Source organism: Helianthus annuus, chromosome 13 (genome assembly GCF_002127325.2).
Source record: "Helianthus annuus cultivar XRQ/B chromosome 13, HanXRQr2.0-SUNRISE, whole genome shotgun sequence".
NCBI lineage: Eukaryota > Viridiplantae > Streptophyta > Magnoliopsida > Asterales > Asteraceae > Helianthus > Helianthus annuus.
In genome coordinates this window covers 90,120,567-90,264,745 of record NC_035445.2, presented here as the reverse complement: position 1 = coordinate 90,264,745, position 144,179 = coordinate 90,120,567, and the positions used below count along the sequence as shown (strand labels likewise).

Genomic DNA, 144,179 nt, shown 5'->3' with positions numbered 1-144,179 from the left:
AGGTTGGACCTATTCCTAGGCCCTAGTTCTATTATCTGACTGCTTTCTGCTGAATTGCTGACATAGCGTGTCTTACCGGTGAGTTTACTAGTCTTTCTGACGCAATGCTAAAAGTGATGCATAAAGAAATATTTGAAGTATAAAACGTGCATGAATTCACATGTATAGCATGTAATTAGAAAATGTTGACATTTAAGCACATAATTGCAGATAATAAATAATAACTAAATTAGTACGGAAATTACCGGTTTTGTGCCAGTTGTCACATGATCGAATTCTCTTACAACAATAGTTATCATGCTAGCATCAATATGGCACCGTTCGAAGCTTTATACGGTCGAAAATGTTGTTCACCTGTCAGTTGGAATGAGATCGGTGAAGCTCAGCTTACTGGACCTGAGCTCATTCTAGAAACGACAGATAAAATAAAGAAAATTCGCGATAATCTTCTGATAGCTAGAAGCCGTCAAAAGGGTTATGCGGATATGCGACGCAAGCCTTTGGAATTTCAAGTCGGAGACCGTGTCCTACTCAAGGTATCCCCTTAGAAGGGAGTGGTGAGATTTGGAAAGAAAGGAAAACTTGCACCACAATATGTTGGACCATTTAAGATTGTGAAAAGAATTGGAAAGGTTGCCTATCGATTTGAGCTACCTCCAGAACTTGGGAATATTCACCTAACATTCCACGTTTCCAATTTACGAAAGTGTTTAGCCGATACTGATCTTCACATTCCACTCGACGAAACTCAAGTTGATGATACGATGCACTTTGTCGAGAAACCTGTGGAGATAATGGACCGTGCAGTCAAGCAATTGAAGAACAAGCGAATTCGATTAGTAAAGGTCCGCTGGGAGTCCAAACGTGGCCCAGAGTTTACTTGGGAACGTGAGGACCAAATGAAAGCGAAATATCCGCTTTTGTTTTCACAAGTTTCCTCTAGTTAAAATTTCGAGACGAAATTTCCTAAAGTAGGGGAGACTGTGACAATTGTGCTCTCTAAACGATGTACGATGTAAAACAATATCAATTATCAATGAAACGATGTGTTTTGGTGTTAATATTTGTGTAACACCTCGAAATTTTGTGTCCAATAATGTGTTGACACGTGTCATGAGTTTACACGTGATATTTAATACTAAATAAAGGACTAAAGTTGATAAACCTAGAAAGTATGTAAATTCGAGGGTTAAAAATGTCAACGAGGGATAAATATACTGTACAGTAACCCTAAATGATGCTCGTACCTTCAAACGAATGAATCATGGATCGTACGGAGCGAAATGTGGAAGAAAGTGAGAGATTACAAACTACAGGGGTTAAATGTGTCAACATGTTTAATTTATACCTCTGAGTGACCCTTTGACGAACCCGAGACTTTGTAACAGTAAATTACGCTCACTAGAATATACGATATAAATTTCGCGAAGTTCCGTTTTAAAACGAGAAAGTTATGATCAATTTCGTATGCGAGGGGTTAAAAGCGTCAACAATGAAAGTTAAGGCATTTCGGATAGTAATTAAACTAACCGGGGACTTAACGGCACGGGTAAAAGTCACGAGGCCCTTATTCGTAAATAAACGAGGCCCAAAACGCAAAGTTACCCCTTCGAAACCGAAAGGCCAGGGCAATAATGGCAAAAGATTTGAAAATCTTGGAAATTAGGTTTCAGGCGGGCCGCGTAAAGGTTTTAAGGAACTTTACGCGGGCCGCGAGCCATATGAAGATCCGGTGCCTGACATTAGGATTCAGGCGACCCGTGTAAAGGTTGCATGATCCTTTACGCGGGCCGCGTCAGACCGCCAGATGTAGAAAACGTAGACAGGTTCACTGTTTGCTGTTTTAACCGACCTTGGATGCAATTATGGCAGCATGGGCGCCCCCTAAATGTCCCCTAGCACTCAGGGACAGCTGCTGATCATCCATGAGCAATTATAGACTTAGTTGTGATGATCTTGTGCTCCAATTTTCACTATAAAAAGGCCTTCATGTGCAACATTGTCTTCACACCTTTAAACTGCATTGTGAAGACTTCTGGAGCTCCAAAGCAGAACCAAGCCATCCCTAGTCGTGCATAGGACTTTGGTAAGCACCCTTAACCTTTCTTGGTTCAGTTTATACATAGTTATTGCTTAAAAGTCAATCCGTCGTAATTAACGATTGACTTGACAATAAATCACAAATGGTCCAGTGGTTTGTCAAATCAAAGGTAGTTATATGTTGGTAATCATGTGGGCTTTAACCCCTAAAAGGGCACCCTCTGATTCCCACTCTAACTAGTCCGAATGTCGAGTCAAACGTGCTTAGAAAAAAGTCAACAGAATGCCTTTTTACGATTTTATGCATAATCAGTAATGTAGATGGCGTGTAACCTGTTTTAACACTCATATAACATGATAATAAGTATATTAACTAGTCTAAGCTTGTTTGATCCGACCATTTACTATTTTGACCCGGTTCGGAACCGAAAGTCGCAAAACTTTGACTTTTGCTTTGACTTCAGTTCTGACCCGTTATGGTATGATTTAGATATGCCTTAGGACTCTCTTAGGACCAGGTTACATGATGGTATAACCCTCTGTGACCGGTTCGTTGTTTGTCCGAGTCTTTAGCACATTTCCGTTAAACGCCTAAAAGTTGACCATAACACCCTTTTTAAATTAAAACGAGAATTTTGGACATGTGAAAGAACAATAACCTTAGTTACTGATATCTAAGCATGTCCCTAAAATTTCACGTCAATCCGAGGTCTAGAATAGGAATTATGCTAAATAGCGCAATTACGGAAACTTTAGTAATTAAATAGCGCAATTAGCATAACGCCTATCTAAACCCAAATTTCGACACCAAACATTTCACCCACTGATGTAAAATAATATTTTGGGATTTTAAAGATTTTTAATTATTTTTAACCTGCTCATAACCTGCGGTTATGGCATCGGTTCGGTAAATACCGAATATACCCTTTTAAGACATAACTTGAGCTCTACATGGTATTTTGACCCGATTCCAGTTGCTACTGATTTTAAATGATAAATAAAGTATTTTGAACTTTATAAACTGTTCGGAAAAAACTCAGATTCCCTATAGAACTCGGAAACCCCTTTTATAATCTTTAAAATGACCAAAATGCCCCTACGGGGCATATAATGGATTTAAACTCATTACGGGCATTATGAAAGGTATCCTACTGATACCACAACCTCTTTAAAGCATATTGACTTAGGAAACCTATGTAGGACTCTTACGGTTACCTGTTACACCTTTTGCGCGCACGGTTCGGTTTATGTAACTAGTTTACATAAACTAGCCGAAACGGGTCAAACCTTATTGTTTTGACCTCAAAATCCAGAGTGTGGTTATATTACCCATATAAAACAAGTCTTCAAACTTGTTGGGTCCAAACCACATTCCATTCCCGGTTTTCGCCTTTCACGCGATTAAACTGTAATTATCTTTTGAAACCGACCGGTCTAAGCTAAGGCTAAATTAAAGACCCGTTAGGATTCTAATAGGTTATTTTAAACCTTCGTTCCAGAATAGGAGACCGGTAAAAGATACTTGCATTGGCTTATTGTGATTATTACTTTGCTCAGGTAAATACTTTTAACTTATTTTCCGTTATACGGGCTTGGGTTACGGTATTTAAAATACCGCTTGGTCGGGCAATTGACCCTAACTCATTAGTAGTTGGGTATTATCAATGTGACCCGTTTAAAAATTGGTTTTGTTGGGTTTACGCCTTTGGGAGCTTAATGACCATGTCCCGGATATCCTTGGCAGCATTTTACGAAATGGCCATGACCTTGACACGCGGGTGTAGGCGTACACCCGACAATGTGTCCATAATTATAAAGGTATAGCCGTTGGTTTTCCCGCCACGGTTTTATGCTATGTGGTGTGTCTATTAACCTTTAACCCGGCACGACCCGGGCGACCGAACGCATAGTAAACATGTAATTCTTTTACAAGATTTAATTATAAATTATCCCAAGTTATAAAGAGTTTGTGCCATGTGCATTCAAATCAATTTTATTAAACATTTTACAAAAGTGTCGGTTCAATGTATTTACCAGTGTAAACTGACGTATTTTCCCCAAAAGATTAAATGCAGGATCTACACGTAATAGGCTGGCCACTCCTTATGCATCGTTAGAGTCTCGCAAGCTTGGGATGCCATATATGTTGAACAATACTTATATTTTTATTTTTGATCCCCTGTGGATTCATTTCGACTATTCGTGATACTTTGATATTACAAACGATGGTTACAATATATTTATCTTTATGCTTCCGCTGTGCATTCATATATTGTGTGGTTTGACTATATTGTTGCCAACTACGTCACGGTAATCCCCCACCGGGCCCACTGGTAAGACACGTGGAAATCGGGGTGTGACAGGTTGGTATCAGAGCCAACGTTGAGTGAATTAAACACTATCCTTATGTGTTTAATCTCAATGACACAATTGCACATATTCGAGTCTAGACAAGAACATAGGACAAATTCGAATTGTTATTCCAGGTTGTCTTTTATTGTATATTGTTGATTTAAAATTTTGAGAGCAGGAAATATGCCACCAGCAATTTGAAGAGGAGGAAGAGGCAAAGGGCCGATCACTACTCACAATGATCACGAGGCCGGACCTTCGAACATGCGAGCTCCTTCCAGTACAAGGAGTGAGGAACCACAGAGGCGTAGAAGGAACCTCATTGAACCTGCAAGACATTCTACCTCACACAGTTCGACACCTTCATACCGTCAATCTTTTGGACCAAACTCAGAAAATGAACCCAATAACCCTTAACCTTCATTTATACCTCTCCAGCGTTCTTTTTTGCACCATTCCTATGGCGATCCTTCTCCTTTCTTCCGAGGACAATTCAACCCAGCGGACTATGTCCAAGAACCAACATGTTATAACCCTTTAGGACCAGAAGATCACTTTTCCGAAGACAACGCGATGGATATGGACGAGGATACGGATCCCATCGAACCCGCTAGAGGTACTCCCAACCATCCTATCGAGATCTCTGATGGGTCATCCTTCCATGGAACACCCTATCAAGGTCCTGACAGTTTTCAGGCGAGGTTTAACCAGTGCGAGTGGTACTTTACACCCTCTCACCATTCATCACCTCACCAGCAGCAACAGCAACAGGATCCTTCTGAGGATTCCCGGTTCGTGGCAGTTACGCCACCGCCTCCACTGCCACCAGTTCAACCAGCACCTCCTGATCCGCCAAGGCGTAGGAGATCAGGCACGCGGATGTCTACCCGAGGAGGGGAATTCCATTTTAGCACCCCTCGCCACTCGAGTGCAAGTCACTTTCCGCCAGTGCCTGAAGAACCACAGTTAGGGGAACCATCGAGTCACCCTGCAGAGGTGAATTCTGCACCAGTTGCACCACCTCCGCCACCTTTCGGCTATGACAATCCGATACCAGCGTACGCCGGTTCCACCGCGTACAACCCGTTTGAGCAGCTGACTCACACTCACTATAATTATGATGCCGAACCATATGTGGTAGCGGCTAATGACAACGCTCTCCATCCCGAAGGACCTTACGAAAATCCTTGGGGATTAGGATACGCAGCTCATGGGTATCCAGCACCTCCTAGACCTCCGGTTCAGCAACCGTCGCAGCAGGCACGTTTTTCTCCACCGGAGCAAGAAGAAATCCTCCACCGTCTAAACCGAGTGGAATGAGACTTTGAGCAAGAACGTAAAAGTAATCGTGGATTCCTCAAAGGCCTAGCAAACCTACTAAAAGGAAGGAAGAAACGAGATCATTAGTTTCTTGATATACTATTGTATTTACGATAACAATCAAGTCCCTGTGTGGACATTTATTCGTTTTAGTCCCTGCGAGGACATTTATCGTGTTTAGTCCCTGCGCGGACAATTGCATTTCAGTCCTTGCGTGGACTTATCTTTTAGTCCCTGTGCGGACATCTATCTATGTATTTGGTCCCTGCGTGGACTTGTTTTCTGTAAACCTCTGCGTAGGTATTTTATCTATTTAAAAGTCCCGTTTAAGGCAGAGTGTAATCATTATTATGATTAATGGAATGTTAAGTTATAAATTTCATTTTTGTCATTATATACATTATTATATGAAATAAATCAAAAATCATTCCTTTTTAAATTAATCTGCCTAAAGAAAGAATCTTAATGGTGAAACCTAGCCTGGTGTCATTAACAAGATCCGGCCAAGATGGTAAGACTTAATTAAAAGATCCAGATTTCCTGTTAACCTCTGTAAACATGTTAACGTTCTTGGCAGATGTGATTCGTTAAAATCGCACGCGTCATTCTTATATGAGGATCCTTCTAAGGATTCCAAAGCCCAAATTAATGATTTGTAAATCATGGGTTAAATCGTCAATGAAGATGATCATGTACTAAACATCCATTAGTGATGAAGTGCCTACGGGCCATACTTATTGTCATATAAGACAAAAGACAGTTGTAGTCTATGACTCCCTGTCAGAAAAGGTAAAAGGACTACGGTTCAAACCTTCATGCCTTGATTCTCTGTAATCCCGGCTTATATTATAAAAACGTCCTTGTGACTAGGCTTTTGTGCCACTAACAATATTATTTGTAAATAGGATAAGTTATATTCAAATCCTAAATAAAAGTGAGTAACAAATTAACCAAATATGGTCTATGTTTACCATGGTTAATGAATTGCCATAAAAGACAATTCCATAATAAACTCCTAAATAAAACTTTGTCATTATCTTCTGTAGCAGATTCAAGTTGCAATGGCTGACCCAAGTGGAGTTAATAGTCAATCAAAAGAGGATGAAAATGATAACGCCCAAATTCATATAACGGGCGCTGAGTTGAAAGCTTTGGTAGACAACGCTGTGAAGACGGCTCTAGATCGTCAGTATGAAGAATACAGCGAGTCTCGAAGCAGGACCTTATCTACACCACACGCAAAGCCAAGAACCCATTCAAAGTCTCACAGCAAACCACCCTCGACTCCGTCTAAGCCTAAGAAGGACGACGATAGGCACTCATCCAATGAGAATAGTGTCCGTCCTAAGGAGAAAGTGTTTACTGATGCACCTCGCGCCAAGGGTTGCACCTATAAGTATTTCGTTTCTTGCAAACCCCGAGATTTCACTAGGGAGAAGGGCGCGGTGGATTGTATGACCTGGTTAGACGAGATGGACACTGTTGTGGACATCAGTGGTTGTGCTGAGAAAGATGTGGTGAAGTTTGTATCACAGTCGTTCAAGGGTGAAGCCCTAGCATGGTGGAGATCTTTGGTTCAAGCCTCTGGGAAGGCTGTTTTGTATAGCATGACATGGGAGGAATTCATTGCTCTCATCAAGGAAAATTACTGCCCTCAGCACGAGGTTGAAAAGATCGAGTCTGATTTCCTATCGCTGGTCATGAAGAACCTGGACTGCCAGGCTTATCTCACGAGTTTCAATACTCTGTCGAGATTGGTTCCGTATCTTGTAACACCGGAACCCAAACGGATCGCGCGCTTCATTGGGGGTTTGGCCCCAGAAATAAAAGCTAGCGTAAAGGCTTCTAGGCCTGCTACCTTCAGATCTGTGGCAGGTATATCTCTGTCTCTCACACTAGATGCGTTGAGACAGAGATCTCTAAGAAATGCCGACAGTGAGAAGAGGAAGCGTGAAGATGATGATTCACGAAAATCCAACTAGAAGCACTGGGGAAATCGTGACCACAAGAAGGGGTCAGAGAACAAAAGGAATGATCGATAGTCGGGCGATAAGCCCATGTGCAAGGTCTGTCAGAAGCACCATTTTGGAAGGTGCAGGTTTGAGAAGAAATCCCAACCGAAGGCATGTGGGATATGCAAGTCCTCTGAACATAGGACTCTTGAGTGCAAGAAACTCAAGGATGCAACTTGCTATAGTTGCAATGAGAAAGGGCACATCAAGACTAACTGCCCAAAGATAGTGAAGAAGGCTGAAGATGGGAAGAAGACCAATGCGAGGGTCTTTCAGATGGATGTTAAAGAGGCTATCCAGAACGACAACGTCATAACCGGTACGTTTCTTATTAATGATGTATTCGCAAGAGTGTTGTTTGATTCTGGAGCAGATAAATCCTTTGTGGATGATAAGTTCTGCGAATTGTTAAGATTACCTGTTAAAACCTTGAATGTGAAATATGAAGTAGAACTAGTTGATGGGACTATGGGGACAGTTTCAACTGTTTTAGATGGATGTGTTATATCCATTAGGAATCACTCATTTCCTTTATCCCTGTTACCCTTTAAACTCGCTGGTTTCGATGTAGTGTTGGGTATGGATTGGTTATCGCATAACCAAGCCCAGATAGTATGCAACAAGAAACAAGTGGTAATCAAGACTTCGTCTGGAGAACCACTTACCATCCAAGGAGATACTCGACATGGATTGCCTGCGCAAGTATCTATGCTAAAGGCATCCAGATGTTTGAAGAAAGGATGTGTCATCTATATGGCACAGGTGACTATTGGGGAGGAGAAACCTAAGATTGAAGACATCCCAGTCATCTCTGACTATCCGGAAGTGTTCCCAGAAGAACTGCCTGGTTTGCCACCAGACAGGCAAGTGGAATTCAGTATCAACATCATCCCAGGAGCCGCGCCTATCGCGAGAGCGCCCTATAGATTGGCACCCACGGAAATGAAAGAATTAAGGACGCAGCTAGATGATCTGCTAGCCAAAGGTTTTGTTAGACCAAGTTCATCTCCTTGGGGAGCGCCAATCTTGTTCATTAAAAAGAAAGATGGTTCAATGCGTCTATGCATCGATTACCGTGAGCTGAATAAAGTTACAATCAAGAATAGGTATCCTTTGCCCAGGATCGACGATCTGTTCGATCAGTTGCAGGGAGCGAGCTATTTCTCCAAGATTGACCTAGGGTCAAGATACCATCAATTGAAGGTCAAGGACGAAGACGTGCATAAGGCTGCATTTAGGACTCGCTATGGTCATTTCGAGTTCCTAGTGATGCCTTTTGGGCTCACCAATGCACCTGCCGCATTCATGGATCTCATGAATCGCGTTTGCAAACCTTATTTGGATAAGTTTGTCATTGTCTTCATCGATGACATTCTCAGATACTCGAAAAGTCAAGCTGACCATGAGAAGCATCTCCGATGTATTCTCAAACTACTTCAACAAGAAAAGCTTTATGCCAAATTCTCTAAATGTGAATTTTGGCTGCGAGAAGTCCAATTCCTTGGACATGTACTGAGTGAGCGTGGTATCCAAGTGGATCCCGCCAAAGTTGAAGCCGTTATGAACTGGCAGGAGCCGAAGACACCTACGGAGATTCGCAGTTTCCTAGGTCTAGCAGGATACTACAGACGCTTCATCGAAAACTTTTCAAGAATTGCTGCACCCCTAACTTCCTTAACTAGGAAAAGTATAAAGTTTAATTGGGGCCCTAAACAGCAAGAAGCTTTTGATATCCTCAAACAGAAGCTGAGCAATGCTCCAGTGTTGACATTGCCGGACTGAATGGAAGAATTTGTCGTATATTGTGATGCATCGCACACCGGTGTGGGTTGTGTGCTTATGCAGAGGGGCAAGGTGATTGCCTATGCGTCACGACAATTAAAAGTGCATGAAAAGAACTACACCACCCATGACTTGGAGTTGGTTGCCGTTGTATTTGCACTAAAGCTTTGGAGGCATTACTTATATGGCATTAAATTTATGATCTATTCTGATCACAAGAGCCTCCAGCACCTGTTCAATCAGAAAGATTTGAATATGAGGCAGCGACGTTGGATGGAAACTCTGAACGACTATGACTGTGAAATAAGATACCATCCAGGCAAGGCCAACGTAGTCGCAGATGCCTTGAGCAGGAAAGAAAGAGTGAAACCAATAAGGATCAATGCCACGAGCATTGAAATCAAGAACAGTCTGAATGAGAGATTGTTAGCTGCACAGAAAGAAGCTGTGTCAGAAGCTAACTATCCTAACGAAAAGCTAGGGGTGACTAAAGAACAGTTATCCTATGGCAAGGATGGAATTCTGAGATTGAATGGAAGGATATGGGTTCCTATTTATGGAGGTCTTCGTGACGTTATCCTTCAGGAAGCCCACAGTTCCCGATATTCCGTTCATCCTGGAGCTGATAAAATGTACCAGGATTTAAAGGCAAACTTTTGGTGGATAGGCTTGAAGAAGTCTATAGCCACCTATGTAGCAAAATGCTTGACTTGTGCGCAAGTAAAAGCCGAGCATCAGAAGCCGTCAGGCTTGCTACAACAACATGAACTTCCCGAGTGGAAATGGGAAATGGTGACGATGGATTTCATCACCAAGTTACCTAAGACAAAGAAGGGAAACGATACAATATGGGTAATAGTTGATAGACTGACCAAGTCAGCACATTTCCTACCCATAAAGGAGACTCATAGCTCCGATATATTAGCCTAGTTGTTTGTAGACAAGATTGTAGCCCTTCATGGCGTGCCTGTGTCTATTATCTCTGATAGAGATACCAGGTACACGTCACACTTTTGGAAAAGTTTCCAATAATCTTTGGGCACACGTTTGAACTTCAGTACGACTTACCACCCTCAGACAGATGGACATAGTGAGCGTACAATTCAAACGTTGGAAGACATGCTTCGTGCATGTGCGATCGACTTAGGTGGTAGTTGGGATAACCACCTGCCATTAGTCGAATTCTCCTATAACAACAGCTACCATACAAGCATTAAGGCTGCCCCTTTGAAGCCCTATATGGTAGAAAGTGTAGAACGCCCGTTTGTTGGGCAGAAGTGGGAGTGTCCAGATGACAGGACCAGATATAATATTTGAAACCACGGACAAGATTGTCAAAATTCGCGATCGATTGAAAGCTGCCCGAGATAGGCAGAAGAGCTACGCAGATTTGAAGCGTAAGCCTTTCAATTTCGAAGTAGGCGACAAGGTATTGCTAAAAGTATCACCCTGGAAGGGGGTGATGCGTTTCGGTAAAAAAGGCAAGTTAAGCCCGAGATATATTGGACCCTTCGAGGTAATCGAACGTGTCGGATCGGTTGCCTACAAACTAAACTTACCGGAAGAGCTCAGTGGTATCCACAATGTGTTCCACATCTGTAATTTGAAGAAGTGTTTCGCTGACGAATCACTGGTTATACCACACACAGATGTACACATCGACGAGAGCTTAAAGTTCGTTGAGAAACCTGTGTCGATCGAGGATCGACATGTTAAGAAGCTTCGCAGGAAGTATATACCAATTGTGAAGGTTAAATGGGATGCCCGTAGAGGTCCCGAGTACACGTGGGAAGTAGAATCCACGATGAAAGAAAAGTACCCTCATTTATTTCAATAAATCTCGAGGTCGAGATTTCTTTTAAGGGGGTGAGGATGTAACACCTCGAATTTTTGTGTCCAATAATGTGTTGACACGTGTCATGAGTTTACACGTGATATTTAATACTAAAAAAAGGACTAAAGTTGACAAACCTTGAAAGTATGTAAATTCGAGGGTTAAAAATGTCAACGAGGGATAAATATACTGTACAGTAACCCTAAATGATGCTCGTACCTTCAAACGAATGAATCATGGATCGTACGGAGCGAAATATGGAAGAAATTGAGAGATTACAAACTACAGTGGTTAAATGTGTCAACATGTTTAATTTATACCTCTGAGTGACCCTTTGACGAACCCGAGACTTTGTAACAATAAATTACGCTCACTAGAATATACGATATAAATTTCACGAAGTTTCGTTTTAAAACGAGAAAGTTATGATCAATTTCGTATGCGAGGGGTTAAAAGCGTCAACAATGAAAGTTAAGGCTTTTCGGATAGTAATTAAACTAACCGGGGACACAACGGCACGGGTAAAAGTCACGAGGCCTTTATTCATAAATAAACGTGGCCCAAAACGCAAAGTTACCCCTTCGAAACCGAAAGGCCAGGGCAATAATGGCAAAAGATTTGAAAATCTTGGAAATTAGGTTTCAGACGGGCCGCGTAAAGGTTTTAAGGAACTTTACGCGGGCCGCGAACCATATGAAGATCCGGTGCCTGACATTAGGATTCAGGCGACCCGCGTAAAGGTTGCATGATCCTTTACGCGGGCCGCGTCAGACCACCAGATGCAGAAAACGTAGACAGGTTCACTGTTTGCTGTTTTAACCAACCTTGGATGCAATTATGGCAGCATGGGTGCCCCCTAAACGTCCCCTAGCACTCAGGGACAGCTGCTGATCATCCATGAGCAATTATAGACTTAGTTGTGATGATCTTGTGCTCCAATTTTCACTATAAAAAGGCCTTCATGTGCAACATTGTCTTCACACCTTCAAACTGCATTGTGAAGACTTCTGGAGCTCCAAAGCAGAACCAAGCCATCCCTAGTCGTGCATAGGACTTTGGTAAGCACCCTTAACCTTTCTTGGTTCAGTTTATACATAGTTATTGCTTAAAAGTCAATCCGTCGTAATTAACGATTGACTTGACAATAAATCACAAATGGTCCAGTGGATTGTCGAATAAAAGGTAGTTATATGTTGGTAATCATGTGGGCTTTAAACCCCTAAAAGGGCACCCTCTGATTCCCACTCTAACTAGTCCGAATGTCGAGTCAAACGTGCATAGAAAAAAGTCAACATAATGCCTTTTTACGATTTTATGCATAATCAGTAATGTAGATGGCGTGTAACCTGTTTTAACACTCATATAACATGATAATAAGTATATTAACTAGTCTAAGCTTGTTTGATCCGACCATTTACTATTTTGACACGGTTCGGAACCGAAAGTCGCAAAACTTTGACTTTTGCTTTGACTTCAGTTCTGACCCGTTATGGTATGATTTAGATATGCCTTAGGACTCTCTTAGGACCAGGTTACATGATGGTATAACCCTCTGTGACCGGTTCGTTGTTTGTCCGAGTCTTTAGCACATTTCCGTTAAACGCCTAAAAGTTGACCATAACGCCCTTTTTAAATTAAAACGAGAATTTTGGACATGTGAAAGAACAATAACCTTAGTTACTGATTTCTAAGCATGTCCCTAAAATTTCACGTCAATCCGAGGTCTAGAATAGGAATTATGCTAAATAGCGCAATTACGGAAACTTTAGTAATTAAATGGCGCAATTAGCATAACGCCTATCTAAACCCAAATTTCGACACCAAACCTTTTACCCACTGATGTAAAATAATATTTTGGGATTTTAAAGATTTTTAATTATTTTTAACCTGCTCATAACCTGCGGTTATGGCATCGGTTCGGTAAATACCGAATATACCCTTTTAAGACATAACTTGAGCTCTACATGGTATTTTGACCCGATTCCAGTTGCTACTGATTTTAAATGATAAATAAAGTATTTTGAACTTTATAAACTGTTCGGAAAAAACTCAGATTCGCTATAGAACTCGGAAACCCCTTTTATAATCTTTAAAATGACCAAAATGCCCCTACGGGGCATATAATGGATTTAAACTCATTACGGGCATTATGAAAGGTATCCTACTGATACCACAACCTCTTTAAAGCATATTGACTTAGGAAACCTATGTAGGACTCTTACGGTTACCTGTTACACCTTTTGCGCGCACGGTTCGGTTTATGTAACTAGTTTACATAAACTAGCCGAAACGGGTCAAACCTTATTGTTTTGACCTCAAAATCCAGAGTGTGGTTATACTACCCATATAAAACAAGTCTTCAAACTTGTTGGGTCCAAACCACATTCCATTCCCGGTTTTCGCCTTTCACGCGATTAAACCGTAATTATCTTTTGAAACCGACCGGTCTAAGCTAAGGCTAAATTAAAGACCCGTTAGGATTCTAATAGGTTATTTTAAACCTTCGTTCCAAAATAGGAGACCAGTAAAAGATACTTGCATTGGCTTATTGTGATTATTACTTTGCTCAGGTAAATACTTTTAACTTATTTTCCGTTATACGGGCTTGGGTTACGATATTTAAAATACCGCTTGGTCGGGCAATTGACCCCAACTCATTAGTAGTTGGGTATTATCAATGTGACCCGTTTAAAAATTGGTTTTGTTGGCTTTACGCCTTTGGGAGCTTAATGACCATGTCCCGGATATCCTTGGCAGCATTTTACAAAATGGCCACGACCTTGACACGCGGGTGTAGGCGTACACCCGACAATGTGTCCATAATTATAAAGGTATAGCCGTTGGTTTTCCCGCCACGGTTTTATGCTATGTGGTGTGTCTATTAACCTTTAACCTGGCACGACCCGGGCGACCGAACGCATAGTAAACATGTAATTCTTTTACAAGATTTAATTATAAATTATCCCAAGTCATAAAGAGTTTGTGCCATGTGCATTCAAATCAATTTTATTAAACATTTTATAAAAGTGTCGGTTGAATGTATTTACCAGTGTAAACTGACGTATTTTCCCTAAAAGATTAAATACAGGATCTACACGTAATAGGCTGGCAACTCCTTAAGCGTCGTTAGAGTCTCGCAACCTTGGGATGCCATATCTGCTGAACAATACTTATATTTTTATTTTTGATCCCCTGTGGATTCATTTCGACTATTCGTGATACTTTGATATTACAAACGATGGTTGAAATATATTTATCTTTATGCTTCCGCTGTGCATTCATATATTGTGTGGTTTGACTATATTGTTGCCAACTACGTCACGGTAATCCCCCATCGGGCCCACCGGTGAGACACGTGGAAATCGGGGTGTGACAATTTGGGTATTTGTGTTTGACGATTTTACGATTTGATTCGAGTTCGATTTCCAGCTTTAAATCACTTTTTGGGAAGTTATACGTAAACTGATGCGTAAACGTAATCAATTTAATGTGACAAACACTCCGGAACAGTGACATAGGCTGAAAATACCTTAAATTACCTTTACATAACTTAGAAATAAGTTTTGTATGGGTTGGTGTGTCGAAAACAAGTTTATTCGATCGCAGGGACTATTTGTGTCAAACTACGAAACTATGCCGATTCGTACTGTAACGAACATTCCGGAACATGATCATAAGTTAAACATAACCTAAATATCCTTTACATAGCTTAGAAATAGGCTTTGTGGGGTTCGGTATGTGAAAATAAACTTATTTGATCAACAGGGACTAAAAGCGTCAAAAAGCGCATAAGTTTACATTTTCGCACATATCTTATGTTCTGAACATATCCGGACATCCAAAATTTTTTGTAATCATTAAAATATTTTATTTTAGTGATTGGAATGCAAAAATACCATTCGTCGCGTAATTTGGATCATTTTCGCGTCCGTTCGAGTTTTCGTCGTAATTAACCGAATAACGCAACCGTACGACCAAACAAACCGAAATCCAAGATAATTTCAAGCATGTTTCAAGTCCCCTATGCTTTAAAATCCTTGTAGAGCCTTGAAAATAGGTTAACGGGGTTTAAATGCGTCGAAAATGGCTTAAACATGCTGCAGGGACCGTTTCTGCCAATTTGTGAAACTTTCTGGTTCAGATAGGGTGTGGCGTCGCGCCACAACAACAGGGTGGTGCCGTGGCGGCACGCGACGGCCCTGTTTTGACAGAAATCCTATTTTCAGCAACTAGCTTGAATTTGAGGGTCTTTTATGCAACTTTTTCAATACTATGAACTAGTTTTGGAGCTCCCATTGTATACTAAACCATGTTCCACAAGTGTATGGTTAGGATTCAACCTTGATTCTTGCAAAAACACTTGTCATGATCTTGTTAATCCAAGCTTACTATAAATAGAAGTGGGTTCTTCACTTCATTCCTCACAATTTGATCTCAATTCTTCTCTAAGTTGAAGCTCTCACTTGTGAAGCTTCATACCTGAGTATTTTGAGTTCAAATATTCATTGCTTGGACCTTTTGTAAGCTTCTTTGATGCTTTTTATGCTTTTCAAGCATGAAAGTGAAACAGTGTTTGACTTTCTGCTTTGACCATGATTTGGTCAACACAAAGTTCATTTGAACTTTGCAACGTGAGCGTAATCACGATAGTTATAGTCCCTTGTGACTATACCTACTGATTACCACGTCGATTAGTCGAAGTGAAGAGTCAAAGTTTTAGTCAAAATACGTGTTTATGCGTATTTTTCATGGATGCTATTTTCGTGTATCAAAACACTTTGTTTTGATATCAAACTTGTTTTCTAACTTAGTTAAACATGTTTAACTCGTCACTTTTAGTCTAGTGCTTGTATAGGGTCGTAAGTTAAGCGGTCTTGACAACCGCTTAGACTTTCGAACCCGACCCGTTTGGTCGATCGTTGGGATCCGACCAAGCATATTTTGTGACCATAGTTATATAGGGAATAACCTTCCGAGGTTATACCTTATGGTCACTTAGTTTAATTAGTTGTATTATAGGTAGTTTATATGCCTTAGGTAAATGACCAAAATGCCCTTTTCATGTATAATTGGTATTTAAGCATATGTAACTAAATTTTTGTCACTTAAACTGATTATGCAACATATTTAAGCATGTTAGGGCATATAATACTTGTCATAAGACTAGTTAGGCGTCTCGAACGCGCATTCGCGCGAACGACGTGTTAAAGTAGCGTAAACTACCTTAATGGGTCGTAACGGGTCGTAAGCACTTAGGATAGGTTCTGATTTAGAATGTAGGCTTTGTTAAACCATATCACATGAGTTCCAATACTCATTTGGTTTACGAGACCTCATTCTATCCGATCTTCCGATTTAGGCATCGACTTATTAACTTAGCGATTCGATTACTAGGTGCTATTTGATTTCCTTGGTTTGCTCGAGCTTTGAAAGTTCATTTAATCAAGGATACTTTGCACTTCGATGTGAGTACATAGTTCCCCTATTTTACTGCTTTTGATTGTTTGATGCTTTTAACGATGATTTCAAAAACGAATACTATGGTTTATATTAAACAATAACGATTTCAATAATGTGAAAGAACTTGTTGGACGTATTTACATAACGAATGACATTCATTAGCTTTGGCTAAGCCAACCAGTATTAGGTTATGGTACCATAGGATCTGACGAATCCCGTTATCGGACTGCACCCATGGTTATGTGTGGGGGTTATGTGGGCAACGACTGAACCTGTTGATTGTTAACTTGCCCTTTGGTGGTTTGTTAATACGAGTTGAACGATGGACGAGTTACGAAGGTTTGAATGTTATAAGAGAGACGACCAAAAGTTAGTTTTCACAATTAAAACAAGAACGATTTGAACGATTGAATGATTTTGAACGATTGAACTGTTATGAACGATTTGGAACGATTGAACGATTTAAACAAATGAATGATGGACTATAACATGAACGAGTTGAACGATTTAAACAATTGGTTTTTGGTATGTGATTAGATAACGGGACGGGTTTAATGTGATAAAAGCATGGTAGATACGCCGTTGGTACTTCTTATATATAAATGTTTTTATCATATTACATTCCGTGGCGTTATTTAGTTCACTTGGACGAACGATTTTCAAACAAGACACGCAACGATGCTTACTAAATGATATAAACCATACGAGTTTTATTACGAGAATGATTTACGATTCGGGTTTACATAAACAAATGTTTTGGGTTAAGATTCATGGCATCGAGGTTTTATAAACTATAACCAATCTGTTTGACTTGGGTATTCACTTTACAATACAAACATTGTACGAGTTATTTTAACATGTAAACGAGCCATGAATCTGACACACACACAAAACCTATGTGCTCGCCGGCATTTCTTTGCTGATTTATTTTTACATATGTTTCAGGTGGTGTTGAATGATGTTGATTGTGACTAGGATGCATGCTCACTTAGGACTGGACGAGGCCTTAGTGACTAAATAACAAATGATAGACGATGTGGTTGTGTTTTAACTTAATGTCAAGACAATGTTTAATGTTTAATATTTTAATAAAACGAAACTTTTGAATCCATGGTTGTGAAACAATAATTCTGAGCTAGTTATGGTTCCCCGAACTCTTAAACTCCCCATATAAAGCATCCTACACATAACACTAGACTTTTACCATTTAACACCCACTAATTACCATCTTTACCATCAAAATTTACAATAACCCCCCACATTTGTCTACGGTTCATGTGGCCCATCCCCATAGATTTGTAAATCTCCTAATAAATCTTCCATATCTCCTTCATTGGGATTTGCTAAGATTGGTGTGTACTTTAGTAGACATAGTAACCTTTGGTTAAAAGAGTTTAAGTTTATAAATAACCATTATTCATTCACTTAAATCACCAAAAAAAGCCTTTCTTCTCCTTCCCATAGCTACGGCCGAACATACCCTTATCACCACCACCATTTTTTATTTTTGTTCATCAATTCCAAGCTTGTTACAAGGTGATACAAGGTGTATAACGAGGCTCAGTGTTCACGGATCTTGAAGGACCTCCTTTACAAGCTTTTATCCACTCATTTTTCCCCATTGATCTTCCCTAGCTTTAAGCTAGTTGTAAGCTTCTTGTTAATCCTTGTTTACTCCATGTTTTTAGTGGTTAATAGTTATATCTTGATGAAAGCATATGAACACTAAAGATCATAAACATAAAACTTGAACATAAGCTTTACATAAGATGAAATAATGCTAGAATGATGTTATTTTGAGTATGTATGATGTTACTTGGTGATTACTAGTAATATGATGATTGATCATCATATGGAACTTGTTAAACCATGATTAAAAACATGGTTTAACAAGTTAGAGGTGATTATGTGCTTACATGAAATAATCATCTTTTAGTCTACACATGAACTTGAAAGAAAAATGATTTTTCTTGAAAAATAATAAACCAAGTGAACTAGTGATCTTGTAGATCTAAAACTTGTGAATGATTTTCCTAAATAAACCAAGTTTAAAAGACGGTTTTGAAGATCATGATCCTTACATTATTTTTGGAAATAAAGTAAGTATATGGATACTAGTGACACATGAAAATGTTGTAAATAAATATTTTTGTAAAATATGTTCACAAGTTGGGAACATCTAAAAATCCCGAGAATGAGATTATAAATAAAGTAAACGCACTTTGGAGGGTAACTAAACCCACTAAACGCCATACCAAGTTACTACGCGTTTTTATGAAACATCAAGTTCATATTGGTTTGTAAATAGAATAGTTTGCTCTTGGTAAATTGTTGTTGATTGTTGAATGATTTTTGGAAAAGAAAATGATATGCTTATTAGCATGGACACCTCCATTTACAAAGGAAGCTCTTGAGAAATTTTCTAAAAATTCCAAAACTTAGAAATTATTTTTCTAACAAGTGTTCACAAATATGTTTTAACTTTGTTTTTCAAAATAAACTTCGCCATGAGCTTTATTACAAAAATACAAAGTATCGGAGGTTGATTTTTACAAGTAAAATGGTTAAATATATATTTATAATATATATTTTATACTAGAACATTTGTGTGGATACTTGTTTATTTTATGAGATAGTTATATTATTTTAGGGTAAAATAATATAACTTAACAAAGTACCTTGACATTAGAATTGTGTGGTACGTGATAGAAGTAATGAGTAGATAAACCGTACGTAGGATACGTGTTATGCATGAGAAACTGATTGTTATCTGTACCTTATTAGGACGTGCTTGATTTCTGATTATTAGAATAACTAATCTAACCGAGCAAACCAAGGTGAGTTCACACACTTTCTAAGGCATGGGATTCCCGGTGGTTGGGAATGGCTTAAAGAATTAAAACGGAACCTACATATCCTCCTTGGGTAGGATATGTACCGCCATCCTCCATAGGTAGGATGCCAATATTAATCCTGCGTATTCTCCTTGGGTAGAATACGTACGTTCGTCTTCCTTGGGTAGGACAACAACCTTAAAACTTACTAGACAAAACTCTATCATTAAGTCCCTCATTTTATATCGACTTAATCGCCGAGGCCAATGGCGAGCGGGTCATTAGTTAATAGCGCTATTAGGTTTAACAAACCTCACACCGTGCCAGTCGGACAGGCGTGTACTAATAGACTATGGCAAACTGTCAATGATAATAGACATTGACGTAGGGCACAACTTATTTTCGTTAGTAGTCGATATGGTAACGGTCTAGTGGTTCACATGGGGAAGCCCCCACTGATTTTTGGATATGGTTGGGTAATAAAGGAACTGGATAATCATATTTTCAACTATGGGGTAACCCCCACGGCAAGTAAGCTAGCAAAAGACAAACTATGTTTTCAGAAACAACTTAAAACTAAACAACCAACCGTGAACTCACTCAACTTCGTTGTTGACTCGTTGTTACATGCCTTACAGGTCGTTAGATGCTTATGGAGCTTGCACGAGGAGGAGGTCGTTGTGGGATATGGACTGTTATGTCCCGTGCTAAACATTTAATCCTTATGAACTTATTAAACTTACGTATTGGACTTTAAACTTATGAACTATGGAACTTATGTTTTGGACTTACGTTTTATGCTTCCGCTGTTAACTTAGAGTCGGTTACCTTCTTTAGGTCACCAATTATACTGTGGTTGGTTTTATTTACTTAATTACGTTGTTCAATATGATTGGTGGCTCGATCCTGGTCATGTCACGCCTCCAAGCGGTGATACTCCGCATGGTGGATTTTGGGGGTGTGACAGATTGGTATCAGAGCCATTGGTTATAGTGAACTTGGTTTTAAAAAGAGAAAAGCTTTTTGACAAAACCAGACTATAACCTGTACAGTGCTCAACGATCCACAACGACGCTTCGCTCCACGTGCAAGACTCGACACAATAGGTGGTATGATTTATGTTATATTGTCGGTTAGACAGTTCACACTGTGCATTATTTAACATGATAATTGCTATTTGAACCTTGTGTGCTTACTCTCTACTGTAGTCCCACACTTACGCACTTTCGCGACACTTTTCTCACTTACGTTGCTTCGTTGTGAAGATCATGAACGGACGCGGAGGACGTATCAACCTAACTCAAGCCCAGTTGACAACTTTGATCAATGAACGAGTTGCTTAGGCGCTCGCAGCTGCCCCTGCTGGAGGTATAACCTGCCATATCAACCCATCTTAGGACGTTTAGATCCTACCCTCGCAAACCAACCCTCGTGCTTAACCTTGTCTTTTATTCTCGCGCAACAGGTCAACATGCTCAGCCTCCTGTGTGCACGTTCAAAACGTCCATGGATTGCCAACCTAGTACTTTCAGCGGCATAGAAGGAGCTGTAGGCCTTCTTCACTGGTTCGAGAATCTTGAGTCTGTTTTTGAGATGTGTGAATGCCCTGAAGATCGTAGGGTGAAATTAGCTACTGGAACGCTTGAAGGTGCTGCGTTAACCTGGTGGAAAGCACAGGTTCAACTGCTAGGGCTGGCGGTTGCTAATGCCACCCCATGGAATGACTTCAAAGATTTGATCAAGGAAGAGTACTGTAGTCGTGACGACATCCACAAGCTAGAGGTGGAATTTTTCAATCTGAAAATGACGGGGTCGGAAATTGAGGCATATACGAAGAGGTCAAACGAGCTGGCCATCTTGTGTCCTACTATGGTGGACCCTCCCATCAAACGTATTGAGCTGTACCTCAAGGGTCTTGTACCAGAGATTCAGAGTCACGTAACTTCAGCTAACCTGGGTACCATTCAGCAAATCATCCGGTTGGCTCATCGTCTCACTGATTAGGCAGTTGAACAGAACAAGCCACCCAAGCGTATCAGCGCTACTACTACTGATGCTCCCAGTGATAACAAGCGCAAGTGGGATGGAAATTCGGGCAAAGGTTCTACTTCAGTTCAGTCTCAGTCCCAGCAGCGAAAGACAGATGAGTACAGGAGCCCCGGTCAGCAGTCTTCTGGGAATCAAGGTCAGGGTGGGTACAAGGGAAATCACCCTAAGTGCAATCGATGTAATTTGCACCACAACGGGCAGTGCCACAAGGGTCGTTGCCTGAGGTGTAACAAGTTTGGTCATGAAGCAAAGGATTGCAGGAGCACGCGACCAGCAAATCAGAATCGCCAACAACAACAAGCTCCACAGAACCAGCAGCAGCAGCAACAGCAGGGCAATAAAGGATGCTTTCAGTGTGGTATTGAAGGCCACTTTAAGAGGAACTGTCCTCAGCTGAACCAGAATCAGAAAAACAACAACCAAGGAAACGAGAACAACAATGAAGGCAACAATGGAGGCAACAACGGGGGTAACAATAATGGCGATGGCGCCCGAGGTCGTGCCTTCGTGATTGGTCTGGGTGATGCATGGAACGATCCCAACGTTGTGATGGGTAAGTTTCTTCTGGACGACTTCTTTGTTACTGTTTTATTTGATTCGGGTGCCGATACTAGTTATGTGTCCTTAAAAGTTAGCTAAATGCTTAAGCGCACTCCAACACTTCTGAACACCAAACACACGGTAGAACTAGCAAACGGTAAAAGTCTTGAAGCCACACACATAGTTAAGGGTTGTAACCTCGTCTTAGCTGGCCAGACCTTCTCTATCGATCTTATTCCTATCGTACTTGGTAGTTTCGACGTTGTTATTGGGATGGATTGGTTATCTCATCAACAAGCAGAAATTCTTTGCAACGAGAAGATTTTCCGCATCCCTCGTCCTGGTAAAGAACCCCTCGTAATTCGTGGCGACAAGAGTGGTGCTGTTGTGGGCATCATCTCTTTCCTTAAGGCCCAGAAGTGGTTGCGAAAGGGCCACACAGCTATTCTAGCCCTCGTTTTTGATACATCCTCGGAAGAAAGGAAGACAGAAGACATTCCTATTGTGCGTGACTTTCCTGAGGTATTTCCTGAGGAATTACCTGGTCTCCCGCCTCATCGACAGGTCGAATTTCAAATCGAGCTAGCTCCTCGAGCAGCACCCATAGCTCGAGCACCTTATCGTCTGGCTCCATCAGAACTTGAAGAACTGTCCACGCAACTACAAGAACTCTTGGAAAAGGGTTTCATACGTCCTAGCTCTTCGCCTTGGGGAGCTCCAGTGTTATTCGTGAAGAAGAAAGACGGTACCTTCAGGATGTGTATTGACTACCGCGAACTCAACAAGGTGACCGTGAAGAATCGTTATCCTCTCCCACGTATTGATGACTTATTCAACCAGTTGCAAGGGTCGAGTTTCTATTCCAAGATTGACCTAAGGTCGGGCTACCATCAACTGAGAGTCCGAGATGAGGACGTCTCCAAAACAGCATTTAGAACTCGTTACGGGCACTACGAGTTTTTGGTCATGCCTTTCGGATTGACGAATGCACCTGCGGTCTTCATGGATCTCATGAACCGAGTGTGCAAACCTTACTTGGATAAGTTTGTCATAGTTTTCATCGATGATATCCTGATCTATTCGAAGAGTCAGGAAGAACACAAGTAACACCTGAGGCTTATTTTGGAACTTCTTCGAACAGAGCAGTTGTATGCCAAATTTCCGAAATGTGACATCTGGCTTCGCGAAGTCCACTTTCTAGGCCATGTGGTAAATAAGGATGGGATTCATGTGGATCCATCCAAGGTTGACTCGATCAAGAACTGGCCTGCACCCCGTACACCAACAGAAATCCGCCAATTCTTGGGTTTGGCAGGATATTACCGAAGGTTTATCAAGGATTTCTCAAAGATTGCGCAACCTCTCACTTCACTAACTCAGAAGGGTGTCACCTATCGTTGGGGTGATGCACAGGAGTCTGCATTTCAGCACTTAAAAGATAGACTTTGTAGCGCGCCTATCCTCTCATTGCCTGAAGGCACAGATGATTTTGTGGTTTATTGCGACGCTTCTATCCAAGGACTCGGTTGCGTGTTGATGCAACGTGACAAGGTCATTGCCTACACATCACGCCAACTTAAGGTTCACAAAAGGAACTACACTACGCACGACTTGGAATTGGGAGCAGTTGTTTTCGCACTTAAGATATCGAGACATTACCTGTACGGTACCAAGTGCACCATTTACACCGATCACAGGAGTCTCAAGTATATCTTCAAGCAAAAGGAATTAAACATGCGACAACGTCGATGGGTCGAACTCTTGAATGATTACGAATGTGCGATCAAGTATCATCCGGGCAAAGCCAATGTTGTGGCCGACGCCCTCAGTCGAAAGGATACTATACCTAAGCGTGTACGTGCGTTACAGCTTACCGTTCACTCTAGCCTTCCCGCTTATATTCGAGATGCTCAGGTTGAAGCATTGAAAGCAGAAAACATCAGGGTTGAGTCCCTGTGAGGATCAAGGAAACGGTTAGAATAAAAGGAAGACAGTGCCTACTATGTTAACGGACGCGTATGGGTTCCACTTTATGGAGACTTACGCGAGCTTGTGATGGATGAAGCACATAATTCTCGTTATTCAGTACATCCTAGTTCGGATAAGATGTACCACGACCTAAAGACTACATACTGGTGGCCTGGTATGAAAGCCAACATAGCAACCTACGTCAGTAAATATTTGACTTGTGCGAGAGTCAAGACTGAATATCAGAAACCATCAGGCCTACTCCAACAACCAGAGATCCCGAAATGGAAATGGGAGCAAATTTCCATGGATTTCGTTACTGGCCTGCCTAGATCTCAACGCGGAAATGATACCATTTGGGTGATCGTGGATCGACTGACCAAGTCTGCACATTTTCTGGCTATCAGGGAAACGGATAAGTTTTCTACTCTAGCAGACATCTACCTAAAGGAAGTAGTATCAAGGCACGGAGTGCCAACCTCCATCATTTCTGATCGTGACTCACGTTTTACATCTGAGTTGTGGCAAGCTATGTACAAGTCCTTTGGCTCTCGATTAGACATGAGCACGACATATCATCCATAGACGGATGGGCAATCTGAACGCACCATCCAAACCCTTGAAGACATGCTTAAGGCATGTGTAACCGACTTTGGTAATGGCTGGGAAAAACACCTCCCGTTAGTGGAGTTTTCGTATAACAACAATTACCACACCAGTATCCAGGCCGCTCCGTTCGAGGCATTGTACGGACGGAAGTGCCGATCACCTCTTTGTTGGGTAGAGGTTGGCGACAGTCAAATCACTGGTCCAGAACTTGTAGTAGATACAACCGAGAAGATTGCTCAGATACGACAACGAATGGCGGCAGCTCGTGACCGTCTGAAAAGTTATGCTGATAAGCGAAGAAAGCCACTCGAGTTCCAGGTTGGGGATCGGGTGCTACTCAAAGTCTCACCTTGGAAAGGCGTAGTTCGTTTTGGCAAACGAGGCAAGCTCAATCCGCGTTATGTCGGACCGTTCGAAATCATTGAGAAAATTGGCAAAGTCGCCAACAAGTTGAATCTACCTGAAGAACTCAGCGGAGTTCACAACGTATTCCACGTGTCAAATCTGAAAAAGTATCTGTCAGATGAGACCCTCATAGTTCCCTTAAAGGAGCTCACAATCGACGACCAGTTGCGATTCATCGAGGAACCAGTTGAAATCATGGACCGAGACGTTAAGATTCTCAAGCGTACCAGAATACCTCTTGTTCGAGTTCGTTGGAATTCCCGTCGTGGCCCGGAGTATACCTGGGAACGAGAAGACCAAATGAAACTCAAGTATCCCCAGTTGTTTAAGAAAAGTGCAACCACTACTGAGGCTGAAGCTACTGCAGAATTTCGGGACGAAATTCCAAACCAACGGGGGGATGATGTGACACCCCAAGAAAACCAGGAAACCACGCAACTAAACTAGCTTCCTCAGTAACCACGTACTAAATTTCGGGACGAAATTTTCTTAACAGGGGGAGAATGTGACAACCCTCAAAATTTCATGTATCCGTACGATTTATTAATGTTAATTAATGTGCTTGATGACTGTGCTGAATTACTTAACTGCTTTCTGATTACTGTATCACACTTACATGTGCATTTTAACATACTAGTCTTGTGCAGAAAATTGACTAAATGGTCCTGTATGCCTTCCTAAGTGTTGGGAATTAAAAGTGTTGCAAAAAGATATATATAAAAGACACTAAACGATATAACTTAGCACTTTAACGGAACGGTATCTAACCGAACACCCGGGCATTACCCGAAACACTAAAATATTGCAAAAAGTATTGTTTTTATTTTTCTGGGCTAGTTATGGTTCCTGAACTCTTAAACTCCCCATATAAAGCATCCTACACATAACACTAGACTTTTACCATTTAACACCCACTAATTACCATCTTTACCATCAAAATTTACAATAACCCCCCCCCCCACATATGTCTACGGTTCATGTGGCCCACCCCCATAGATTTGTAAATCTCCTAATAATTCTTCCATATCACCTTTATTGGGATTTGCTAAGATTAGTGTGTACTTTACTAGACATAGTAACCTTTGGTTAAAAGAGTTTAAGTTTATAAATAACCATTATTCATTCACTTAAATCACCAAAAAAAGCCTTTCTTCTCCTTCCCCATAGCTACGGCCGAACATACCCTTATCACCACCACCATTTTTTATTTTTGTTCATCAATTCCAAGCTTGTTACAAGGTGATACAAGGTGTATAACGAGGCTCGGTGTTCACGGATCTTGAAGGACCTCCTTCACAAGCTTTTATCCACTCATTTTTCCCCATTGATCTTCCCTAGCTTTAAGCTAGTTGTAAGCTTCTTGTTAATCCTTGTTTACTCCATGTTTTTAGTGGTTAATAGTTATATCGTGATGAAAGCATATGAACACTAAAGATCATAAACATAAAACTTGAACATAAGCTTTACATAAGATGAAATAATGCTAGAATGATGTTATTTTGAGTATGTATGATGTTACTTGGTGATTACTAGTAATATGATGATTGATCATCATATGGAACTTGTTAAACCATGATTAAGAACATGGTTTAACAAGTTAGAGGTGATTATATGCTTGCATGAAATAATCATCTTTAAGTCTACACATGAACTTGAAAGAAAAATGATTTTTCTTGAAAAATAATAAACCAAGTGAACTAGTGATCTTGTAGATCTAAAACTTGTGAATGATTTTCCTAAATAAACCAAGTTTAAAAGACGGTTTTGAAAGATTATGATCCTTACATTATTTTTGGAAATAAAGTAAGTATATGGATACTAGTGACACATGAAAATGTTGTAAATAAATATTTTTGTAAAATATGTTCACAAGTTGTGAACATCTAAAAATCCCGAGAATGAGATTTTAAATAAAGTAAACGCACTTTGGAGGGTAACTAAACCCACTAAACGCCATACCAAGTTACTACACATTTTTATGAAACATCAAGTTCATGTTGGTTTGTAAATAGAATAGTTTGCTCTTGGTAAATTGTTGTTGATTGTTGAATGATTTTTGGAAAAGAAAATGATATGCTTATTAGCATGGACACCTCCATTTACAAAGGAAACTCTGGCGAAATTTTCTAAAAATTCCAACACTTAGAAATTATTTTTCTAACAAGTGTTCACAAATACGTTTTAACTTTGTTTTTCAAAATAAACTTCTCCATGAGCTTTATTACAAAAATACAAAGTATCGGAGGTTGATTTTTACAAGTAAAATGGTTAAATATTTATTTAGAATATATATATTTTATACTAGAACATTTGTGTGGATACTTGTTTATTTTGTGAGATAGTTATATTATTTTAGGGTAAAATAATATAACTTAACAAAGTACCTTGACATTAGAATTGTGTGGTACGTGATAGAAGTAATGAGTAGATAAACCGTACGTAGGATACGTGTTATGCATGAGAAACTGATTGTTATCTATACCTTATTAGGACGTGCTTGATTTCTGATTATTAGAATAACTAATCTAACCGAGCAAACCAAGGTGAGTTCACACACTTTCTAAGGCATGGGATTCCCGGTGGTTGGGAATGGCTTAAAGAATTAAAACGGAACCTACATATCCTCCTTGGGTAGGATATGTACCGCCATCCTCCATAGTAGGATGCCAATATTAATCCTGCGTATTCTCCTTGGGTAGAATACGTACGTTCGTCCTCCTTGGGTAGGACAACAACCTTAAAACTTACTAGACAAAACTCTATCATTAAGTCCCTCATTTTATATCGACTTAATCGCCGAGGCCAATGGCGAGCGGGTCATTAGTTAATAGCGCTATTAGGTTTAACAAACCTCACACCATGCCAGTCGGACGGGCGTGTACTAATGGACTATGGCAAACTGTCAATGATGATAGACATTGACGTAGGGCACAACTTATTTTCGTTAGTAGTCGATACGGTAACGGTATGGCAGAACTTGATGAACAAGCATAATTCTACTATTGGGCACCCCTTACGGACTGTATGGCGTTAGGTCTTATGGTCTGTTAGGCCTTCTAATAAATAAGTTTCTATTTTTGGCAGTTTTGGCCCCGGACTTGCATTTTCACTTGTTTGCCATTTTTTACCTTTCTAACTTGATTTTTAAGCTATATGAAGGGTATAAGGCATATGTAACTTGGATTTTGTTTCGAAAGTGTCGTGAATACCATTTCGCTCGATCGTATTATTACGTGTTTCGTATATAAAATATAAAATTTCATTAAATACGAAAACGATCGAAAGTGTTCAATGGTTGAATTTTTTTTGCAAATGTTACATGAAAGGAGAATTGGTCTGTTGTGTGGGGTTTGACTTCGTTGGTTTAGTATGTTTACCATTTTATGGATCACTAAAAACGGGTTATTTTGATTAGGATGGTTGCGTTTAGGGTAAAAGCAGAAGGGTTGCAATTGTATTTCCAAATAGATTGCTTGCCGAAAAACAGTGGACGGGTTTAATTGGTCAAATTTTGACATCGTGTGACTTTTCTTTTAGGAATGTTGACGAAACATCAATTGGTTTGAAAGAAACTACCAAACGCGTTTATTTTTAGGGCTCGCCAGAATTGTGTACACAACTGTTTTTATTTTTCTGTCGGAAATTTGTCACGAAAAATGCTTTTGTCGGAAATTTGTAACAACTATTTTTTATTTTTCTGTCGGAAATTTGTCACGAATAATGCTGAATGAAATTTTTTATTTTTATTTTTTGTCGGAAATGTGTAGCTAAAAAAATTCTGAAAATATAATAATTAATATTTATCATAAATAATATATTAAAAATAACTATGAATTGTTGTAGGAGATCTGTAGCAGTTTGTGACACGACGATTTTGTAGGAAATGGGTAGGAAATTGCGTAGGAAATGCGTTGGAAACAGGTTTCCTACGAGGCATTTTCCTACATCAGGTATTTGTCACAAATGTGTAGGAAAGCCTGTTTTGTAACGCATTTCCTACGAAAACTGGTGTAACAAATTTCAGATTTTCTAGTAGTGTGTTAAGTCGCCAGAACTGTTGGGATCGGAAAAACGGTGATGAAGGCGGATGATTTGCTTTGAGTTTCACATTTTGCCCATTTCAGTCCCCGAACTAAACAACCATGTACAATCTTATGAATAACGTTATATAACTTATCAAATATAGCAAAACAGGCCCTTTCAGGTTTGTGGGTTTTGTAACAAAATAAATAAATAAATAAATAAATACCCTTATTATAACTTATAAGTTTATACGTTATAAAGTATACAAAATTTAATTTGTGTTGTATCACATGTTTTTTTTAGTTTTAAAAATTTATGTTTTAAATTTTTACAATTTTTTGAATATTATAACTTTTATACTAAACTTATTATTAATGATTTAAAAATTTTAATAAGTACATACTTAATTACGATTGAAGCATTAACATATCTTGTAGATAAAAAGACATATGGGATTACGTTGTAGATAATGTATTAGCAAGATACAATTTAAATCTAAAATATTGCAATTTTTTCCCTACACTTAGTTTTTTCCTATTAGGTTTTCTTAGCAAGCCTCTTAATGGGGCAACACTATTGTCAATAACATCAGTTTATCTCATAGGTAGAGGTGTACAAAAAAACTGGTTTTAGAATCGAAACCGGAAAAAAAACCGAAATCGGTTTTTTTTAACCGGTTTTTTATAACCGGTTTTTATACCGGTTACTATTCTTGGCTTCAAAAACCGGTTATTAACCGAACCGGTTATTAAAAAACCGGTTTTTTTTGGGAAAAAACGGTTATAACCGGTCCCAACCGGTTATACCGGTTATGTTTTGGACCTCAAAAACCGGTTAGTAACCGGAACCGGTTATAAAAAAAACCGATTTTTATTTTGGGTGAAAAAACCGAAACCGGTTAATAACCGAAACTGGTTTTTGAAAAAACCGATTTGTACACCTCTACTCATAGGTCCTGAAGTAACAATTTAACATCACCCAAAAGCATGTTGTTAAAATACGTGTTACACTCTTTTTCCTTAGCTATGGGTTTGTCCCACTAGCTTTTCCTAGTAAGATTTTTAATGAGGCATGGTTACAAAGTGAATTAAATGATATTTTATAGGATCCAAGACATCGGATTGTTCCATGTGAAATACGAACTCACAACCACCATGTTACAGTATATAGCAGACCCATATGAAGCTCGATCTCAAACCTAATACACTTTCACTTATGGGTATTAATGATTTTAACATATTCAAGAAGGATGCAGACTAGAGTAAATCAAAAGATTCCTAGTTATAGTATTTGAAGGCAATATTGCATTCAACTATCAAATCGAAGAAGATTGTATGAAAGATCAAGTGTAGCAGATGTGATAAAAGATTGACTTTTACATACTAAGAGATAACTTAATAGTTGAGGGGGACTAATATAAATTATCTTGTAGAATCAGTTAATAAGTATCGATCCTGAAAAATCAATACGACATCACGCAGTAGTTTAACGTTGATAGTGTATAATTTTAGATGTATGAGGGGGATTTTATCCGGACATTTGATGGGCTTTAGGGTACCTATTGTATTAGTATACATATATAAAGTATGTACCAAGAGTCGTTTGTCAATGAATAAGTTTTCTCTACTCTTTCTATCTTGTCTATTTCTGTTTTGCTTTTTACGCCTTTACCTTTCTTGTAACCTATTATAATGATCATATAAATTTAGTTATTTGATTAAAAAGTTGAAATTATATTCCAAACGTGCGTACTTTGTTAATTTAATACCGAATTAAAAACATGATTATTCATTTATTTCACGACGTTCACAATACACACCACGCAATGACATATATATGTTTACCCTTGTATTTCTTCCACAGCCTGCTTCGCATATTTAGCCTTGTAATCTGCCCACAATTTCTCAACAGGCTTTCCTGTTATATTTTTGAAAAACGAGACGTCGTAAGTCTTCCTCATCATTTTGTTAAGCTTTGCCACAAAGTCTGGAACGAGCTCGTCACAGTACTCAAGAAAACGGGCTGTGTAATCATACCCCTGGTCCCATTTATTTCCTGCACCGCGCTTCATAAAGCCCGGTGGAAAGTAATTTGCTTTCAAGATGGTATAATCTGCAATTCCTTCAACCAAAGGTATAGGGGTCTTACCCTCTCCATTCCATTGGAAAACGTGGGTCATTTCATGGTGCAAAAGGGAAATGAATTCCCATTTCAACTCCATTGGCCCATTGTAATCCCGTAAATAAACCGCACTAACGTTAATATATTTATAATTATCACCCCAAGTGATTGCTTCGCCTCCAATAAAATCCTTGATGAAAAGTGTTACAGTGGTATGGGGTTTTTGGTCTGCCGGGGTGTTTTGTTTGAAGATGTTGGACCATATATACTGGTTGATCTGAGCCATTAATTTTTTAGTGAACGGAACCCCACCAATTATTTTCTCGAACTTGACGGCGCCTGCGTGTCCGGGGTTCAGGTTAATCACTTCGAAGTTCACAGCAGAGATTCCATGGAAAGATATTAATGAGAAAGTTAGGAGAGCACAAAGGAAAAAAGGTAAGGAAGCCATGGATATACTTGGTTGAACTATATGAATCCTGTACATATATATATACATACACACACCATTACACATATATACAACTACTAAAAAATATAGATCATTCATCTTATTTATGTAAATATTGTTGCATTCTTTCTAAGGACTAACTAAATGTGTAAATAAAATATTCTAATTATGGCAATAAATTTTCTTTACTCGTTATGTTATTACCCATCGTTTGAAGATATTATAATCGTTGATATATATTACTAGCTAACACCACATGTCTAGCTAAATTTATGACAAGACATTTGTTTTGTCCATACGGATGTACGATATACCTAAACAAAATTAGTTAATAGATATTGATATTAGTTTGCTTTATATAAGATGTTACCAACAAGGTTTTACTTAAAGTTGAATCGTATTGTGTTAAGTTAAATCTTAATGTTTTTCAATTAAGTCGAAGAATACGGGCTGTATAACAGTATACGGCCCGTATACATCGTTCGTATACGACAAGGCAAATTATTTACACATGGTGTATACGGGCCGTATACTGTTATACGGCCCGTATGGAATTAAAAAAACTGACAAAGTCTGATGGCACAGACTTTGTTACTTTTTTAAATTCCATACGGGCCGTATAACATTATACAGCCCGTATACACCATGTGTAAATAAGTTTTTACTATGTATTAATATTAGGACCCATTCTTTTTATTTCAAATTTACTGAAATCCGTAGATAATTATGGTTTTAAGGTGTTAAATAAATGGGACATTACATGGTTTTAAGGTGTTAAATACCTTTTTTGTGACAAAAAAGTTTTCAATAAATGCTTTATTTGAGTAAATTGCTTTTACGTTTATTTCGATTTAAAGTTTCAGAATATTTTGTTTATGCTTATGTGTTATATTATTAGTTTCTGTAAGTTTGTTTTAGTTAAAAATATAAAAGATATAACTTACATAACTAACTAATCGATGTAAATATCTATACTATATAATAAAAGAAACCATGTTAGGGACACATGACGCTCTATGATGCGGTCTTAATTATTTTTTCAAATATTTATTATGGAAAGTCAATTATTGACAACATTAAATTTAAAATTTGAAATTTATAGAAAAGATTTTAATGATAAGACAAATTATTATAATCATATATTAATTATCAATACATGTAGAACATATATATTTTTTATACATGTGGTATATTTAGAATCCTACTTCTAATAAAGAATCACATTATCCCGTTTTACACTCCAATGAAATAATAATATTAGATCATAATATCCAGCTTATCTTTTATATATTTAATATTTTTTACTAAAACATTTCTTTTTTTTTTTTTCTGTTGATTATCCAACATTAGGTAATATGTAAGTTTCTAGCCTAATAATAAATAAAAAAACAAAGTAAAATATTATAAACCATGTAATACACAACTCTCTAACCTAATAAAAAATAATGTGAGATCTTACAACAAATAAATATTACCTCAAAGTTTATTTTGTTAGAAAACACATTTTGATGACTAAATGTGTTAACGGATTACATTATTCGTGTAAGGCATGTGTTTATTCAAAGCGTGCAATACACGAGTTTTTAAAAGATGCAACTATTTTATTACTTAGTATATAAAATTATATTTATTCAACCCGTATAATACACAGGGTTCTAACCTAGTATAACATGAAATATTTTTTTTAGTGATTGATTACCCAATAAAAAATACTGTTAAAGTTTATTGTTGATTAATTTTTTTATAATCTATATTATTCTTCTGTAACTAATAAATAACTAACTCACAACTTCGACGATCAAAATTTTGTGAGCACATTGAAATGTTTTACCCCTTTTCTTGTATCACTCAAAATGTTTTAATTAAAAATGAAAAAAATTAAAAAGTTTATTAAACTCTCTTCTAAACTCAAAATGTTTTTTTGATTTCATTTCCTTTGTTACAACTATTATCTAACAATATGAAATAAGATTTCAAATATTTTTTTATTGCAAACATCAAATATCGTTTTATACTTTTATGAATCTTTAGTACTACCTATTTAATATATACTTTATTCAATACGTATAATATACATGTATTATTTGCATTGTCTTGAATTAAATTTCTAGATCTAATTGTGCTCCCCTTAATGGTTTGGCAATTGCATGTTGGCAAAGCGTACTTTGGCTGAAATGACAATGATAGACCAGAGTAACTAAAAGTTGATCATGCTACAATATTTTAATTACCATACAACAATCATCAGTTTGAGAGTTACATAAAAGACCATGAAATGATCAGGGCCGTCTCCAAGAATGATAAAAGAAATTTGGGCCCCGGGCGAAACAAAAAAATTGGTATAATATAAAATCGTCAAATATATATCAAAAACCACAATATGACATGCTAATCATGGGGTTTGGACTCATGACCTCAAGATTATAACCCAAAACATTAACTAATTAATCATATAATCATCTTGTTAACTAGATCGAAGAGTCAATTAATTAATTGAATTGATAGTTCAAAACAGTTTAGGAAACAAAAAAGCATGGGATTAGCTAAAAATTGTTTAGGAAATAAAAATGTAAAGGAAGGGCTTAGAACTCATGACCTTGGTTTTCAAATTTGAGTATCTTAATCATTGCACTAGCTTCATTTTTGTTACTAAAGTCATTTATTAAACATTTAAGATAACAGTGCTCATTTAAAAATCTTCACCCTAATTTTTTGTTGGGCCCTATAAACTTTTTGGGCCTTGGCGTCTGCCCAGACTACCCAGCCCACAAAGCCGGGCCTGGAAATGATAATTACATGACAATTGTTTTGAGAATTACACAAAAGAATCAAGACCATTTGTTTTTAACATATACCAATTAATAGTGGTCCCTAAGGATTTAAGTGCCTTGGCTAAGCCGCAAAAAGCTTTTGGCCTAACGAATTATATCAACCATTTATGTAAATGACAACTAACTTTATAGCAATAAACATGGAAACTGTTGGTAATTTATGGACTTCAAGTCACAAGTCGGTGACAAGTCGGTCATAGTTGGTTAAGTTTCTTAATTATGTTATAACTATATTTGGTAATGTCTTGACCTCCAAGTTAGGGTTAGCCTATATAAACCAAGTTAGGGTTAGACATTATTAAGAGACTAGAGAGATACCGAGTTATGGTTTGAAAGTTATTGTAATCAAGTTTTTGAGTTATATATTCCTGGTTATAATAAAAGTTCTTAGAGAGTTATTCCATTTGCATTGGTGTTCTTCGTGTGATTGTCGATTGGAACTTGAGAAACATATGGTATTCGAATAATAGAATTAAATGTTGTAATGGCTAACCGATGATTCGTGAAACTCTCCTAGCATTCTTGATAGCAAACTGTTTGATACCTCTTCGCTATTTATACACTCTTAAGATGTTATTTCGCGAGAACTATCATCGCCAATCCACCAAGTCTTTCTTGGGACATTGTGGATCTTAAGTAAGATTTCAATAACAATTACATGCTTTTAAGTCTAACAATTAACAAATACTCAATTCTAATCAGGGGCAGACCTAAGCCCAGCCCAAGGTGGGCGGGCGCACCCCCGGGAGAAAAAAAATTAGTGCTAACTTCCGTCGAAAATCCCGTCCGCTCCCCTTGGAATTTTTCTCCGCACCCCATGGAATTTTCCATCCGCACCCCTTGTAATTTTTCGTCCGCACCCTTTAGATAAAAAAATATTATCAATTTATATTTTAAAAATATTCTTTAGTAAACTCTTATTTTATAAAAAATACTACCTAAATTACATTACTTTTAATACCTAAATAACTAAACCCAAATACCCAATACATTTAACTAGTCCACTACTAAGTCTCAGCCACTATACCACCGCCGATCAAACACGGGTAAGTTTCTTTGTTATTTTTGCTGATTTTTGGTTGATTTTTGGTTGATATTATCCACCTCCAGCAGCCTATTATAGCCGCATACTAACCATAGCAGACATGTGCTTCGTTTTGTTTTCATTATGTTATGGTGGGTTATATTTTGTTAGTGATGATATTTTGCCTTTTATTTTTTATAGCCGCATACCACACTATGTTTGGCTTTTTTTTAGTGAAGAACGTTTGGCCTTTTTTTTATGGTGTATATGTTGTTTAGATGATTCTTATGGTGATTTACATTATGATATTTAGGGCTTGAATAGTTGAAACATTATGTAATATGTTATGTAGCCATGAACTTATAGATCAATTTGTTTGTGATAGCCGATAGGAACAATGAGCAGGGACGTTATGGTGCGGTTTCTCAAGAGGAAAGTTGATACGTCTTCCGGATTCGTTGATGTGGATACTTGCGTAATCGGATTGGCGATGAGAATTTAAGTGAAGGTTGTATATATCTTATATAGAGAAAGAGTTGCTTAAGAAAGTAGGTTTAGATGATGTTTTGGATAGATTTCAAAAAATGAAAATCCGTAGGACGACGTTTTAATTATGTTTGTAACAAGGTTTGACGCGTTTTTGATGATTACATAAATTTAGTTCTTTTGTTTTACATCACCCGACTCAACCCGAATCGACCCGATACGAACCGATTTTTTATTTATATACCTTGGGGCCCAAAATTTTTATAAATGTTCCGCACCCCCACGGAAAAATTCCTGGGTCCACCACTGATTCTAATTTCTAAGTCTAACAATCAATAAAACACCCAATTTAGGGATCAACATCCAATAACAACACATCCAATAAGGACCCGACATTCAAAAAAATAAAACACACACACCTAATTTAGAGCTCAACATTCAATAAAACACTTAAATTAGGGCTAAATTTATATTTAAAATTAGGGTAAAATTGTATGAATCAAGAAAGTGGAGCAATAGAAAAATATGTGGGTTGGGCTTTGGTGGTTGCTAACGTCAATTCTAGTGGTCTATCGTGGTGTTGGCATGGTTGTGGTGGTGGACTGGTGGCGTGAAAACTTGAAGTGACGATGTTGAACAGGTTGGTCGCTACTGGAATCAAATAACAACCACTACAGCAACGTCGAGTTCCTTTTTTTTTTGTTTTTAGTTATTTATTTTTTCACTTTATATTATTAATTACATTAGATATGGATCAAAATATGATTATTGGTCCCAATAAGTTATGAAATATTAGATATGGATCAAAATAAGATTATTTGGTCTCAGTAAACTGTTAAATTAAAATTACATGTAGAGGATCCAATAAATTTCTCGATTTCACGTTTTTTTAAATATACATGTACAAAAAATATAGCAAAAATTAGTCCCCTAGAATTTTTGGGCCTTGGTCAAGGGTGTGGCTCATCCACCCCCAAGTCGGCCAAATACAAACCATCATTTCATTTTTGTCTCTGGCCTTTTGATTTGGATCCTAAAGCTTATTATTCTGGTTGTGATATAGGTCATAAAGTGTTGCCTTAATTGTTGTTCGGCTTGAGCAAGAGGCCCAACCAGAATATAAAAGGGTTATGGCCTGCCCTAGGAGTAGGGTAGTGTTTGGTATGAAAGAATAAAATGTATAATGGAATTGATCATTCTGATGGAATGAAAAGAAACATGTTTGGTTATCATGTGATAATGGAATGGAGCATTCCAAAGGAATGTAACTTCTTCCAAATATAACAATTTTCATTCCTTGGTAAAGGGGTGTTTTTCTTTCATTTCCTTCAAGGAATGGAAAGAGATATATTTATTATTATTATTATTATTATTATTATTATTATTATTATTATTATTATTATTATTATAATTATTATTATTATTATATTTATATTTATATTTGTATTTGTATTTGTATTTGTATTTATATTTATAATATTAATATATATCAAAATTTTATTATTATTTTTTTACCATTATTAATATTATTATTAAGGCAATTATATTTTTTGTCGTTTTTAATACAATTGTGCTTTGTTACCTCGTCTTTTTGGTTTATGAAATTGTATAAAGTAATGATTCGTTCTTTTCACATATGAGTAACCAAACATCACAATGGAATGGAATAATTCATTTCCTTCCATTATCCATTCCATTACCTCGTCCATTTCATTTTCTCGTCCATTCCATTACCCATACCTAACAGACCCTAGGTTTTTAGGGTTAACTGAATTCTTTATAGCCAAGTCGGGCTAACATTATATAATTACACATTATTGAGTTGGGTTTTCAAATGAAAGTTAGAATGTTATTGTATTACGGTTTTGATTTATTTTCTTTTTCCATAGCATTATAAAAGTAAGGTTAATCTTAAACATGTGTTTGGTTTATCAGTCGGATCCTGACTTGAATTGGTATAAGAACCAAGTTCAATAACTTTAGCCGATAAACCTAGCCAGAAGAAGCTTGTTGCTGTCTCGGGAGTCGAAGTCTCCTTTGGCGTAAGAAAATTGTCGCACCACCATGTGGGTGATGGCCGTCGATGTTAATACGATCGGACTGAGGTGAGTTCGATTTTGTTTTCAATCGATCGGACCTGGAGAGGTGTTCAATCCCTATTTGCTAGCAAAGCCTACCGCCAATGATTGGTTCTAATTTAGATAATTTAATTGATTGAGCAAGACGAGTTCAATCCATGTTTGCTCTGAACGACTGGATTAGAAACCTGTCACACTACTTACCTATAGTCGAAGAAACCGAAAGGGCTCAATGGGTGATGAAACAACTAACCAAGCTGGGGTTGTGGTACAAGAGAACAACATGACTTAGCTAGAGTGCCGAAAGTTGTCTAAAACGAACTACACGATATGGGGCATGCCTAGCTCCATTGTTGTTTGGCCCGAGCAAGGGACACAACTTGGAAGCTAAAGAGAGTTATTACCGGCCCTAAGGAGTTGGTTTCCAGGGTGAATTGATTTCTTGTTAGCCAAGTCAGGTAAACACTATATATACATGTTACCGAGTTAGGCTTTCTTATGAGAGTCAGAACGCTATTGTATTATGGTTTTAAGGTTTCTTTTTTCATAATATAATAAAAGTAAGGTTACTCTTAAACATGTGTTCGGTTTATTGATCAGGTCATGACTTGACGAAGTAGTTTGTGAAGCAGTCCATCCCCTATAGGGATTTTTAATTGCATTCTTGTTTTTTAGTGTAAGTAATCGTGCTTCCAAGCTAGAGGTGATTGGGAATATGTAACACCCTAAGCAAATCCCACATCGGTAGTGGACACGATAGTTGTTAGATTCATAAGCAATACCGAACTTCAAATATCATCATTATGGTAGTGGATGAGAGGAGAACTCTACAGTTAAGCGTATTTAGGTGAGAGTCATACCAAGATGGGTGAACTCCTATGAAGTCTCTACCTGGGTAAGCAAAAACAAACTCATGAGCCTCTTATGCACAAACTAGACAATGTTGGTGGAACGAGAGACCGAATGTTACAAATGGTACTAGAGTCACTGTTATGACAGGGCAAACCTCGTCGGTGATAATAAGTCCCTATGGGTGTTCAGAAGGACACCTTAGGCAATCCCGCATACCTCATTAGGAGGGTGAGGCAAAGGCCTCATTGAGGACTATGAATATGTAACACCATAGGAAAATCTCACATCAATCAAGGACATGAGAGATGTTGGGTTAATAAGGAATACCAGACCTCAAGTATCATTAATTGTTCTATGCGTTATGGCGATAGATTAGATGAGAACTCCATAGTAAAGTGTGCTCAAATGGGAGTAGTATAAGGATGGATAACCTTCTGGGAAGTCTCCACCCAGATAACCAAAGATAAATCCGTAAGTCTCCTGTGGGCGAAGCGAACAATATTGGTGGTACAAAAGACCGAATATCTATATATATTCTAAAGTTTAGTTATATGTTCTATTTTAAAACCAAAATTTATGGTTGTTTTAAATGCACCAGCCTATAAAAATCCTATTAATTGCATTTAATTTACTTAATAATCACAAGTTACATTACTTTAATCATTTGTGTCAAAAATAATTCCAGTTTAATAATCACAAGTTACATTACTTTAATCATTTGTGTCAAAAATAATTCCACAAAAATAATTCCACAAACCCTAGATCATCTGATAATAACAATAAGAAGAAAGCTCCGGCGGCACACAAATCTCCGGTATTCGACTGCAATTGCTTCGATTGTTACACGAACTACTGGTTCCGGTGGGACACGTCTGTTAACCGAGAGCTAATTCATCAAGTAATTGAAGCATTTTAAGAAAACCTCCTCCGTTTACTATTGGTTTGTGTTGGCTGCAACTTCTTTAAAACAAAGAAGTCTCCCTGAAATCTGTTGGTGACGTGTTCTCTAACCAATAAATTGTGAAGGCTGATGCAGTATATTTATAGCAGAGCTGTTACAAAGGCACAACCCTCCTCCGTTTCACAAACACTAGCAGCACTTCAATCATTTTTTTACCCAGCCTCATCCATCCGTACCTATCGGTGGCCGCCACCACCACACATCGGGTAAATGGTCAGTCTTCTTCTTCGATGCTTCAAATAAAATTTGTTCTCATGGTTCCACTAGAAATACTTTAAAAAAAATAATTGTTAGGTGTGATTATGGCAGATTAACCAACTAAAATGTCCTAGGCCTATGTAATATTTTATAATTGTTCATGTTTTTTTCAAATTAGGAGTCAAATGGAGCATATATACATCCTGGTTACATATAAGTGATATTTGTTCCAGTCAGCTTGAAATAGGAGGTAATAGTTAAGAAAAAATAAAAATTTCACTGAATAATTACTAAGTATCATAACTGCTAAATTTAACTAAAGTTGGAAAAAAATTCACCAAATAGTAACCAATATTCATATATGTTTCATTTGCCCCTCATTAACTTTTAAGACTTACATTACAAAAAAATAAAATAAAATTGGGAATCACCTAAAGAACAAAACTTTGTGCTTATTTAGAACCCTTGGCTACTTACATATATGATCTAAATTACTAAATACTACATAGAGCCTAAAAGCTCCATAGATTTCCATTTTGGGATGTATATGGTAACATGTTACTTCCACTCTTTATTTTTAATGAAATGTGATGTAACAATTGGCACAGTGTTTGATGATTGGTGACAATGTTTTAAAAACCGGTTTTTAAATTAAACCGGATTAGTCTAAAAAATGGTTCAACCGGTTGTACCAGATTGTACCGAGCGGTTTAACCGGGTTGACTAATTAACTCTATAATTTCATAAATTACAACATCAACTCAAAAGTTAATCTAAAAATGCATGATTATATATTAAAAGATAATCTAAAAACTAATCCATAATTAAAAAATAATCCAAAAAATAATTGAAAATCATTCAACTTTTCAACAAAAAGATGATATTCACTATCATCGTTATCCTCATCAACAAGAGGATAACTATTTTCGTTTCATACAATATTAAATAAGAAGTTTTAGTTACGAATAATTATAATATATAAAAATTACGTAAGATAACTAACATATGTAATAAAAATAAGTAACAACCCAAACTAAAATAACCTTGGGCCGGTACCGGTATTACGTTTCAAATCGGTATACCGGATTTTACCGCCGGTACAAACCTTATGTCGTTTCACTTATTTACCGTGGTGTTTCGTACCGGATTTACATCTGCAAACGGTAATACCGGTATAACCGGGCGGTATTTACCGGTTTTTAAAACACTGATTGGCGAAGTTGGCAAAAACAGCAGATTTGCAGCAGATAATATTAATTAATGTAACATTTCTATGCAGGTGAAGAGCTAACACTAAATTACAATTATATCTCTGATTACTAATGTGCCTATTTACTAATGTGCCTTTACATTGACTTGAGGGTTATGTTAATGTGATTAATAATCACATTAATAACAGACTGCACATTAATAACATCGGCTAATCATCTGCCCATAACAGTTCTATATTAAATTTTGAATTAAACAACATTATCCATTCCAAAAGACTATTTAAATGACTATATAAATCAGTCTCCACATTGCAGGTCATACTCGCCTTCTCTTCAACAACCTGTAGTTGTTGGATCTACACGTGACGCCATGCCAGGGAACAAGACTGTCACCGGCTATTCAGACAAATGGACCACCCTAGAAGCCATCTTGAACCACGGAAGAAGAAACAGGCAACACACGGTATGCCCCCAACGAAACTATATGCTTTCTTTTAATATAGCGCTTCCAAATAGCATATTTACAGAGTGCTGATAATTTATGCAAAGTGCTGAATTCACCTGTCATGTTCAAGTTAAGTGCATACGCAATAACCAGGAGTGGTTCACGCTGACATGTGGCGGTGGAGGTTGCATGAAAGGTGTGGTCCGTGAAGACAACAATATGCGGTGGAGACTGCAATTTAATTGAAATAGCTCTAGCATGGGATTTCTGGACTCTGAGATACACTACAAGTTTAGCAAATGGTAGTCTTGAGGTAAGTTTATTGTACCATTGACGGTTCACCATTATCTTTAGAAATTTACTTCTGATATATATGTTGCTTCTTTAAATAACTGAGAAATAGAGGCGAAACGAGTTGGTAAACGGGTATTAAAACAACATCACAGGACTATAAGCACAATGACAATTGTCACAAATAGAGGACTACATTGTACCTATGCTTCAACTTAAAATAAAATTTAATTAAATGGACTAAACAACTGCATTAAGTTTGAGACCAGGGTAAAAATCTAAAACATCATTTTTGTTTATTTTTTACTTTTATAACCAGATGTGTTGCAGGCATCTGAAAATGTTACCCTGGAGTCGGTACACAAGATTGGCAAGCTGGAGTGACATACGTGTTCAGGTAACACTTTTTAAGTCCTGCATACCCTATTTATTAAGTATTGGGTTAATTGTAATAAATTTTAGTAAATAAATATATAGATTATATAACTAAACACTTGAAGAACTGTTAGGATTTGTTAATTTTGTTGGCTTATAAATTCTGATCTATAAAAGGGAACAAAACCTGCAATTTAACTTTTAGATGTCAAAACTGAATTTATATGTATATGTGTATGTAGTATAATATGTGTATATATATATATATATATATTTAACATATATTTTACACCATCTAAAATAATGAAAAAGAAAAAATAAAAATAAAAATTTTGAAAACCGTGACGTCTTTTGAAGAGGGTTGAGAAACCACACGTCCATAGATTTGAAGTTTGTGAGACCACATGTGGTGGGGCGCAAACCTCTCTCAAAGCGTCTTAAAAACGTGGGGGAACACTGTACGCTCGGGCGTTTTGGGCCTTTTTTGACCGGTGGTGCTACCACAAAGCACCGAATGAGGAGTGGACTTTGGTCAAAATAACCATGGTGAAACAGATAGCTTTAAAAAAAACGGTTTTTGTTTTAAAAATATATACTATATTCGCACTTTCGTACCGTGTCACGCACTATCTATATTAGTCGTCGTTCTAGGAAAAAATAATAACTATTATGCATGTCGTGCATCGCACGGGTATTCCCCCTAGTTATAAAATAAATGTTCAGTTTGGTATTCAAGTGTCAAATATATATCTCAATAATTTTAAACTTTTCTTTGTATCCCAATAAATTGAGTATAAATCCATGTGCTCTTAAACCAAAACCAAGTCTTAAAAAAAAGTCTTGTTTCAGAATCTTAAAATTGTAATATATTACTTCATCTTCTTCATCATCCCCTAATTCTTTTATCACAACGTATCATAGGCTGAAACTCATCATAATCTACCATATCAATGAAATTTACTTTAATCCTTAGTGTATGTCTTGCCTAGAACTCTCCTCCATGGCAGATATTTAGGTGCTGTTTGTTTTTTCAGAGGTAAAATGTCTGTAGTCTGCGGACCACATCTGCAGACATCTGCAGCAGAAGATGTGGACCAAACCTCTTCAGTCTCCCAGAAGAAGACTGTTTGTTTTTAACCTCTACAAGCTGCTGAACATCATCCCAATTCTAATTACCATTTTAACACGATGAATATCATAATCAAACAACATAACATACATTCATAACACCAAAATTAACAAATCATCTTCAATAGCAGCAAATTCAGCAATCAATTAGCAAACAAATCGTCGAACAACTGGTGTGCATTTTATCAAACAGTTGGTGATCACTATACTACCACTGTTCTAAACATTCAAACATTGTTCTCAAACTCATCATCATTATCATCATATACATAATCCCATTTGAAGAAATAAACACCCAACTAAATTCTGAAAAAAATTATTTCATGATCATACTTCCGTCAAAACCCTAAGCTACCCTCATTTGCCTCAATTAAAGGAAGTGCAAAAAAGGAATGGAATTATAGAACACAATACATACCTTTCTTCAAAGGATATAACCTTTGAGTGGTGGAGAAGACGTTGGAGGAGGTGTCGGCTGGAGTGGAGGGGCGGCGGAGGTGGGTGTCGGCTGGAGTGGAGGGGCGACGGAGGTGGGTGTCGGCTGGAGGAGGAGGGCGACGAAGGTGGAGGGGGTGGCGGAGGTGCAGGGCGGCGGAGGGGAAGGGGTGGCGGAGGAGGTGAGGTGCGATGGAGGAGGAGATGGGTGCTAGGGTTCAGTGTTTTGAAAGAGGAAAGATTGGAGAAGAGGAATGAAGATGTTGGGCCTTGTCTGCACGAGGAAGTGGTGGGGAAGAGGGTTTTTAATGAAACCTCTTCTAAAAAACAAACAGGCTGCAGACCTCTACGTCCGCGCATGGTCTGCGTGGAGAAGACAAAAGAGGTTGTGAAGTACTTTTTCTAAAAAATAAACACCACCTTAGTGAGATAATTATAGGGTTTTACACGGTAAGTAAACGAATAAAATGTCAATAAACAATTTGTACAATCCTATACACACCAAAGCACAATATAAAATGTCAAACAAAGTAACGCAATCTCACTGTATACAATGTTTGGGTCAATGTCTTCACCTATTTTCCTGAATGAACCGAAGTGTAGAACCATAAATTCATATATAATAATAATGAAACAGAATGAACAGTAGTAATATAATAATTTAAAATTAGAATTAAGAGATGAGTAAATGGTATCGGGTGTACGTACCGATCTCAAATTTACCAAACCGGTGTATTTTCGGTACTGGTTCTGCACAGGTATTCACTGGTTTTTACCCTCAAATACCGGTGTCGTACCAGTACCGACCGGTACCGAACCGTACCATAATGAACAGTAGTGATTTATTATTAAATTAAAATTAGAATTAGAATTATTTAAAATTAGAATTAAGAGATGAGCAAATGGTATCGGGTATAGGTACCGGTCTCAAGTTTACCAAACCGGTGTATTTTCGGTACCGGTTCTGCACAGGTATTCACCGGTTTTTACCCTCAAATACCGGTGCCGTACCAGTACCGACCGGTACCGAACCGTACCATACTAGGTATATTCGGTACCGGTACCCACTTTTGGGGATTTTTGTAACGGTATTTTCGGTACCGGTTGGTACCGAGCTCATCAAGTCCTGTAGCAACGCAGCAATGCAAGTAATTGCACCGTTTAGATTACTTTTCATACCATGAAACAGAATGAACAGTAGTAATATAATAATTTAAAATTAGAATTAAGAGATGAGTAAATGGTATCGGGTGTACGTACCGATCTCAAATTTACCAAACCGGTGTATTTTCGGTACTGGTTCTGCACAGGTATTCACTGGTTTTTACCCTCAAATACCGGTGTCGTACCAGTACCGACCGGTACCGAACCGTACCATAATGAACAGTAGTGATTTATTATTAAATTAAAATTAGAATTAGAATTATTTAAAATTAGAATTAAGAGATGAGCAAATGGTATCGGGTATAGGTACCGGTCTCAAGTTTACCAAACCGGTGTATTTTCGGTACCGGTTCTGCACAGGTATTCACCGGTTTTTACCCTCAAATACCGGTGCCGTACCAGTACCGACCGGTACCGAACCGTACCATACTAGGTATATTCGGTACCGGTACCCACTTTTGGGGATTTTTGTAACGGTATTTTCGGTACCGGTTGGTACCGAGCTCATCAAGTCCTGTAGCAACGCAGCAATGCAAGTAATTGCACCGTTTAGATTACTTTTCATACACACAGTAAGTAAACTGTATTTCGTTTGAATGAGGTTTTATATACACAATAACTTATTTTGCTTACTTTTTTTGTTTTTTTTCTGTAATGAATGAATTGTAGCATGTAAAATTAACTTGAATATTTAGAATATTGATGAGCAAATTGTATCAAATCCTGTAAACGAACCGGTATCGTATCGGTACCAAATTTAATATACCAAATCATTTTCGGTACCAATTTGGTACCCACCTTTTGGCGTTTTCAGAATCGTTACTTTAGGTTCGACACCAGTCTAGCACCATACCAGTATTTATTGATTTTTACCTTCAAATACCATACCGTATTGTACCGAGAATTTTCGGTGCCGGTACCTAATTTCGATGATTTTCCAGATCGGTACTTTCGCTTCCGTTACCGGTACCGAGCTCATCCATATTTTAACGTGTTAGCACCATAATAACTGAACTGAAAACAACTGAATTTCCAACGTGTAGGACGTGTGGGTCCTATTATTATATAGTAGGTTATTTAAAATCGTTTTTTTATGACGGAGTGATTATCCTTACCACGTAATTTTATTTATGTTTTAATATTCGGTATCTGTTTGCCGTTGCTGACACGTCTTTTGTAGTCATTGGGTCCCGCCGTAACGCGCGGGAGGAAAATAACTAGTTAATGATAAAATGTTATTAATGTACTTCTTTATCCACTTCAAGCAAAACATAGTGTGAAATCGTTGAAACATAGATTTTTTTATGATGAATGTCCAATGATCGTAAGAAAAGAGAAAATAGGGATGGACGGGGGTAAGATTAAAAGTGTTCTAATTAAGTCACTTATCGTTTTTGTTTACTTTTTAGAATAGTCACTTATGTTTATTTATTTTTTTTAAAATGTCACAGAATAGTAACCAAGTTTTAAAAGTGTTCTAATTAGATCAATCGTATCGTTTTTGTTCCAATTAGATAACTTAACATTCAAATCGAACCATGTCTTTTTTTTTCCATGTGTCAAGAAAAAAATGGAGCACAAGTTGCTGGGGTCGGATTATTTTAATATATGAAATTATATTTATTAAAAATAAAAACACTTTAATTACATTAAAAATTAAAAAAACAAGTTACAATCTACGTCATCACTCAACGTTAGTATCAAATAAAAGGGAAAAAGAAACAAAAATCTACATCACCACGGTTATATATGAAATGGATGAGAAAACTCTTAATTTTAATGAAAAATGAATTTTGAGTGACCTGATTAGAACACTTTCGAAACATGAGTGACTTAACTAGAACACTTTTAAAACTTGGTTACTATTCTACAAAGTTATCCTTTTTTCTCAAATTCCTTTAATTTTTTAAACGTTCATAACTTTTTATACGACATTATTTAAAAAAATTCCACCGTAAAATCAAGTATTATTTTATCATTCATTTAAGTACCATATTCATATATAAAAAAACAGCTGAAAAACCTAAAAGTTGTGCTGTATTTCTATTTTGAATACCATTTTTGTGTTGAATTTTTCAACTGGATTTTTTGCTGTATTTTTGTTCTAGATTTTTTTTGCACTTGTATTTTGAGAAAACAAAATGGCAAGAGTTTGTGTTTTAGGACTAAAATGTCCTTTAATCCTAATTATAAAGAGTGTCACATGTCATGTCTACAAGGTAATTAGGCAAAACCCACTTTTTAAAGAATCTTTCCCTAAGACCATGTGTAGTCATAAAGCCCTCAAAGGGGCGTTATGCGCCATGTGGCATGCCACGTCAGCAAAGGGGCTTTATGGGGCTTTATGCAATTTGGGGCCGTAGTCATAAAGCCCCTGTGTAATCATTACTCTTTTTTCATTTTTAATTTTTTAATTCATTTTGTAAGTTTTTTAAAAATAAAATTCATTTCATTAAATAAAAAAAAGTACAATAAAATAAAAAAAAAAAAAAACATGAAACTAGAAAAAAAACATTAAACTAGCATTAAAAAAAAATTACACAATCAAAGATTATATTTTTTTTCAATCCGCTCCTTTTGAGCCAACGCCATTTTCAAAGCTTTTCCCGTTAAGTGGTCATGCGGTTTGGAGTAGAAGTCAAAGTCGTTAGCCCATTGTCGATCCCGCATAATCTCCGTAACTTTTTCGTTCTCCTCCAAACGTTTGTTACCGAGTTCGTGTATGTCTTGAAGCCGCTTGTTTATCTCCGAAAATGCGTGACTCATATCCGTTCCCATAGACATCGACGAGGACTCGGGTTTTTTCGCCCGGCTTTTTCTTCCGGGCGGTCTTGGTAGCTCCTCCACCGGCTCGTCACGGGAAATGGCCATTAGCCTCCGTATACTCGACCAATGCCTCTTGCGTAATGTCTTCATCGCTACTTCCACTTTTCCATCCGGAATACAAGCGTTGGTACACGGTTTGAAAGTTTGTGCACCTCTTGTTTATATCGGTCCACTTCCCCGATATAGAGTCCGGTAGGCGGTATTCTCCCCTACCCATGAGCTCGAAAAAGATTTCTCGTACTCGGTTCCAAAATACGGTTTTACTTTGATTGTTTGCTACACACAAAACAATATTAAATGTTAGCTCAAAATATAAAAAATAAAATCTGGAAATAATAAAAAACAGAAAAAAAAAATAAAAAACAGAAAGTAAATAAAAACAGAAAATAAAACTGGAAATAATAAAAAACAGAAAAAAAAACATAAAATAATAAACATAAAATAATAAAACAGAAAATAAAAAAAAACTGAAAATAAAAAAAACAGAAAAAAAATTTAAAAACAGAAAATAAATAACCGAAAATAAAAAAAAACAGAAAAAAAATATAAAAACAGAAAAAAAATATAAAAACAGAAAAAAAAAATAAACATACCTATGACCGGGTCCTCCGAAACATCGATGAAAGCGCGGGTTAACGCATACTCCTCTTCGGGCTCCCACGTTTGCACATTTTTTTTCGTTCGGGTGTTGGTTTCAACTTTCTTTTTATGTGCCCGTTTTGCTTTTCCTTTTCCTTTTTGCGTCTCCGGTTGCGTATCCGGTACCTCGGGTTGCGTCTCCGGAACAACATCGGGTTCGTGTAGTGGGGAGCCGAACGCTTGAGCCGACCCAAACGCTTGAGACGACCCCATCCCATCCATGTTTTGACTTGGGTTCCACCCGTAGAGATTAGGGTCCCATGATAGCGGTTGGTTCAAAAGATTCATGAACCCGGGACTTTGTTGATTGTAGTCGAGAAAACCGGAGCCGAAAGGATTGGGTCTAGTGGGAACCGGTGCCACGGGACGAGTAGGATTGCCACTTTGGTTTGTGTCCGCACTAGATCGCGGAGGAATGAAGCCCCGGTTGAATGGATTCATTGTATAAAATAAACAAGAGTTGTAAAAAATTTTGGGAGAATTAAGAAGGTTTGAATGGGTATGGTAAAAAAATAAAGAGATGGAGAGGATTTTAAAAGGAATGTTGAAAAATAAATTAATTTTTTTTTTTTTTGAATTTGACCGTTTGTAACGGTCACATTTTTGAATTCTCCATTTCTTCACGCCGCTATCACCTTCGCGCTGTTCTAAAATTTGCACACATAGCGCCGCCGGGGGCGGTGTGCATGGCGCCATGAAGGCGCTATGTTGCTTGAACGCGCCCCAGTACATATGCCCTAAGGATGAATGTGATGGAAATTGTAAAGCATCATTTTAATTTTAGCGAGGGGATGAAGAAAAAACGTAAATGCCCCTCATGGGGAGGCACGTTATTTGATTAAACAATAAAGAGAAGGAGTTAGTAGTCTTACGGGTTAAAATGTGGAGAACAAAAACAACATAGGGTTTTAGGAAAAAAAAAATAAGTTTAGGGAGTGAAACTAGGATTTTGGACTATAACGTACTCTTTTAGTTAATTAATTCTAGGTATGAATTATGTGATTCAACACCAAACATCTTTTAAACCAAAGAGAGAGTGATTAATAAATTCGTTTTAGGACTAACTTATTCAAATAATCTAATGATAAAGAGATAGAAGACAATTTGTATGCGATAAACATAAATAAACTCAATATTTAAAGTCTAAAACGAGTAAAAAAACTCGTAAAACAAAGTTTTACTCGTAGTTCTAATCACATGTTGATCAATCTATATTTTACATAGTAAAGGTAATAGTCGAATTCGTCAATGGTATCATGTAAGCCAAGTGGAAGAAGGTTTAATGGTTGGTAATGAATATTGAAGATGGAAGAGTTTTTGAGTGTGTGTTTCGTAGAGAATTAGGGTTGGAGTGTGAATTAAATATCATAAATTAGTACTCAACTTTTTGGCTTTGCCTAATTTGTGGACCAGAAATAGGTCACATTTTCTTCACTTTGTAAAGTAATTTGGCTTTTCCTTCATGTATTGTCATTATTGTTTTATTTGCTTTTAATACACGTTACATGAGCAACCATGGATTTTTTTCCTTCAAGTGTAGTGGCACTCATTATAAACATAGGTGCAGTTTTAATTATGAGTTTACTGTCATTTTCGTCCTTGTGGTTTGTTTACTTTTGTCATTTCAGGTCAATTTTCAAAAATGCATCAGTTTCCTCCCTGACATACTGGAAACGTGCCACTTTGGTCCAAAAACTAAAACCCAGTTAAGTCAGACAGGTTAAGTGAAGGGTCTTATTGTCAATTCGTATATCTTTTATTACCCATCATTTAACCTGTTTGATTTAACTGGGTGTTAATTTTTGGACTGAAGTGACGCATTTCCAGTATGTCAGGGAGAAAACTGAGGCATTTTTAAAAATTGATCTGAAATGACAAAAGTGAACAAACCACAATGACGAAAATTGCAGTTAACTCTTTAATTATTTTACATTACAATTTACAAGAATATATTTCGAAAATGCACACATGAACCTATAATCAAGACAAGATATTTAATAGACCTTTTCGTACCTATAATCAATACAAGACATTTAATATACCTTTTTGTAAAGATTCATACATTGTTGCCTATTTCTTAATTTACCGTTAGAATGAGGGTAGTAACAAATACATGGTTGTCGTGGGCTATTCTAATCATACATGCACATTATCGAGCAACGAGAGAGTATGACAAACGCGAAAGAAAACATATAAATGTTAAATGGGTATAACTTTTGATTCAAGAGAAGTGGTAAAGTGATGTAGTCCCAAACTAAGTGATTGTGAGTTCGAATCTTGTAATGGGTCGATGTGGTGATTTTAGTCGTTCAAAAAAAAAAGAACGATAGACCTTGCGAGCAGTACCTATTAAAAGTATCGACAATCAACCTTTAGATCCAAAATCCTTTCATTTATAGCTTTAAAATAAAACTTATTGATTCTTGTAAGATAGTTTGGCCTTTTATATTATGGGTTATTGAATTTATCACCCCTAACTATTGGCTATTGACTATCTTTATTCCCCTTGATGATCGATATTTGATGTCACCCTTTTTACATATATGGTTACACATTCAATATAATTTTGTGACCAAACATCTTGTAGAGTTTAATCCCACTTTTAATGTTGGAAACACGTCTCTTCGTTGGATTTTCATGTGTATGTAAGGTGGGATATCTTACTCAAGATATGAGGTAGAACACTTTTTGCTAATATCACTCTCATATACCCATTAAGCTATATACCCAAAAGTATGGGTGTGAATTTCCGACACGGTCTGTAAACCTGATACAAACTAACATGAAATTTGTGGGTTTAGGTTTAGTCTAAATGGGTTCGGGTCAATTTCAGATTGAACCTGTGAACCCGTTTAGTTAAACGCGTCGGGTTCGGATCAACCCGGTCAGGTTGACGGGTTATTTAACTCATTTACATTATACTTTATTTTTTTACAATAGGTTTTATGTACTTTAGTTTTTACAATATGTTCTATCTTATAAATTAAATTAGTTGTATTTTATGCCATAATTATAAATTTATAACTTAAAAAAAGAAACTGACATTAGATTTTATAATTTTAATGTAATTGTCATATCTACATTTGTGTTTATGTAATAAATTTTAATATATTAATTTGCAGAAAGAGAATTAAAAAAATTAAAAATTCGGGTTGAATGGGTCTTGGGTCTTGTCAATTTAAAAAATAAGGTGAAAATAAAAGATATACGAATTGACAATAATACCCTTCATTTAACCTGTCTAATTTAACTGAGTGTTAATTTTTGGACTGAAGTGACGCGTTTCCAGTATATCAGGGAGGAAACTGAGGCATTTTTAAAAATTGACCTGAAATGACAAAATAAACAAACCACAATAACGAAAATGGCAGTTAACTCTTTAACTATTTTACATTGCAATTTACAAGAATACATTTCGAAAATGCACACATGAACCTATAATCAAGACAAGATATTTAATAGACCTTTTCGTACCTATAATCAAGACAAGATATTTTTTTTTTGAACGGCTGATTTTATTAAAAAAGAAAAAACAAGCTAGCAAGAGGCTAGACAAAGAAGGAAAATTACCTTTTTGTAAAGATTCATACATTGTTGCCTATTTCTTAATTTACCGGTAGAACGAGGGTAGTAACAAATACATGGTTGTCGTGGGTTATTCTAATCATACATGCACATTATCGAGCAACGATAGAGTATGACAAACGTGAAAGAAAACATATAAATGTTAAATGGGTGTAACTTTTGATTCAAGAGAAGTGGTAGAGTGATGTAGTCCCAAACTAAGTGACTGTGTGTTCTAATTTTGTAACGGGTCGATGTGGTGATTTTAGTCGTTCAAAATATAAACGATAGACCTTGCGAGCAGTACCTATTGAATGTATCGGCAACCAATCTTTAGATCCAAAATCCGTTCATTTAAAGCTTTAAAATAAAACCTGTTGATTCTTGTAAGATAGTTTGGCCTTTTATATTATGGGTTATTGGATTTTATCACCCCTAACTATTAGCTATTGACCATCTTTATTCTCCTTGATTATCGATATATGATGTCACCCTTTTTACATATATGGTTACACATTCAATATAATTTTGTGACCAAACATCTTGTAGAGTTTAATCCCCCTTTTAATGTTGGAAGCACGTCTCTTCGTTGCATTTTCATGTGTATGTTAGGTGGGATATCTTACTCAAGGATATGAGGTAGAACACTTTTTGCTAGTATCACTCTCATATACCCATTAAGCTATATACCCAAAAGTACGGGTGTGAATTTCTGACACGGTCTGCAAATCTGATACAAACTAACATAAAATTCATGAGTTTAGGTTTAGTCTAAATGGGTTCGGGTCAATTTCAGATTGAACCTGTGAACCCGTTTAGTTAAACGCGTCGGGTTCTGATCAACCCGGTCAGGTTGACGGGTTATTTAACTCATTTATATTATACTTTATTTTTTTACAATAGGTTTTATGTACTTTATTTTTTTACAATATGTTCTATCTTATAAATTAAATTAGGTGTATTTTATGCCATAATTATAAATTTATAACTTAAAAAAAAAAAAGAAATTGACATTAGATTTTATAATTTTAATGTAATTGTAATATCTACATTTGTGTTTATGTAATAAATTTTAATATATTAATTTGCAGAAAGAGAATTAAAAAAATTAAAAATTCGGGTTGAATGGGTCTTGTTTGGTTCAACCCGCGAATATTCGGGTCGTATTCGGGTTTATGTGTTTGACATAATTTTCGGGTTCGGGTCGTTTTCGCGTTCGTCTAAAATTTTCTGCTTTGAGTCGGGTTGAACCCGCCAACCCGCAAACACAACCCGTTTAACACCTCTACCCAAAAGTGTCCTTAACCAAAAGAGCATTGGATGCTCACACTAAACAAGACTTTTTATTGAGGCTCATTTAATAAAGAGGCTTGAGATTCACCTTTTGAGCTTGAGTCTACTTACGACTTACCAGCATAAACAAGCTCTTTTTATTTTTATATATATTTTGATATAAATATTGTTATTATAATTAACTAGGTGGAGTTATTGTAAAAAAGACCAAAAGTGTGAGAAATGTAAGAAAGAATCTCAACCATTAGATCTAAATTAATTGAAAAGGGTATGATTGTAAATGCACTAACAAATTCAAATATGGTAATACTTGATTTAAGGATTTGGAGAGAAAAAATCCTTGATTTAAGGAATTATAAGTTTATAACCGTCCATAACATCATTCATTTTAATTCTTTTTGCATCATTCACAGAATCAGAGCATGTTCATGACATGGTGTTTTAAAAAAATTCATAGTTCAATTCATGGTGTTTTTACAAAAATAATATAACACCATTCAGTAAACAAAAAACACCATTCAGAAATAAAATAACACCATTCAGAAACAAAAAACACCATCCAGTAAACAAAAAATAACATTATTCAGTAAACAAAATAACACCATTCAGTAAATAATATAACACCATTCAGTACAAGAATATAACACCATTCAGTAAATAAATATAACACCATTCAGAAAAAGAAAAAAACACCATTCAGAAACAAAATAACACCATTCAGAAAAGAATAACACCATTCAGTAAAAGATAACACCATTCAGTAAAAAATAATACCATTCATAAAAGATAACACCATTCAGTAAAAAATAACACCATTCAATAATCCTTACATCTCTGTATCATCTTCTTCTCCGATTCCGGCACCACCACTGCTGGTCCGCCACCGCCGTCGTCGAACACAACCACCCGACAGTAAAATCTCATGGTTCCCAACCGCCGCTGTCGTCTAACCCAACCACCCGCCGTCGTCGAACCCAACCACTGTGGTCCGCCACCGCCGTCGTCGACTACCACTGCCGATCCGCTTCCGATTGATGTTTGATCTTCCGATTGATGTTTGATCTTCGTATTGATGTTTGATCTTCAGATTCGTAATGTTTGCAGGGATTATGTTCTGAATATGGAAGAAGAAAGAAAGAGAAAGAGAGAAATTAGGAACATGATAGAGAGAGAACGAAATTGTAGGGATTTTGGATTGAATTGATTTACAAAATGAAGATAAAAAGACACAATTGCCCTTAGATATTTCAATTCAATCCAAATTAATATAAATATTTTACATTTTGGTCCCTATTGATCTCAACCATTAGATCAAAAGATCTAATGGCTGATATTCTTTCTTACCTTTCTCACACTTTGAGCCTTTTTTACAGGATCCTAACTCTGTTTGTTTATATAAATATTGTTATGTTTCTAAATTTAAGAGTTAATGAAGTTATGTCTTATGTCTCTGATTACCTTCAATATAGTGACATGTAAACCTTTCCGGTTGAGGTTTTACATTTACACCCCTAGGTCTAATTGATCAACTCATCCAGATTTTTTTTTACTATATTTTGCTTCTGAAAACTACTTTTTTTAGACCTAGAGAGAGGGGGGGGGGGGGGGGGGGGTTATGATGTGACAACCCGAGACCTCAAGGTCTCTCCACTACGCATTACTTATTTCACAACCCCATTTTCGTAATTCGTTTGCGTTGTAAGCTTTGCATGTTTTATAAATGGTTAAATGTATTATTATTTGAACATATAAATGATTAAATGTATTATTATTTGTGCATGTTTTAGAAATGATTAAATGTATTGACATGTGTGGTTATCGTGCATACTTCATAATTAAATCATAGGCCCAAACCCGCCCCTCGATCAATAAAATTGGCTGCTTTGCCAACAGGTTTCGGCAATCCATTTACTTGGGCTCAAGCCCATTATCTCGGCCGAAGGTGAACCGCCCAAACTATTGTAATATATGTATACGTATCATGTTATTGTTTAGCACAAAAAAAAAAAAAAAAAAAAATAGAACCCTACCTACCCCAAGTGATCGTGCGGCAGTAGACTTCCTTCCCCCTCTCGAAGAATTATTCCAGTCGATCGAGTTGATTGGGTTAGTGAATTCCTTTGTACGATGACTCTTATTAATGATCTTGTTTTGTTAGTGCATGAAAAATGTTATTTGAACTTGTATTTGATATGAGAATTTCTAATAATCTTGGAATAATAATAGATGTCTTGATAATAAATTATGGATGTTATTGTATTGGAGAGACATGTCAATTAATGGAACTGTTATACGAAGTGTTAATGAGTTTGATGATGATGATGATGTATGCGATTGAGTGGGTGGTTAACAACCTGATGGGGGATTCTAGGATTCATGAAAGTCAATGTAATCAGTGTGATATTATGGTAGTCTTGTATTTAGTGTTGTATGGTTGAACTGAATGTCGATAGTTTAGGGTGTTTTTACATGAATTATTAGGTGAATAAACCATGAACTACAGCTCCTTAATTAATGCACGAAAAACGATTTGATTTTTGGGAAGGTGATACCGTAACAGTGGGATATTTCAAGTAGGAGTTTATTATGTTGTTGATTAGAATATACATACCCACCTTGTAATAATTATGTTCATGTATGTATGGCATGCTGCAACCGACTTCTTGTTAATGGCCCTCCAATGTGTTTTTCTAATTATTTAGTCTCACAATATGCAATCCCAATTTACTTAAAGTCTATTGGCTCACTTGTACCCTATTGAGTAATCCATATAAATACACATAAATGTAACCATCCTTATTTTATTAAGAAACTTACGGATGAATGAATGGGAAAAGAATATATATAAATGCTTCATTAGTGTGTCAATTTACTGTAAGCGGCTGTTGGGCTGGGAACTAGGGGGCGGCCTACGGGCTGAGTTGATCGGCGGTTAGAAACTTAAGTCATGCAAATTGGTTTGGGCCATTAATTCAGTTGGACCGTACTCTAGTGTAAATTGCTGACTTAATTATTATGAATTGTGTGGATCATAAACTAGTGACACTGATTGCACATGAATCAAACATTCACTAAAAGATGATACGGTGTATAATAGTATGAATATCTGTGTTGCATGATGTTGGGTTATAATTTGCATGAACACTAGAACGTGAACCGAACCATTAGATATGAGCTATGGTACAGTGTGAACTTGTGTTATGAATGTAACTATGACCTGGAAACTTGCTATAACTTACGTAATGATACGTGCTAGGCTTGTTACTACTTGAGTACTGTGTGGATGAATATGTGAATTATGAATTCATGAAACTAACTGCCTTGGTAACCACAGTAGGGTTTGACTGATCAACTATTAAACAAGCATTTAATCTAACCGAGCAAACCCAAGGTGAGTTCACTGCACTTTTCTAAGCATGCGTCCCGGTGGTTTGGGACATCTGGTAAACGTTTCTGAAGGGAATACTGGGTAAACTGTTTATTTGGGATGTTGGTTATTGAACACAGTATAAATCATGTAAGACCCCATACATCTACCGTGTTGCTGAAGAAGCAACGAGGTATTTAGTTGATAGCGCTATTAGGTTTGGCACCCTCACTCCGGGCCGAAAGGACGGGCGTGAACTAAGTACCTGGACTTCATGACCAATGCCTAGTTAGAGGCATTGGGGTTGGGCATTCTCATCGTGTACATATAAGACCCCTTACATCTATTCAAGGTTGTTTGATACCTTGACATCATGACCAATGCCTAAATGGAGGCATTGGGGTTGGGCATTCACATCTAGACGCCACATACGGTAATCGAGTTAATAACAACATCAAATCAACTTGGTAAACTGTTTTGTATATACATTTGGTAAACTAAACTGGGTAACAAAACCTTGAACTCACCAGCGTCGTCTGACACACTTGTTTGCATGCTTGTAGGTCGTTAGATGTCTTGCTTTGGAACTTGCTGTCTGGAGTAGCTGGAGTGGTCATGGGTCGACTGGAAGGATTCATGTGATTGAACTATTGATATCATACATTGGTTTTTGAAACAGTTTAACATTGGTTTACTATTTGCTTCCGCTGGACATGTTAGTTTTCATTTAAACTCGATGATGGTATTTTACATTAATAATTAAGGATTTTGTTTGGAACTTGTACGCGTTCAATGTAATTAGTGGCTCGTTATTGGTACGTCACACGCCTGGCACGGTTTTCCATGGGTGGTATTTTGGGGGTGTGACATATGATCGGTGGATTTTTATTATATATATAAATATTTTTTTAAAACAATTAAAGGGTTTTTTAAAATATATTAATTAATAGTCTGTTTTTAAAACTATTAAAGCATTTTTTATATATTAATACATATTTTTATTTTTTTAGTTTAAGGGTTTGTTAATTAAAGTTTTTTATATATATAACTGAATAAAAGAAAAAAAATGGTTTTTGGATAAAAATTAACAACTACCAAACTATTTAATATGAGTTAACTGACATTTTTTAACGAAGTTAGTTGGTTGGATCAAAATGGCAAAAAATGGAAAACTCAGGGACCCAGAGGAGTAAAAAAACCTATTTGGACTAAAGTTGCAATTTAAGACAAACCATAGAAACTAAAATGGCAATTTACTCTTAATATTACTTCCCAATTGTTTACCTTGCACATAGGACACTTAACATAGTATTCAATTATATATTTTTGTATACCAATTATCAAAAAAATTGTTTGGATCCGAGCTTGAATTGAATTGTCGATCATAAACTCTCTGTTGGTATCTGTAACCATATTTAACTCACATGTTATCGTTTTACAATCATTAAAAAATAAATTAGAACTGGGCATGTATTCAACTATGCAATACACAAGTTTTAATTAAACAAATAACTTTTTATTACTAACGTTAAATTTATTTGACACGTATAAGAGATGATATTTAAACTTACCTTGTATAAAGTAACAAACTTTGCATAGAGTTGTTGATGATAGACAAACATAGCTAAACCCAGTCACAAATAATTAACATTATTTATATTTTACTCCATATGTAATAATTATATTGCTTTTCCACTATCAAACTTGTTGCATCTACCTAGAGTCGTTTTTTCTACGTTTAAATGATTAATTATTAAAAGTATTTAATCATTGTTATTAATCATTTATTAAACATCACAATTCAACTCTTGTATTAAATATTGTTATGAAAATAATCATTTATGAATGTAACCATGCATTAGATGAAATATCTTTCAATAGTTAATTATTATGAATACCTCACTTTCTATTTTTCTCAATACATCATTACATAATATGAAGCTTAGTTCGTTATTAGTCTCTATAGTGTTAACACAAACAATTATACACATGATTATTTCTCAATCGATAGACAATGGCTGTGGCTACTAGTTCGGGTGAATGGCGTCAACTAGCGGTCTCCTCAACATCTATTTCCACTTCCAACTCTACGTGTTTATCAAAAGTAACTTTTTATATAAACATACAAACAAATATACAATAATCCTCTAACCTGCTCTTCTGATAATGTACACTAGTGATAATTTAATCGCGTGGGAGACGTTCCTAACACAGTGAGATCTATTTCGAAAATAGATCATACTTATTAACGGACGAAACTAAGACAACACATGAGTATCAACCTATACTTAATATCATATTTTGAATTGTATGTAGATTACTTTTCTTAATATACTCTTTCTAACGAACCAACCTATGCTTAAGAACAGTTAGACTATGTGTTGTGGAGCTTAAAAGGAGCGCGAAAGGGTGCCACATCGTAGTGGCAGGGCGCAAAAAAGGGGCGTGAGGCGGGTTGTTGGTGCAAGGGTGGAAAAGATGAGTTTGGTTGTTCGGGGAAAGAACAAAAACAGGAGGCGTGATCATCACAACAATGGATTTAAGGTGTGAAATATGAAATCTTGTTATTATTTTTTTTCCACAATTTACATGCCGCACAACACTTGGCCTTAAAACTTTTGAAAGTACAAAGCATCTCATTCATTAAAAAAATATAAAACAAAAAAGCTACAAGACAATTGAATTATAGAGTTATAGTAGATAGACATACCATATGCACCTACATTTTTTAACAAAAATATACCTAGTCAAACTTTAAATAAGAATCCGAGTTAAATGCCATTTTAGTCCCTGTGATTTGGGACATTTTTTCAGTTTAGTCTAAAAGGTATTTCGCCATTGCCATTTTAGTCCACTGAGTTAACTTCATACATTTTTACTGTTAACGAGAAGGACAATTCGGTTATTTTATATGACCGAATTGCCCTTTTCGTTAACAGAATTATATATAAAATGTCCCGATTGCCCTTCTCGTTAATAGAAAAATTGGATAAAGTTAACCTAGGGTATGTTTGGCAAAAGTAGCTGGTGGCTGGTAGCTGGAAGCTGGTAGCTGTAGCTGGTAGCTAGTAGCTGTAGCTTTTTAGATATATTTGGTGTTTGGTAGAGTAGCTGGAGCTTTTAATAAAATGTATAAAATTACCAAAATGGACATAACTAAAAATTTAGAAAGTTGGTGCATTAAAAAGTTTCTTATTTTGAGAGGTTAAAATAGTAATTTTTCCCAAAAGCTTGTAGCTCTTTCTAAACGCTACTAGTAGTAGTGTTCAACCAAAAGCTTCAAGCTCCTAACCTAAAAGCTTAAAACTCCTTCAACCAAATAAGACTTTTTATTAAGTAGGAGTTTTTTCTTAAAAGCTTAAAGCTAGAAGGCTTCTAAAAGCTCCATGCCAAACATACCCCTAGTTGACTACAAAATAACAACGATAAAACCTTTTTATATCCAGACTAATAAAATCAACTAAAAGAATCTTATCAAATGTTTGGTTTTGGCAGCCAGTTTTATATTCTTCAACTACTCTCGCATACCACCATGGATTACAACCAATATACATACGACTTTTGTTCATCATCTTCACCCCTCACACCCCCAAAATTCCCATCAAATTCCCAAATGTAAAAACCCATAAACATCATCAAATCTTGCATCATGGGTTGTGGAAATTTCTTCTTCACATTAATAATAACTTTCTCAGTAGCTCTAATCACCTACAACATCATCATCTCCGCCAATGCTCCACTCAGACAAGAGCTTCCGGGTTCTTCACAAGGGGTTCTTTCCTTTGACCCGATTATTAAGATGCCCGGAAACAGAAAGTCAGCGTTGACCAACAAGAAGAGGCTGTTTCATACTGCTGTTACTGCTTCTGATTCTGTTTATAACACGTGGCAGACGAGGGTTATGTATTATTGGTTTAAGAAGATGAAGAAGACGGGCGGTGTTGACTGTGAAATGGGTGGGTTTACCCGGATCTTGCATTCGGGTAAACCCGATAAGTTTATGGATGAGATTCCTACTTTTGTTGCTCAACCACTTCCTGCTGGTACAGATCGGGTATGAATTATGATCCCTTCTTCAAATTGTTATATGGGTGCCTTTTGATTTTGACTTTTTTTAGGTCTTGTGGGCTGATTTTGACTTTTGAAATTGACGAGAATGTTGGGTTTGGGGGGAAAATTGATGTGTGGGTTGAATAGATGTTGCAAGGAAGAGTTTTTGGGTGTGGAAAGTAGATGTCTTGTTAGTTTGGATTATGAAAATGTTATAGGGTTGACTTTGAAAGTCAAACTACAGGGATTGCTTAGGAAGTGTGTAAGTTGATGGGAATTTACAATTCTAATTTCAGATTTGAAAGGTTTTGGTTATGGGATAGTTGACTTGTGTTTTGAACAAATGTAAGTTGTATTGTGATTTGTGTGTGTAGTTAACGTGGGGTGGGGGTGGGGGGGGATAGTGCACGGTCCTCCCAACCGCTGGAGTGATCCCACTCCGGGAGCCGCTACCCGACCAAGCTAGCTCCGCGGTAGGGGTGCTAAACGGGTCGTGTTCGCGGGTTAGCAGGTTCAACCCGACCCAAACCCGACCCGAACCCGAAAATTTTGTCATACATATGAACCCGAACCGTTTAACCCGAATTTTCTAATTTTTTTTTATTTTTTGCCACAAATTAATATATTGAATTAAAATTTACTTTAAACACACAAATATATATAATAAAATTACATTTAATTTATAAAAATTTATATGAATTTCTCTTTTAAAGTTATAATCATGGCATAAAATACACACCCGATTTAATTTATAACATAAAACATATTATAAAAAAATATAACATAATATAAAGAGGTTAAACGGGTCAACCCGCCAACCTGACTTGGTTGACCCGAACCTGACCCGTTTAGCTAAACGGGTTCGCGGGTTCAACCTGAAACTGACCCGAACCCGTTTAGACTAAACCTAAACCCGCGAATTTCGTGTTAGGTTCGTGTCAGAAATAAACACCCCTACTCCGCGGTGAATTCCCCATGCCGAGTTCTTACCCTGGGCGACATATGCCACTCCCAAGACTCGAACCCGGTACCTCTGGGAAGAGGTGGGTGTCGGTGGCCAACTGGGCTACCCCGTTGGTTAAAAGAGAATTGCAGCGATTTTGTAGTTAATGTATCTACACAAGGGGAATGTTATTAATTCTACTTTGACTTTACGTAACGGGCTTATTCTAGTTTAAAGTTACCGATTTCTTGACGTTTAAAACATATATAATAGCTTTAGACTTCGTTTGAGACATGTGGAGGCGAATCAAGGATGAGATGAATCGATAACTCGGTAGCATATTTGGTGAAAATGGTTTTAATATTTGAATTCATGTCCAAAGTAGGTCTATAATGAATTCATCGAGTATCGAAATTTTGACGATTATTTTCATTAGTACTTTTTTTTTGCAGTTATTAATTATTTTCTTGTATATTTTAGGGTTATATAGTCCTAAACCGACCTTGGGCATTTGTGCAATGGCTTCAACAAGCAGACATCAAGGAAGAGTATGTACACAAACGTTAATAGATTCACTTCTACATTCATATATACGTAAATTTTAATGCCTCGCTCTTATATTATCTGCAGCTATATATTAATGTCAGAGCCAGATCATATTATTGTAAAACCGATACCAAATTTATCCCGAGATGGCCTTGGAGCCGCATTCCCGTTCTTTTACATCGAACCTAAAAAATACGAGACAATTCTTAGAAAGTTTTTCCCGGAAAACAAAGGGCCGATAACCAATATTGATCCTATTGGAAATTCACCCGTTATCGTTGGAAAGGTACACACAATTATGCTTATCGACACACTATTCACAGTTTAGTTTCCACTAAGTTTTGATATGATTTTTATGTCTATATATATATATATATATATTTTTGAGTTAAATGCCATTTTAGTCCTTGTGGTTTGGGCCATTTTGTCAGTTTAGTCCAAAGGTTTCATTTTTCACCTGTGGGTCCAAAAACGTTTCACCGTTGCCATTTTCCACATGAAGTTAACACAGTGGACTAAAATGGCAACGATGAAACCTTTTGGACCCACAGGCAAAAAATGAATCTTTTGCACTAAACTGGCAAAATGGACCAAACCACAGAGATTAAAATGACATTTAACTCTATATTTTTATTTCTGGATTTAGGAATCTCTTAAAAAAATAGCCCCTACATGGATGAACGTGTCGTTGGCGATGAAAACAGACCCTGAAGCTGATAAGGCTTTCGGTTGGGTCCTTGAGATGTAAGAATGTTGACTTTTTGTAACTTAATGTTTAATGATTTAATATAGAGTAAATTACAAAAATCGGCCTTTATATACGTCACTTATTGCAAACTGTGTCCTTTGTCTTTAATAATTACAGAAAACGTACTCGATGTTTGCAAACCTTTGCAAGTTATGTTCTTTAGCCCTAACTCAGTTAATTTTTTGTGGTTAAATTTGACCAAATGGACCCCACATGAGGGTATTTTTCTGGTTAAATCTGACCAAATGGACCCCACATAAGAGTAAAATGACCAAAACACCCTCATGTGGGGTCCATTTGGTCAGATTTAACCATTAAAAATTAACCGAGTTAGGGCTAAAGGACATAACTTGCAAGGGTTTGCAAACATCGAGTACGTTTTCTGTAATTATTGAAGACAAAGGACACTGTTTGCAATATGTGACATACATAAAGGACGATTTTTGTAATTTACTCTTTAATATATTTTTGTTTTTAAATTAACATATTGGGTTTGTATATAGGTATGCTTATGCGGTTGCATCTGCTTTGCATGATGTTGGTAACATTTTACACAAGGATTTCATGCTTCAGGTTTGATTGTTTTCGTGTTCTTATTTCTAAATCAAATAAAAATGAAAGTAATTTAATTAATGTTAATGTTAATATTTTTTTTCTTGTTGTTGTACTGTATATGCAATAGCCTCCATGGGATACAGAAATTGGTGACAAGTTCATAATTCACTACACGTATGGATGCGATTATGATATGCAGGTATTTTATTTCAACAACCGAATTTGTATTTAATTGAATCATATATATAATGTGTTAAAGATGATTACATGAACGAGTTTATCACAATATTGGTTTATATTTTTTATTAAATAAAATGATTTAGGAGGATTATGTGTATTTTAAATACGCTATGGGTGATGTTTGACTTGTTTGAGATAAAATATAAAACCCAATGTGACCCATTTGATTAGGGCTGTAAACGAACCGGACCTTTAAATGAATGAACATAAACGGACACAATACCGATTGTTCACGAACATAACGAACGAACACAACCATTGTTCATGTTCATTTGTTTAACTTATCGAATGAAATTTCTTGTTCGTGTTTGTTTAACGAGTAAAGTGCCATTTTAGTCCCTGAATTTTTGTCTAAATTGCCATTTTAGTCCAAATAGTTTTTTTTTTCCTCCTCTGGGTCCCTGACTTTTCCTTTTTCTTGCCAATTTGATCACATTGTCTAACTTAGTCTAAAAACCAGGTTATAACCAGGGGTATTTTTGGCATTAAATTATTATGAGGTTTATTAATTATGTTGTAAACTACCCCTGGTTATCACTACACAACAGTTATGCCAAAAATACCCCTGGTTATAACCAGTTTTTTAGACTGAGTTAGACAATGTGATCAAAATGGCAAGAAAATGAAAAAGTCAGGGACCCAGAGGAGAAAAAAAACTATTTAGACTAAAATGGCAATTTGGATCAAACCTCAGGGACTAAAATGGCAATTTACTCTTGTTTAACTTATTAAATGAACGAACATAAACGAACTTCCCGCCGAACTGTTCACTGAACGTTCAGTTCATTTACAGCCCTACATTTGATCATAAATGGGTCAAATAGCCATTTCTAGGTGATTTAAATGAATCAATGTTAACTTTTGCCTATCGAGATATATCACAAATTCACGATAAACACCATTTTTAAAAGTATCAGAAAAAATGTGTTACAACACTGAGAACTCTTTACAGGGAAAGTTAACATATGGAAAAATTGGCGAGTGGAGATTTGACAAAAGATCGTTCGATAGCATCTACCCTCCGAAAAACCTTCCACTTCCTCCACCCGGCGTCCCTGAAAGTGTGGTAAGCTTTTGTTTTATGTCCACCACCGTTTGACTTTCAAAGTCAAAGTTATTACTTTTAAATCAGTCTACTTGTAAACTAAATTAGTATGAATTGGCAGGTGACACTAGTGAAAATGGTGAATGAGGCCTCAGAGAACATTCCAAACTGGGGACCTTAAGAAGTCTGCCGATGTTTAAACTATTTGCAGCACACGGTCAAAAGTATATTTATATTTCATATGTCTTCAATACAACAAAATGGTTGCTGTCGTCGATTGGTTACTGAGTTTGACATTGTAGCTATTTACGCTTCGTAACCTTCAAGAATGATAGGAAATTCTAGTTATAATGAAAATTCCATTTTCTTGGTTTTAATGATTGTTGTGACTTTTAATAAATGATGCGGTTAATGTCGCGGTGGCAACATTGTGCACCCCAGTATTTTGCGTCATAGCACCACCCTCTGTCACCATTTCCGCCGAAACTAACATTTGTCTAGTAATTGTCCGGAAACATGATAATCTACAGGCAGTAGTACATGTAATACAAGATCTATAGTTAAGACTACATGTAACTAGTTGTTCATGTTAAAAGCAGTAGTACATGTACAAGAGTGTCATACTGCCATTAGTTTAGGGAAGTGGGGGTGGTCACTAGTGATGAAATTTCATCACTCACAAACATCCAATCATGTTCCGCCATGTCAGCAACCGCTATTCTATCACTCACAAGCATTCTTTAGTGGCGGTGGTCATCACTTGTGATGGGATTCCAATGTACAAGTATTAATACACAATGTACAAGTCATACACATACATTCATCAATGTTCAACGCGTTAATCCTGTCACGCGTGAACAAGGTGGTGGCGGCGGTGTTCGTGATACTTTCACGAGTGATGGGCAGTCCGTAACGGACCACCCCCACTCCCCTTATAAATGAAAAATACAAACACCATATATGAGGATTTAAAAAATTCAAATTAACTTTGGCGAATAATAATAATAATCCAATATATAGAGATTACAATAAATTGTATCTATATAATTTGAAAGAAGTCCAACAGTGATTATTTGCTAAAATGAGCATTCAGTCACCTTTGCTAAAATAAACAATAACCGTTTTTTCTTTGCCACCGTTTGGTTTTAGTTAGGGTCAAGCCCGCCTTTTTTTTTCATCATAATTATACTTCACGGGGTACAAATCTTTTTGAAAAGTTAATAGATTTGGACTTAATAAATATTACTTTGGTAAAAGAAATATGTGAATACATTTTACAAGTAGTTTTTTCTTTCTTATTTTCCCGAGTTTACAGTAACAAACCAAAATAATACTGATCAAGTTTTCTATGCATCACAGATCGAAACGATACCGACTGAATCACCGCTACATCGCGCAGAAAAATTGTTGCCTGCAGTGGCGGATTTAGAAAAAACTTCAGGGGTATCCAAAAAAACTTTTACCTAGATCCGTTCCTGAGAATTTGAGGGCTCCTGTACCGGCTAGTAAAAATGGCCGGGTCCTTAAGTTTTTCTTTTACCTAGGTTCATCCCTGAGAATTCGAGAGCCCCTAGGGGCCCTATGCGACTAGGTTATAGACCCGTATATTACACAAGTTATATAAAAAATTATATAAGATTTAGAAATTATAATATGATATTTTTAGATAAGATATAATTAAAATTATGTATTAATATGATGTTGTGAAACTAGTATTAACAAACAAAATTGTTAATCAACCTTTTCTAATCCATACTTTATAATATAGTGTCAGTATCTATTCAACTTTTTTCTAATGCATACTTTATAATATTGTGTCTATCTCTAATAAAGTAAGAGAATGAAACAATTTAATTATAGACTCCAAATATAATTATAATGTTACATTTTAAAGCACACGTTGAGTATATTTGATTTATTAATGGGGTACCACACACATGAGAACGCTATCAATTTTTTTTATAAAACATTAAATATTATTTAGAAGTTTTATAAATAATATTTAGTTATAAAAATATCTTCTAGAACAAAAAAAAAATCGAAAACTTATTGTCCTTCAATATTTGTTAAAGCATGTAATCTTATATGAATTTTCAGTATTAGAAATAATGAATCGTATATAAGACCTTTATCTTTCGTTTCAAATAACCAGAGGTTAAAAACTTTCTTATTCATGTATCCGTATAATCTTTTAGATAAAATATTTATATTTTCTTCATGTTTATATAAGATTTCTTTATATTTAAACAAAGAGAAAAATGTCCGGATAGTCCCTGTGGTTTCGCCTTTTTCACCTATAGTTCCCAACTTTCTAAAACTACCTGAATAGTCCCCAACTTTCTATTTTTTGTTCCCGGATAGTCCCTGTGTCTAACTTCAGTTTGTTTTCTCTGTTAAAAGGGTGTGAAATGACAAAAATACCATTTCCTTAAAAGGCCAAACCATAGGGACTATCCGGGCATCTTCTTCGTATTTATTTATAAAACCACATACAAGCATAGCACCCACACCCATCCACCCTTCATCTTCAACATTAAGAAACCCTAATACAAGCATAGCACCCACACCCTGCTTCTCTTTAAATCCACTACCAAACACCCCCTACCTCTTGTTTTCCCTACCGACGAGCATAAGGGAGTCCGACTGGACTCCGGTGACGGGTCTAACTAGTTAATTGGCCGGCAAGACACCCCAAACACCTCCCCTCGTCGACAAAACGGACCACCACCACCGTCCGGTAGTGGTGAGCGATGGCTGCGGAACCAGAGAGACAGAGAGGAAGAGAGAGAGAGAGAGACCGAGAAGAGGGAGAGAGATGGCGGAGGTTGGTGAGTGGCGGCGGTGGTGACGTCGATGACGATGATGTTGATGGCAGCCTGATTTCTTCGGAAAGAGTATATAACATTCTCCAATCTCTGATCAGTGAACATGTTCCCTCACATTTTTTTTTCATTTATTTACCGGTGCCGGTGGTGGTGCGGCAGGTCACAGCCGACAGTGGATCGGGTCCAGGTTTGTTTTGAGTTTGGGTGACGTCTTATTTCGGGTCAGATTTGTGTGAAAAGCTTTTTGCGTGAGAAAATTGCTTCGAATGTGTGGATGAAGATGCCGAGAATCCGGTGAGTTTCATGTCTTCTTCTGGTGTATTCATGGTGGTTTTTTTGATGATTTCACTGATTGCTAATTTGATTGAAGAAGATGAAGATGAAGATGAAGTTTGGTGTCTAGATGATTCTAAGATGCTTGGATGGAGGGTTTTTTTTCTAAGACAATGTCGCCCATTATTATTTCTACTGTAATCTCTAATAATGTTCATATTGCTTTCAGTATTGTTACGATGGTGGTTGTTGGTATTTGGGGGGTGGTGGTGGTGTTACGGTGGTGATGCACCCAAAATGGTAAAGAAAAAACAGGGCAGGGGAGAGGGGTGGGGGTGGGTATGTGGGTGAAAAGTGGGCCCCCACTTTATTAAATGATTAAATAGATATTTAATTATATTTTTATTAAGTATTTATTAGCAAGGGCATTTTGGTCATTTCACACCCACTTAACTGAGAAAACTAACCTCCATCCGCGCCAGGGACTATCCGGGAACAAAATTTGAAAAGTTGGGGACAATTCAGGTAGTTTTAGAAAGTTGGGGACTATAGGTGAAAAAAGACGAAACCACAGGAACTATCCAGGCATTTTTCTCTTAAACAAAAAAGGCAATTTATTAAAATAGCCCGCTGCGAAGCGGGGATTGCTTAAACAACTAGTTATTTTTTATTCATTGACGAAAAGCCCGCGTGAAAGATATGATTATCCGCTTACCTTTACACCTCAAAATCTATAAAAGATACATAACCTGTTAAAATCTATTTTTAACCTGTTAATTAGTGGATCTATTAGACCCCCGTAGTGGGGCGTTGTTTTTTTTAAAATTAAAAAAAAAAACGCCGAAACACGCCCCCCACCCATTACACCCGGGCGTTTTCCGGCGTGTTCTTTGACAAAATTGATTCCGGCGTGTTTAAAATAACGTTGAAGTGGTCCAACTGTAAGTTTTTTCTTATTATTTTTTTTAATCCTTTTCTCTATAAAAAAATTGTTTAATGATTGGAAGGGGCGTTATTGGGCATTATTCTCACTACGTCACTTTTGCAATAACCCCCAATAATGCCCCATGCTGACTGGACTGCCACGTGTTGCAAAACGCCCCATAATAAGGGCATTATTGAGCTAAACCACTACACATGGTCTTATGTTGGTGATAAGGAATAATGATAACATTATTATTATTATTATTATTATTATTATTATTATTATTATTATTATTACTATTATTATTATTATTATTATTATTATATATTTTTACTAGTTAGTTAATCATCGAGTATAATAAAGATAACAACAAAAAAAAAAACTAATCAACCTATAAATCTGGATATGATAAGATACGTTTCTTATGTGTATCCATGTACGTACCCCTTTAAAGTTTAAACCTCATATCTGTATATCTGTATATATATATACACCCTTTTGTATCAACTTTGCAGCTTCAAACCAAATACCTCCACCCTTGTTAATCATGTACAGAGTAGCAAAAGCTTCGCAGTATTTAGTCATCACCGGATTCCGGATCGACGACATCAAAATCGCCAAGAAAGCATGGGTACTTCCAGGCCAATCCTACTCCGTTTTCGACATCTCTCCAGTCAACTGCACGTTCGAAGTCATGGCCATGAGTGCCGAGAAACTCCCCTTCATCCTCCCTGCTGTTTTCACTATCGGTCCACGCTCCGACGACCAAGCTCATCTCCTCTCACGATAAGCACTCGAACCATATGAATGAGCTCGTCAAGGGGATCATCGAGGGCGAGACGCGTGTCCTCGCTGCATCTATGACTATGGAAGAGATCTTTAAAGGAACCAAGGAGTTTAAGCAGGAGGTGTTTGGGAAAGTTCAGTTGGAACTGAATCAGTTCGGGTTGTGGATTTACAATGCGAACGTTAAACAGTTGGTGGATGTTCCTGGACACGAGTATTTCTCGTATTTAGGACAAAAGACACAGATGGAAGCTGCGAATCAGGCGAAAATCGATGTCTCTGAAGCCAAGATGAAGGTAGTTTTATTACTTGTATATATATATTTTTTTATTTTGCTTAGGTTTAATAGTTTAAATAATGTTAACAATGAATTTGGGATGGTTTGATATAGGGCGAAGTAGGAGCGAAGCTTCGGAATGGACAGACACTGCAGAACGCGGCTAAGATCGATGCGGAAACAAGGATCATATCGACGCAGAGGCAAGGTTGAAGATCAAGATAATCAAGTCCATCCGATTCGGTTCCGGGCCGGTAGCTTTTATTTGTTTTAGTTTGTTAATGGGTCAAAACAGTTTATTTGTTTTATGTTTATGTTTAGAACATTGGGCCGGAGGCCATGTTATGTATTGGGTCAAACTCTAGAAGTCCATTAGGTTTAAGATATTGGGTTTGGGTTGTGCATATGATGGAACGGTGTGAGTTTACATATAACCGCATGTACGGTTATTTGGGAAGCGACGTATCCCTGCAGCAAGAGTCACAACCGTTGAAGACGCACCTGTTCGTATCATATAAATGCACGGCTTCATTCCCAGTTTCATGCACTGCAAGATTTGTTTATAAAAGTTCAGTTTGTTCAAGTTCTGCATTATTACAAGTTCGGTTAGTTTATTATCATTCAGTAAATTTCGGTTAGTTTGATTCATCATGAAGTATTGTGAAAGTTGTGGTTTGTTTGAGAATGATTGTATATGTGGTCACAACTCGATCCGTTCCGACTGGTCCTGGGTTTCCGATGACGATGATACCAACATTGGTATCAGAGCCAAAGGTTTAACAGGAACAGGAAAGGGTTGTGATCATGATGGGAACCGTTTACGAGGAGACAAGGGAAAATCGGTTGAGACCGACTACGGTGAAGATGTTGTTCGTAGTGGAAAGTGCGGCCGGGCGGCGGAAGTGATGGATGAGTACGCGCAGGGGAAGCCAACCATACGAACCGGGAAGTCACCGGTAAAGAAGTTTCCAAAGAAATTGGTTCCAAAGGGGTTTGTGAAGAAGTCCGGAAAGAAGGCAAATGCACCGGTAGGAAGGCCAAGGAAACCGGGAATCCGTTGCTTCAAGTGCAAGCAATTTGGTCATATCGCCTCGATTTGCCCAAGTAAGTATGTTAATTTATCGCCATTACTGGTTGAAAGTGATTATATGGTTAAAGATACATGTGGCGGTAATTGGGATTCGATATGGGTTGTTGATCCTACATTCAAAACACACATGACGGGAAACCGGAATGTGTTTAAATGTTTCAAGAGGCACTTTGGGTTAGTAACAAACGAGAATAGGAAGGATTTCTCGTTTGTGCATGGTATTGGAGAAGTTAGAGTCCCGGTGGATGGTAAAGACAAAACAATCCCATGTGTAAGTTACGCTCCTAGTCTAGACAAGAACGTGTTAAGTCTAGAACAACTTTTGTTTCAAGGGATAGAAACAGTTACAATGGGGGATACATGTTTACTAAAGAAGATGTTTGGAAGTCGCTCGAAAGGGTTCGATATTTATGAAGATAAGTCGGAGGTTGACTTAGAACAAGATTATCTCAACACGTTTTATGATAATCTTGGTGTTGATAACGGTTACAAGAAAGAAAAGAAGGAATTTAAGGAATGCTTGGAAGATTACTACTAGAGGGAATTTGAAAAGGAAAGGAACAAGAAAAAGGCATACGGTGAAAGTTCGAGGGCAAGAAAGAAGGAAATCGTGTATTCCAAGAAAGCAAAGAAGGCGCTTTTAATATACATCGAAGGTGAAAAAGATAATCCGCATGAGTCAAAAGAGACGCTCCGGGAACGAGCGTTAATCCTTTCACAACTCGAGGAAGACGTTATTGAAAAGAACATGATCATTGAAAGTTGTGTAGAACCAGGAGATCTCATAACTTTGCACGAAGAATTAAAAAATCATCAAAGGTTCTTCGATGCTCCATTCGAAGAGATTTTGATTTGGTTCATTTCGGATTTTCTTGGAATTGTATGTGAAAAGGCAATGCCACCCGAGTTGATTGATGGCCGAGATCTTAGTCTAATCTTGTTACATCGAATTGTAAAGCTTAACGGAGGATTCAAGGAAGTAATGGAAAAGAACTTATGGGATGTGATCGTGGCCAAATATGGTTATGAACCGGATGATGCATATGAAGTCAAGGTTGCCTACATTTACTACTTGGAACTAGTCGAATGGTATTTCAACTTCATGAGGAAAGAGCGTGGGAAAAAGGCAAACGTCATGGCTGGAAATTCAAACAACAACGGCGGTTGGCTCGAAGAATCAAGTGACGATGAAGTGGTGGTCAAGATAGAGGTCACCAACAACCGCAAGGAGTAATCAAGGCTGGAGATTCGGATGTTCTTGCTTAGGGCGGTGAATGAAGATCAAGATAATCAAGTCCATCCGATTCGGTTCCGGGCCGGTAGCTTTTATTTGTTTTAGTTTGTTAATGGGTCAAAACAGTTTATTTGTTTTATGTTTATGTTTAGAACATTGGGCCGGAGGCCATGTTATGTATTGGGTCAAACTCTAGAAGTCCATTAGGTTTAAGATATTGGGTTTGGGTTGTGCATATGATGGAACGGTGTGAGTTTACATATAACCGCATGTACGGTTATTTGGGAAGCGACGTATCCCTGCAGCAAGAGTCACAACCGTTGAAGACGCACCTGTTCGTATCATATAAATGCACGGCTTCATTCCCAGTTTCATGCACTGCAAGATTTGTTTATAAAAGTTCAGTTTGTTCAAGTTCTGCATTATTAAAAGTTTGGTTAGTTTACTATCATTCAGTAAATTTCGGTTAGTTTGATTCATCATGAAGTATTGTGAAAGTTGTGGTTTGTTTGAGAATGATTGTATATGTTGTTGGTATCATCGTCATCGGAAACCCAGGACCATTCGGAACGGACGGTGTTGTGACCGCACACACAATCGTTTTCAAACAACCCACAATAATCACAATACTTCATCATGAACAATCTAACCGAATATATGCAGAATGATTATGAACTTACTGTGAATCGAACTGAACAAACTTGAACTTCAAACTAACCGCAAACTTTGAATAATAATAACTAATACGAACTGAACTTTATATAACGAAATCTGATGTACCTCAAATCTGGATTGTGCCGTGCATATATACGAGATGAAACGGTGTGTTCTTCAACCGTTGCGTCTCTTCACAAAGAGATATGTCGTTTGCATGATAACTGTACATACGGTTACTAATCATACTCGCACCGTTTCATCTTGTGCACAGCCCAAACCCAACTTGTTAAACCTAATGGACTTCTAGTGTTTGACCCATTACATAACATATGGCCTCCGGCCCAAATTCAAGACATAAACATAAAACACTTAAATTGTTCGACCCAATAAGAAAACTAAACAAATAATAATAGATACCGGCTCGAAACCGATTCGGATGGACTTGATTATTGATCTTCATTCACCGCCCTAAGCAAGAACATCCGAGTCTCCGGCCGTGATCACTCCTTGCGATTGTTGGTGACCTCTATCTTGACCACCACTTCGTCGTCGCTTGATTCGTCGAGCCAACCGCAGTTGTTGCTTGAATTTCCAGCCATGACATCTTCCTTTTTCCCACGCTCTTTCTTCATGTAGTCGAAGTACCACTCGACTAGTTCCAAGTAATAGATGTAGGCGACTTTCATCTCGTATGCATCATCCGGTTCATAACCGTACTTGGCCGCGATCACATCCCACATATTCTTCTCCATCACTTCCTTAAACCCTTACAATTCGATCTAGCAATATGAGACTAAGGTCTCGGCCATCAATCAACTCGGGTGGCATTGCTTTCTCACATACAATTCCAAGAAAATCCGAAATAAACCAAATCAAGACTTCTTCGAACGGTGCTTCGAAAAACCTTTGGTGTTTCTTTATTTCCTCGTGCAACGTAATAAGATCTCCCGGTTCTACACAACTTTCCATAATCATGTTTCTTTCGATGACGTCTTCCTCGAGTTGTGAGAGAATTAACGCTCGTTCCCGAAGCGTTTCTCTTGATTGACGCGGGTTATCTTTTTCGCCTTCAATGTAAATCAAAAGCGCCTTTTTCGCTTTCTTGGAATACACAACTTCCTTCTTTCTAGCCCTTGAGTTTTCACCATACACCTTCTTCTTGTTTCTTTCTTTCTCGAATTCCTTTTCGTAGTATTCACCCAAACACTCTTGGAATTCTTTCTTTTCCTTTTTGTAGCCGTTGTCAACGTCAAGATTATCATAGAACGCATTGAGATAATCTTGTTCCAAGTCGACTTCTGACTTGTCTTCATAAATGTCGAACCCTTTCGAGCGACATCCAAACATTTTCTTTAACACACACGTTTCCCCCGTTGTAACCGTTTCTATCCCTTGAAACAAAAGTTGTTCTAGACTTAACACGTTCTTGTCTAGACTTGGAGCATAACTTACACACGGGATCGTCTTGTCTTTGCCGTCCACCGACACTCTAACTTCTCCTATACCATGCACAAACGAAAAATCCTTCCTACTTTCGTTTGTCACAACCCCAAAGTGTCTCTTGAAACACTTAAACATATTCCGGTTTCCCGTCATATGTGTTTTGAACGTAGGATCAACAACCCATATTGAATCCCATTTGCCACCACAAGTATCCTTAACCACATAATCACTTTCAATTGGTAACGGCGATAACTTGATATACTTACTTGGGCAAATCGAGGCGATGTGACCAAATTCCTTGCACTTGAAGCAACGGATTCCCGGTTTCCTTGGCCTACCCACCGGTGCATTTGCTTTCTTACCGGACTTCTTCACGAATCCCTTTGGAACCATTTTCTTTGGAAACTTCTTCACCGGTGACTTCCCGGTTCGCATGGTTGGCTTCCCCTGCGCGTACTCATCCTCTTCCGCCGCCCGGCCGCACTTTCCACTACGAACAATATCTTCACCGTAATCGGTTTCCACCGATTTTCCCTTGTCTCCACAAACCCGGTTCCCATCATGATCACAACTCCTTCCGCTTCCTGTTAAACCTTTGGCTCTGTTACCAATGTTGGTATCATCGTCATCGGAAACCCAGGACCATTCGGAACGGACGGTGTTGTGACCGCACACACAATCGTTTTCAAACAACCCACAATAATCACAATACTTCATCATTAACAATCTAACCGAATATATGCAGAATGATTATGAACTTACTGTGAATCGAACTGAACAAACTTGAACTTCAAACTAACCGCAAACTTTGAATAACAATAACTAATACGAACTGAACTTTATATAACGAAATCTGATGTACCTCAAATCTGGATTGTGCCGTGCATATATACGAGATGAAACGGTGTGTTCTTCAACCGTTGCGTCTCTTCACAAAGAGATATGTCGTTTGCATGATAACCGTACATACGGTTACTAATCATACTCGCACCGTTTCATCTTGTGCACAGCCCAAACCCAACTTGTTAAACCTAATGGACTTCTAGTGTTTGACCCATTACATAACATATGGCCTCCGGCCCAAATTCAAGACATAAACATAAAACACTTAAATTGTTCGACCCAATAAGAAAACTAAACAAATAATAATAGATACCGGCCCGAAACCGATTCGGATGGACTTGATTATTGATCTTCATATGTGGTCACAACTCGATCCGTTCCGACTGGTCCTGGGTTTCCGATGACGATGATACCAACAAAGGTCAGGGGCAGAAGGAAGAAATAAAGGTGAAGACGGAGGTGAAGGTGTTTGAGAACGAAAGGGAGGCTGAGGTGGCAGAAGCAAATGCTGAGCTGGCGATGAAGAAGGCGAAGTGGGCCAAGGATTCACAGGTGGCCGAGGTGGAGGCAACCAAGGCGGTAGCACTAAGGGAGGCGGAGCTGCAGAAGGAGGTTGAAATCATGAATGCATTGACTCAGACCGAGAAACTTAAGGCTGAGTTCTTGAGTAAAGCTAGTGTTGAGTATGAAACCAAGGTAACATACATACATACATACTTGTAGACATAAACTTTTTTTTTTTTTTTTAATGATCAAATTGAATGTAATTAATGAAAGGTACAAGAGGCGAATTGGGAGCTGTACAGGAAACAAAAGGCGGCAGAAGCAATTCTGTATGAGAAAGAAAAAGAAGCAGCGGCTGAAAAGGCTACGGCTGAGGCTGCGCTCTACTCGCGTAAACAAGTTGCTGATGGTGAACTATATGCAAAACAGAAAGAGGCTGAAGGTCTAGTTTATCTTGCACAGGCTCAGGGGGTGTACATAAGGACCCTTTTGGGTGCATTGGGAGGTAACTATGGGGCTCTAAGAGATTATTTAATGATCAATGGTGGAATGTATCAAGAAATTGCTAAGATTAACGGGGAGGCGGTTAAGGGGTTGCAGCCAAAGATTAGTATTTGGACTGGTGCGGATGGTGTTGGTGTTGGGGAGGGTAGTGATAGTGCTATGAAGGAGGTCGCTGGGGTGTATAAGATGTTGCCGCCGTTGTTTAACACGGTTCATGAACAAACCGGAATGTTGCCACCTACTTGGATGGGGAAGATCACTGAATCCTAATGGCCTAGTATTGTCATATGAATTGTTCTTAGTTATACTGTGTTTTTTTTTTCACTAAATTTACCGTATGGTTCAGCCAGTTTAACTTTCCTAATATACGTGTTTAGTTCCTCGACTTAAATAAAGTTTATTTTGTTAATTAGTTAATTTTGCTTATTTGTATGTTTAGCCCCTAAGTTTACTTCAAGTTGGTATTACAATCGGGTGTCCTTTTGGTTGTAACAAGATGTTTGTTTGGAAGGCAGTAGTATTCTGGTGTCATGTAGATCTGCTTTTTTAAGAAGTGCAAGTGAAAGTGTAAAACCGGACACCATTTCTTATGATATAAGAAAAAACTAAAGCGTTAGGTTTCATCTCTAAGCGAGGGTAAAAGAAAATGGGTCAAACACGTCGAAAGTTGCCCAAAGTGTATCGTAATGCACAAAACCTTCTATACCATTTCATCATCATAAAAAAAAAAAAAAAAAAAAAAAAAAAACTAGATAGTTACAAAAATAATACAATTTAGGTAATAATAGCACTAACTATTTACAAAAATAAACAAACTTTTGGGACAAAAAGTAGTTCAAACTTATTTTTCCACCTCTAACAGAAGCAAATAAAACACTGAGAATCTTATAATCAAGAAGTGTCAAGATAGTGAAAGCATTGACCTCGGTCAACCGTGAGCTCAGCATCATCATGAAATCATATATTAAGTCACTGAAATGGTATTATGATTAATAAAATATATTTTAAATATATCTCCAATATGTAATTTCAGACCTTGAGCAAACTCCAAATATGTACAAATAAGAGAGAAGAAGAGTCAGATTTCGCAATGAAAGATTGTCTTCCTTCCGGTACTCGTCCTAATTAACATAAACATGTGAAAATCAAATTATTCATTCTAAATTTCTATTTCAAACAAGGAAAGAACCTCAAAACACTTCGCAAGTGAAGCTTCTAGAAGCTTCTCTCCCATCTATATCCATATACTGTCCTCTTATGTGAAGAACTGGTGTTTCTAGAAGCTTCTCTCCCATCTATATCCATATACTCCTCAAATTTAGTTTTGGATAGTCTTTTAAAATCTCTGGTTATCAATTCAATTTGAGTATTCTTGTGCATATTTTCTGCCTTCTTATTGCTCATCGTCTTTTTTATTTTCTGAAATTGTTATAAATCAAGAACAAAGAAAATTCAAGTCATATGTAGTTCACATTCTAATCAAAATGGATTAGAGAAAAAGAAGTTGATGCATACATGATGTTGGAGCCACGAGTCAAACTTTCTCTTACTTTTATCTAATCGGCTTTCTTTCCGTCTCTCTCTACGAGTTTTAGCTCCTGAATCGTCACCTGCATCTTGCAAAATAGAAGCATTATAATATATAACTGTAATTATTTATAACATAAAATCAATGTAGCTTACCCATGTATAACTTAGACGAAGAATATACCACTGGGGGGCTACTAGACTGCCAAAAATTTGAAGGAAAAAGAGACGTTAGCTAAGGCTGGGGGTGTGGGGGAGCCACCCTCGCCAGCTGGACATCTATAGCGCCCCCAGGCGCTATCGTATCACACCAGCGGCGCTATGGCGGGGCGCTATTGAATGATCCCCAACATGATAACAAGCAGAAAACACGTGGACCGAGGAAGTATTTAGCATTTTGACCGTTGAAACGGTCATATTTAAAAAAAAAATTACTTTCCTTTTTTTTTTTTTTTTACAATTTAACACTATAAATACCCACAATCCTTTCACTTTTTCATCTCATTCCTCTGACTTTCTCCCTCACATTTTGTATCTTCCATTCACTTTCGAGGCAGGTCTCAAGTATGTTATGTTTTTTAATGACTTTGTAGTGTTTTTTTTAATGAAATTATGTTTTTTTTTTAATTTTCTAGTTATTAAATAAACAAATAATTAGGTAATCATGACGGGTGCTGCATCCACACCCTGCAAATTAAAGGGGGGCATGATAAAGCCCCCATGCCGACATGGCGCTGACGTGGATCCTAGTTTGCCTGATAAAGCCCCAAGGGGGCTCCAACCACACCCTCTAGCCTAAACTGGTTGTGGTCATAAACATATCCATTTATGATGAGTCTTTGTTGGCAAATAGGTTAATAAAACAAAAAGAAAACTTGAAGAGAATTTTTTGATAAAGTTATATGCTAAAAAGTGGCCATGATTCAAATGCCAAGGGTTTATTCTTGGAAATGTTCATTGTTTTGAAGTCACAAAGAATAAAAAGTGATGTCTGTATTTGATTCGGGTCGTTTGAATGTATCCATTGTATGATTGTTATCATAATAGTGTTAGGCTAGGGTGGTCATGAAACATTCAACAAACCAGAACCCGAATTTCAAAATATATGAAATATAGCAGCTTGATGAGCATGAGTTTGGATCGTTAAACATTCAACACTCATGAGTTTGCAGGATTAGGTGGTTTGAACAAATAAAGAGTGCTTCTAGCTAGGTGGCCTTGATATCAAAGTGTTTCTGGGTATGTCGTATCAAACAGCGACTTTCAGTTCCTTTTGCTGCAAACCTTCTCATTGTCCCCGAAAGTCGCTGTTTTGAACAAATACTTTAAGAAAGTCGCTGATTGAAAGTGCAATGTTCAAGAGGTTGGCTGTTTCATTATACGACTTCAAAGAAAGTCGCTGTTTGGAATTACAACTTCAAAGAAAGTCGCTGTTTGAATTGAATATGTTATGAAAGTCGCTGATTGTGGTTACAACTTTCAGAAAGTCGCTGATTGGAACATATAACTTCGATTAAAGTCGCTGATTGGAACCTATTACTTCAATTAAAGTCGCTGAATAGTTTAATTGCCTGGATTAAATAACATGACATTACCTGTTAGTGTTTGCCAATTACAGCCTGAACCGCCTATGAATTTTTTGCAAGAGTAGGTGACTGGAAGAAAGTATAAGCGCTTTTAGGTGGGCAATAAAGAACAGAGTGCAAATGGCTATGTCGCTATTTGAAACAGCGACTTTCTAGCCCTTTTTCTGCAAACCTGGCAACATTCTCGCCAACATTCCTTTCGGAAAGTCGTTGTTTGATTATAATACTTTCGGAAAGTCGCTGTTTCGAGTAAAGATGTTATTTGAAAGTCGTTTTATATTTATACTTTCCTAAGTTTGGTGTTTGAGAATTTAATACTTACAAGAAGTTAAAGAAGTTCACTGATTTATAAGTGACTGGTGGTTTTATTATTCGAAGCTCGATTCATTCACAGATCATTTTTTTTTGAGGCTATAGTAATAATCAGCAACGTTATTTGTTTGTTTTTTAAGGATATAAATACACAACGTTGTTGTATATGTGTTGAATGAAAAATCCAATCTTCAATGGGTTGTTTTCAAATGTGTGAAAAACGACAACTTTGGGTTTTACGGGGGGTTTGAGGTAGGGAAACGGCTTCCGACGACCAAAAGGCTTATGTTTTCCCCGTCACTCACCCCAGGTCTATATATCCCCTTAACCGTGCCGGACGACAGACTACTACTACGGAGTTACAGTGACCCAAAGTGGCCCTTTTAGTCATTTTTAAACAATGTGTGAAAAACGACAACCTTGGGTTTTAAGGGGGGGGGGGGGGTTGCGGTAGGTAAACGGCTTCCGAAGACCAAAAGGCTTATGTTTCCCCGTCACTCACCCGAGCTCTAGATATGGCGGACGAAAGGCTACTACTACTACTACGGAGGAGTTGTGGTGGCCCAAAGTGGCTGTTTTAGTCATTTTTAAACAATGTGTGAAAAACGATAAAGAATTTTCTGTATGACGGGGATGTTCTTTAGTCATTTTCAGAACCTCTTTAGATCAAACAGCGAAGTTCAAAAAATTTCTGTATGAAACAACGAAGTTAAGAACATTTGTAACTGAAACAACGATGTTCTTTATAAAGTTGTTGTTTCAAACAGTGATGTCTTTGAAGTAGTTTATGAAACAGCGATGTTTATAACATATGCTGTTGAAACCAGTGGCGGAGCCACATACTCGGCAACGGTGTCGGCCGACACCATTCAAATTTGCGCTTTATATGTATCGTATAATAGAAAAAATACGAGCGACACCATTGCTTTTTTTACATCCTACACCATTGCTTTTTTTAGAGCCACTTTTATTTTCTTCAAAACGTTTTACATAATAAACATATTTATAGTTTAAAAATTAAGCCCAATTAGATTTTTTTATACAGTAAGCTTTAAGTCATCAAAAGGCCCATATTTATCTAACTTTTATAACCCAATAACTATTATAGGCCATATTGTTAAACCTAACTTGAAAAAAAAAAATGTTGCGTGATACAGATTGATCTCCTCCCCTCCCTCCCTCCTGTTGAATCGTATCACATTGCCAGAATAATACCAAAAGTGTTGAAAGATGTTTTTCTGCTATGAAGCATGTGAAGACGGATTTACGAAATCGGATGGGTGATGAGTATTTGACTGATGCTTGCATTTGTTATATTGAAAAAGAGTTCTTTGCGAAAGTTGCGATTGACGACGTTATGAATCGTTTTCAACACAAGAAAACACATAGGGAGAAACTATGAAATGTATTTTATTATATATATATATTATAAATGACTTTGTATTTTTATTTGGGGAAATGAACTGTATCACCCTAAACTATGCAAAATTGGCCAATACCACGCCCAACTTTCAAGTTGGCTCCCACCACCCTCTACTCGACAACTTGGTGTCACTGTCACCCCTTCGTTAAATAATCACTAACTTGGTTAGTTTCTTTTGCTGACGTGGCCTGTTTTTAATGACTTGGCTTGTTTTTTAATGAAGTGGCAAGGTGACATGGAATTAGAGAAAAATAAAATAATATATAAATGTACTCTCTGTCTCTTGTCTCTGTATACAAAACCCTCTCCCTCTCTATCTCTGCACCTCCACCGTCATCACCCAAACCACCGCACCACCCACCATTGCACCCCCGCCGTCACCACCACACCACACACCACCGCTGCACCTCCACCATCACCACTACACTACCCACCTATAAACCCTAAATCCCATTCATCTGAATCCCAAAAATTCCACCCAACACATCGAAGATCAAACCCTATATTACATTTTCAGGCGTTTCAATCACATGTTGACCCCAGTTTGGGTTGTCTAGCCACCACCAACAACCACCTCCGGCCACCACTCTCTCTCTAACTCTTCTTCTCCCTACCTCTCCAGCCACCACCAACAACCACCTCCGGCCACCACTCTCTAACCCACAACTAAATCTCTACCATTAAATCTCTTATAAAATAAGCACCAGATTGAAACTTCTGAAGAGGATTTGCAGAATTTTACCTTAATTTTTGTGTGTGGAGGATAAAAACGACGCCGGTGAGATTGTGCTTCGACGGGACGACGACGGCTAGTGACTGGGACGACGACTGAAAGGAGGCTAGTGACAGAGATTGTGCTTCGACGGGACGAGTTCTTCTTTATCATCGAACGAGAACAGAGCATGGCTAGTGACAGGGACGACGACTGAAAGGAGGCGGCGACGACTGGGTTTGAAACTTGATTTTGGGTTGTGTTTGTTGTTGATTTTGGAAACTGGTTGTTTTTATCATTGCCGGTGCGATTTGTGCTTCGATCTATGTTGGCGGAGGTGATGGTGGTTGGTGGAGGTGATCGCCATCATAAACCATGGCCTCTCGATTGCCGGAGTTGGGGTTTGAGATGAAATGCATCTTATTTTAGGGTATTTATTAAGAATACAGGGGTTGTTTAATGGTTTTATGGGTCTGTCCACGTAGGCTGTCCACCTCATCATCTCCATGCCACGCAGGATTAAAAAACAAACTCAGTTAGTGATTATTTAACGAAGGGGTGACAGTGACACCAAGTTGTCGAGTAGAGGGTGGTGGGAGCCAACTTGAAAGTTGGGCGTGGTATTGGCCAATTTTGCATAGTCTAGGGTGATACAGTCCATTTCCCCTTTTTATTTTGGGTTATTTCAATGACATGGAACTTTTATTTATGATAGTGATTTTTTATAATGTAATTCGACCCGACCCGATCCGATCCGATCCGAAAATTTGGACTCCAATTTTTTACAAATCCGAATATCGAAAAAAATGACACCATAGGAAAAAATTCCTGGCTCCGCCACTGGTTGAAACAGGGATGTTCTTGTAAAGTTACTGATTTAAACAGCAATGTTTAAGACAAAAAGAATGTTGGCAGTGTTCTTCAGCTTTTGCAGAAAGTTGGTTTGAACATCGCTGTTTGATTCAGCGATGTACCTATGTTTACTCACAATTTCTAAACCCACCTAGAATCACTCTTGTTTACTCTGAACCACCTACATCTGCAAAAAAATTCAACCGACTATATGGAACAGAAGCAGAAGCAAAACCGACAACCTTGTTAGGGTGTGCGAACGAAGGGAGGGAGAAGCGTAGGCTTTGCCAAGGGATGGAGAGAAGGAGGACCAGAACTGAAGCGTCGTTTCCCTTCTAAAACAAATATGTATATATATGTTCCTCGAAATAGTGGGCCTTGTGCGGCTGGACACCGCACACAGGCTATGGGCCGGCCTTCCTGCCGGACTTTCTGGCGAATGAGCAAGCGGCAGAGAAGACGCTAGAGATGGGTATAATAATCGGTTCCAAACCCGACCCAGTAGACCCAACCAGGAATCGGTTCCCCACACTCTAACAAGAACCGGGTCCGGTTAGGAACCAGTTCCAGGTACAAAAAAAAACCCGATATGCCCATCTCTAGAAGACGCTGAGGATGGTTTAAATTTTTTTTTGAAAATCTAACATTGCCCTAAACTCACCATTAACCCAACAACATCCGTTTAGGAATCAAATTACCAAGCTTCAATACTGAAAGTCAAACATTGCCCTAGACTCAACGTGTTGTTGAAGAAGCAAAATGACATATCAGATACAATTATACAAGTCAAGTAACAATATAATATTCTTGTAATAATAAACAAACTCGTTTAGCTTCACGAACCTAGCAAAGCACGATAGCTCGTTTATTAAATGAACCCAAATATAATGCAATTTTTTTTAACATACACGAGTGTAAATACATAAGTATGATGTAGTTACAATAATAACCCTAGAAACTTATATATAAGTATGATGCTAATTACATTTTTAAATCATCATATTCCCAACATAAAAAAACAAATAAAGTTAAACAATGACCGGTCCCATGTTCAAAAATGTAGTCCAGACCGCAAAATATCGCAAGACTAAAATACTCGGTTTAATGTCTTCATATAACAATACTAGACCATTAGGATTCAGTGATCTTCCCCATCCAAGTTGGTGGCAACATCCCAGTTTGTTCATGAACCGTGTTAAACAACGGCGGTAACATCTTGTACACTCCAGCAACCTCCTTCATAGCACCACCTTGACCATCACCGCCGTCCCCAACACCACCTGCACCAGTCCAAATAGTAATCTTAGGCTGCAACCCCTTGACCGCCTCCCCGTTAATCTTAGCAATTTCTTGATACATTCCACCATTGATCATCAAATAATCTCTTAGGGCACCATAGTTATTTCCCAATGCACCCAAAAGAGTCCTTATGTAGGTCCCCTGGGCCTGTGCAAGGGCAACAAGACCTTCTGCTTCCTTCTGTTTTGCGTACAGTTCACCATCCGCAACTTGTTTACGAGCGTAGAGCGCAGCCTCAGCCGTAGCCTTTTGTGCCTCCGCTTCTTTTTCTTTCTCGTATAGAATTGCTTCTGCAGCCTTTTGTTTCCTGTATAGCTCCCAATTCGCCTCTTGTACCTTGGTTTCATACTCTACACTAGCCTTGCTCAAGAACTCAGCCTTAAGTTTCTCCTTCTGAGTCAACGCGTTCATGATTTCAACCTCCTTCTGCAGCTCCGCCTCCCTGAGCGCTACGGCCTTCCTTGCCTCCACCTCAGCCACCTGTGAATCCTTGGCCCACTTCGCCTTCTTCATCGCCAGCTCAGCATTTGCTTCTGCCACCTCAGCCTCCCTTTCGTTCTCAAACACCTTCACCTCCGTCTTCACCTTTATTTCTTCCTTCTGTCCCTGACCTTCCCTCTGCGTCGATATGATCCTTGTTTCCGCATCAATCTTAGCCGCGTTCTGCAGCGTTTGTCCTTCTCGAAGCTTCGCTCCTATTTCACCCTATATCAAACCATTGTTAACATTATTTAAACTATTAACCCTAATCAAAATAAAAATAAAAATAAACGTAAAGTAATAAAACTACCTTCATCTTGGCTTCAGAGACATCGATTTTCGCCTGATTCGCAGCTTCCATCTGTGTCTTTTGTCCTAAATACGAGAAATACTCGTGTCCAGGAACATCCACCAACTGTTTAACGTTTGCATTGTAAATCCACAACCCGAACTGATTCAGTTCCAACTGAACCTTCCCAAACACCTCCTTCTTAAACTCCTTGGTTCCTTTAAAGATCTCTTCCATGGTCATAGATGCAGCCAGGACACGCGTCTCGCCCTCAATGACCCCCTTGACGAGCTCATTCATATGGTTCGACTCCTTATCGTGAGAGGAGATGAGCTTGGCGTATTTGTGGAGACTCTCTTGGTCGTCGGAGCGTGGCCCGATAGTGAAAACAGCAGGGAGGATGAAGGGGAGTTTCTCGGCACTCATGGCCATTACTTCGAACGTGTAGTTCACTGGAGAGATGTCGAAAACGGAGCAGGATTGGCCCGGAAATACCCATGATTTCTTTGCGATTTTGATGTCGTTGATCCCGGATCCGGTGATGACTAAATACTGGGATGCATTTGCTACCCTATACATGATTAATTGCCGGAGATGATGAAGGATACGAGGGAAGAGGGTATGTACGTAGTAATATTGAGCGTAGTTTGGGTTAAAGTCGGTAATGTAGATACGTAACAAATAGAGAATATATATAGTGGGATATGACATAGAGGTTTTTAAGGGATAATCCGTAATCGTATAGGATTAGGAAATTGATATCAGATGACATATGAGGTTTTTAAGGGATAATCGTAAGGGATTAGGAGATTGCTTTCACATTTGTTATTTATCTTTTACGCGTTTTTTTTATTCATAGTTAAAAAGGTTGAAATATAAATATTTTTTTAGTTCTTTTGTTATTTTAAATCATAATAATAATAATAATAATAATAATAATAATAATAATAATAATAATAAAATAATAATAATAATTGGGTTAGAATATATTAGAAAGTTATGTTAAAATGAGGTTCTATTCAAAAGTAAAGCGGTATGATGATAAACTGAACCGATTCTGACGGTTCGCATTTCTAAACAACCTTTATTTTCTAATAATGTTTGTTTTACATATCATTTGCTCTGTTCACCGCAACGTATAACGTCAACAACCTAGTTTCTAATAATTCTCACGTTTTATTTTAATCTTTTATTTATGGAACAAGGATAATTTAAAGTAAGCTTCACATGTCGTGAGATGGTTCAACATTTTACTACACTAATGAAACGAGATTGTAATAAAGGTTGGTAATTTTACTGTGATTAACATAATGTTTATTCATGAGGCTCGGTTAATGTTTCTTATTCCTAAAGGAATTGATTGGTGGTTGTGTCATGTCAAGCGTGTTAACCAGGTTATTGAATAATTTTAAATAGTAACTAGTATTAAGCCGCACCATGTTGCGACGGGAGCGTCAAACCTTGTCAAGCAGTATTGATGTTATATTACCGTCAGCGACCACTAACATTGAGGTTCGGCTTAACGTTAATGCGAAGAAATTAAAGCAAAACATAATACATAGAAAAGAATAACTAAGTCGGTCTAGCACCTGGGCATTGCAACATACTTGTTAAACGGGAAAATATAGACGTAAAAACTTTGAACTACACACGTATGTGTCGTGTTAACTCGCAAAATTTAGAACAAAACGTAAAAAACGTTGAACCAGACACACACATTGCACTGTGTTAACTCACATAATTTAGAACAAAACGTAAAATGAAAATTTATGAAAGATGAAAAGTATAGGGGACCATAGTTGAAAGTAAAAAAACTGTAAGGTTAAATTGCAAAAAATAATGAAAATTTTTGGCTCAAGAGTAAAACAAATTAAATTTTGTGAGGTTAAATTGCAAAGGATGAAAAGTTTGGGTTAATTTTTTTATAAACATCCTAAGCATGAGATACAAAACCATTATACATAGAATAAGTTGCAAATCTATATCTATACTATATAATTAAAAAAACCATTATACTATATAATAAAAGAAACCATTTTTGGGACAATTGTCATCATATTAAGCCATGTTTTATAAATAAGTATTATTCTAATTTAATCTTTTCTAATTAATTATATATAATCCTCCTACTAAATATTATTTAGCTTAATTTCTTATGGATAATTATTATTTAGTTTAATCTCCTTCTCATTTATAATATTATTTATTTAACTAATAGAGTAAATTACGATTTTGACCCCTGTGGTTATATTACTTTTACTCTTTTAGCCCAAAAATAATTTTTAACATCTGAACCCCCAACGTTTTTTTTTCTAATCTTTTTGGCCCCTAACGTCTTTTTTCTAACCTTTTTGGCCACTAACATTTAATGGATAGGGTTAGTGTTATGGACCAAAAGGGTTAGAAAAAAAAGACGCTGGGGCTCAGATGTTAAAAAATTCTTTTTTGGGCTCAAATGGTAAAAGTGATATGACCACATGGGCCAAAATCGTAATTTACTCTAACTAATATTATTTATCATTTATACATTTACGGAGTTTTGAATAATGAGTTAAATTTATTGAGACATCGTTAATAGATTTTGCTACAACAAAATAATCTGTTTATATCAATCTAAATTTTTATCTATACTATACTATATAATAAAACATTAATGTGTGAGACATGTCGTTCATTGTAGGTATTTATTTTATGATTTTCTCGCCTCACTTCCAAACTTATCTTATATTAACTAAATAGATAAATGAATGATGAGCTAATATTAAATTTTATCGTACTTTAAATTTCGAATACCATTTTTCTATTTTTCTAATAACCGAAATTGTAAATTGTTAATTTAAAACATTTTAAATAAAACAAATTATTTATCACGAAAACCAAACTTTGTATTAATATATTAAATATTTTTATTTTTACTATACAAAATTACATTTACTAACTTTTTTATTATTTGGTATATAAAGTTAAATGTAGAGGGGGGGGGGGGGTTTGATTATCGTATATAGAGTGAACTACCAAAATGTTTCCCGATGTTTGGTCATTTTTGACCATTTAGTCCGAAACTCAAACATTTTGAATTTGGGTCATTGTGGTTTCAATTTTGTTGCCATTTTCATCCAAAAACAAAATATGGTTGAATTTTACAGTTAATATCCAGTTTTTTTTTTGTCTTTTCTCTCTTTTAATGAAGGGCAAAATGATATTTTAACGTTTTATTATAAAAAATTAAAAAAATCTAACCATTTTGTCTTTCATTAAAAGTGAGGAAAAAGAAAAAAAAAACTAGATTTTAACTGAAAAATCTGACTAGGTTTTGGTTTTGGATGAAAATAGCAACAAAATTGAAACCTTAGGGACCCAGATTCAAAAGGTTTGAGTTTTGAACTAAAGTGGCAAAAATGACCAAACCTCAGGAACCAAAATGACACTTTACTCTTTTTAAAACTTTTAGAATTCTTTTTGTTTATCACTTTATCTATGAAAAATATTGTTTGAATAAATTGGTAAAAGACTAATGTCCCCTTAGGTGGGGTCCGCGTAACATTATTGTAACATTATTTAACGTTACAAATAAACCCGGTTATTGTAACATTATGATCGTTGTCAATTTCATACACTAAAGTTTGGTATAAACATAAAACACGAAAATATAATTTACCATATACTCTTTTTGACAACATTAGATGATTAAACTAAGGAGTTGAATACATGATATAACCATTAGTTCAACTCAGGTAATACGTTAAACTTGTAGTTGTTGTATCTGAGAAGACAAACATGTTCTCAAAGGAAATGCGAAACCTCTTTTAAGAGAACCATGCCTCACCAACTCTACTTCTACCCCTTCTTCGAATTTATTTATTTCGAGTGTAACCCGTTGATGTTGTTTTTCTTTCGTAAGAAAAGACTAATGATATTATTATTAACTAATACACCAAGTACATTCACATAATGAAAATATCCCAACTAAGAGCTTAACGTTATACACTCTTATTGATACCATTAGAATATTAAACTAAAGACTTCAATTCATATTTAACAATCAGGATCCTTGATCTTGCCCATCCAAGTTGGCGGCAACATTCCAGTTTGTTCATGAACCGTGTTAAACAACGGCGGTAACATCTTGTACACCCCGGCGACTTCCTTCATAGCACCACTATGACCATCACCCTCCTCCCCAACACCACTTGCACCGGTCCAAATACTAATCTTTGGTTTTAGTCCCTTAACCGCCTCCGCGTTAATCTTGGCAATTTCTTGATACATTCCACCATTGATCATTAGATAATCTCTCAAAGCTCCATAGTTACCTCCCAATGCACCCAAAAGGGTCCTTATGTAGGTACCTTGGGCCTGTGCAAGGGCGACAAGACCTTCAGCCTCTTTTTGTTTTGCGTATAGTTCACCATCGGCAACTTGTTGACGAGCAAAGAACGTCGCCTCGGCCATAGCCTTTTGAGCCTCCGCTTCTTTTTCTTTCTCGTACAGAATTGCTTCTGCCGCCTTTTGTTTCCTGTAAAGTTCCCAATTCGCCTCTTGTACCTAGGGGTGCAAACGAGCCGAGCTACTCGTGAGCTACTCGAGCTCGGCTAGAAAAAAAGCTCGAACGAGCCGAGCTTAAACGAGCTCGAGCCCGAGCCTAAAAACAAGCTCGTTTAGTAAACGAGCCCGAGCCCGAGCCCAAGCTTCGGTTATCGAGCTCGAGCCGGCTCACGAGCCTAATCGAGCTTTCTGTTTATATTTTTTTTATTAATATATTAGACATATATTTATATAATAATAATTACCATTTATATAAATATATAAAAATAACTAAATTATATGTATAATAATAATAATTATAATTAATTTAAATTAATTAATAAATACAAAACGAGTCGAGCCCGATCCGAGCTCGAGCTTGAAAAATTAACTTCGAGCCGAGCTCGAGTTTTAGAAATAAAGCTAGAATCGAGCCGAGCTCGAGCTTTCATATGTTAAACGAGCTCGAGCCTGGTCGAGCTCGGGCTCGGCTCGGCTCGGCTCGTTTGCACCCCTACTTCTACCTTTTATCATATCCAACTTAATGATATTAATTACTATTCAATACATACAAGTTTAATGTCAAAGTCTGCATGTATGTATGTATGTTACCTTGGTTTCATACTCAACACTAGCTTTACTCAAGAACTCGGCCTTAAGTTTCTCGGTCTGAGTCAACGCGTTCATGATTTCAACCTCCTTCTGCAGCTCGGCCTCCCTAAGCGCCACCGCCTTGGTTGCCTCCACCTCGGCCACCTGTGCATCCTTGGCACACTTTGCCTTCTTTATGGCCAGCTCGGCATTTGCTTCTGCCACTTCGGCCTCCCTCTCATTCTCGAACACCTTCACCTCCGTCCTCACCTTTACCTCTTCCTTCTTCCCCTCTCCTTGTCTCTGCGTCGATATGATCTTTGTTTCCGCATCAATCTTAGCCGCGTTCTGCAGTGTTTGTCCTTCTCGAAGCTTTGCTCCTATTTCACCCTATATCATTGTCACAACTCAAAACATTATCAACTTACAGTTAAACCAAGATTAATTAAAGTTACGTATGATGATTAATTATCACCTTCATCTTGGCCTCAGAGACATCGATTTTCGCCTGATTTGCTGCTTCCATCTGTGTCTTTTGTCCTAAATATGAGAAATACTCGTGTCCAGCAACGTCCACAAGTTGTTTGACGTTCGCATTGTAGATCCATAATCCGAACTGATTCATTTCCAGCTGAACCTTATCGAAAACCTCCTGCTTAAACTCCTTGGTTCCTTTGAAGATCTGTTCCATGGTCATGGAGGCAGCGAGGACACGTGTCTCGCCCTCGATGACCCCCTTGACGAGCTCATTCATGTGGTTCGACTGCTTATCATGAGAGGAGATGAGCCTGGCATATTTGTGGAGACTCTCTTGGTCATCAGCTCGTGGACCGATAGTGAAAACAGCAGGGAGGATGAAGGGGAGTTTCTCGGCACTCATGGCCATTACTTCGAACGTGTAGTTCACCGGAGAGATGTCGAAGATGGAGTAGGATTGGCCTGGAAATACCCATGATTTCTTTGCGATTTTGATGTCGTCGATCCCGGATCCAGTGATGACTAAATACTCGGATGCCCTTGCCACCCTATACATGACTGCCCCAAGGATATTTGTAAAGTTAATGCAATATGAAAGCGACGTAGATAATCATGCAAGTTAATGTTTGGATCAGGTCCCACACTCATACTCTATACACTCACGTATGTATATGATTTGATCAGGAAGTGAGAAATAGAAAAGCTTCTGAAGTCACTATAAATAGCCTTACTTACAAAAGAAACGTGGTTACATGAAAACCACTAAAATTACCGAAGTTCCTAAAGAAATGGTATACCCACTCTTCCACCTCAACGGATACATCCAAATATTTCGGTTAAAACAAATACTAATTCTAACTTAACTATTTTAAGATAATCCATAATGTAAAACACAAATGCGTTAGTCTTCAATTCATGCAACATGTACGCAGAGCTGTTCCAATGTTTTTGAAGGCCCTAAGCGAACTACAAAGTCAAGGCCTATTGAATTGGTAAAGAAATTGAGATTGAGATTTGAGACATTGAATAACTATAGTGATGATTTTTCCTAATTTTGGCCCTAATTTTGCTCAATCCGCAATCAGTTTCACATTGGTTACTCAAAAGAAGCCGCAAGTAACGAGGGTTGATGTATTGTGTGAGTGGACAACGCAGACTCCTAGTGTAAATTCTAAATCTTGGGCCTAGAAACGTTGTTTAAATGGCAAAAAAAAAAAACAAGTTTAATATATGAAAGGAAATAAAATTGGAGGCCCTTGTTTTATGGTGGCCCTAGGTCTTAGACTAGATTGATAAGCCTTACGGGCCGACCATGCATGTACGTGAAGTATTTCACCACTACTAGCTCATTCCATGCACTTCAAAAGAACAACTCACGAGCCATGACCCGCGACCCACGAACAAACCCGACCCGAGTAAAGCTAACAGTTAAAACATTGCCTACGAGATATGTTATTTCTTGTTTATCCTTCTTTTCATTAATTAACCAACTGGGGTAGCCCAGTTGGCCACCGACACCCACCTCTTCCCAGAGGTACCGGGTTCGAGTCTTGGGAGTGGCATATGTCGCCCAGGGTAAGAACTCGGCATGGGGAAGTCACCGCGGAGCTAGCTTGGTCGGGTAGCGGCTCCCGGAGTGAGATCACTCCGGCGGTTGGGAGGACCGTGCACTATCCCCCCTTCTTTTCATTAATGATTAAAAAGTAAAAGAAATACATTTTTTATATGCAAAACTCTTGAAAACCTCACATTCTAAATAATACTTCATCGTCTGCCTTGAAAGATTACAGTAGTTTGAGTTTTGTATACAAATTAGATTTTTTTTCGCATGGATTATAAAAAACATATAAATACCTTCTGTATGTGGATCTAAGTCTCGGTAAGGTTGCCGGAGTTTATGTTGATGTTGTACAATGTATCATGCACAGAACCCCAAACACTGATCTACAGTTCGCTTAATTTGGTGTTCAGTGAGATATAGACGATGGTCGGGTTTTATGGATCGAAGAGTGAGCTGATTAGTGATTATGACTGGCTGAAATGATTCAGGAGAAACCACCGGCGAAATCGTCGCTTTGGGAACGGGTTCTGACTCCATCAAAGTTGAACTAATTTTTCTTTCTTTCTTTTTTTCTTTTAACTTTTTGTACAGATCAGATTTTGAAATCCACATGTATTCATTCTTGGAAATTATTGGAAATTTCGGTGTTTATCGAGGGATTTTGATGATATTGGATTAAGTTGTCCACTATGTTGATCTTGTTAAAAACTAAACGAGTTAGGAGATGTAGGAGTGTAGGCTCATTTCAATTTAATAAGAATGGGTACTTATCGGTTTTGTAAATTCAATATATTTTATTTTAGGCCTATAATTAAAATCATTTTTAACACCCCACTTGCGGTATACACATATAATGTATATATGTGTAGGCCCTTAGGGGCAAAAGTGAAAGTGCACTAATCTTAACATTATTTTATTAATTTCATGAAAATAACGTTAAAAAGCGAATGACGGTTAATCATGCATCATGTGGTGGTGTTGATATCCGAAAGACATGGGGGTACATGCGCTAATCGGCTTTTGTCCCAATTGACAAGTGTTATGTGCCTTATGTCCAAGGCTTGATGCAAAACTACTATCGAGCCGGGCACTGGAAGCAGCCTCTCTATTCCTACGGGGTAGATGTAAGGTTGTCTACATCTTACCCTCCTCGGACCCTACCTTATCTTTGCTATTGGTGGGATATATTAAGTATGATGATGATGAAATAAAATCATTTTTACTATGGGCATGTTTATTAAATCAAATTGGGTTTTCATCTTGTAATGAATTAACTAAGTATTAAACTTATTTGGGCTTAAGGAATGGATCTGATTTGTTTTCCAACACGTCGACCAGTGGCGGACCCAGGATTTTATTTTAATGGGGTCCATTTTCGGGTCGGTCCTCGTTCGGGTCGAGTTAAAGTGAGGTTTGAACTAGATTTTAAAAAAGAAAAAAGAAAAATGGGCTTATCAAGGATTGAACCCATGACCTCTTGGTAGAAAAGAGGAAGATTTACCACTACACCAGCTTTCTTTTTATTTCTATGGTGTCCACCTAATTGTATTTATGGGGTCCATATACAATTTAATATACCAAATCTACTATTTTTTTTTAAAAAGATTGGGGTCCGGGGACCCCAGTGGCACCAATGTGGGTCCGCCCCTGACGTCGACCAAGTATATGGTTCTTTTTCTCTTGAACATAATAGGTAACAAAAGAAAATGCTACGGTTATTTCTCAACATAACAATCAAATTCGTTCTTGATTCTCCAAGTCTAATTTGTTCAAACTTTTTGATAGTACCATCAAATTAATTAGTTTGATCTGATAGTGAATACACGATTCGTAGAGATTATCCAAGAGATTCCTAGTTTGTTTATGATTCAAGAGTTTCTTTAATTCAATATGCAACAGCGAAATGTGGCACATCACTCAATCATACTAGGCTACTAAATGTGTCGATCAATTGCTTTCACCTAGCATAACCTTCCATAGCTGATGGATGATATATCTTTGTAAACGATATTATGCTATTGTTAATGATTGCATTTGTTTTACTAAACACGCATGATAACGCTTGCCTGTAGTCACATTGGCTCGGTCAAAGAACCGGTAGTTAAGATGGCAACCAAACCAGACTAAAACATTATTCCACACAAATGTAAAGTATCATAGTTTGGGGTAGTTTCTGTAAATGTATAAATGTCTAGATAGTATAAGTATATAAACTCTTATACAAACTCTAAAGCTATGGGTTATGAGGGTGGTGGATTGGATCGTGGATTTTCATGCGGGACATGATTCTCATGGTACACTGCCCCCCTTTCGAAACCATGGTGGTTCACATGGTTTAATTCATGGCAACCATAACCCTCTTTCAGTTAATTATGGGATTTTGATTGGTGGGGGAGGATAGTGGATGATATTGGGGGTCATGGTCCACACCATATAGGGTGGTGGATTAGGTTAGTGGATGAGGGTAAGGTGACATGACGCTAACATTGGAGGATAATGATAGTCATTTGGGTCATAACCACACCACATAGCCTAATGATCATGCAATCAATACAACTTTCCAAAATATTCTCCTTGTGACTCTGATTTGTTATCCGAGCCTACAGAGCTCACTGGCACCACCATCTTCTTCCACTAGTGAAACAACCACCAAAGCACACAAGCAACCACCAGAGCATACAAACTTTCTTAGTTTTTTTTGTTACAATCGTCACTGCCTTTTCAATCAATCGGTGAAGCAACCTTACACAATCTATATTGCTAAAAATTTAGTTCAATCGGAGTTCCTTTGTTTTTTTTTTCTTTGCCGAATGATCATCATTCAGTCATCGTCGTTCCTCATCTTTCAGTGGTTAGGTTTTTAATACAAATTACCCTTTGCTTTCGCTGCTTAGAGTTTCTTTATCTTGCACAAACAAGTTACGTGATGAACAAGGCGAAACCTCTAACAAACACTTTCAGTCGAAACTTGTCATGTTGAACACGAAGAACAAGGCAAAATTTCATTTTGATAAACCATGATACAAAGACATTCAGGTGAAACTTCAATTTCCAAACCAACCTTAATTATTTTGGGTCACACAAGTTTCAAGTGAAACTTCAAACTTTCATCACATTTACCAACTTTGTCACCATGGTTGAATGTCAGTTCAACACTAAACTAAAAAGTGTACAAACTGATTGGGGAGGGGAGTTTCGTAACCTTTCTCCCTTTTCAACCAGGCTTGCCCTCCTTGCCCATTCTTACCTACCAAAACGTTTCTGGCACTTTGCATTCGAAACCGTTGTGTACCTCATTAATCGCCTTCCATCCAGAACCTCTTCCAATAAATGTCCCTTCTATCAAATTTTTAATCGCAAACCAAATTACTCCTTCTTTCGTGTTTTCGGATGTCAATGTTTTCCTTATCTACGTCTGTATAATCGTCACAAAATGGATTTTAGATCTACGTCTTATATTTTCCTTGGTTACAGCCCTCATCATCACGGTTATCGTTGTTTTGACCCCACAACAGAAAAAACACACACACACACATATATATATATATATATATATATAGTCAGACATGTGCGTTTCAATGAAACAATCTTCCCTTTTCAAATTCGCGTTTCCCGCCATTCCTATCATCCGCCACACCTATATCTCCTTATGTGTCCATTTTTCCTGAACCCATTCCACATCACACACCTAATCCACTGACCACCACTGACCACATTGATCCGTCAGTTACCACCGCTATCCCTTCTATCTCTAAACTATCATCACTACAACCCTCTACTCCCTCACAATCCACATCTTCACCTTCACCTGACCCACCTTCCCCGGTCCCTAGTTCCTCTACCCCTCAGCAAGATACTCCCACTCCGCCTCCACCACTTCCACCGCCTCGTCCAGCTCACCTACGCCAAAATCCTAAATGCACCACTCCCTATAACCCCTCCGCCTACACAATTACTACTTCCTCACCCCCTAATGAGCCTACCTCTTTTACTGTTGCCAACAAATCCCTGGAGTGGCGTCTTGCCATGACCGAGGAGTTTGAAGCACTTTGCAAGAACGAAACATGGTCCTTGGTTCCCTATGGCCCTAATACTAATGTTGTTGACTGTAAGTGGGTTTACAGGTTGAAGACAGATCCCCACGGCGTGGCTACTAGGCACAAAGCACGCCTTGTTGCCAAAGGGTTTATGCAACATTCCAGTTTTGATTATCATGAAACTTTTAATCCAGTCATCAAAGCCACCACCATTCTGGTTCTTTTATCTCTTGCTGTGACAAATGAATGGTCTCTCTGTCAGTTAGACGTACAAAATGCCTACTTACACAGTGATTTGACCAAAACCATTTACATGAAGCAACCACCAGACTTTGTTGACCCAGGAAAAACAAATCATGTGTGCCTTCTTCATAAGTCCCTTTATGGGCTCAAACAAGCCCCCCGAGCATGGTTCCATCGGTTATCTACTGTTCTTCACCAACTTGGTTTTCGTGGGTCGAAGACGGATCCTTCATGATTCATTATGAACAACCGTGGCACTCTTGCGTATGTTCTTGTATATGTGGACGACATTATCATCACTGGAAACAGGCAAACAGCCATTGATAACATCGTCAATCAGCTAAGCTCCACCTTTGCCATTAAAGACCTGGGTAGACTCCATTATTTTTTAAGGATTGAGGCTGTCCATCATAGCAAAGACCTTATCTTATCACAACAGAAGTATTTATTAAATATTCTTCAACGATCCGGTCTCTCAGATTGCAAACCAATGTCTTCCCCTATGTGTTCCTCCCAGGTGCTTACCATTGATGACAGTTTGCCACTTTCCGACCCTGTGCGGTATTGCCAAGTTGTTGGGGCTTTACAATATGCCACTCTCTCTCGCCCAGATATTGCTTTCGCTATGAACCGTGTATGTCAGTTCATGAATGTCCCCACAGAGAACCATTGGTCAGCTGTTAAACGCATCCTATGCTACTCAAAATGGACTACAATTTGGGTCTTCTTATTCATCACACATAGGGCTCCTCCTTGCAGGCCTTTACTGATGTCCATTGGCAAAACCAACCCTCAACAGTCTAGGCCTTCTTTGACTCTGATCGGGCGGGATGCCCTGTCGATCGTCGATCCACCGGGGGGTTTGCCATTTATCTTGGATCAAATCTCATCTCTTGGTCTGCTCGTAAAAAACGAATAATTTCACGATTACAAGGCACTTGCTGATACTGTCGTTGAATTAATTTAGTTAAAGTCGCTTCTACATGAACTCGGTTTTTCAGTCAAAAGGCCTCCGATACTTTGGTGTGACAATCTGGGAGCTACCTACCTTTCTGTCAGTCCTGTTTTCCATGCTCGAACAAAATACACTGAGGTTGACTTTCACTTCGTTCGTGAATAAGTGTCTCAAAGAACACTAAATGTTCAATTTATTTCCACAAATGATCAAGTTGCAGATGTCACACCCCCAAAATCCACACGCGGAGTACCACCGCTTGGGAGCGTGACGTGACCAGGATCAAGCCATCAATCATATCAAACATAGCATTTAATAATTATAAAAGTCATTAAAGTAGTTCATCACGACATGATCAATGTTTCAAAACCAAGCATTGTTTAAGTAGCGGAAGCATTGTTATAAACCCAAGTTAAAATACTGAAATGTCATAAGTGTCTAATCAAGTAATACGATCCTTGTCCACAACGACCGGCTCCTCTTTGTGCAAGCTCCAATGTACCTAACGATCTGCAAGGCATGTAACAGAATGATCAACAAACTAGTTGAGCGAGTTCACAGTAAGTAAGTGCGTAACAGTAAGTAACGGGTGGCACTACTGGGCCGATAGTAAGTTATATAGGTGGGGGCTTCCCATGTTATGTGACCACTAGACTATTCGTATTAACTACTCGTATCATCCCTGTTCTTCTTCCGAGAACAGTAGCGCGTATGGGGTGTACGTAGGTCTTACGTACGTATCCTTCATAACCGAGGATAGGAAACGCGGGGGTGTACGTGGGTTTCACGTACGTATCCTTTGTACCGAGGATAGAAGTAAGTAATGCGTACACGTAGGTTTTACGTGCGTGCCTGACATCCGAGGCAGTAATTGGCATATGACCACGTAGGTGTTATCCTAACCTACGGAACCGTCCTGACATCCGAGGATCATGGTAGGTGATAGTCTAGGAAAGCATATGTACGTTCTTAGTCAATTGTAACCTTTATCCCATTCCCACGACCCGGGAATCCCATGCCTTAGTAGAAGTGTGAACTCACCTGGGTTTGCTCGGCAGACAGTGTAATGCTCAAGTATACAAGTAAGGAATCAACCACGTCCTATCATGGTTACTATGCAAGTTAGGTTCGTATGTAGCATGTTTGTATCACGTATGGTATCAAGTATGATCATGGCAATTCACATAAACGTATTAGCAGTTCATATCAAGTAACGAGTCCAAGTAGTCAGCCCAATTAACATAAGCAGTCCAATTAGCAACTATGTAACAAGTCCAATAACATAACAGTCATAAGATTGGGCCCGTGACAGCGTAGGCCCAAAACAGTGTACGTGCAAAGAAGGTCTCGAGTCGCAACCAACGATCTCGAGTCGCAACCGGTGGTTACGAGTCGCAACAGGTGGTTTCGGTTCATCATGGCCCGGTTACGAGTCACAGCCGGAGATTACGAGTCGCAACAGGAGGTTGCGAGTCGCAACTGGTGATCTCGACTCATCACGGTCTGGTTACGAGTCGCAACGGGACTCGCAACCGTTGTCTCGGCTTGTGCTGTTTGTGGTCTCGAGTGGGGTTCCGACTCGCAACGAGTGATACCGAGTCGCAACCGTGTGTGTAACTGGTTTCCATAATTCCTGCATTGACTTGTCCGTGATTCTAGCAAACATCTAAGGCAGTTTCGAAATCAGATCAAACATGACAATTATCATCAATTACCAACCTTTATCAGTTTCATAACATAGCAAATTATCGATCAAACAAGGTATTTTATCAAGAACTCTCATGAACCCTAACAATCATATGAACCATTCTTAACAATTCGCATGAACATATATCATAACATTTAATCCGAATCGTCTAACACATCGACTGATTGCAAGCATTCCGATTTCCATTTAACTTGTATCATACCATCCGATTTCTTGTGACCCTTGACTATACACATGAACATCACACAAAACACATATATCCGATTTCATGAGCAAGCCAATTACGTGAACATTATCTATTATCGACCCAATCTAATAATATCGTACACAACAAGTTTCGGTATCAAGCAATCATCAACATACAAACCATAACACACAATCAATCAATACATAATCACTAACCGGATTGGAGAAAAGACAAGAGGGTGATCCGAGTAGGGGTGTTCTTGCCGTCGGGTTCCAAGCGAGCCGAGAGAGAGAGAGAGAGAGCAAGTAGGGTGTGTGTGTTGCAAAGATTGTAAAACTAAAACCCTAAGATGTGTGTATGAACATATACGTGTGAGGTGAGGGTGGGCCGAGACCTCACTTGGGCCGGCTTGAGGTCTCGAGTCCCTTACATGGACCGAGTGGGTTTGCAAACAATAGTAAAGCCCAATTGATTTATGGATCGGGTGTAGTGTTGTGTGATCCAATAACGCAACATTTAAACATTTAATCGTAACATTCATTTAATCAAATAAGGTTCACATAAACACATATTGTTACACAAGCAAGTCTAAAGTTCGAGTTGTCACATTATCCCCAACCGATTGGAAATTTCGTCCCGAAATTTGGTATGCACTCACTGAGGAAGCTAGGTAAGTTATAGCATTCACTGGTTTTCCTGGGGTGTCACATCCTCCCCCCGTTGATCTGGAATTTCGTCCCGAAATTCCGAAGTAGTAGCTTCAGCCTCAGTAGTGGTAGCATTGGTTTCGAATAACTGGGGGTACTTTTCTGTCATCCTGTCTTCGCGTTCCCAGGTGTACTCTGGACCGCGTTTGGAGTTCCAACGAACTCGAACAAGAGGGATTCTCTTGCTTTTGAGGACCTTCACATCCCGGTCCGTGATTTCTACTGGTTCCTCGACGAACTGCAACCGCTCGTCGATAGTGAGTTCCTTAAAAGGAATGATGAGGTTTTCATCTGATAGGCACTTCTTTAGGTTCGATACATGAAAGACATTGTGAACTGCCCCGAGTTCAGCTGGTAGGTTCAACTTGTAGGCCACCTTGCCAATCTTTTCTATAATTTCGAATGGTCCGACGTATCGCGGATTCAGTTTACCCCGTTTGCCAAAGCGAACCACACCCTTCCAGGGTGAAACTTTCAATAAAACCCGGTCCCCGACCTCAAATTCCAATGGCTTTCTACGCTTGTCTGCGTAGGCTTTCTGACGGTCGCGTGCTGCCGCCATGCGTTGCCGTATCTGTGTAATCTTTTCTGTGGCGTCCACTACAATCTCTGGACCCGTAATTTGACTATCTCCCACCTCTGCCCAACAGAGAGGTGACCGGCATTTACGTCCGTACAATGCCTCGAATGGAGCGGCTTGTATGCTGGTGTGATAACTATTATTATACGAGAACTCCACTAAAGGGAGGTGCTTTTCCCAGCCGTTGCCGAAGTCGATAACGCATGCCCGAAGCATGTCTTCTAGAGTTTGGATCGTTCGCTCAGACTGTCCATCCGTCTGAGGGTGATATGCTGTGCTCATGTCTAGTCGTGAGCCGAAAGATTTATGCATCGCTTGCCATAGTTCTGACGTGAATCGTGCATCGCGATCCGAAATGATAGATGTGGGCACTCCGTGCCTCGAAACAACTTCCTTAAGGTAAACGTCTGCGAGTGTGGAGAACTTATCCGTTTCCTTTATAGGTAGGAAGTGTGCAGACTTGGTGAGTCGATCAACTATCACCCATATCGTATCGTTCCCACGCTGGGATCTAGGTAAGCTTGTGACAAAATCCATGGAAATTTCTTCCCATTTCCATTGCGGTATCCTAGGCTGCTGGAGTAGGCCAGCTGGTTTCTGATATTCGACCTTGACTCTCGCACAGGTCAAGCATTTTCCAACGTATGTAGCGATGTGGGCCTTCATACTAGGCCACCAATAAGTAGTGCTGATGTCGTGGTACATTTTATCCGACCCTGGATGTACCGAATAGCGAGACTTGTGAGCTTCATCCATTACAAGTTCGCGTAGTCCGCCATAAAGAGGGACCCAAATCCGGCCCGTTACATAGTAGGCGCCGTCTGCCTTCTGTTCCATCTGTTGTCGTGAGCCGCGTAAGGCTTCAGCCTTGACGTTTTCGGGCTTCAATGCTTCTACCCGAGCATTTCGTATCTGTGCTGGAAGGCTAGACTGAATCGTAAGCTGTAGCGCTCGCACGCGCTTCGGTAAGGTGTCCTTTCGGCTTAGAGCGTCAGCCACAACATTGGCTTTGCCTGGATGGTACTTAATGGCGCATTCGTAATCGTTAAGTAACTCGACCCATCGTCGTTGACGCATGTTCAAATCCTTCTGCTTAAGGATATGCTCGAGACTCCTGTGATCGGTGTAAATCGTGCACCTGGTACCGTACAGGTAGTGTCGCCATATCTTAAGCGCGAAAACAACAGCTCCCAGCTCTAAATCGTGCGTCGTGTAGTTGCGTTCATGAACCTTGAGTTGCCGAGAAGCGTAGGCTATCACTTTATCACGTTGCATCAATACACAACCCAGACCCTGTATTGATGCGTCACAATATACCACGAAGTCATCTGTGCCCTCTGGCAATGAAAGAATAGGTGCGCTGCAGAGCCTATCCTTTAGATACTGAAAAGCAGTCTCCTGGGGCTCTCCCCAGCGATAGGTAACACCCTTCTGTGTCAGTAGCGTAAGCGGCTGAGCAATCTTCGAAAAGTCTCTAATAAACCGTCTATAATAACCTGCCAGACCCAAGAATTGGCGTATTTCCGTCGGCGTACGCGGTGCAGGCCAGTTCCTGATTGAATCTACCTTGGATGGATCGACATGAATCCCATCCTTGTTTACCACGTGGCCTAAGAAGTGGACTTCACGAAGCCAGAAGTCGCATTTAGAAAGCTTAGCGTACAGCTGTTCCTTCCGAAGGAGTTCCAATATAAGGCGTAGGTGTCGCTCGTGCTCTTCCTGACTCTTGGAGTAAATCAGGATGTCGTCGATGAAAACAATGACGAACTTGTCGAGATAGGGTTTGCACACCCTGTTCATAAGATCCATAAATACTGCAGGTGCGTTCGTAAGCCCGAACGGCATAACCAAGAACTCGTAGTGACCATAGCGAGTTCTGAATGCTGTCTTAGAGACGTCCTCCTCGCGGACTCTCAGCTGATGATAACCTGACCGTAGGTCGATCTTGGAATAGTAACACGACCCTTGCAACTGGTCGAATAAGTCGTCTATGCGTGGAAGAGGATAACGGTTCTTCACCGTCACCTTGTTCAGTTCCCGGTAGTCTATACACATCCTGAACGTACCGTCTTTCTTTTTCACGAAAAGCACTGGAGCTCCCCAAGGCGAAGAGCTTGGACGAATGAAACCCTTTTCCAAGAGTTCTTGCAGCTGCTTTGACAATTCTTCCAATTCTGATGGAGCTAGACGATATGGTGCGCGAGCTATGGGTGCTGCTCCTGGAGCGAGCTCGATCTGAAATTCGACCTGACGATGAGGCGGTAAGCCAGGTAAATCTTCAGGAAACACCTGAGGAAAGTCACGTACGACTGGTATATCCTCCAATTTCTTCTCCTTTACTGATGCGTCTGAAACAAGAGCCAAAATGGCTGTGTGACCTTTACGTAAGCACTTCTGAGCCTTCAAGAATGAGATGATGCCAACCACTGCACCACTCTTGTCGCCTTGAACTTCAAGAGGTTCCTGACCCGAACGAGGAATGCGAATAATCTTCTCGCTGCATAGGATTTCTGCCTGGTGTTGGGATAACCAATCCATCCCAATCACGACGTCGAAACTTCCCAAAACTATGGGGATGAGATCAATCGAGAAGGCTTGACCAGCTAGGATAAGATTACAACCTTGAACTACGTGCGTGGCTTCTAAACTTTTACCGTTAGCTAACTCTACTACATGTTTGGTGGGTAAAAGTGTTGGTGCACGTTTTAGCAGTTGACACATTTTCACAGACATATAGCTTGTATCCGCACCCGAATCAAATAAGACAGTAACGTAAATATTGTCGAGGAGAAACTTACCCATCACAACGTTGGGATCGTTCACTGCGTCGCCACGACCTAGTACGAATGCACGGCCCCTTGCCTCGTTGCCGTTGTTGTTTCCCCCATTGTTGTTGTTGCCATTTCCCTGATTGTTGTTGTTGTTGTTCTGGTTCCTGTTGAGCTGTGGGCAGTGTCTCTTGATGTGGCCTTCAGCACCACAATTGTAACATCCTTTGTTGCCCTGTTGTTGGTTAGGCTGAGTGTGAGGCTGCTGCTGACTCTGGTTCGCAGGACGAAGGCTTCTACAGTCTTTGGCCTCGTGACCCATCTTGAGGCATCTTTGACAACGACCCTTGTTACACTGACCGTTGTGGTGCTTGTTACAGTTGTTGCACTTTGGAAGATTTCCGCGATATCCACCCTGCCTGTGGCTACCTGACGACTGCTGGTTAGGGCTTTGATAGTCGTCAGTCTTTCGCTGCTGATTCTGGGACTGAACCGAAACTGATGCTTTGCTTGAATCCCCCTCCCATTTCCTCTTGTTGTCACTGAGGGTAACGGGGGTAGCTGAAGGAGTGACTGTAGTAGTAGCGCTGACACGCTTAGGCAGTTTATTCTGTTCCACTGCCTGATCGGTGATGCGATGAGCGAGGCGTTGGATTTCCTGGATGTTTTCGAGGTTAGCCGACGTCACGTGGCTCTGAATCTATGGCGCCAATCCCTTGAGATACAACTCAATGCGCTTGTATGGAGGGTCTACCATAGTTGGACACAGCACGGCCAGCTCGTTTGACCGCTTGGTATACGCTTCAATCTCCGACCCAACCATTTTCAGATTGTACAGCTCGTCTTCTAGCTTGTGAATATCTTCACGCGTGCAATACTCACGCTTGATGAGTTCCTTAAAATCGTTCCATGGGGTGGCGTTAGCAGCTGCCAACCCAAGAATCTGCACCTGCGCGTTCCACCAGGTTAGCGCGATTCCTTCCAAAGTGCCAGTAGCAAACTTGACCTTGCGAGCCTCAGGGCACTCGCACATTTCGAATACTGATTCTAGCTTCTCGAACCAGTGGAGGAGTCCAACCGCTCCTTCTGTGCCGCTGAAAGAGTTTGGACGACAGTCCATGAAGTTCTTGAACGTGCAGACAGGCTGCTGCGCGTGTTGACCTATTGTGTACGAATAGGACGAAGTTAAATACGAGTGTTAATGTAGGATCTAAAGATCCTAGTGTGTGCCTATACTGCAGGATATACTACCTGCTTGAGCTGCTGCAACTGCCGCAGCAACTTGGGCTTGAACAAGAGCCTCTAGTTGGGCTTGTGTCATGTTGATTCGTCCAGACATGATCTTCATTGTAACAAGTAGCATACGTAAGAATGGTTCGCGAGTAGGGCGATGACAGAAAAGTGTAAGCACGCAGGGATTCTCATGCTATAGTATCATGTGTATCTAAACGTAATGCGAGCAAAGTTCTAAGCAGTTCTAGCAAACAGGCAATAAACATAACCTTATTACCTAGGATGTCGAGTCTTGCACGTGGAGCGAAGCGTCGTTGTGGATCGTTGAGAGCACTGTTCTGGTTATAGTCCGGCTTTAATAAAAACGTTTTCCCATATTAAAACCAAGTTCTCTATAACCAATGGCTCTGATACCAATCTGTCACACCCCCAAAATCCACACGCGGAGTACCACCGCTTGGGAGCGTGACGTGACCAGGATCAAGCCATCAATCATATCAAACATAGCATTTAATAATTATAAAAGTCATTAAAGTAGTTCATCACGACATGATCAATGTTTCAAAACCAAGCATTGTTTAAGTAGCGGAAGCATTGTTATAAACCCAAGTTAAAATACTGAAATGTCATAAGTGTCTAATCAAGTAATACGATCCTTGTCCACAACGACCGGCTCCTCTTTGTGCAAGCTCCAATGTACCTAACGATCTGCAAGGCATGTAACAGAATGATCAACAAACTAGTTGAGCGAGTTCACAGTAAGTAAGTGCGTAACAGTAAGTAACGGGTGGCACTACTGGGCCGATAGTAAGTTATATAGGTGGGGGCTTCCCATGTTATGTGACCACTAGACTATTCGTATTAACTACTCGTATCATCCCTGTTCTTCTTCCGAGAACAGTAGCGCGTATGGGGTGTACGTAGGTCTTACGTACGTATCCTTCATAACCGAGGATAGGAAACGCGGGGGTGTACGTGGGTTTCACGTACGTATCCTTTGTACCGAGGATAGAAGTAAGTAATGCGTACACGTAGGTTTTACGTGCGTGCCTGACATCCGAGGCAGTAATTGGCATATGACCACGTAGGTGTTATCCTAACCTACGGAACCGTCCTGACATCCGAGGATCATGGTAGGTGATAGTCTAGGAAAGCATATGTACGTTCTTAGTCAATTGTAACCTTTATCCCATTCCCACGACCCGGGAATCCCATGCCTTAGTAGAAGTGTGAACTCACCTGGGTTTGCTCGGCAGACAGTGTAATGCTCAAGTATACAAGTAAGGAATCAACCACGTCCTATCATGGTTACTATGCAAGTTAGGTTCGTATGTAGCATGTTTGTATCACGTATGGTATCAAGTATGATCATGGCAATTCACATAAACGTATTAGCAGTTCATATCAAGTAACGAGTCCAAGTAGTCAGCCCAATTAACATAAGCAGTCCAATTAGCAACTATGTAACAAGTCCAATAACATAACAGTCATAAGATTGGGCCCGTGACAGCGTAGGCCCAAAACAGTGTACGTGCAAAGAAGGTCTCGAGTCGCAACCAACGATCTCGAGTCGCAACCGGTGGTTACGAGTCGCAACAGGTGGTTTCGGTTCATCATGGCCCGGTTACGAGTCACAGCCGGAGATTACGAGTCGCAACAGGAGGTTGCGAGTCGCAACTGGTGATCTCGACTCATCACGGTCTGGTTACGAGTCGCAACGGGACTCGCAACCGTTGTCTCGGCTTGTGCTGTTTGTGGTCTCGAGTGGGGTTCCGACTCGCAACGAGTGATACCGAGTCGCAACCGTGTGTGTAACTGGTTTCCATAATTCCTGCATTGACTTGTCCGTGATTCTAGCAAACATCTAAGGCAGTTTCGAAATCAGATCAAACATGACAATTATCATCAATTACCAACCTTTATCAGTTTCATAACATAGCAAATTATCGATCAAACAAGGTATTTTATCAAGAACTCTCATGAACCCTAACAATCATATGAACCATTCTTAACAATTCGCATGAACATATATCATAACATTTAATCCGAATCGTCTAACACATCGACTGATTGCAAGCATTCCGATTTCCATTTAACTTGTATCATACCATCCGATTTCTTGTGACCCTTGACTATACACATGAACATCATACAAAACACATATATCCGATTTCATGAGCAAGCCAATTACGTGAACATTATCTATTATCGACCCAATCTAATAATATCGTACACAACAAGTTTCGGTATCAAGCAATCATCAACATACAAACCATAACACACAATCAATCAATACATAATCACTAACCGGATTGGAGAAAAGACAAGAGGGTGATCCGAGTAGGGGTGTTCTTGCCGTCGGGTTCCAAGCGAGCCGAGAGAGAGAGAGAGGGCAAGTAGGGTGTGTGTGTTGCAAAGATTGTAAAACTAAAACCCTAAGATGTGTGTATGAACATATACGTGTGAGGTGAGGGTGGGCCGAGACCTCACTTGGGCCGGCTTGAGGTCTCGAGTCCCTTACATGGACCGAGTGGGTTTGCAAACAATAGTAAAGCCCAATTGATTTATGGATCGGGTGTAGTGTTGTGTGATCCAATAACGCAACATTTAAACATTTAATCGTAACATTCATTTAATCAAATAAGGTTCACATAAACACATATTGTTACACAAGCAAGTCTAAAGTTCGAGTTGTCACAGCAGATGTCTTCACCAAGCCACTCACTCCCTTCTTAGCGCTTCCTGTTTTTAAGGTCCAAGTTGCAGGTCGTTCCCCGGCCTCAACTTGCGGGGGAATGTTAGACTAAGAGTCTTAAGTTATTATTAATGTTAGTCCAAGAGTCCAATATTTATTAGTCTAGATGGTCTAATTTGTAACTTCTTGCCCTATATAATGGGCTGCTTTGTATCCTATTTTCATCAACAAATAAACACAACAATTACAGAACCTTACGGTTCATTGACCACGTATTATGGGATTCTATTGAATGTGTCTTTGATCCATACACCGCTTCATGGGTGTACACGCTTAAGCATAATTTCTTAAGCTTCAGATGAAACGGGATGAGGTATGCATATGCGTTTGTTAACATTGGTGAATCAGTCAAGGGCAAAGACCTGATATTGTTTGTTATCTGTAGATAGCGTGAGGAATAAAACGACATCAAATCTACTATACTTGCATGTTAGTCTCATATGGAATTTAGTTAACTCTAAAGTCTCCTAATTGTTCATGATTACATGATGACAAAGCCTCCACAATGTGCTATAACTTCAGGTTTTGTTGCCACTACAACTCATGTTGAGTCCTCGGTGTAGCTCCTGACTTTGCAACACATGGCTTATCAACCAGATTATAAGTGTATGCCAAGTATCACTGCCACAACTCAGCCACATCAAGCTTTCTATAGTGTTTGTCTCTTAAGAATCAATGCAATATCAATCAAGGACGTAGAGACTCTTATTATGGTTACAACACCAACTACAACAAAATCAATGAAGGTCGTGGTCGTGGTGATAATTGTAGCCAATTTTATTGGGCATCTACACAAAACATGGTATATGACACATGCAACATATGTGGCATATGGTACATTACTTCAGATTGCCCAATTGTGATCCAGTAACTATTCATAATAGTCGACATATATACCAATTATGCACATATACAATCACAATTAGGTTCCCAAGCAAGCTCGATGTGGTACTGATATACAGGAGCTAACAACCATGTGATACTGAATTCAATAAATCTTGACAATTATGAGGCACATCATGGTTATTACTTCCTTCATGCTAGTAACGGTAAAGGCTTTCCTATTCTTCATATCAATTATTCCAAAATTCATTCCCCACACAAATCTACATATCAAATATAGTTCATGTTCCTGAAACTAAAAATAATATTTTACATGTCTAAGAAACTTTCCTGGATTACAATGGATTCTTTAAATTTCATTTTTCTTTTTTTGTTGTGAATGACGAGTCTTCACGCATTATCCTTCTCACGAGTCTGAGTGAGCATGGTCTTTACACTTTTCGTCTTCTATTTTTCGACACTATTTATAAGATCACTTTCTGTACTATGTTCTTCCGCCGTTTGGCATTGGAGGCTTGGTCATCCATATCATTGCCTTTGCCAAGTTGCATTTATCCAATTCCTATTTTCGTAGTTCAAGTTATTTTTATTTAATATATTGTAATGTTTGGGGTCCTAGGGCTACCGATATTTCATGCTTTGTTTTGATCACTTTTCTTGTTATATGTGGGTTATTCCTTTAGTACAAAAATAGGATGTTCACAACACATTTACAACCTTTTTTCACATGGTTGAATGACAAATTAAAACCAAAGTAAAACAGGTTCAACCTGATTCAGGTGGTGAATTTTCGCCTTTAGCCAGCTTCTTCACATATCTTGGAATCAGTCACCAGTTATCATGTCCTCACACGAGTGAGCAAAACAGTTTTGTCAAACATCCTCATCACCATGTTATTAAAACTGACATTACCCTTCCTACACAATCCTCTCAGTTCCTAATCTTTCACCTTTGATAATGATGTTTATCTTAGTAATCTTATGCCTTCCCGCATATCATCCAATAAATATTCTTTCGAAAATCTTTTCCACTGCCATCCTGACTACTCTTTTGCTTCATGTGTTTGGTTGTCAATGCTTTCCACATCTTAGACCATAAAATCCTCACAAAATGGATTTTTGTTCCACGTCATGTATCTTCCTTGGTTGCAATCCCAAGCATCATAGCCACTGAAGTCTTGATCTTACAACAGATCGTATCTATATTGCTATACATGTTAGATTTCTAAAGGATAATTTTTATTTTCTTGCCACTCCTTAGTCTGTTCCTCTAAGTACCTCATCGAACACTTTAACATCCTTTACTGATTTCACATTTCCTAAAAGACATTCCACACCAACATTCTCCTCCAAATACTCCTCCTACACAACCTAACAATCTTTTGACACCAAACACGCCTCAATCTCCTTCCACTTTTTCATCATTCTATCAACCTCCTCCTAATCCTCATCTTCGTGATCATCCTTCCAACCTTCGAAAAAATCCAAAACATCATGTTCCATATATTCCATCTACTAATCACGTGTCGGTGTTTTCAAAACTCTATGTCGAACCCACTTCCTTTACTATTGCAAATCTACATCCGTTGTGGCTTAAGCCATTATTGAGGGATTGCCAACACTTGTTAATAATGGTATATGAACTATAGTATCTCATGTTCCTAAAACTAGCGTTATTGATTTCTAGTGGTTTACAAGAGCAAGAAAGATCAACATGGCATTGTTACACGCTACAAAGTTCGCCTTGTGACTAAAGAGTTTCGTCAACCTAAAATACACTTTAATGAAACCTTCAATCTCGTTGTTATATCCACTACCATCCATTTGGTTCTATCTCTTTTTGTTACAAACCAATGGCCACTTCGTCCACTCAATGTTCAAAATGCTTTCTTACGTGGTGATTCACAGAAATAGTGTACCTCAAACAACCACTAGGCGTAGTTGATCCCAAGCATCTAGATCATGTTTATATGTTACACAAGTCTCCCTAAAGCCATAAATAAGTTCAGTGGACTTGGTTTCATCGTCTTTCTCAAACTGTTCAATATTTGGGGTTTCATGGTTCCAAACCCGATCATTCCCTCTTCACTTACAAAATTGGGGAATTCCTTTTATACATTGTTACTTATGTGACAACATCATTATGTCACACCCCGATTTCCACGTGTATCACCGGTGGGCCCGGTGGGGGATTAACGTGACGTAGTTGGCAACAATATAGTCAAACCACACAATATATAAATGCACAGCGGAAGCATAAAGATAAATATATTTCAACTATTGAATGTAATATCCAAGTATCACAATCGTCGAAATATAATCCACAGGGGATCAAAATAAAAATGTAAATATTGTTCAACAGACGTAGGCATCTTAGGCTTGCGAGACTATTTATTGATGCTAAGGAGAAATATCCAGCCTATTACGCTTAGTACCTGCATTTAATCTTTTTGGGAAAATACGTCAGTTTACACTGGTAAATACATTCAACCGACACCTTTGTAAAATGTTTAATAAAATTGATTTGAATGCACAAGGCACAAACTCTTTATAACTTGGGATAATTTATAATTAAATCTTGTAAAAGAATTACATGTTCACTATGCGTTCAGTCGCCCGGGTCGTGCCGGGTTTAAGGTTAATAGACACGCCACAAAGCATAAAGCCGTGGCAGGAAAACCAATGGTTATACCTTTAATTAATATAGACACAATGCCGGGTGTACGCCTACACCCGTGTGTCGAGGTCGTGGCCATTTCGTAAAATGATGCCAAGGATATCCGGGACATGGTCATTAAGCTCCTAAAGGCGTAAAGCCAACAAAACAAGTTTTTAAACGGGTCACATTGATAATACCCAACTACTAATGAATTGGGGTCAATTGCCCGACCAAGCGGTATTTTAAATACCGTAACCCAAGCCCGTATAACGGAAAATAAGTTAAAAGTATTTACCTTTGCAAGTAATATCCTCAATCAAATAAATGCAAGTATCTTTTACTGGTCTCCTATTCTGGAACGAAGGTTTATAACAACCTATTAGAATCCTAACGGGTCTTTAATGTAGCCTTAGCTAGACCGGTTGGTTTCAAAGGATAATTATGGCTTAATCGCGTGAAAGGCGAAAACCGGGAATGGAATGTGATTTGGACCCAAAAAGTTTGAAGACTTGTTTCGTATGGGTAATATAACCACACTCTGGATTTTGAGGTTAAAACAATAAGGTTTGACCCGTTTCGGCTAGTTTATGTAAACTAGTTACATAAACCGAACCGTGCGCGCAAAAGGCGTAACGGGTAACCGTAAGAGTCCTACACAGGTTTCCTAAGTCAATGTGCTTTAAAGAGGTTGTGGTATCAGTAGGATACCTTCCATAATGCCCGTAACGAGTTTAAATCCATTATATGCCCTGTAGGGGTATTTCGGTCATTTTTAAAGATTATAAAAGAGGTTTCTGAGTTCTACAGGAAATATGAGTTTTCCGAACAGTTTATAAAGTCCAAAATACTTTATTTATTATTTAAAATCAGTAGCAACTGGAATCGGGTCAAAATACCTTGTAGAACTCAAGTTATGCTCGAAAAGGGTATATTCGGTATTTACCGAACCGATGTCATAACCGCAGGTTATGAGCAGGTTAAAAATAATTAAAAATCTTTAAAAATTCCAAAATATTATTTTTCATCAGTGTGTAAAAGGTTTGGTGCCAAAATTTGGGTTTAGATAGGCTTTATGCTAAATGTGCCGTTTATTTACTAAAGTTTCCGTAATTGCGCTATTTAGCATAACTCCTATTCTAGACCTCGGATTGACGTGAAATTTTAGGGACATGCTTAGAAATCAGTAACTAAGGTTATTGTCCTTTCACATGTCAAAAATTCTCGTTTTAAATTGAAAAGGGCGTTACGATCAACTTTTAAGCATTTAACGGAAATGTGCTAAAGACTCGGACAAACAACGAACCGGTCACAGAGCGTTATACCATCATGTAACCTGGTCCTAAGAGAGTCCTAAGGCATATCTAAATCATACCATAACGGGTCAGAACTGAAGTCAAAGCAAAAGTCAAAGTTTTGCGACTTTCGGTTCCGAGCCGGGTCAAAACAGTAAATGGTCGGATCAAACAAGCTTAGACTAGTTAATATACTTATTATCATGTTATATGAGTGTTAAAATAGGTTACACGGCATCTACATTACTGATTATGCATAAAATCGCAAAATAGCATTCTGTTGACTTTTTCTAAGCAAGTTTGACTCGACATTCGGACTAGTTAGAGTGGGAATCAGAGGGTGCCCTTTTTGGGGTTTAAAGCCAACATGATTACCAACATATAACTACCTTTCATTCGACAAACCACTAGACCATTTGTGATTTATCGTAAAGTCAATCGTTAATTACGACGGATTGACTTTTAGGCTATAACTAAGCAAAAACTAAACCACAAAGGATTAGGCATACTTACAGAAGTCTAGTGAATGACCAGAGATGTTAGAAGAGTGCTCTTGAGCTCTAGAAGTGATCAAGAAAGTAGGTTTGAGCTGTGTTTACTAAGTGCACAACTCATGGCCTTTTATAGTGAAAATGGAAGCACAAGATCATCACAACTAAGTCTATAATTGCTCATGGATGATCAGCAGCTGTCCCTGAGTGCTAGGGGACGTTTAGGGGGCGCCCATGCTGCCATAATTGCATCCAAGGTCGGTTAAAGCAGCAAACAGTGAACCTGTGCACGTTTTCTGCACCTGGCGGTCTGACGCGGCCCGCGTTAAGGATCAGGCTACCCTTACGCGGGCCGCCTGAATCCCAATGTCAGGAACCGGATCTGCACTACCCGCGCGGCCCGCGTAAGCTTCTTGGCTTCTTCGATGCGGCTCGCCTAAGGCCTGTAATTCAAGATTTTCAAATCTTTTGTAATCATTGACCTGGCCTTTCGGTTTCGAAGGGGTAACTTTGCGATTTGGGCCTCGATTATTTGCGTATAAGGGCCTCGGAACTTCTACCCAACATATTAACCCTTGGTTAATTTATTATTACCCGAAAAGTCTTATCTTTCAATGTTTGACGCTTTTAACCCTTTTTAACGAATTCGATCATAACTTTCTCGTTTTGAATCAGAACTTCGCGAAATTTATATTGCGCATTCTAGTGAGTATAATTTACCATTACAAAGCCTTGGGTATGCCCAAAGGTCACTCAGAGGTTTAATTTAAACATGTTGACACGATTGGCCCCTGTAGTTTGTAATTCCTCACTTTCTTTCATAATTCGTTCCGTACGATCCATGATTCCTTCGTTTGGAGGTACGAGCATCATTTAGGGTTACTGTACAGTATATTTATCCCTCGTTGACATTTTTAACCCTCGAATTTGCATACTTTCAATATTTATCAACTTTAGTCCTTTATTTGGTGTTTAATGCCACGTGTAAACTTATGACACGTGTCAATACATCATTAGACGCAAAATTTCGAGGTGTTACACATTATCACTGATGATAACACCATTGCAGTCAATCATGTCATACAACAATCCAATAAAGCCTTTGATGTCAAGGATATTGGTACACTTAACTACTTCCTGGGTATTGAACTTGTTTCCTAATATAAGAGTATTCTTCCTGCACAAAAGAAGTAAATCTTTGAGCTCCTTCAACAAACTAGTTTTGCTGACTGTAAACTAGTACTATCCATTATAAGCATCATAATAATAGTCCTTCTCTCTTGGAGATAGTCCTCAGATCTATCAAATATCGTCAACTTGTTGGGGCTTTACACATGTCAACTTATCCAAAACAAACATCACATTTGATGTCAACAAAGTGTGCCAATACACGCAAGCTTCTTTCGGGAATCACTAATCTGTTGCAAAATGTATTTGTCGTTACTTAAAGGGTACAATTGATCATGGCGTGCTTATTCGTCACAACTTCGGCACCCATCTTCAAGATTACACACTACAGGGATCCTCTTCCGTTTGTGCCTTCTCAGATGATGATTGGGTTTGTCATCCGATAACTGTTTATCCATGGGGGGATTCGCCGTATACATGGGTTCCAACCTCATATCCTGGATCACACGAAAAAAGAAAAAAAGTATCTCGATGATTTACCGAATCAAAATACATGGCCCTATGATGTAGGCTAGAAAACGGGATAGGAAATCGGACCTGTTGATTCTCATAGAATACCAAGAACGATTCTTCCAAAATTCGTTGATTCACAAAGAATACCGAAAATTGGGATTTTCACACACAAAACACACTAGTGAATTGGGAGAGAAAAATGACTTTTCATATATTTCAAAACTGATTAGCTTCCTTCCTTTACATCCATATAAATAACAACTTAAATTGAAAATAGGCCTCAAAACACACTTGCGCCAAAAGCCAGAACGAAATAAAAGTCCACTAAAAGCAATAAAAACATAAAATGATAAAAAACTCATAGAAATAAGCGTTTTTGGGCCTGGACGATGATCCAAACTATCGTAGACGTTTGTAGAAAGATGGGCCTCACTCTCACGATCGATTCGCCTGGTCACACGCCCAAAACGGACACTCGTAGCCTAAGTTTGAGCCATTTTAGTGAAGCCCCTTTTATCACACGATCTTAGGCCTCCAAATATAAGAAGGCCCGCTCCTCCACACTTGGGCCTGCATCACCCTATCACTGTTGAATTAAATTGGCTAATTGATGTTTGGACTCGCTGGTGTAATAGCATTGGTGCAACCTACCTAGCTTTGTTCAAGAAAAAAGCAACTTAAGGAAAGCTACATGTACAAATCATATCCACATGAGATCAAGTCGCATATATCTTTACAAATCTGTTGCTACACACAGATTTACGTTTTTAACTTCCAAGTTATAGGCACTACTAGAAAACTATATATTTTCCTACAAAAATTTCCCACAAATTTCCCACAACTCAAATTTTGTTACAAATTTTGTACGATTTGCTAACAAAAAAGAAAACCTAAAAAAAACCCAAAACTTTTCTACAATTTTCCAACAAAATTTCCACACAAAAACCATTTGTAGCAATTTCGTCACAACATTTATTAGTTTTTCGACAAAATTTAGACAAACTAAACTAAAATTTTATATAATTTGTAACCACAACAAAATAAATAATTAAAAAAATAAAATTTCTAAATTTGTCGGAAAGTTGTAACAAATTGATACCGTTTGCTACATATTTTCGACAAAAAAAGTTAATCTATTTTTCATTTGTTAATTTTTGAAAAGTAAATAATTTAAAGAAAACATTTTGAGTTAATTACTGTTTTCGTCCATGTGGTTTGTCAAAAGTCACTATTTCAGTCCATTAGTTTAAAAATTGCGATTTCAGTCCCTGCGGTTTCCCTTTCGTGACCATTTCAGCCCACCTCCGTTAACCCCATCCATTTATTCTGTTAAGTACACGTGAATTGACCATAATACCCTTATTAATAAAAAAACAAAAAGATATCTAAATGAGTTAATTACTGTTTTCGTCCTTGTGGTTTGTCAAAAATTACTATTTCAGTCCATTTGTTTAAAAATTGCGATTTCAGTCCCTGTGTTTTCACTTTTGTAACAATTTCAGTCTAGTCTCCTAACACCGTCTATTTTACCGTTAAGTTTTTAATGAAATACCTAAATTACCCTTGTGTTAATTAAATAAAAAAACCATGGAAATTTAAAAGATTGTATTCTAGGCCCCACTTGTTAAAACACAACCCCATTACTCCACCCCAATTAATATCTTCCTAGCAGCATCAATTAACATAATAACTTTGAAAAATAATGCTTACTTGGATGTTTTCTCATTATAAAATCCAAAATTAAAATTTTGGAACCATATATGTAAAAATAGTGCCAGACTTCTACTTCTACTGAAGCCATGGTGGGTCAAACCCTACAATCCAATTTAAGTTCATATGTCACACAACAATAAAATCATATAAATCCAATAATAAAATCATATAAGCCCATATTTAATTAACACAAGCGTAATTTAGGTATTTCATTAAAAACTTAACGGTAAAATAGACGGTGTTAGGAGACTGGACTGAAATGACAATTTTTAAACTAATGGACTGAAATAGTGATTTTTGACAAACCACAGGGACGAAATCAGTAATTAACTCATTTAGATATCTTTTTGTTTTTTATTAATAAGGGCATTATGGTCAAGTCACGTGTACTTAACAGAATAAATGGATGGGGTTAACGGAGGTGGACTGAAATAGTTATGAAAGTGAAACCACAGGGACTGAAATCGCAATTTTTAAACTAATGGACTGAAATTGTGATTTTTGACAAATCACAGGGACGAAAATAGTAATTAACTCAAACATTTTTAAATTAGTCGGAAATCTGTAGCAAATTGACATTAGTTGCTACGGATTTTCTAAAAAAAAAAACTTAATTCATTTGTAATTATTCATTTTTAGAAAAATAAATAATTTTAAAATAAAATGTCAATTTGCTGACCTAGGTCGCTCTCTGACCTTAATTTGCTGCGAATATTAGACACAAATGTAAAGTATCATAGTTTTGGGTAGTCTGTGTAAGTGTCTGGTTAGTATATAAACTCTTATACAAACCTTAATGATTATACAATCAATACGAATTTTAAAAACATTCTGTCTGTGACTCTGATTAACATGTTGACATTCCGAGTTAAGGTTTTCAGCGACTATTCATGTAATGGATCTAATTAGCGCCCAAAATATTTTTGTCATTTGTCTCACTATGATATCACTTCAGACCTCTCTAGTAGGATTAATGTCATATTTGTTTGTAAGCATTGAATACGTTTATCTTTATAGTTATTTGTTGATGTTTGAGTGTGCGTGTATATATCACACACACATTAGTTTACATGGGTGTATATATACGTCACTCAATTAAATCTTTGCACTTGTGTAAAGTTTCTATGTCTTAAACAATACAAGTAGAATTGAAGAGTATTGTATGTATACTTAGACCGGAGAGTCGCTCTAGGAGGGTATTAAGTATCCAACATGTTACATGGGTAATCATAGTTAGCAATTGCATTACATGTATATTTTTGTCTATCATGAAAAAGAGAAAATTTGTTGGTGCATAGATAGTAAATAAAAATTTGTTGACCCCGTAACTCTAACCGTAGCTCAAGTGTGCACGTTTAAACATTGGGCTAGGCTATTTCTACCATGTTTCCCCTTAATAAGGTGGTCTATGTAAGAGTCCGCTAAATCTGGTATATGGTGCTCATCAGATTTTCTAAAGATTAAACAAACGAAGAAAGGGTATGTTCAAGGATTGATGCGCAATGCATATACTGATAGAGTGAATCAAGTTCAAAGTTCATGTCAACAATACGCATACACATTCTTGGTTTTCAAGACATTAAATTTTTGGAATTTGCAAAATGGAGTATGTAGCCACCATACCACATGTAAAATTCCTCACAAGGACTTATGGCACAAGGAGTGGAGTGACAAACTATAATCGGCAACACGCGGTGTCAGAGGCAGGTACCTTCGGCATCATGCATGATGCAACATATGGTGGATCAGCGAGTAGTTAGCGGCAAGAAGGTTTCAAGTTTGCAGCTCATGCCGAGACCATTGTGTGAATGGGGTGTGTCGAAATTCAATTTTTTAGCCATTTTTATAAACAATTGGTTGTGACATGAGAAACATATGATTTCCCTTGATTTGGCTAGAGAAGCAAGTAGATCGTGGAATCTGATGTGACGCTTATGTGGAGGAGAGAGGTGTTCCAACAAGTGGGGCAACTGCTGCAAGCACTCCTTGTGCCCTTAGCATGACGGTGATCCATCGTAATGCTACAACTCAGGCTTCAGAAGAACACAAATCAAACACTTCGAGTCATATGTAATGATTCCAGACTACGGGTCACAGTTAGACATTAGAGTCAAAACCGACGTATTAAGGCAGAATGTGAAGGACTAGTTCAACAAATAACAAATACTAGTATGTTACAATGTTTACATAACTTAAGTAAACAGTTTCAACCAAAATATACAAGCACCACCACATATAATCTTATTCACATAATTATAATACACCAACTCACAGTTTAACGATCATATAATCTTATTCACACCATTAGACCATAATTAAACTAATGACTTGAACTCAGAATTCCATATGAGAATATCCTACCTTTAGGATTCAGTGATCTTCCCCATCCAAGTTGGTGGCAACATTCCAGTTTGTTCATGAACCGTGTTAAACAATGGCGGTAACATCTTGTACACCCCGGCAACCTCCTTCATAGCACCACCTTGACCATCACCCCCGTCCCCAACACCACCTGCACCAGTCCAAATAGTAATCTTAGGCTGCAACCCCTTGATCGCCTCCCCGTTAATCTTAGCAATCTCTTGATACATTCCACCATTGATCATTAAATAATCTCTTAGCGCACCATAGTTACCCCCCAATGCACCTAAAAGGGTCCTTATGTATGTCCCCTGTGCCTGTGCAAGGGCAACTAGACCTTCAGCTTCTTTTTGTTTTGCGTATAGTTCACCATCTGCAACTTGTTGACGCGCGTAGAAGGTGGCCTCGGCTGTCGCCTTTTGAGCCTCTGCTTCTTTTTCTTTCTCATACAAAATTGCTTCTGCGGCTTTTTGTTTCTTGTAAAGCTCCCAATTCGCCTCTTGTACCTTTAATTAATTACATCCAATTTAATCATTAGTTCATAACTAAACTAGTTTATTCAATAAATACAAGTTAGAATTCAATTTAAGGTATGTATGTTACCTTGGTTTCATACTCAACGCTCGCCTTGCTCAAGAACTCAGCCTTAAGTTTCTCGGTCTGAGTCAACGCGTTCATGATCTCAACCTCCTTCTGCAGCTCGGCCTCCCTAAGCGCCACCGCCTTAGTTGCCTCCACCTCCGCCACCTGTGAATCTTTGGCCCACTTCGCTTTCTTCATCGCCAGCTCAGCATTTGCTTCTGCCACCTCAGCCTCCCTTTCGTTCTCAAACACCTTCACCTCCGTCCTCACCTTTATCTCTTCCTTCTTCCCCTGGCCTTGCCTCTGCGTCGATATGATCCTTGTTTCCGCATCAATCTTAGCCGCGTTCTGCAGTGTTTGTCCTTCTCGAAGCTTCGCTCCTATTTCACCCTATATCAAACCAATCATAAATAAATCAATGATCACAATTCAAAACCTAAGCAAAATAAAACTAATAAAAATATGATGATTATCACTTATCAGCACCTTCATCTTGGCTTCAGAGACATCAATTTTCGCCTGATTAGCGGCTTCCATCTGCGTCTTTTGTCCTAAATACGAGAAATACTCGTGCCCAGGAACATCCACCAACTGTTTAACGTTCGCATTGTAAATCCACAACCCGAACTGATTCAGTTCCAACTGAACTTTCTCAAACACCTCCTGCTTAAACTCCTTGGTTCCTCTAAAGATCTCTTCCATGGTCATGGAGGCAGCAAGGACACGTGTCTCGCCCTCAATAATCCCCTTGACAAGTTCATTGACATGATGCGATAACTTATCGTGAGGGGAGATGAGCTTGGCGTATTTGTTGAGGCTGTGGTCGTCATCGGATCGTGGACCGATAGTGAAAACGGCAGGGAGGATGAAGGGGAGCTTCTCAGCACTCATGGCCATGACTTCGAAGGTGTAGTTGACCGGAGAGATGTCGAAAACGGAGTAGGATTGGCCAGGAAGTACCCATGCTTTCTTGGCGATTTTGATGTCATCGATCCCGAATCCGGTGATGACTAAATACTCGGATGCGCTTGCTACCCTGTACATGATTAATAGCCGGAGATCACGACTGACAACAAGAAGGTGGATGTTATGAGGTTTTAAAGGTACTTGACAGTTGACGATCATACAAAAGTTAGGTAGGAAGATTACTTTTAAAATTATATACAAAAACCTAGCTGGTATATTTATTATTAGCGTTTTTTTAATTACTTAGCTTTTAAAAATTACGAAATAGGATACGAACAACATGTTAAACAAGAGAAACAAGAAAATAAATTTTGGGTTCGAGCAGGGTGGAGGTATAGTATAATGAGGTGTAGTACGACTTAATCCCGTCCTTGTAGTGTAAATTTTTTTATTTTGGTTTTATATAAAAAATATCTCTGAACAAATACTTTAAGCCCAAACCTTTTATTAAAATTCTAAATTTTTATAAGCCCAAACATTTTACAACATCAAACTTGTATAATAATTAACCAAACGATAGAGCTAACCCAAATTAAGAAGAATTTATTTGAAAGAGGCTCAATTGATAAACTTGGCCCAAGCTCCAAAACAATAAAATATCCTTTTGTGTATGGGCGACAAAGTTGGGAACAGAACATCACAGCGAATTGTGATTGTCCCAGTGTCCCTGCTGCTGCTCGACGTCCCTGCTACTGCTCTGTTGACTGGCGGTTGACCTGCGTGTTTGGTGAGTGTTTCTTGTCCTTTGATTTTTTGTTTGTTTTTATTGTTTATGTAGCATTGTTGTTTATAGATCTGTTAGGGTTTAGTGTTTAGATAAGTAAAATTTTACAAAAAGTTATAGTTTTCTTGTTAAATTAGGTAGTTGAATTCTTTGAAGTTGAAAAAGTTCATTCCTTGAAGTGAAGATGAAATCGCAATCTAACAAACAATCACGAATAAGCCCGGAATATTTGAACAATATTAGGGTTTGTGTGGTCGAAGGAAAAACTTTTGATAAAATAAAAGACGGCGATGTAATAGAACGATTTCAAGCTATGAAAACAAGAAGAGAAAAAATCTATTAGGTATTTGTTTTACTTTATTTCTTATCTTTTTATATTATTATTGTATGATTGCATGGTAAAAAGAAAATTTTTAGGATACCCTTAAGTTAACGGACAGCTCCGCCAGTGGTTCAGAGAATTGTGAAAGGCATCATTAACTTATTTATTATTCGTTATGGATTATGACATTATGTGCATATCTGTTAGATTATCAGCTTTAATAATGTAATTGAAAATAGATTTTATATTTTACAGCATTGCTCATGTGCATAACAGCATTTATACACAAACCAATAACAATTGTAAATGTTCAACGATGACTATATGAGATAAGGCTTTACTTGCTATTGTAAATGATAGATCAAGTACCTATTATATAGTGATTTTACCTTTTAAATTAATTGAGAAGTTCCCATGCAACTTCAACATTACTTGTGTTTCAAAATCGCAAGAAATTGTTGGTTGACATTGCACTTATTATAAAAGTCCTATATATAAATAAATATTCTTGAATAGATTTAACAAGTATTTGATGTAAAATTTATCTTTTTTATTCGAAATATTTTTTTACAAAAAGTATTTGTTTTGTACATATTATTATTATTATATATTATATAGAGTTAGATGAATCTTCTATGAAGCATGCATGAATTTTGGAGCCATTAATCTTCCAATATCAATGGCTCAAAACTAATAAAGGTGTCATTTTTGTAATTATGAAATTCAAACAATTTATCCTATCTAATAAATAAAAAACTTGGGTTACCACGTGACATTCTTGACAATTCAAAGATTTGAAAGGAAAGTTTTCTATAATTTAGGATTTTATATCAAAAAAATAAATATAACTAACTAATTATATAAGTAAACTAACTAACATGGTTGTTCCGAAATATATGCTACACTATATTAGATATCTATATTGATTTTATATCAAAAACTAATTATAACTAACTAATTATATAAGTAAACTAACTGGTTGTTTTGAAATATATGTTGCATTGTATTAGATATTCTATATTTATATTAATTAATGTTAAGACGTTAATTTTGAAGAAATAGGATGTGTTCGATGATTAATGATTTGTATAGATTTTGTAGCCGCATTATTGGAATACAAATTATCATAGAATAATACAAAAACAATATCATATAAATATAGTACTTTGTAAAACACATTAAAAGTTGTAACAATAATCAAATATCATATAAATATAGTTCTTTATAAAACACATTAAAAGTTGTAACCATAATCATTTTAAAAACATAAAATATCTTTCAAAAAATTTATGGTATAAGATAACCTTCACAAACGCAATCATTTTATAAACATAAAATATCTTTCAATTTTTTTATGATATAACTTACAGGCCCAATCGAATACCTAAATGTCAAAAAGAATGCCGCATATAGCTCGTATAGTCGTATTCTCTTCCTAATATGGCGTTCGTTTCCCTTTTTTTCTCATTTGCAAATCAAATCCCATTCGCAAAACAACTCATTCATCCCGATTAGGTAACGTTTCTGATTACTAATATATTTCAGATTCAATCTATTATTTATTTCAATCTCGCCTAATGGAGTTAAATAAGTGATGGATACAGTATTTTAACTATCAACTACCTACTGTCGTGCCCAATTCAGATTATTAATTCAAAATTTCAGGTAAGAATCATGTTATAAGACCCAACAATTGACGGTACTTTTAAGTTAAATTAAATTGCTTATGGTTATCTGCTTATTGTTCTTGAGTATGAAGTTTCAGCATAAGCATAAACTGAACCAATTCAGTTGATTAATTGAGATGAGAGATTCTAATGATACATATTAACAATTGTGTGATAGATTTTGTTCATGTCGTATAGATTTTGTATGTATTTTTTTAGCATGTGGTGTTGTGACACTCTAGGTTTTTCCATACGAACACCTTGTAATACTTTGTGTATATATAATTATTATTAAATGAAAACGTGACCTTTGTACATGATATGTGTGGTATGTATGTATTATATATTATATATATATATGAGAGCCGAGACCCCGACCCGAGACCATGACTCGCAACCACCCGGTTGCGAGTGGGCCACTCGGTCTCGAGTGGGCCTTTGGGCCGTAACCGGTTTGGGCCGAAACCCCTTAGCCTATGTTGGAACCTTGTATATAATCCCAACTTCCCCCTCATTCTTCATTCTTTGGTCACCAAACACAAACACACTTCTCCTATTTCTCTCTCAACTAGAAACCCCAAACAACAAAACACCACTTCTCTTCTCCAAAATCGGCTCAAGCTTGAAGCAAATCGGTAGGAATCTCGGACAAGATCATCACTCGGACACTTCATCTTCTCTCATTTTCTTCCTTTCTTTCGGCTCCTTCTTCTTCTTCATAACCGGTTAGTGTTAACTTTATGTATAAAAGATTTATGAAATGTTTATGATCTAGAAATGCTTGGTTAGTGATATTATGCATGATCTTTAGGATGATTTGTGAAGTTTGACTATGTGTAAACTTTTATGTGTAAAATACTTGTAACATGTTCAAAATGACTAGTTGTATGTTCAAACTAAATGGTAGGTAAATTGGAGATGAATGGTGGATTCTTATGACCAAACATGTTCTTGTATGAAAAATGTTATTTAAAGATGATGAACCTAGGATGGTGTATAATTCATGAACTAGTTGGTGTGTGTTTCCTTGTTTTTGCATCATGATCTTGTTAAAAATATGTGTGATTTTGGTTCATAAATGTATGATTTTGTTAAGGTGAAAACCCTAGAAAACTTTGAATATAGGATGAACTTCTTGAATGTGGTTTGAAGATTTAAAAATGGCAAAGTTTGATCTAAGTTTACTAATATTCAGATTAGGCAAAGTTGTTAGTGAAACCTCATTGGCTGTTTCCCGATTTGGGCCTGATTACTTGGTACAAATTGGACTGATGCATCTGCATCATCACGTGTGCATGAAAGGGACAGCATTCCGACTCGCAACCGCGCCGTTGCGACTCGCAACCATAGCATGACAACTCGAAACCTCACGATTGCGACTCGAGACTACGACGGTTGCGACTCGCAACCACAACGTGACAACTCGAGACCACGGTTGCGACTCGCAACCACAGCGTGACAAGCCGAAACCACCTGGTTGCGACTCGAGACCACGTGGTTGCGACTGGGCTGTTCACTTTGGTTATTGGGCCTTAATGTGTAATATGGGCTGCCTGTTAACTGGACTATGTGTTCTGTTTGAATGTGTGAATGTTAGGGCCGGCCCAATAACCCCAAGACTGTTTACTTGTATGCATGTTACGTGCCAGTTATGTGTATAGATTTTTACGTGAAAGCTTGTACACCGAACCTGACCTATACCGGTGACCATGTTAGGACGTGGTGACCAGCGTGTTTGACAAGTAACCTAAATCTACCGAGCAACCCAAGGTGAGTTCACAACTTAAAAGCATGCGTCCCGGTGGTTTGGGACACGAGACTAAAACAACCCTATCCCCTTGTAAAAGGGGATACCATTTACATTCCTTCCCTAGTTACTGGGAACAAACTTACTTTTTCCTTCCCTTGTCATTGGGAAACCTTTGGTTAATTACTGTTTATACGGATTGCAACTAACGGCACTAAACGAAACTCTATCACTCAAGTCCCTACTACATAATACCGATTAGTCGCCGGGGCCAGGCGAACGGGTTATTAGTTGATAGCGCTATTTAGGTTTTACCAGCCTCACACCGTGCCCTGGTTTGGGATCGGTCGTGAACTAATGTACTCAGGCATCCGTCAATGATGATAGAACATTGACATCGGGGCATCCTGCGGAAACGCAACGGTTACCTAGTGTTCGGTATTGGAAAAAAAAAACAGTTTAGTCGCTAACTTTTGGGGTAGCTCCCCATGACATGTATAAACGGATAAATTAACTGGTGAAACAAGTTTTTGGTAATTAAAACTGGACAACTAGTGAACTCACTCAGCATTATTGTTGACCCCTTACTGCATGCTTTGCAGGTAACCAGTGACGATGGAGCCTGCTGCTTGGGAACGAGTAGTGTCTGTCCACCCTTGTGTTGGGTGTTACCCTATTTTGAACTATGAACTTTGTTTAAACTACCTTACTTATGCTTCCGCTACTTATTAACTGGTTGGACTTGAAATCTTAAACTCTGAACTTGATATTTGCTAATCTTATGGTTAGTAAGTATTACTTTTGTTATCAATTTTAATTATTCAGTATAATTGGTGGCTGGATCCTGGTCAGTCACGCCCTCGAAGCGGGTGTTATCCGCAGGTGGATTTTGGGGGTGTGACAGATTGGTATCAGAGCCATTGGTTATAGTGAACTTGGTTTTAAAAAGGGGAAAAATCTTTTTGAGAAAAACCAGACTATAACCCGTGACTCGTGACGACACTACACTCCAAGTGCAAGGCTCAACACTTTTGACCTCATAGCTCGGACCAGTGCTTACTTGTTTGCTTACCTTTTGTTTCCTGTTATGCTATACGTACTAGTGTGCCTAGTTAGATAGATACACCTCTCTCTTCTATCTCGTTCTCGCTACATCACACTCATACTGTGTTTTCTGGTTATGAAGACAATGAGTGGACGCGGAAGAGGAAACATCAACATGACTCAGGCTCAGTTCACTAACCTGCTCAACACAGTGGCTGCAGCTTTCGCAGCTCACCCTATAGGTAAGCTCGTTGTTTTAGGATGTTTAGATCCTACCGTCACATCGTCTTTTCGCCTCTAAGTCTATACGCTTCGCTTCTCACCCTATAGGTCAGCATGCACCTGCGCAACCACCCGTGTGTACTTTCAAAACCTTCATGGATTGCAAGCCTCTCCCTTTCAACGGCACTGAGGGTGCCATAGGTCTTCTACATTGGATTGAGAAAGTTGAAGCTGTCTTTGCTGTCTGTGAGTGTTCCCCTGCAAATTGGGTGAAATTTGCTACTGCTACGCTTGAAGGAAACGCGCTTTCGTGGTGGAAGGCGCAAATTCAGATGTTTGGATTGGAAACTGCTAATGCTACTGTGTGGGAGGATTTCAAGGACATGATTAAGGAGGAATACTGTCACCGGGATGACATCCACAAGCTTGAGAATGAGTACTATGAGCTCAAGATGGTTGGGTCAGAGATTGAAACTTACACCAAGCTGTCCAATGACTATGCTGCTCTTTGCCCAAACATGTCTCGACCTATGTATCGAAGAATCGAACTGTACATCAAGGGTTTGGCTCCAGAAATTCGAAGCCATGTAACTTCAGCCAACCACACTACCATTCAGCCGATTGTTCGACTTGCTCACAAACTTACTGGTCAGGCCGTAGAAGAGGGCCGGTTGCCCAAAAGGATCAGTGCTACTGTCGGAACTTCTAGTGACAACAAGCGTAAGTGGGAAGGAAGTCAGAGCAAGGATGCTAACCCCACTCAGGCCCCAGCACAGCAAAGGAAAACTGACAACCACAAGGGCACTCAGCAACAGGGTGGCTACCGGGGAAGCTACCCTAAGTGCAACAAGTGTAACAGACACCATAATGGGGCATGTAACAAGGGCCAGTGTCAGCGATGCCAAAAGATGGGGCACGAAGCCAAGGATTGTAGAAGCCAGTTCCCAGCAAGGCAGAATCAGCAACAACCCCAACAGCAACAGCAGCAGGGAAACGACCGAGCATGTTTTAAATGTGGGGCAACAGGGCACTTTAAGAAGGATTGCCCTGAACTGAATCAGAATCGCAACAACAATCAGAACAACAATGCTGGGAATGGTGCTAGAGGAAGGGCTTTCGTGATTGGAGCTGGAGAAGCAAGGAATGACCCCAATGTCGTGGCGGGTAAGTTCCTACTCGATGATCGTTATGTTTCTGTGTTATTTGATTCCGGTGCCGATGCTAGTTATGTATCCCTACGTATTAGTAAGAAGCTTAAGCGCCCGCTTTCGTTACTAAGTTCGCATCATATCGTCGAGTTAGCTAATGGTAGAAACATCGAGGCCTCAGATGTTATCAAAGGCTGCAAACTAGAGTTGTCTGGTCAGACATTTAGTATCGGTCTTTTCCCTGTTACTCTTGGGAGCTTCGACGTCGTTATTGGTATGGATTGGTTATCCAAGCATCGCGCTGAGATCCTCTGTCAAGAGAAAGCAGTTCGTATTCCTCGTCGTTCTGGCAAACCCCTCATTGTATAAGGTGGCAAAGGTGGAGAAATCTCCGGCGTTATCTCGTTCTTGAAGGCCCAGAAGTGTTTACGAAAAGGGCACACCGCTATCTTAGCACTTGTTACCAACACGCAGGAAAAGGAAAAGAGGATTGAAGACTTTCCAGTAGTGCGTGACTACCCCGAGGTATTTCCTGAGGAATTACCTGGACTCCCTCCCCATCGTCAGGTCGAATTCCAAATCGAGTTAGCTCCCGGAGCAGCGCCCATAGCTCGTGCACCTTACCGTCTAGCCCCCGCAGAATTGAAGGAACTCTCGACGCAACTACAAGAACTATTGGATAAAGGATTTATCCGTCCTAGTTCATCGCCCTGGGGAGCACCGGTACTCTTTGTTAAGAAGAAGGATGGCACGTTCCGAATGTGCATCGACTATCGTGAGCTGAACAAGGTTACCATCAAGAATCGTTACCCTCTCCCACGAATCGATGACCTATTCGATCAACTGCAAGGATCGAGTTACTATTCTAAGATTGACTTGCGATCAGGCTACCATCAGTTAAGGGTCCGTAATGAAGACATCTCCAAAACTGCATTCAGAACTCGTTATGGTCATTATGAATTCCTCGTTATGCCCTTCGGAATGACCAACGCCCCTGCAGTGTTCATGGATCTCATGAACCGGGTATGCAAACCCTACCTCGACAAATTCGTGATCGTGTTTATAGACGACATCCTGATCTACTCGAAAAGTCAAGAGGAGCATGAACAGCACCTACGCCTTATCCTCGAACTCCTTCGCAATGAGCAACTGTATGCCAAGTTCTCGAAATGCGACTTCTGGCTTCGAGAAGTCCATTTCCTTGGGCACGTGGTTAACAAGGATGGGATTCACGTCGACCCTGCAAAAATCGACTCTATAAAGAATTGGCCTACCCCTAAGACTCCGACTGAAGTCCGCCAATTCTTAGGGCTAGCGGGATACTATCGAAGATTTATCATGGGATTCTCAAAGATCGCTCAGCCTCTCACGGCTCTTACTCAGAAGGGTATGGTTTATAAGTGGGGTGAAGCTCAGGAAACCGCGTTTCAGAAACTAAAGGATAACCTCTGTAGTGCTCCTATTCTCTCGTTACCTGAAGGGACGGACGACTTTGTGGTTTACTGCGATGCGTCTATTCATGGGCTCGGTTGCGTGTTGATGCAACGCGAGAAAGTTATTGCTTACGCCTCTCGACAACTTAAGACGCACGAAAGGAACTACACTACGCACGACTTGGAACTAGGAGCAGTGATCTTTGCGCTTAAGATATGGAGACATTACCTGTACGGTACCAAGTGCACCATTTACACCGATCACAGGAGTCTCGAGCATATCTTCAAGCAAAAGGAATTAAACATGCGACAACATCGATGTGTCGAACTTCTGAATGATTATGAATGCGCCATCAAGTATCATCCGGGCAAGGCCAATGTTGTGGCAGACGCCCTCAGCCGGAAAGACACTACGCCCAAGCGCGTGCGAGCATTGCAACTTACCATCCAGTCTAATCTCCCTACCCAGATCCGAAATGCTCAGATTGAAGCTCTGAAACCGGAAAACATCAGGGCTGAGTCCCTGCGAGGATCGAGGCAGCAACTAGAACAAAAAGAAGACGGCGCCTACTATGTGGCAGGGCGCATTTGGGTCCCACTTTACGGAGATCTACGAGAGCTTGTGATGGACGAAGCCCATAAGTCCCGTTATTCAGTACATCCTGGTTCAGATAAGATGTACCACGACTTAAGGACCACTTACTGGTGGCCTGGCATGAAAGCCCACATAGCCGCTTACGTTGGCAAATGTTTGACCTGCGCAAGAGTCAAGATCGAGTATCAGAAACCAGCAGGCCTACTCCAGCAACCCGAAATCCCGAAGTGGAAATGGGAGCAAATTTCCATGGATTTTGTTACAGGGCTACCTAGATCTCAACGCGGGAATGATACTATTTGGGTGATAGTAGATCGATTGACTAAGTCTGCACACTTTCTGGCCATTAAGGAAACAGACAAGTTTTCTACCTTAGCAGAAATTTACTTAAAGGAAGTAGTCTCCAGGCACGGGGTGCCAACTTCTATTATTTCCGACCGAGACGCTCGTTTTACTTCCGAGTTGTGGCAAGCTATGCACAAATCCTTTGGCTCACGTTTGGACATGAGCACCGCTTATCACCCGCAAACGGATGGGCAGTCCGAACGCACCATCCAAACCCTGGAAGACATGCTTAGAGCATGTGTGATCGATTTTGGCAAGAACTGGGAGAAACATCTACCGCTGGTGGAATTCTCTTACAATAACAGCTACCACACTAGCATTCAGGCGGCACCATTTGAGGCATTGTACGGTCGTAAATGCCGATCACCTCTTTGCTGGGCGGAAATAGGTGACAGTCAGCTCACAGGCCCAGAACTGGTGGTAGACACAACGGAAAAGATTTCTCAGATCAGACAACGCATGGCGGCAGCTCGTGACCGTCAGAAAAGCTACGCTGATAAGCGTAGGAAACCGTTAGAATTCCAGGTCGGGGACCGGGTTCTACTTAAAGTCTCACCCTGGAAGGGTGTGGTCCGTTTCGGTAAACGAGGCAAGCTAAATCCACGATATGTTGGACCATTCGAAATTACCGAGAAAATCGGTAAGGTTGCTTATAGATTGAACCTGCCTGCAGAGCTGAGTGCAGTGCACAATGTTTTTCACGTGTCTAATCTGAAGAAGTGCCTGTCAGATGAAACACTCATAATTCCTTTCAAGGAACTCACTATTGATGAACAGCTACACTTTACTGAGGAACCGATTGAGATCACGGATCGAGAAATCAAAACCCTCAAACGTAGCCAGATACCTCTCGTGCGAGTTCGTTGGAACTCACGACGCGGCCCAGAGTTTACCTGGGAGCGGGAAGACCAGATGAAGTCCAAGTATCCCCAGTTGTTCCCAAACGAAAACCCCAGCACTGAAGCTACAACCGAATTTCGGGACGAAATTCCAAACTAACGGGGGGATGATGTGACACCCCGTTGAAACATGCTAGCTTGGCAGTGACTGCCTTAACTTTCGGGACGAAAGTTTTTAAAACTTGGGGATAATGTGACACTCTAGGTTTTTCCATACGAACACCTTGTAATACTTTGTGTATATATAATTATTATTAAATGAAAACGTGACCTTTGTACATGATATGTGTGGTATGTATGTATTATATATTATATATATATATATATATGAGAGCCGAGACCCCGACCCGAGACCATGACTCGCAACCACCCGGTTGCGAGTGGGCCACTCTGTCTCGAGTGGGCCTTTGGGCCGTAACCGGTTTGGGCCGAAACCCCTTAGCCTATGTTGGAACCTTGTATATAATCCCAACTTCCCCCTCATTCTTCATTCTTTGGTCACCAAACACAAACACACTTCTCCTATTTCTCTCTCAACTAGAAACCCCAAACAACAAAACACCACTTCTCTTCTCCAAAATCGGCTCAAGCTTGAAGCAAATCGGTAGGAATCTCGGACAAGATCATCACTCGGACACTTCATCTTCTCTCATTTTCTTCCTTTCTTTCGGCTCCTTCTTCTTCTTCTTCATAACCGGTTAGTGTTAACTTTATGTATAAAAGATTTATGAAATGTTTATGATCTAGAAATGCTTGGTTAGTGATATTATGCATGATCTTTAGGATGATTTGTGAAGTTTGACTATGTGTAAACTTTTATGTGTAAAATACTTGTAACATGTTCAAAATGACTAGTTGTATGTTCAAACTAAATGGTAGGTAAATTGGAGATGAATGGTGGATTCTTATGACCAAACATGTTCTTGTATGAAAAATGTTATTTAAAGATGATGAACCTAGGATGGTGTATAATTCATGAACTAGTTGGTGTGTGTTTCCTTGTTTTTGCATCATGATCTTGTTAAAAATATGTGTGATTTTGGTTCATAAATGTATGATTTTGTTAAGGTGAAAACCCTAGAAAACTTTGAATATAGGATGAACTTCTTGAATGTGGTTTGAAGATTTAAAAATGGCAAAGTTTGATCTAAGTTTACTAATATTCAGATTAGGCAAAGTTGTTAGTGAAACCTCATTGGCTGTTTCCCGATTTGGGCCTGATTACTTGGTACAAATTGGACTGATGCATCTGCATCATCACGTGTGCATGAAAGGGACAGCATTCCGACTCGCAACCGCGCCGTTGCGACTCGCAACCATAGCATGACAACTCGAAACCTCACGATTGCGACTCGAGACTACGACGGTTGCGACTCGCAACCACAACGTGACAACTCGAGACCACGGTTGCGACTCGCAACCACAGCGTGACAAGCCGAAACCACCTGGTTGCGACTCGAGACCACGTGGTTGCGACTGGGCTGTTCACTTTGGTTATTGGGCCTTAATGTGTAATATGGGCTGCCTGTTAACTGGACTATGTGTTCTGTTTGAATGTGTGAATGTTAGGGCCGGCCCAATAACCCCAAGACTGTTTACTTGTATGCATGTTACGTGCCAGTTATGTGTATAGATTTTTACGTGAAAGCTTGTACACCGAACCTGACCTATACCGGTGACCATGTTAGGACGTGGTGACCAGCGTGTTTGACAAGTAACCTAAATCTACCGAGCAACCCAAGGTGAGTTCACAACTTAAAAGCATGCGTCCCGGTGGTTTGGGACACGAGACTAAAACAACCCTATCCCCTTGTAAAAGGGGATACCATTTACATTCCTTCCCTAGTTACTGGGAACAAACTTACTTTTTCCTTCCCTTGTCATTGGGAAACCTTTGGTTAATTACTGTTTATACGGATTGCAACTAACGGCACTAAACGAAACTCTATCACTCAAGTCCCTACTACATAATACCGATTAGTCGCCGGGGCCAGGCGAACGGGTTATTAGTTGATAGCGCTATTTAGGTTTTACCAGCCTCACACCGTGCCCTGGTTTGGGATCGGTCGTGAACTAATGTACTCAGGCATCCGTCAATGATGATAGAACATTGACATCGGGGCATCCTGCGGAAACGCAACGGTTACCTAGTGTTCGGTATTGGAAAAAAAAACAGTTTAGTCGCTAACTTTTGGGGTAGCTCCCCATGGCATGTATAAACGGATAAATTAACTGGTGAAACAAGTTTTTGGTAATTAAAACTGGACAACTAGTGAACTCACTCAGCATTATTGTTGACCCCTTACTGCATGCTTTGCAGGTAACCAGTGACGATGGAGCCTGCCGCTTGGGAACGAGTAGTGTCTGTCCACCCTTGTGTTGGGTGTTACCCTATTTTGAACTATGAACTTTGTTTAAACTACCTTACTTATGCTTCCGCTACTTATTAACTGGTTGGACTTGAAATCTTAAACTCTGAACTTGATATTTGCTAATCTTATGGTTAGTAAGTATTACTTTTGTTATCAATTTTAATTATTCAGTATAATTGGTGGCTGGATCCTGGTCAGTCACGCCCTCGAAGCGGGTGTTATCCGCAGGTGGATTTTGGGGGTGTGACAGGTGTGTAAACGACTGATTTGCTACCTTAATTACAAATATCATATAATTTCAATTCTGACTCGGCATGATTTTGAGAGAAATTCGAGCTGGTGCCCAAGATATAGAATATAAGAAAACGTGTAATTTAATCACTGGTTCGTCAAAGCTTGATCTTCCTCATGGAACTGGAGGATTGCCAAAGGTGACATGAATTCGTCAGTTCGTAATTCAAGTTTCTGTTGCTTACACGTATATTATTTAATATGTTTATTTTATAAGTTATAATCAAAGTCGTATTAGTGACTTGTACTATATGTTACGGGGAACAATTGTTAAAATTTATACGCATGACGGTGATTACGTACCTCGTGGGAGTGATGTATGTACCAATTTTCATTCATTACGAGTGAAGTAAGACTTGCATTGGGTGCAAGTCTTATTGTGACAATTCAAAATTGGTGCCATGTTGTTGGTATGATACCATGATTATAAGAATAAGGTGAACTTTAACTTAAGGTTGATTTGCAAATGGATGGTGATTCGTTTCTTTGATCAGTTTTAGGTTTCTAATTTGCAACGCAAAAGTTTTGGTAATATTGAATTTGTGTTTGTTCTTGGTTATTGGTATGACTTTTGGCAATTCTAAATTTATATTTGTTATTAATACAGATGGTTTTGAATTGTTTTAGTTATTGGTATGATCATTATGTTTTATTACATATTTTCCAAGTTTGTAACCCATTCTTCTATTTCTACTACATTTTATTTTATGATCTTTGCCACATATTCAATTTTTTTTTAAATAACACCAAGTATTAAACATTTATGTTACAATTTTATGAATTTTATCATTTTAATAGTTTAACCCGTGTAATACACAGGTTGCTAACCTAGTTGAAAAAACAAATAGAGAAAGAGTATTCCAGTCCTTTCTCACTTGAATTCCTTCCCCCTTGATGATCAAACGTCTGTAACTTTTTCATACATTAATATTTTTTCAAAAAAAAAAATATTAAACCATATTAATGAGCATTTCATTCTCTTTAATTCGAGCAGCCTATTGCTATAGTTTTCTTAAAAAGAATTTATATGATTTTGAATACCCACTAATGCGTTCGAATCTGTAATATTTTATCTTTAAGATTATAAAAAAAGTTACTATTGCGTTTGAGTTTGTAATATAAAATGGTATAGTGTGTTAAAAATTATACTATATGGTTTAAAGCTTAGGGTTATTTCAACTATTGAGTATCCGCCGCGACCACTCTCAACTATCACTTTAACTCTCACCGCTCATAACTTAACACTTTGTGTGTTGTATCACTCCGGTTGAGTGGTTTTTGACTCCCCTTTTGTCTTTTAGGAGCAGATTCACTTGCATTCATTATTAATTTACAAAGTGTTAGTCTAATATCACCAATAACACAAAAACTAAAAATGTTCACATGCGAAGTGACACAACACACAAAGTGTTAAGTTGGAGTGGTGTGAGTCAAAGGGATAGTTAAGAGTGGCAGTTAGGGATGAGCAAAATGGACCCGGTACCGGTACTGAACCGGTACCGGTACCGAATTTACCGAACCGGGTACCTTTTCGGTATCGATTTGGTACCGACTTTTGATATTTTCGGTACCGGTTCGGTACCGGTATTTACCGGTTTCTACCCTTAAATACCGGTACCGTACCGTACCGGGTATATTCGGTACCGGTACCCACTTTTGAGGATTTTCGGTACCGGTACTTTCGGTACCGGTCGGTACCGAGCTCATCCCTAGTGGCAGTAGCCATTACCCAATAGTTAAAATTGATAAAATCCATTAACCCTAGAGCTTATCTATTATATTTAAATAATTAAAATTTAATATGTTAAAAATATAAAGAAAAATTATGAGTTTGAAGGAGAATGTCATGTACCATTATTTAGAATCCTTTATTATAAGTTAGATTAGAAAATTAGATAATGTTAATCTTTCACGCTATAAATTTGTCTTACTTAAGTTACACATGTTAGATTACAACACGGTATCACCATAGATTACAACGTTTTGCAATATGTTATTCTGTTAGGTAGCGTTTGGTATGAAGGAATAAAAGGTGGAATGGAATGGATCATTAAGATGAAATGAAAATAAACATGTTTGGTTAGCATGTGGTAATGGAATGGAGCATTCCAAAGGAATATAACTCCTTCCAAATATAACAATCTTCATTCCTTGCTAAGGGGGTGTTTTTTTTTCATTCCTTCAAGGAATGGAAAGAAATATTATTATTATTCTTATTATTATATTTATATTTATACAAAAATTTTATTATTAATTATTTTTACCATTAATATTATTATTATTAAGACAATTATACTTTTGTCGTTTTAATACAAATGTGTTTCGTTGTTTTGTCTTTTTTTCTTTATCAAATTGTTAAAAGTAATGATTCGTTCTGTTCACATATGAGTAACCAAATATCACAAAGGAATTGAATGATTCATTTCATTCCGTTGTACATTCCATTACCTCGTCAATTCCATTCATGCATTCATCCATTCCATTACCCTATACTAAACAGGCCCTTATAAGGCTATAGGGTGTGGGGATCATGGTTGGGACATGATTTGCCACATAGGAACATGAATGGAATGTTACACCATCCCCTTGATTGATCCACCATGGTTTGCATGGATTAAACCATGGTAACCATGGTCCTCCTTTCCATTTTTCAACAAATCATTTCCTTTTTGTTTAGACAAAGATAATAAATAAGGGGTTAATGGTTTGGGTCATGACCACACCCTTAGGGTAGTGGTTTTGGATGGTGGATTAAAGATAAGTTACATAACACTAACATGGAGGGTTATGGTGGTCATGAGGGTCATGACCACACCCTATAGCCTAATATCATTCGTATAGACTATAGGGTGTGAGGTGCATGGTTGGGTCATCAATCGTCACGTAGGACTATTAATCGATTGTTGCACCACCCCCTTGTCTCATCCACCATGATTCCCATGAATTAAACCATGACAACCATGGTCCTCCTTTCCTTATTTAATATTTCCTTTCCTTTTCAGAAAAATAAATTAAAATAAAATAATAGTGGTTTGAGTCATGATCATACCCTTAGCCCCTTAGGGTAGTGGTTTTGGATGATGGATTAGTAGTACGTGACATGACGCTGATATAAGAGGTCATGATGATTATAAGGGTCATGACCACATCATATAACCTTATGAAATATAAATTATAAACAATAAAAAATAAGTTTATATCCATTTAGTGATTGAACGGGTGATTAAAGTAATACTTGCATTCACAGGCTGGCTTTTACAAACACAAGGGAACAAGGGAGTTTACTTAAAAAATGTCATGTTAACTTTGGAGCTTTACTTTTGTTATATGGGAAGGTTACAAAACAAAATAGCAATGTAATATACTAGCATGTTTATTTGGGTAGAAGAGTTAGGAAGTAATTTGATCATTTATGGGTTAAGATTAAATGAGTGAAATTGAAGAAAAAAAAGGAGGTGTGTTGTTTGTCTAGGGACATTCTAGTCAATCTAAGGCAATAGTTTCTCTCTCCTCTCAATTCCCCTCATTTTTTAAACGTTAATAACTCTTTCATACGTCATTATTTTTTATAAAAATTGGACCAAAAAACGAGCGTTTTTTATCTTTAAAATGAGTATACTATTGCTATATTTTCGATTTTTTTTTTCGAAAACCCAGTTGCGTAAAACACAATGGACAAAAGCGTAAAAAATGACTTTTTTTTCTAAAACGCAATGGACAAGAAATGTCTTATTTTTAAAACGCAATGGCTAGAAAACACAAATAAATGTCTTATTTCTAAAACGCAATTGCCAGAAAACACAAAGAAATGTTTTTTTTTTAAACGCAATGGTCTAAATACACAAAAGAAAGTGTTCTTTCTAAAACACAATGGACTTATGTGTTTTACCTAAAACGCAATGGACTAAAAACACTTCAAAATGTTTTTTCTAAAACGCAATGGACCAAAAAACATATAAAAATGTATTTTTTTCTAAAACGCAATGGCCTAAAAACACAAAAGAAAGTATTCTTTCTAAAACAAAATTGATTAAAAACACTTCAAAACGTGTGTTTCTAAAACGCATTGGACCAAAAAAACACATAAAAATGTGTTTTCCTAAAATTCAATAGATGAAAACACAAAAGAAAGTTTTTTTTTTTAACGCAATGGACTAAAAACACATAAAATGTGTTTTACTTAAAACACAATGGACTAAAACACAATAAAATGTGTTATTTCTAAAACGCAATGGACTGAAAATACAAAAAAAAAAAAAGAGAAATTGACCTGTAATAATCTCACCTAGACCTTATTGGCCATTAATAATCCCACCTCGGAATATTCCCCCCACCAATCCCACATTTCACCTATTTTTCCTATAATGGTCCCCCGTTAAAAAAACTTAACAGAGTTAAGCTTTTTTCCAAATTAGAAACAGAATTTTAGGGCTTTTGATTAGAATGACGATACGAGTCCATTGATGTAAAACTTGGCTCGAAACGGTGCACCAAACGATGAAAACGGCGCTTCAATTTGGGTGTTTAAATTTTGGCAAATTGGATTTAAATAATCCCAACTCACTGTTATTGGCCAATAATAATTCCAACTCATTTAATCACCAATAATAATCCGAACTATTCACTTTTGTTTGTAAAATACTCCCAGTTAAAAAATCACTAACTAGGTTAAAAAATTGGTGACGTGGCAGATGACCTGGCATCCCACATCAACAAATTTGCTGATGTGGCAGTTGATGTGGCATTTTTTGATAACGTGACAGCTGACGTGGCTGTCTACGTGGCATTTTTTATGACGTGGCAACTGATGTGGCAGGTGACGTGGCATGCCACATCAGCAATTTTTTAACCTAGTTAGTGTTTTTTTAACTGGGAGTATTTTACAAACAAAAGTGAATAGTTTGGATTATTATCGGTGATTAAATGAGTTGGGATTATTATTGGCCAATAACAGTGAGTTGAGATTATTTAAATCCAATTTGCCTTAAATTTTCAATTAACCAAAATCAAGTCACTTGGAGCACCATTTCGAAGTAAGTTTTACATCAATGGACTCGTATCATCGTTCTGATCAAAAGCCCTAAAAAATCTGTTTGTAATTTGGAAAAAAGCTTAACTCTGTTAAGTTTTTTTTAACGGGGGACCATTGTAGGAAAAATAGGTGAAAGGTGGGACTAGTGGGGGAAATATTCTAAGGTGGGATTATTAATGGCCAATAAGGTTTAGGTGGGATTATTACAAACCAATTCCCAAAAAAAATGGTTTTTCATTCCTTTGTAAAACACAATGATTCAATTTAAAACCCCAGATCGTAAAAATGCAATTCAAAATTTTCTTACATAGATCGAAGCCGATTTCTTCAGATTTCTTCAACGACTGGCGAAATTTGAATGCCAGAAACACTTATCAGCGATCGAATGGAACGAATCGAGTGATTCGCTTCAAAATCACGGGAAAAAATGAGATATTGTATGAAATTAAACTGGGTTTCTTCAAAAAAAAAAGTTGAAGAACACGTTGATTGGGTGTTTGAATCATTGATTGGTGACGAAAATGTAGTGATTATTAAGAAAGAAAGTGAAGAAAAGGTTGAAGATGGTGGGTTTTGAAGTTGCAGAGAGAAGAAAGGAGAAGATTAGATAAAATTGACTAAGGGGCTATTTGTTTACCCCTTAATGAGGCTCTTAATGATTCAGACCTCTTACTGGTTCAGCACTTAATGGTTCAGACTTAATGGTTCAGACTGTTTGCTTCACGAGCAGATATCTGAATGGTTCAGAGATTTGCCTCTGAATGGTTAAGCCTTATACAGAGTCTGAATGGTTAAGACCTCTAATCTGATTTGGTCAGATATTTGCCTCTGAACGGTTAAGCATTATACAAGCTCTTAATGGTTCAGACCTCTTACTGGTTCAACACTTAATGGTTCAGACCTCTTACTGGTTCAACACTTAACCATTCAGATGTTGCCAAACGGCCCCTAAAATACTTTTTCTCTTTATTTTAAATTTTGCAACATGTTATAATCCTATTGCTTCCTATCCTTTCTAGCCAAAATAAACTTCCTATTTGATCCTCTCTCTATACAGGCAACTGCGTTTTGAATTATATATAATTGTATTTCACATGCATTACATGAATTTTAAAAAGGCAAATTGGAAAATAATAATCCCACCATTGTGAAATTAGCCAATAATAATCCCAAGTCAGGAATTAGCCAATAATAATCCCACCTCGTCCATTTTTGGAAAATAATACTCCAAATGCTGACGTGGCACTTTTGTCGTTTAGTGACTGTGGAGTATTATTTTCCAAAAATGGACGAGGTGGGATTATTATTGGCTAATTCCTGACTTAGGATTATTATTGGCCAATTTGACAATGGTGGGATTATTATTTTCCAATTTACCTTTTAAAAATCTAATGTTATATACTTAATAACGAGAAAAAAATCTTTAAATGAAAAGGTTAAAATCACATGAAGAAGATAAGTCGACGTTGTGCATCAACCGTTTGACAATATTCGTTTTACCTTATCACTTTCCTTCATCTAAAGGGGTAGGTTTAGAAATAGGATTATAAGGTGTAATTTAAGCTTGGATTTATCTACTATCCAATCAAATGACATCCAACTAGCTATCAAGAAAACATAGAATACAACCAAACTCAAACATATTTTATAGATAATACTTGGTTAATAATGATATTTGTCTAATTTCGGTCCAAACAAGTAAGGATAAAATGGAAAGAAAAAATGGGCAATAACGTCATACTAGTGTCCCATATGTACGATGGTCGTGCGGTATTTTGTTTAGTGAGAATTTTTGTCACCGTGTCTAATTAAATACATTTTATCATTTCGGTCCAAACAAGTAAGGACAATATGGAAAGAAAAAATTGGTAATAACGTCATATTATTGTCCCATATGTACGATTGTCGTACAATATTTTGTTTGATGAGAATTTTTGTCACAATGTCTAATAAAATACATTGTATCAGCAATTAATTATTTATTAACATTCCACCAAATAAGCTTTAGATCCATCGATATCTTACAAGAGCATCATAGATGAGTCCGCTTCTTGGATGCACAAAGCGGATATGAAAGACGTTGGAGGTGATGACTTGGAGTGATCGAGTCCGGTGCACCGGATGTATCCGGAATGGGTTTGTGTTAACCCTAAGCCACCCGATATATATATACACACACTAACAGGATACCCTGCGCGATACGGCCGGAGTGATATATCGCATTGCGATACTCGTTTTCTGTAGTTTCTGATTCATATAATTTTTATTGTAGCATCATTGTGATAGATATACATTAAAAGCGAAATAATCTGGTAATCCATTTCATTGTGTTGTGCATGGTTCAGTCGGTTCAGTTATTATCCTTGACTGAAGCCGAAACCAAAGTTATCGGTTAGTCTATTTTATTAACCAAACGATTTTCGGTTAATAACTTCGGTTTATTCGGTTAGATTAACGGTTTTTGTTTTGGTTCATTTAATTTTAGTTAATAGCAAAAACCAAACTTTGGCTAAAACTTTTGCTTTGAAATATATGAAATTGAGGTATAAATACATAAAATGAAAGTATTAATATATGAGATGGAGATATAAAATATGAAATATATGAACCGAAGGTATAAAAGTTAGAAATATATGTAAATATGAATGATTCGATTCAGTTAGCTAATTTTGGTTAACTGAGAGTACAAAAAAATTGATAACCGGTTTTTGGTTTTCAATTAATTCAATTTTCGGTTGATTTTAGTTCGTTTCCGGCTGTTTTTGGTTTAGGTTAACGATTTAGTTATTGCTCACCGATAACCGGTTTTGGTTAATAATATATATGTATACACACACACTAACAGGATGCCCCGTGCGATACGGTTGGAGTGATACATCGAATTGCGATACTCGTTTTTTGTAGTTTCAGATTCATATAATTTTTATTATAGCATCATTGTGATAGATTTACATCAAAAGCGGAGTAATCTGGTAATCCATTTCATTGTGTTGTGCATGGTTCAGTCGGTTCGGTTATTATCCTTGACTGATGCCGAAACCAAAGTTATCGGTTAGTCTATTTTATTAACCAAACGGTTTTCGGTTAGTAACTTCGGTTTATTCGGTTAGATTGACAGTTTTGGGTTTGGTTCATTTAATTTTAGTTAATAGCAAAAACAAACTTTGGCTAAAACTTTTGTTTTCAATTATATGAAATTGAGGTATAAATACATAAAATGAAAGTATTAATATATGAGATGGAGATATAAAATATGAAATATATGAACCGAAGGTATAAAAGTTAGAAATATATGTAAATATGAATGATTCAGTTCAGTTAGCTAATTTTGGTTAAATGAGAGTACAGAAAAATTGATAACCGGTTTTTGGTTTTCAATTAATTCAATTTTCGGTTGATTTAAGTTCGTTTCCGGCTGTTTTTGGTTTAGGTTCACGATTTAGTAATTGCTCACCGATAACCGGTTTTGGTTAAAAATCAATAATAGAGCGCGATGTGGCGAGAAACAAAGATATTGCCACGGTGTGGATTGTTTGGTTGGTTAGATTATTATTATCCTCAGACGAAATCGAGGTCATCGATTAGTCTATTTTATTAACCAATCCGTTTTCAGTTAATCGGTTTGGTTTACTCAGTTAGATTGACGGTTTTTTGTTTGATTCATTTAATTTCGTTTAATAGCTAAAACCAAACTTGAGCTAAAACTTTTGATTAGAAATACATAAAATGGATATATAGGTATATAAAATGGGGGTACAAATATAAAATACATGAACTGAATGTATAAAAGCTAGAAATATATAAAAATATGAATGGTTCCATTCAGTTAATTTTGGTTAAATGAAGGTACAAAAAATCGATAACCGTTTTTGGTTGATTTCGGATAGGTTTCGGTTAACGATTCAGTTATTACTCACCCTTAGACATTGTTAATCACATAACATATCATTTTTTTAAGGGAAATTGGCCTGTAATAATCCCACCTAGACCTTATTGGCCATTAATAATCCCACCTCAGAATATTCCCCCCACCAGTCCCACCTTTCACCTATTTTTCCTACAATGGTCCCCCGTTAAAAAAACTTAACGGAGTTAAGCTTTTTTCCAAATTACAAACAGATTTTTTAGGACTTTTGATTAGAACGACGATACGAGTCCATTGATGTAAAACTTGCCTCGAAACGGTGCTCCAAACGATGAAAACGACGCTTCAATTCGGGTGTTTAAATTTCCAATTAACCAAAATCAAGTCACTTGGAGCACCATTTTGAAGTAAGTTTTACATCAATGGACTCGTATCATCGTTCTGATCAAAAGCCCTAAAAAATCTGTTTGCAATTTGGGAAAAACCTTAACTCCGTTAAGTTTTTTTAACGGGGGACCATTGTAGGAAAAATAGGTGAAAGGTGGGACTAGTGGGGGGAATATTCTGAGGTGGGATTATTAATGGCCAATAAGGTCTAGATAGGTTTATTACAAGCCAATTCCCCTTTTTTTAATTAAAAAACTATAGTAATACTATACTCAAATTAAAGATAATAAAATACTCGTTTATATGTTAATTAAAAAATTAACATACCAAAAAGTTATGACCATTTAAAAACCTCGTGGGGGTTAGTTTTTTATAAGGAGATAAAGTGTAACTACTAACTAATTATCTATTATTTTGTTAAGGGGAATTGACCTGTAATAATCCCAACTAGAGGTCATTGACCATTGACAGTCCCACCTTTGAATATTCCCCCCACCAGTCCCACCTTTCACCTATTTTTCCTACACCGGTCCCCCGTTAAAAAAACTTAACGGAGTTAAGCTTTTTTCCAAATTACAAACAAATTTTTTAGGGCTTTTGATCAGGACGACGATACAAGTCCATTGATGTAAAACTTACCTCGAAATGGTGCTCCAAATTGCTTGAATTTTGTTAATTGGAAATTTAAACACCCGAATTGAAGCGCCGTTTTCATCGTTTGGAACACCGTTTCGAGGTAAGTTTTACATCAATGGACTTGTATCATCATTCTGATCAAAAGCCGTAAAAAATCTGTTTGTAATTTGGAAAATTAAAAAAAAAACTCCGTTAAGTTTTTTTTAACAGAGGACCGATGTAGGAAAAATAGGTGAAATGTGAGACTGGTCGGGGGAATATTTAAAGGTGGTACTATCAATGGCCAATGACCTCTAGTTTGGATTATTACAGGCCAATTCCCCTTTTGTTAAATATGAGGGATTAAACTGTAATCTAGATGAGATGAATAAATTGACGGTATTTAATCACTTGACCTGTTGTAGTTATTAAAAAATCTAGGATAATGACTAAGTACGTTGAGCTTTAATCACTTATACACTAAGTCATCATCTACATGTACCTTAATCCATACGTTAATACGAACCAAGATAACAATCAAAACGTCGACAAAAATGAGTAGGTCGTCACGGTACTTTTGGATTTTTTTAAACATTATAATTTATAAGATATGTCAAGAATACATAAAAGAATTATAAGTTTGTTGTGGAGGGACAAAAATGTAACTAGTTACCTATAATTATGTTAAAACTCAAGGATTTAAGTGTAATAAGATGGGATATTAAAATATAATTATTTTTAAAAGACCAATTTACCCTCATTTTCGGAGTGTATTTATAAATTAAAAGGGAAAAGTTCTTGTTTTTTGGTATCTTAAAATGCCCATCTCTTATGTATTATAATATAGTTTATATATATATATATATATATGAGCAGGATCAGGAGAAAACACTTCAAAGTGTGAGAACGATTCTCAGCCACAAGATCTTAGTGGTTTGTGTGACAAGCCTCACAATTACAGGTATCCGTACAATTAATTAATATTTAATTTGTGCTTAATGATTGTGCTTGATTACAACTGTGATTAAACTGCTTTCTGTTTTCTGTTACATACATACATATGCATCATATTTCATACTGTCACTTCATATATTACACACAAACTCTAGTGACAAACTTGATGCACAAAGCACAGTTAGCACAGTGAGTGGATAACCCAGAAAACATGCTGACAGTGCCAGCACCTAGACAGACAATGTTATTGAGGCCAGTATGAGCCAGAGACAGAGTACTACACTAGTAGGGAGTGTAGGGAAGTGAGGACCATAAAACTGCGTCACTAGGTGATAGTTATAGTGTCGGGAAGTGCCTAAAACACACTTTAAATGCAGAATTCTGCACTTAATAACAAAATTCAGCATTTAACTATGCTAGTAATGTGCAAAAACTTAACAAAATGGTCCTAGATATTTTCCAAAGTGTTGGGAATTAAAAGTGTCATTAAAAGTAATATAAAAGACACCTTATGGATTAATTAAGCACTTTAACGGAACAACACCCAACCGAAAAACCAGACTTTACCCGGAACACAAAAATATTGCCAAACACATTGTTTTTATTTTTCTAAGCTAGCTAGGGTCTCCGAACACCCTAACACACTATATAATTAATAATACACCATAAACCACTAACTTAGCTCTTGATTTCCAACTAGATTGTAAC

General features: G+C 38.0%; 7 protein-coding genes, 1 long non-coding RNA gene and 1 pseudogene across 8 annotated transcripts; 3 read left to right on the top strand and 6 right to left on the bottom strand.

The window, feature by feature from the left end:
- Nucleotides 1-31,068: 31,068 nt before the first annotated feature.
- LOC110898557 lies at nucleotides 31,069-31,800 on the bottom strand. Its single transcript, XM_022145351.2, has one exon. It carries the CDS (start codon nucleotides 31,798-31,800, stop codon nucleotides 31,069-31,071), a length of 732 nt encoding a protein of 243 aa, XP_022001043.2.
- A 16,333-nt stretch (nucleotides 31,801-48,133) lies between these two features.
- Nucleotides 48,134-49,241, bottom strand: LOC110901250. The gene is made up of 2 exons (XM_022148089.2): nucleotides 48,699-49,241; nucleotides 48,134-48,381 (listed from the first exon to the last, which is right to left on the bottom strand). Exons 1-2 carry the CDS (start codon nucleotides 49,183-49,185, stop codon nucleotides 48,134-48,136), a joined length of 735 nt encoding a protein of 244 aa, XP_022003781.1. The 5' UTR covers nucleotides 49,186-49,241.
- An 11,205-nt stretch (nucleotides 49,242-60,446) lies between these two features.
- LOC110898558 (hydroxyproline O-arabinosyltransferase 1) lies at nucleotides 60,447-65,472 on the top strand. Its single transcript, XM_022145352.2, has 8 exons — nucleotides 60,447-61,022; nucleotides 62,442-62,509; nucleotides 62,592-62,793; nucleotides 63,154-63,251; nucleotides 63,759-63,828; nucleotides 63,938-64,009; nucleotides 65,003-65,116; nucleotides 65,217-65,472. Exons 1-8 carry the CDS (start codon nucleotides 60,618-60,620, stop codon nucleotides 65,274-65,276), a joined length of 1,089 nt encoding a protein of 362 aa, XP_022001044.1. The 5' UTR covers nucleotides 60,447-60,617; the 3' UTR covers nucleotides 65,277-65,472.
- A 4,193-nt stretch (nucleotides 65,473-69,665) lies between these two features.
- LOC110898561 lies at nucleotides 69,666-84,401 on the top strand (annotated as a pseudogene).
- LOC118485681 lies at nucleotides 77,594-78,062 on the bottom strand. Its single transcript, XR_004877468.1, has 2 exons — nucleotides 77,972-78,062; nucleotides 77,594-77,875 (listed from the first exon to the last, which is right to left on the bottom strand). It is a non-coding gene; the product is annotated as an uncharacterized LOC118485681 (long non-coding RNA).
- On the bottom strand, nucleotides 84,296-85,515 carry LOC110901251 (flotillin-like protein 1). The gene is made up of 3 exons (XM_022148090.2): nucleotides 84,958-85,515; nucleotides 84,361-84,872; nucleotides 84,296-84,314 (listed from the first exon to the last, which is right to left on the bottom strand). The coding sequence occupies exons 1-3, from the start codon at nucleotides 85,513-85,515 to the stop codon at nucleotides 84,296-84,298; spliced, it is 1,089 nt and encodes a 362-aa protein (XP_022003782.2).
- Nucleotides 85,516-88,971: 3,456 nt separating this feature from the next.
- Nucleotides 88,972-91,084, bottom strand: LOC110898560 (flotillin-like protein 4). Its single transcript, XM_022145354.2, has 3 exons — nucleotides 90,527-91,084; nucleotides 90,073-90,441; nucleotides 88,972-89,481 (listed from the first exon to the last, which is right to left on the bottom strand). The coding sequence occupies exons 1-3, from the start codon at nucleotides 91,082-91,084 to the stop codon at nucleotides 88,972-88,974; spliced, it is 1,437 nt and encodes a 478-aa protein (XP_022001046.1).
- A 5,526-nt stretch (nucleotides 91,085-96,610) lies between these two features.
- Nucleotides 96,611-97,288, top strand: LOC110901252 (uncharacterized mitochondrial protein AtMg00810-like). The gene has a single exon (XM_022148091.1). It carries the CDS (start codon nucleotides 96,611-96,613, stop codon nucleotides 97,286-97,288), a length of 678 nt encoding a protein of 225 aa, XP_022003783.1.
- A 20,760-nt stretch (nucleotides 97,289-118,048) lies between these two features.
- Nucleotides 118,049-119,947, bottom strand: LOC110898559 (flotillin-like protein 4). Its single transcript, XM_022145353.2, has 3 exons — nucleotides 119,330-119,947; nucleotides 118,865-119,233; nucleotides 118,049-118,767 (listed from the first exon to the last, which is right to left on the bottom strand). The coding sequence occupies exons 1-3, from the start codon at nucleotides 119,885-119,887 to the stop codon at nucleotides 118,264-118,266; spliced, it is 1,431 nt and encodes a 476-aa protein (XP_022001045.2). The 5' UTR covers nucleotides 119,888-119,947; the 3' UTR covers nucleotides 118,049-118,263.
- Nucleotides 119,948-144,179: the final 24,232 nt, after the last annotated feature.

Coding starts and splice junctions, on each gene's coding strand:
- LOC110898557 (XM_022145351.2), bottom strand. CDS start 31,800: ATGGCTTCCTTACCTTTTTTCCTTTGTGCTCTCCTAACTTTCTCATTA.
- LOC110898559 (XM_022145353.2), bottom strand. CDS start 119,887: ATGTACAGGGTAGCAAGCGCATCCGAGTATTTAGTCATCACCGGATTC. Junction 119,234..119,329: donor TCTCTGAAGCCAAGATGAAG/GTGCTGATAAGT, acceptor GGTTTGATATAG/GGTGAAATAGGAGCGAAGCT. Junction 118,768..118,864: donor GCGTTGAGTATGAAACCAAG/GTAACATACATA, acceptor AATTAATTAAAG/GTACAAGAGGCGAATTGGGA.
- LOC110898558 (XM_022145352.2), top strand. CDS start 60,618: ATGGGTTGTGGAAATTTCTTCTTCACATTAATAATAACTTTCTCAGTA. Junction 63,829..63,937: donor ACAAGGATTTCATGCTTCAG/GTTTGATTGTTT, acceptor TATATGCAATAG/CCTCCATGGGATACAGAAAT. Junction 64,010..65,002: donor GATGCGATTATGATATGCAG/GTATTTTATTTC, acceptor AACTCTTTACAG/GGAAAGTTAACATATGGAAA.
- LOC110901250 (XM_022148089.2), bottom strand. CDS start 49,185: ATGAATCCATTCAACCGGGGCTTCATTCCTCCGCGATCTAGTGCGGAC. Junction 48,382..48,698: donor TTCGGAGGACCCGGTCATAG/GTATGTTTATTT, acceptor TTTTGTGTGTAG/CAAACAATCAAAGTAAAACC.
- LOC110901251 (XM_022148090.2), bottom strand. CDS start 85,515: ATGTATAGGGTAGCAAATGCATCCCAGTATTTAGTCATCACCGGATCC. Junction 84,873..84,957: donor TCTCTGAAGCCAAGATGAAG/GTAGTTTTATTA, acceptor GGTTTGATATAG/GGTGAAATAGGAGCGAAGCT.
- LOC110901252 (XM_022148091.1), top strand. CDS start 96,611: ATGAACAACCGTGGCACTCTTGCGTATGTTCTTGTATATGTGGACGAC.
- LOC110898560 (XM_022145354.2), bottom strand. CDS start 91,084: ATGTATAGGGTGGCAAGGGCATCCGAGTATTTAGTCATCACTGGATCC. Junction 90,442..90,526: donor TCTCTGAGGCCAAGATGAAG/GTGATAATTAAT, acceptor ACAATGATATAG/GGTGAAATAGGAGCAAAGCT. Junction 89,482..90,072: donor GTGTTGAGTATGAAACCAAG/GTAACATACATA, acceptor TTGCACCCCTAG/GTACAAGAGGCGAATTGGGA.